The sequence below is a fragment of the Dermochelys coriacea genome, chromosome 1 (genome assembly GCF_009764565.3).
Source record: "Dermochelys coriacea isolate rDerCor1 chromosome 1, rDerCor1.pri.v4, whole genome shotgun sequence".
In the NCBI taxonomy this organism is placed as follows: domain Eukaryota; kingdom Metazoa; phylum Chordata; order Testudines; family Dermochelyidae; genus Dermochelys; species Dermochelys coriacea.
The window spans coordinates 219940037-220084215 of record NC_050068.2 but is presented as its reverse complement, the minus strand read 5'-3'; the positions used below and the strand labels follow the sequence as shown (position 1 = coordinate 220084215).

The window sequence follows — 144179 nt, the reverse complement described above, 5'->3', positions numbered from 1 at the left end:
CAGACTGACTGGCAGTAGTCAGGAGTTGCAAACTTCCACAGGGCTATCACAACTCGCTTCTCAACTGTCAGGGCAGCTCTCATCTTGGTATTCCTGCACATCAGGGTGGGGAAAAGCAACTCACAGAGTTCCAGGAAAGTGGCCTTACACATGTGAAAATTTTGCAGCCACTGGGAATCATCCCATATCTGCAAGACTATGTGGTCCCACCAGTCTGTGCTTGTTTGCTAGGCCCAGAATCGGTGTTCCACTGTATGAACCAGCCCCACTGCTGCCATGATGTCCCAATTGCCACATCCCATGCTTTCAGGAACTTCTGTGTCCATTTCCTCATCAAAATCCTCCTCGTGCTGGTGTCTCTTAGCCCGGTTCTGCATATACTCCAGGATAATGTGTGAGGTGTTTACAATGCTCACAACAGCAGCGGTGACAGTGAGCTGAGCGGGCTCCAGGCTTGCCATGATATGGCATCTGCAGGAGAGCAGAGTTGCAGCAGAAGCAGTGTAGGATGACGGTTAGCAGTCCTACTGCACCATCTGCTGACAGCAGCACCTAGGACACAACAGCAGCAGTGACGGTGAGCTCAGCTGAGCGGGCTCCATGCTTGCCGTGGTATGGCATCTGCATGGAAAAAAGGCGCGAAACAATTGTCTGATGTTGCTTTCATGGAGGGAGGGGAAACTGATGACATGTACCCAAAACCACCCCGTGACAATGTTTTTGCCCCATCAGGCATTGGGAGCTTAACCCAGAATTCCAATGGGTGGTGGAGACTGGGAACTGTGGGATAGCTACCCACAGTGCACCACTCTATAAGTTCATGCTAGCCACGGTAGTGAGGACACACTCTGCTGACTTAATGCGCTTAGCGTGGACATACACAATCAACTGTATAAAATCAATTTTTAAAAATCAACTTCTATAAGATCGACCTAATTTCGTAGTGTAGACATACCCTAAATAATTTTTAACTTCGATCCTACCTCATTTTCACTGGTATTCACTATATTAGACATCCAATCACAACTAACCTTTTTGCTGAGAACTGAAACAAAAGTCATTGAGCACTTCTGCCATTTCTGTATTTACTGTCATTGTTTTATCCTCCCTCATTGAGTAATGGGCCTATCCTGTCCTTGGTCTTCCTCTTGCTTCTAATGTATTTGTAAAGACATGCCCAAAGAAAGAAACACTCCTGATTGCCATCCTTCATGGCATCTCTGATACAGTGTAAATTATCTGGTATCTAAAAAGATTTCCCAACATTCATTACATTTTAGGGCTGTCATGCGATTAAAAAAGTTAATTGCATGATTAATCGTGCAGTTAAACAATAATAGAATAACCATTTAGTTAAATATTTTGGATATTTTATACATTTTCAAATATTTATTTTGATTACAACACAGAATACAAAGTGTACAGTGCTCATTTTATATTTATTTTATATTACAAATATTTGTACTGTAAAAAACAAAATAGTGTTTTTCAATCCCCCCATTGCAAGTACTGTAGTGCAATCTTTTTATCATGAAAGTTGAATTTACAAATGTAGAATTATGTAAAAAAACCCTACATTCAAAAATAAAATAATGTAAAACTTTAGAGCCTACAAATCCACTCAGTCCTTCTTCTTGTTCAGCCAATCGCTCAGACAAACAAGTTTGTTTACATTTGCAGGAGATAATGCTGCCCACTTCTTGTTTACAATCTCACCTGAAAGTGAGAACAGGTGCTCGCATGGCACTGTTGTAGCCGGCGTTGCAAGATATTTACATGCCTGATGCGCTAAAGATTCATATGTCCCTTCATGCTTCAGCCACCATTCCAGAGGATATGCGTCCATGCTGATGATGGGTTCTCCTTGATAATGATTCAAAACAGTGCGGACCAATGCATGTTCATTTTCATCATCTGAGTCAGATGCCACCAGCAGAAGGTTGATTTTCTTTTTGGTGGTTCGGGTTCTGTAGTTTCCACATCGGACTGTTGCTCTTTTAAGGGTATGTCTATACTATCAGCTGGATCAGCGGGCAGTGATCGATCCAGCGGGGACCGATTTATCGTGTCTAGTCTAGACACAATAAATTGACCCCCGAGTGCTCTCCCATTGACTCCGGTACTCCACCGGAGTGAGAGGTGAAGGCAGAGTTGACAGGGGAGCGTCAGCAGTCAACTCACCACAGTGAAGACTTCAGCTATGTGAACAACGTAGCTGAAGTTGATGTACTTAGATCTACTCACCACAGTGAAGACACTGCAGTGAGTAGATCTAAGTACATCAACTTCAGCTACGTTATTCACATAGCTGAAGTTGCGTTACTTAGATCGATTTCCCCCACACACACAGTGTAGACCAGGCCTAAGACTTCTGAAAGCATGCTCCACACCCTGTCCCTCTCAGATTTTGGAAGGTACTTAAGACTCTTAAACCTTGGGTCAAGTGCCGTAGCTATCTTTAGAAATCTCACATTGGTACCTTCTTTGAGTCAAATCTGCAGTGAAACTGTTCTTAAAAGAAACAACATATGCTGGGTCATCATCTGACCCTACTATAACATGAAATATATGGCAGAATGCAGGTAAAACAGAGCAGGAGACATACAATTCTCCTCCAAAGAGTACAGTCACAAATTTAATTAGGGCATTATTTTTTTTTAATGAGCATCATCAGCATGGAAGCATGTCCTCCCGAAGCATGAAGGGGCATACGAATATTTAGCATATCTGGCACATACATACCTTGCAATGCTGACTAAAAAGTGCCATTTGAACTCCTGTTCTCACTTTCTGGTGACATCGTAAATAATAAGCAGGCATGCATTATCTCCTGTAAATGTAAACAAACTTGTGTGTCTTTGTGATTGGCTGAATGAGAAGTAGGACTGAGTAGACTCGTAGGGTCTAAAGTTTTACATTGTTTTGTTTTTGAATGCAGTTATGTAACAAAAAAATCTACATTTGTAAGTTGCACTTTCATGATAAAGAGATTGCACTGCACTAATTGTATGAGGTGAACTGAAAAATACTATTTTTGTTTATCATTTTAGAATGAAAATATTAGTAATAAAAATAGTAATATAAGGTGAGCACTGTACACGTATTCTCTGTTGTAAATTAAATCAATACATATGAAAACGTAGAAAAACATCCAAAATATTTAATGCATTTCACTTGGTATTCTATTGCTTAACAGTGCGATTAATCATGATTAATTTTTTAAAATTAATCATGTGAGTTAACTGCGATTAATTGACAGCCCTGCTACATTTATAAGATTTCTTTCTGACAAGGATTTTCTGATGTGTACTAAGGTCTGGGCTGTAAATCAAGATCTGAGTGCATTAATATAGGGATTCTCTCCCCGGGGAGTCTTCTGGTGGTTAATAAGGTATGAGTTGTGACTCAAGCTTTTCTCTCTTATAAGATACATTTATAGATTTTATCACCTATGTGGATTCTTTAATGTCTACTAAGTGCTGAGGTTACCCCAAGCTTTTCCCATGAATGCCTTTATAGTTTCTCTCCTATCTGGATTTTCTGACAGTTAATGAGGTGTGAGCTCTAACTGAAGCTTTTCCTACTGTCAAGATGCTAATAGGATGCATCTTCTGTGTGGTTTCTCAGGTGTTGAGAAATGCAAACTGATACTGATAAGTACATTTATAGGGTTTCTTGGCTTGTGTGTGTTCCCAGGTGGACAGTGCTGATTAAGTTTCTTGGGACCTTTTTCACTGCAGTGGATTTTGCCTGTATCTCACCCCAGAGGGTTTCTCCTCTGCTTTTCTGACCTGCATTGACTCTCAGATTTTTCTCCTGTCATCTTCTGAATTCATCTCATGCAGTCCCACTTTCTCAAGCGCTTCTTTTTGGAGACCGTCTTAATTTTCATTCATGGTCCTATGATCTGCTGGAATAAAACTAGACTTGCCCAGACATTATTCATCCCCTAAACTTTGGAAAAGGAAACTCTTGGAAAGGGAAAGTGCTGCAAAGGGTTTATCATTAAGAAGAAACCAAACTATTGATAAGATTGAAAATCAGGAGGTGAATTCCCCAAAACCCCTTTCCCAGAGGAGAGTGGGAGAAGACCTAGAGCAAATTCCATTTAACTCAAAGAGATTCTGCCCCCAAGGAAGTTTGACCTCCTTTTGATGGCATGTGGCTGGGCCTTAGGAGATCTGGGTTCGAATCCTTGACCTTGGGTTCAAGGATCCCTGAGTTCATATCCCTGGGTTCAAATCAAATGACATTGAGCAAGTCATTTAATTTCTAAGCTTCATTTTCCCCATCTATAAAATAAGGATGATGCCACTTTTCCCCTGTTCATTTTCTGTTTAAATTGTAAACTCCTCAGGGCAGTAACCGTCTGTTACTATGTGTTTGTGCGGTGTCCAGCAGATCTTGGCTGGGGCTAGAGCTAATTGTGAAGTGTTTGTGGGGTTTTGTTTTTCACAGGAACAAATAACAAAAACATCAAAGAAAACAAAAGTTTTCATTTTCAGTAATATTTTTCTTCAGAAGTTCTTGGGGTTTTTAGTCCAAAACCAAATATTTCAGAGTTTGGCAAAAAAATTTCAGTTGCTGAAAACTACTAAATTTAGGCGATTTTTGGATTTTCAGTGAAAACTTGAAAAATTGACAAAAAACAGACATTTTCCCCTAGGAATGTCCATTTTGACAAAAACTACATTTTCATTGAAAAATGTTGACCAGCTTTGGTTGGGATCTTTAAACAACTACTATAATATATCGTAACAGTAATCCTGTGAGTGAGCGAGTCCCACCTGAATGCTCAAGAGAGAGGATAGATGAAAGGAGGAACTTCTGCCTGAAGGGAGCCTGGAACAGTGGAACACCATGAAAATTATTTTACCTGTAAGCAACAGCCAGTTACAACAATGAACTTGAGGAGAATGAGACAGAAGAAACTGAGGCCCAGATCTTCAAAGTGATTTAGGTGTCTAACTCCTATTGAAATCAATGGAAGTTTGAGTCTAAATACAGGACCTGACAACACAGAACAGTTTGTGGAAACTCCACCCATCTTCTTACTTAATATATTTTTTGTTGCTATATTGAAATAACTTATTCTTCATCTGTGTTGGCTTCTTCCGGAGTCTCTCTAGCCTCAAAGTACTGGAGATCTGGGACATAAGACTTGATATCATATCTGGTTTAGGACCAAGAAGTCTTCCTCATTGGAAATAAAACAAGTAATATCATAACTGGTTACATAGTCATCAAATATTTGGCTAAAAGAATGTCCTTTGATTTTTTTTTAAACCTCCTGCTGTCCTTTGAGGAAGAGGACATGTAATTGGAACAGATGGAATGGAGAGCCCTTGAGAAAATAAACTTTGTCTGTTGGAAGTGCTTTACTCCCTTAGAAAGTTGAGAGAGTTCTCCAAGATGAGGCACATGTCAGTAGAAGGAAACAGTATTTATGACTCAGGCACAGCTGAAGTATTAAGCCACATGCCCATTTATAAACCTGCAGAGACTGGACTCCACCCTGAATATGAAAGCAATTCTGGGGGACAACTCAGAGTACAAGGTTCCTGTATGTCCTTATGAGTGATTTCCAGCATTCTCTCCCCTTTCCCGCTCCCCACTACCACTCCTAGCTCACTGAAAGCCCTTGAGGTTAGGAGCGAGGATCTGCTTTGCTGTCATGGCCTCAGCACAGAGGACTGAAATTAGTATTGCAAAACGTTGCCACAAGTACCATGGCAAGACAAACTCATTTAAGATGCCAAGGTGGTATAAGGGCTGTTCATCATGAAATCGTAGGACCTGGGATGATCTCTGAGCTAAAGCGAAGCTGGACACATCAGGGATATCAGGTTAAATGAGTGGAAATGAAGCATTACCCAGTAAGGTCAGATGTTCATAAATCTTCTTCTCAACATCCCTGTAGAGCATCCTCTGCCTTTTCTCCAGAAAAGCTCAATCATTCCCCAAGAAAGACAACAAGAGAGTGCCATTTTCAAGAGTGTTTAATAATTGTGGGTGTCCAACATGAATTATTTATTTAGGGCTGTAGGAGGGGATAGGACTCCCTAGACCCCACCTAAATCCCATTGTCCTTCATTTACCCTCTCTACTCCCCCAGCGGCTGCACTTGGGGCAATTGCTCCCTGGCAGAGGGATGGTTTGTCTTCCTCCCTTCCCCTTTAAAGAGGAAAGAGTCTGGCTAGAACGGGGTCAGCCACTGCATAGGGCTTCACAAGCTCAGTCTCTAAAACTCTATTGCTCTTTGGGGGGGCTTAGCTCCTATCCCTCTTCCTGGGGTGTGTTGCTTGGCTGTCAGCCAGGGCGGCTCTGGAAATGGTGTGTTCCGTGGCTGTTTCCTCCTCAGCTGGCCTGCCAGTTACTAGCAGTCTCTGCATGGAGCAGCCTTCTTCCTGGTCACTGCCCCCTTCCTATGGTAAGCTTCCCCTGTTAAGCCCCAGGAGGAACAAGCTGTGCATGTGTGCCTCATTAGCACAGAACAGGCCCAGAGAAACTTGTTAGCTTGTTGATCTCAGTGGGAGGGCATGTCCTTTCACCAGGGCCTTATTATCATAGGCAAGGAGCACTTGCAACCCCTCCATCCGAAGTGGAGGTAAATTTTTGGAAGGTATAGAATTTTGGTCCAGAAAGTGCAATATTATTTTGGGGTGTTAGTTTGACTACAATGAAACTACTTGAAACCCTAACTTTTTAAATGAAGTTTTTGTTTAAGGATATTACACCTGGAGATGGGACTGGCTCATAAAATTTGGATACAGAAATAGATCTGAATGAATACTTCACTGAAAGTTGGGAGTGTTTTCTTTTACTCCATTATATAGAATGGTAAGAGTTGTGAAGTTGGGCTCTAAATACAGATCCAGACCAAAACTTACCCAAGGTCTTCTTTCGTATAGCAAGAGAGGTGATTAGCAACGTTCAAATAACCAAGTTCAGATTAGTGAGCCAGTAAGTAGCTTCAGGACTGGTGTGATGTAAGTCTGAGATGCCACCAGCAAATGATTGAAGGGGACACTGATTTACAGTGTGGTCCATAGTTTGCAACTGATGTCCACAGTCACATTGTGTGTTGTCTCTCATTTTCCAAAAATGTAAGAGATGACAGCATCTGCCATGCAATATTCTAAAATGATTCACTGCCGACCATTGTTCCCAGGGTAGGTTGCAGCCTGCAAATTCTTTGTGAGGTGGGAAATCAGTTGTTTGGGGCATGAATGAAGACACTTTAAGAGCTTTAGCCTGATCCCATAAAGGTTTTTTGAGATTTAAGAGATGTCTTTGGAAGGTTCTGGAGGACCTCATGAATTAGTAAATTCAGATTGGCCATGATTGGATTGTACTCATGAGCTGTATGTATGTCTCTCCGGATTTTGAGTGAGGGTATATGTGCCAGAGAGGGCACCAATTGATCAAGTGTTGATTTTAATTTTCTATTTATTATTCTCATTGCCACATTAAACTGCACTCCAGTGATTTGGTACATGAGTGGCACACCCAGACTGGTGCGCAATATTCAGCAATCATGTATACCAGTGCTACAATCCCTGTTCAAAGTGGTTGTTCTTTGGCATCCCATGTTGTGCCTGTGAGTTTTCAAACAAAGCTAATCCTTGCTTTTATCTTTTTTCACATATATTTTCCAGATGGACTTTAAAAGTCAAGCTTCTCTCTAAGGTTACACTCAAGTACTTTGGATAGGGCTCATTTTGGACCTGTTGACTGCAAAAGGTGACTTTCAGTGATTCCTTGGCTGCTTTATTGTTTAGGTGAAAAGTTATTACCAAAGTTTGGGAGGCACTGGGATGGAACTCCCAGTACTGAAAGTATTCCACCATTATCTTGAGGTCAGTGGAGAGGATGTTGCTGATGGCAATGAGGTCTTTGCCTCATACCACAAAAGTGAAGTTGTTAGCATGAATTCATGTACGTGAAATTGTGCCAGGTAAGTCACCCATGTAGATGATGAACACCAAAGGACCCAGTATGGATTCTTGAGGTAGACCATCATTGATGGTGAGTCCTTTGCTGATTTACCCATTCAAAAGGATGTGGTATCTTCAGTTGCTCAACACTGTGGCTAGGAGTCACATAGTGTTATGGCTTTGATGACCCTTGATGCCTTGAACAATAGCCTCTATCTCCACACACTATCATGGGCATTGGATAAATCTATCAGGGCTGTTCCAGTTTTTAAATGCAATCCTCAGTGAGACCAGTAATTCTGAGAACCTGGTCACAGCAACTTCCTCCCAGTCTGAAACTGGCCTGTTCCTCAGGCAGGATGGCCTCAAAGATAGGGGTGAGATGGGCCAGTAAAACCTTCTCTATTATGAATTGTGGAGAGGAGTGATATTGGGCAATAGCTGGCTACATCATTCAGTGGCTTCCCATGTTTGAGGATGGCAATGACTATTGCCTCATGCCAGCTTTTCAGAATCTTCCCCATCGAATGTATAGCAGTAAATAGGTCTGCCAAACATGCTTGTCCCTTTGGCCCCAAATTCTTAGGGAACTCAGGATAAATATCATCCTTGACAGCAGCTTTTCCACTTTTAGTGGGCAAAGGTGCCTTGTTTATTTCTTCTATAGAATATGGGGAAAACAGCAGTGAAGTGGAGGGGCTTTGTTGGATGTTTACAGAGCTCTTTATGAACCTTCTGTCTACTCAGCTTGTCAGCTGTGGTCTTCGAGTTATGGAGAAGGTGTGAGGTGACAGCACTGGACGTCACTTCTCAGTTTTAGTGGGTCAGTGACTCCAAGCTTACAGATGAGTGTTCAGACTTTGTGGCTGGAATAAGTGAATATATTTCACGGTAATATTGATAATAAGGTGAACAAAGTGGTCACAGATTTCTGGGATCAGTCTGATATGGTGTATCCCATCTTCAACTTCTGCAGTATAAGCAATCCAGTTCATTTTGTGGAAATTCTAGCACCGTTTCAGTGTCATTCAAGCTGTGGAACTTCAAAGCCATTGTGCAAAATAGTGGGGTGGTGTTGGCTGCAAGGAAGGTTTCCAAGAACTATTTATGAAGCTTGCAGAGGAGCACCGCTTTTGTGTTCTACCAGGAAGCAGAGGTCTGATTGTGTTCAGTGTTCCATGTGGCTGAATGAAAAGTCCCTGGCTGTTTGGGGTTGAAAAGAAGGTGGACTGAGAATGAAGCCCAATCTGTGAGTTGCTCACCAGCTGCATCATTTCTAGTATGGTTTCACGTCACTCACAGTGACAATAAGTTCATAGCCTGAATTTTGTGTCTTGCAACTTGCTCATAGTCTGCAGCAGAGTTTCTTGTAGAGCAACAATATCAATGTTATTCTCCTGAGAACTCTTGAAAGAAAGTCCTACTTAGTATGTGACAGATCTTCCACCTTAAGTTGGTACACATGCAGAGCTGGTCGTATGGTTCTTTGGTGCTCTCCCAGTCAAGAACTCTTAACAAATTTCACATTGCTAATCATACCAGGAGATTGACAAATTGATGTCTGGTAGCCTTCTCACTCCATTTGTTGTGTTAGTCAATAACATGTAACAGGAGAACCACCTGAAGGTTGTTGGCTTGCCCCCATTTAGAGCACGAGGGATTCGGATCCAATATTCTGGTTCAGGTCTATACTACTTATAATATTATTTTTCACAGTGTTGTTGATGAAGTAAGTATATTAGTAAATGACTCTCTTATGATTCAAAATTGTTAGAGTTGCAGACTAAATGGTGGGAAAGGACAAAGGCGACATAAAAAAAAACCGGTATGTGTTGTATCAGTCCAGTCCTGTAAAGCATGTTCAACTCACTGCACATCTACCATATTCCACTAAAGTCAGTGGGAATTGAAGGCAGTCTGCCTTTTGCAGTATCAAACTCTCAGGGAAGCAAACCACAGGACTTTATTACCCTGCGAGATTTTATCTTTAAAACCATGTATCACCCCAAGTTCCAGTATCGCTACACTTACTTTAAATTCACTTTCTGGATATTTATGATTTCATAAATACAAATGTCTACTATTATTGTCTTTTAGCAATTAACATCTGGGGTACTTATGTGGCCTTCATCATTATAGTATCTCAGAGCCTCACAATCATTAAGGAATTTTATCCTCCCAACACTCCATGATCCCCATTTTATATATGGAAAACTGAGGCAGAGCAAAGATTAAGTAACTTTCCCAGTGTCATGCAGGAAGTGTGTGGCTGAGCCAAGAATTGAATGGCCGTCTTCTGAATGCCAGTTTAGTGCCTTATCCACTGGTCCACCCTTCCAGCTATCATTAGAGATGAATAGCGTGACTGGCATAGAAAGTCACCAACCTGAAATGCTACTTGTTCCATAGGATCCGTAAACATTACAGTTACATATGGGAGCCAGCTTTGTACAATTGTGTGACTACTATGCCAGTGGAATGCTGGGAAATGTGCTAGAAGACAACTTTTCTTTTTACTCAAATATAGCTAGTGCCTTTAAAATATTCGACATCCGCCACCAAGGTTCCCATAGTCACTGCATTATCTCCCTGTACCTAGAACTGGAGCTAGAATAGCACTGCAATCATGCAGAGTGGCAAACGTTGAGGTTTTTAATGATACCTACTGCATATAAAGAGCCATGGAAATTCACTGATTATCCACCTTGAAAACTGTAAAGCCCTTTACTGAGACAGTTAGTGTATATTTGGCAAATATAGTGGTAACATTCATCCTTTCAGCTTCAGTGGAGTTACATTACAGTTGAACCTGATTCAATAAGTATTTTCCTGGGTGTAAAATAACAGACAAGTTTAAAAAGTCCTAGTACTGTAGCATTTTGCTGTCTTCCACAGATCAGAATGCAATAGAAAATTAAATCCATATTCTAGGCATTTAAAGGAAAATGGAGATCGCATACATAAAAATAAATACAGATTAGACAATTGGATGCCTGTCTTGTCCTTTCTCCATTTTAGGTTTTTAATTACGTGCACTAGTCCAAATATTTTCAGATACCCTGAGATATAGAAATGGCCATTTTCCTTTCATATAGTTTCAGCTAAAAACTCAGAGCAAACAGTAATCAGCCAAAACATTTCAGGATTTTCTACAGATGAAGGGGTTGTTTTACTCATGCCAATAAATTATGTACTGTCGTTGTGCTCAAACGAAGTCAGAAGCCATAGAGAAAGCTCTTGCAAGTATGCAGCCTGGCAAAGGCCCAGATGGAGAGCATTCTGAGTTCTGCAAGAAGTCCTCTACAATGCCGTCTCCCCTACTGCCTGAATTGTTTAACTATTTTCAATCCACAACCCCCCACTAGTTGCATGCTTTGTCACCTTCATTCCTTTGTCAAGGATGAGCTGGACTGTGGGTCCTGCCACCCCATTTCCCTCACGAATGCTGATGCCAATCTATGTTTTTTTCCAAAATTGGTACAGGAAAGATTGGAGGCATGATATGTAATCTGGTTCACCCAGACCAGACTGGGGTTATTAAAGGCTGTAATTTCATGGCCAACATACAGAGGCTTTTTAAAAAATCCTACATTACTCCACCTCAGGAAACCTGGCAGAGCCCTCTCACCTCAGCTGCAGAGAAAGCCTTTGACCACATAAGAGCAGAGTCCCTTGGCACACAAGTTCTAAGAAGATCTTTAGAGCTGGGGGTCTTTTTTATGCTTTTGTCCTGGGCTGTGTACATCCATCGGTACAGTGCTGTTGTTATTCTTTGTATTATAGTAGCACCTAGAGACCCCAACCACAATCAAAGCCCCATTGTGCTGGGCATTGCACATAAACAAAGTAAGAGACAATCCGTGGCCCAAAGAGCTTACAATCCAAGTAGACAAAATACACAAAGGGTAGGAGTGAGGAAGGATTAATATTCCCATTTTACAGATGGGAACGGAGTTACAGAGGGTCTGATTCTCATTTGTGCTAAAGCCCCTTTCCAGCACTCTGTTCTCAAAGTGAGTGTCAATAGGATGTGTGTTCACTTTGAGGTCCCTTCACATTGCTACAGTAGAGAAAAGTGGCCTAGGTGCAAATGAGAATCAGCCCTGAGAGATTAAGGGACTTGCTGAAAATCACGAAGGTAGTCAGCAGCAGAGCCAGAAAACTGAACTCAGACTGTGGAGCACTATTTTGTCTGGAACAATTACATCATGCAAGAGGATATAACAGAACTAACTTGTCTTTCCTTTTATTATTATTATTATTTATTATTTATTTATATTACAGTAGCACCTAGAAGCCCCAGCTAAAATCAGGGCCCTACTTTGCTAGGCACTATATAAACACATAATAAGAGATTTTATTCTCTCCTTTAGAGAATCCTTAGTGTACAAGATGAAATGGTTTCTCCATGCAGATGGAATGTCACAGAATATTTCTCTCAGTTCATTATATTAAAAAAAGACAAGCAGTCATATTAGATATGTGAAACAGAATTTATTAACACAGTGGGCTAAATTCCCCATTTAGTTACATTGTTGTAAAGCGAGAGTATCTCCACTGATATCAGGTAGTTTCTCTGGATTTCTCCAGTGTAACTGAGGGCAGAATCTGACCCCAATTCCTATATGTTCATGATGGATCAAATTTTGCCATGACTTTTATCTCATTTAACCATATCTGGCTAAAACCTGAGCTCAATTACACTCTGTGAATCTGGAATAACCCCATTTACTTTAGTGGAATTATGCCCAGTTTACACAAATGTAACAGAGTTCAAACTATAGCTCAGGATTTTCAAACGGCTATCACAGATTTCAAGATGCTCCACCAATATCACTCTCTTCATACAATCTTAGCGAGGCTTATAGCTGCACTTCTAGAAACTAGAGAAAAGTTAACTAATGGAACTCTCTTGCACTACCCTGCAACTTATAATACCTATTTTGTATATGAATTAGAGTTTATCTAAATTACCAATAGGGTAAAGATCACTCCTTGTAACTGTGTTTATTCCAAGCAAAAACATGAATAAATACACTGTAAAAGGTGGCACAGTCAAGCAACCACAATGTTGAAGTGAAGGTTGGATGCCCTACTGCAATCTGCCCCATTGTTGAGATGTATTATAAAACACTCTTTAATTATGTGACCACATGCTATTTCTCAATTGTTACAGTATAATATAATCTGGATGAACACCTGGCTCCTTTAAAGTCAATGGGAGCTTTGCCATTGTCTTCAACAGAGTCAGGATTTCACTCAATGTTCTTTCTACAACCACAAGACCCAATCCTGCAAGGGGCGGAAGAATCTCAAATCCCAGTGGCATCTCAGAGCACGGTGCAGGAGGCACTCAGCACCTTGGAAGACTGGGCCCTTAGTTACATATGTTTAGTATCCTGTAGAATTGTGTACACTTCTCTGTGTATACTAAGGGTATGTCTATACTATGAAATTAGGTCGATTTTATAGAAGTCGATTTTTAGAAATCCATTTTATACAGTTGATTGTGTATGTCCACACTAAGCGCATTAAGTCTGCAGAGTGTGTCCTCATTACCGTGGCTAGCATTGACTCACAGAGCAGTGCACTATGGGAAGCTATCCCACAGTTCCCACAGTCTCTGATGCCCATTGGAATTCTGGGTTAAGCTCCCAATGCCTAATGGGGCAAAAACATTGTTGCGGGTGATTTTGGGTCATCTCATCAGTCACTCCTCCCTCCCTTTCTCCCTCCCTCCCTCCGTGAAAGCAACTGCAGACAATCATTTTGCACCTTTTTTCCTGGGTTACCCATGCAGACGCCATAGCACGGCAAGCATGGAGCCCGCTCAGCTCACTGCTGCTGTTGCAAACATTGTAAACACCTCGCGCATTATACTGCAGTATGTGCAGAACCTGGCTAAAAGATGGCAGCATGAGGACTATTGTGAGGAGGACATGGGCACAGACGTTCCTGAAAGCATGGGATGTGGCAATTGGGACATCATGGCAGCAGTGGGGCTGGTTGATACAGTGGAACGCCAATTCTGGGCCCAACAAACAAGCACAGACTGGTGGGACAGCATAGTCTTGCAGGTATGGGATGATTCCCAGAGGCTGTGAAACTTTCACATGTGTAAGGCCACTTTCCTGGAATTCTACAAGTTGCTTTCCCACACCCTGAAGTGCAGGAATACCAAGATGAGAGCTGCCTTGACAGTTGAGAAGCGAGTGGCAATAGCCTTGTGGAAGCTTGCAACACCTGACTGCTACTGGTCAGTCAGGAATCAATTTAGAGTGGGCAGATCTACTGTGGGGACTGCTGTGATTCAAGTAGCCAATGCAATCACTGACATTCTGCTATCAAGGGTAGTGACTCTGGGAAATGTGCAGGTCATAGTGGATGGCTTTGCTGCAATAGGGTTCCCTAACCGTGCTGGGGCGACAGACGGAACGTATATCCCTATCTTGGCACCGGACCACCTTTCCAACCAGTACATAAACCACAAGGGGTACTTCTCAATGGTGCTGCAAGCACTGGTGGATCACAAAGGACATTTCACCAACATCAACGTGGGATGGCCGGGAAAGGTGCATGACTCTTGCATATTTAGGAACTCCAGGCTGTATGAGTAGCAGCAAAAAGGGACTTACTTCTCAGACCAGAAAATTACAGTTGGGGATGTTGAAATGCCAATAGTTATGCTTGGGGACCCAGCCTACCCCTTGCTCCCATGGCTCATGAAGCCATACACAGGCAGCCTGGCCAATAGTAAGGAGCAGTTCAACTATAGGCTGGGCAAGTGCAGAATGGTGGTAGAATGTGCCTTTGGACGTTTAAAAGCTCGTTGGTGCTGTTTGCTGACTAGGTTAGACTTCAGCACAACCAACATTCCCATTGTTATTGCTGCTTGCTGAGTGCTCCATAATATATGTGAGAGCAAGGGGGAGACATTTATGGCGGGGTGGGAGGTTGAGGCAAATCGCCTGGCTGCCAGTTTTGAACAGCCAGACACCAGGGCGATTAGAAGAGCACAAGTAAGCACGCTTCGCATCAGAGAGGCTTTGAAAACCAGGCTACGGTGTGACAGTTGTGTGTATTTCTCCTTGATGCAAACCCGCCCCCTTTGTCGATTTTAATTCCCTGTAAGCCGACCACCCTTCCCCCATTCAATACCACTGGCAAAGGAAATAAAGTCACTATTGTTTTGAAACCATGCATTCTTTCTTTACTAATTAAAAAAAAAGGAGATAACTGATAAGGTAGCCTGTGTGGGGAAGGAGGGGAGGAGGGAAGGACAAGGCCACATTGCTTATTGTAGTCACACTACAAATCAAAACTGTTTGAATGACAGCCTTCTGTTGCTTGAGCTATCCTCTGGAGTGGAGTGGCTGGGTGCCCGGAGCCTCCCGCACCGCATTCTTGGGTGTCTGGGTGATGAGGATATGGAACTTGGGGAGAAGGGCAGGTGGTTGTATAGTGGATGCAGCGGTGGTCTGTGCTTTTGTTGGATTTCCTGCAGCTCCACCAGATGCCGGATCATGTCCGTTTGCTCCCCCATTAGCTTCAGCACTGCATCCTGCCTCTTCTCATTGCGCTCACTTAATGCTTTCCTGGACTCTGCCACTGAATGCCTCCATGCATCCTGCTGTGCCCTATCAGTGCAGGAGGACTGCATGAGCTCGGAAAACATGTCATCGCGAGTGCATTTTTTTCGCTTTCTAATCTGTGATAACCTGAGGAATGGAGGTGGTAGGCGGAGCATAGAAACATTTTCACCTGCGGGGGATAAAAAGGGAGAGTAAAATTTAAGATGATACATTTCTGAGAACAAAAGGGAGCCTCTTTCACAGTGAATTAAGCAATTCACAGCAGACAGCACATGTGCTTTAGGTACAAGGTCGCATTTTGCCTCTTATATTGAGCGCCTGCAAGTATGGTGACACATCACACACAGCTGGGCAACAGAATCTGGTTTCCAGGCTGCCATGATAAGCCAAAGGGTACACGGGTTTGGCTTCTAACGCCTTTATAACATGTGGAACGTTTTCAAACTGCAGTGTCCTCCTTTCCCATAACAAACAATGCTGTCTGGGTTTGCCATTTAAGAGGAGGGGCTGCAGTTTTTGGGTGGATGTGCAACACACACCTCCCCCCACCCCACCGTGTGGCTATTTGGGATGATCCCTTCACCCCCCCCCCAGCCGCGTGGCTATGGGATGATCCCTTTTAGCCAAGCACAAACAGCCCAGCATGAACAGGGTCCTTTTACTGTTCCCTTACAAAAATTCCCCTATTTCAACCAGGTGACCATGAATGATATTACTCTCCTGAGGCTAACACAGAAAGGTAGAGACCGAATGTTGCTTGAATGCAACCAAATCCCAGGACCATTCGCTGCCATGCTTTGTGCTGCAATGATACCAGACTACTTGCTACTGGCTAGGTGTGGTAAAGTATTCTACCATGGATGACAAAATAAGGCAGCCTTCCCCAAAAACCTTCTGCAAAGGCTTTCAGAGTACCTCCAGGAGAGCTTCATGGAGATGTCCCTGGAGGATTCCTACTCCATCCTCAGTCACATTACCAGACTTTTCCAGTAACTGTACTGGCCGCAAATGCATCCCAAGTCTTCAGGGCAAATCAAACATTAAACATTATTACTTTTAAAACCTGTACCGTAGTTACCAATGTGCAGTCACCTGAGGTGCTGTCTCCGCCTTCAGGTTGGGGATCCTGCCTTGGGAGGTATTGGCTCCAGGGTGATGAAAAGGTCCTGGCTGCCAGGGAGAATGGATTCACCACTTGCCTGCTGCGCATTCTCTTCCTCCTCCTCATCCACAAAATCCTCCTCCATGTTGCGTGAGACTCCCCCCTTGCAGGTGTCCACAGACAGTGGTAGGGTAGTGGTGGGGTCCCCCCCAGAATGCCATGCAGCTGATCATAGAAGCGGCATGTAGGGAGCTCTGACCCAGAGAGACTGTTTGACTCCTTTGTTTTTTGGTAGGCTTGCCTGAGCAACTTGACTTTCACGCGGCACTGCTGTGTGTCCCTGTTGTAGCCTCTGTCCATCATGCCCTGTGCGATTTTGGCAAAATATATTAGCATTTTTTCTTTTTGATCAGAGTTCTGCCTGCACAGATTCTTCTCCCCGTACAGCAATCAGATCCAGTGTCTCCCGTTCACTCCATGCTGGAGCTCGTTTGCGATTCTGGGGAACTGCATGGTCGCCTGTGATGCTGAGGTCGCCATGCTGACCAAACAGGAAATGAAATTCAAAAGTTCCCAGGGCTTTTCCTGTGTACATGGCTAGTGCATTGGAGTTGAAAGTGCTGTCCAGAGCGGTCACATTGGAGCACTCTGGGATAGCTACCGGAGGCCAATAACATAGATTTGCATCCTCACTACCCCAAATTTGATCCAGCAAGGTCAATTTTAGCGCCACTCCCCTCGCTGGGGAGGAGTACAAAAGTTGATTTTAAGAGCCCTTTAGGTCAACAGAATGGGGTGGCTTGTGTAGATGCATTCATGATAAAAACGACGTAACGTGGCTAAATTCGACTTAACCCTGTAGTGTAGACCAGGGCTAAAACAGTGTCTATTGCTTCTTTTTAAGTCAATGAGAGTTTTGCCATTAATTTCAATGGAACGGGATCTAGCAAATCATTTACATGAAAAGCAAACAGTAAAACGTACTTAATGTGCTGTAGATGAAGTATATAAAAATGGTGAGAAGCACTTTGGGTTGGTTTAAAGGGTTTTAAATTCAACAGCAGAATGAACTCTTTTGATAACTTCATCTTCACCAGTTGTGCTTCATTAGTGTACCTTATTGGTGACAGAAAAGGAGATGAAAGTCGCTTGTGGCACCCCTGCTGGGGACTCCCCCATCCTGACGGCGTTCTCAGTGGTCACAGAGCAAACACAGCCATTCTCTGTGCTACTTACCTCCCCTGAACCCTGGAGTAGATAGCAAAGGGCAGGCAGGGGGTGTGACAGGACAGCCTTATGCCAGCTATCCACCTGGCTGCTCCAAACTCTGCTGGGCCCAACATAAAGCCAGCTCTTTTATGCCTGCCAGTCATTGCAGAGCATCTGGGCTGTTATTACTATTTAATATAATTAAATTCTTTGTTCCTGGAAATACCCTTATGTTTTTGTCATTTTGTGGAAAAGTCTGTTTTCACTTTAGTGTTATTGTGAAGATAGAAATACAATTGTCTTTTTCAAATCACTTGTGTCTGAGCATAAATTTTGAGTACAGCAAATTAAAGAAACAGTTATATTATATTTTAAAGAAATCATATCCAGAACTCTATGAAAGCAATATTTGAAATGTATTAAGGCAGTTGGTCTTAGGTTGTTTGAGAAATGCAAAATCCTCTGCATCCAATCTGATCCTACAGATTAGATATCTCCATAAAAAAAGACAGCAAATATATAAAGTATATTTAGAATAAACTATATAGGTATTTTTCTGAGAAAGTTTGTGAACTTCCACAGTAATAAATTACTTTTCTAAGTTGTAAATATCCAAAAAGAGAACAGAATTATGTCTCTCCATATAGGACTAATGAGGTGACAAAAACCCCACAATATTTTTAGATAAAAATGATCATATAAAAAGTATTTTACTAATGATATATTGGCCAATAATTATAGTGAAATTAATGGAACTATGCAAGAAAGACCAACCCAGGTTACAAGGTATGTATCTGAGGCTGCACAACAAACTGTATGATATCTACTGTATTATTTGATAAAGAGTATGTGAAGAAAAAATTAAAACACAATGAGGAAGATCCTCCAGTATAGCTCCATTGACTTCCATGGTTCTGTGTCGATTTACCTCAGTTGAGGATCTGGCACAGTATTATAACATATACACTTAAGAAGCAGAATTAAACCCGTGTGTTCAACCTTAACTGTGCTGTTTCCTAACTTCCAAGTGCTTAACTGTGTAACCCTAATGATGTATTAACATAGGGATGAGTTCAGCCAATGGGAGGTTTTCAGGAGAAAGAACTGGGTAAAAACTAAGTCAGGACTTTAGGATTTAGCTCATAGTTTTATTTTTTAAGGTAAGGAAACAAAATACTTCCCCTAAACATTACCTACATCTCTTTCCAAGTGTAGAGGTAAAAGAAATTGAGGTTTGATGTTAAAAGACAGCAGCCAGGCAAAGCTATTATTATAACCATGCTGTGGAAAGGCAGTTCAGTTAGATCTAGTGCTAAGGGGAAACAAGAATTTCTGTTTCAATGGAAAATTCAATACTTCAATGCTTGTTTTCAACTTGAATCATAACAAAATGTAGAAATATCAAAATTTTTCATAAAACAAAATATTTTGAAAAACTACAATTTAGGGGATATGGCAACCTGATTCACTTTGACATTTACTATCAAAACATTTCCACATCCCTGAATCAAAATGTTTTGGTTTGGTTTGTTGAATTGACCTTACACGTTTCATTCAGAGCCAGTCAATCACAAAATGGTGCTATGGTGCCTCCTGGGAGTTGCCCCCATTCTCTCTTACTAGTTAGGCTCTCTTGTTGGATTACATCTCCCATTGATGTCCCCACAGCCACGTGACTCCCATGATGCATCATGCCACTTGGTCAGAGGGGAGACTATTTTGCAACAAGGGAGATGTAGTCTAGCGAGGAAGCCAACCTCAAAGGAGAGAACAGGTGCCCAAACTACAGCTCCCATGAGGCAATGCACCACACTAGGGACATGCCGTTTAATGTTGAACTGTTTCAAAGCAAAACTTTCAACAAACCAAAATATTCTGATTTGGGTCAAATTGACCCAAAACACAAATATTTCATTTCAATTTTCCATCAGGAAAATAAAAACATTTCAAGAAAACTGAAAATCTTCCCTTGAAAAATTTAGCTTTTGTGGACATTGCATTTTCCATTGAAAAATCATTCCAATGGGACGTTCCCAGCCAGCTATAGTTTGATCCTGCCTCAATCCTTGGTCTCAGAGAATCCTATTTGTATGTAAATATAGTCACATAGTGTCAAACCAGTTGTGTTTAAACAGCCGTTATCACTTCAGGTTACACAGTTTCATTATAATGTTGAAGCTCCCTTAGTGAATTCAGAAGGCACTTGCACTGGTAGGTTCAATACACTATCCATGTAGTATTAACAGTTTCCAAAACAAAATTCATAAGTATGGATACATCAATACAGGTTTGGAAGTAACAGTGATATTGCTGGATCAGTGGGTTGCGGAATGGAAGGCACTAGGTCACGGCGGCTCTGATCAGCACCGCTAACCAGGCCGTTAAAAGTCTCATCAGCAGTGCTGCCCAGCTAAGGCAGGCTAGTCCCTATCTGTTCTGACATCGCACTGCACCCCGGAAGCGGCCAGCAGCAGGTCCAGCTCCTAGGTGGGGGGGCCATGGCTCTCTGCGCGCTGCCCCCACCCCGAACACCAGCTCCACACTCCCATTGGCTGACCTGAGGGTGAGAGCCACACCTAGCCGCTTGCACGCCTCCGCCTAGGAGCCAGACCTACTGCTGGCCACTTCTGGGGCGCAGAGCAGTCCATGGTGCCAGGACAGGCAGGAAGCCTGCCTTAGCACCCCCACAGTGCCGCTGACTGGAAACCACCCGATGTATGCCTGCACCCCAATCCTCTGCCCCAGCCCTGAGCCCCCCCAAACCTGGAGCCCCTTCCTGTACCCCAAATGCCTCATCCCCAGCCCCACCCCAGAGCCTGCACCCCCAGCCCAGAGCCCTGCCCCCCTCCCACATCCCAACCCCCTGCCCCAGCCCACAGCCCCCTCGCATTCCCTGAACCTCTCATTCCCAGCCTCACCCCGCAGCCCTCACTCCCGCATCCTAACCTTCTGCCCCAGCCTTGAGCCCCTCCCACACCCCAAGCCCCTCACCCTCAGCTCCGTTGGGTCGCGGGCATCAACAATTTTCTTTCACTGAGTCGCCAGAAAAAAAGTTTGAAAGCCACTGGTCTAGAGCACCAATGTCAATGGAGAGGATTCTCACAATTTAAAATGCCAAACATAAACTGATCTCGTTTTCTCTTTCATTCTTATCTTATCTATCCTGTGGTGTGTGAGGTATCCAAAATCACTAGTCAGTTTGAAAATCTTGGCTGTAAAACCCACTTACAATTGTCCATATTTGTTAAAGTTCAATTTTTCTTTCCATAGAATCTCTCCTTTTCCTCACTATTTGCATAGTTGTACATTTCGCAATTTCAAAGGGTTCTTTTGATCCAAATGTGTTACTATATTTGGTACTATATTTGGTACTGATTCAAAAGAACTTCTTCCCTCTCTTTCCACTGGCTGTTATCTTAAGACTCCCCTTTTAGAGGAAGGTTCATTAGTATCTTGATAGAATTCTCTCTCCAAAATATTATCTTGTATTCCTGGTTGAACTATCAGTTTTTCAGTACATCGTTTTAGATATAAAAAATTAAATGATCTACAATTAATCTATCCAAACTAATAACTTGGTTCGGATGGTAACTGTGGGGTGGGGGGGCGCTAAAATTTTCAAAAGTGACTACTGATTTTGGGTGCCTCCATTTCTGGCTGCCCAGCTTGAGACACCTTAGAGGAGCCTGATTTTCAGAAAGTGACTTTGGAAATCCAGGCCCTTTAAGGTGTCTCAAGTTGGGCAACCAAAAATTGAGGTACTTCAAATTACTAGTCACTTGGCTATAGATCATTTCATCTGGCATGGTGTCACAGGGTGACTGGCACCTTGAAGGGGAAACAAAGCCAGCCACGCTTGGGCCTTAATTAGCCACTTCCCAGTCTGAGAGAACAGGGCTAAGGAGGGTCAGGTGACGGATTAATGGATACCTGGGCCTCAGTAAAAGACAGAGAGTGAGATCAGTCTGGAGCAGGAGCCACAGGCACTGGGAAGAAACCTGTGGAATGTCTCAAGCTAGGGTCTGCAGGAGGCTGGCTACTCCAGGGGAACCAGCCTTTGGATCTAGGGCTCTGTACCAGAGCAGGAAAGGACACAAGGGACAGAGGCCAGTGGAGGCTCAGAACAGTACTCCAGGGTAGTGAGCCTGGAGACCAAGTGCAGCCCAGAAAGGGGCTGGTAACAAGGCTCAAAGGGTGAGCTGAAGAGAAGCCCTGATGCGGAGAAGAATCTTTTGGTTGTTGGGACTTTTTAATTTGGCCATTTGCTACCCCAGAAGAGGTTACGTTTGTTTATCACTTGGTGGAAGGGCTAAGCTGCATCTTCAGCACAGACCATATGTGGAGAGCTGAGGAGATCCAATTCAAGAAGGGAAACTGAGGCAGGGAGTGCTGGCAGTGTCGCAATTGACCAACAGATGGTGCTACTGGTCAGCTGTACCCCACTACACATAGGTGTCCAATAATAGGTCCTTCCAGACAGCATTCTGTTCCCAAAGGAGTTACGCCCCAAGGCAGTGAAGAGTGACTCAAACAGTTATCATCCTGCAAGTCTAACGTGTATCCTAAGTAAAATAAGGGAACAAATGTTACGAGGAAAAAAACCAAACTATCATTCAACATCCCTAGGGTAACAGAATCATGAGCAATAGGCAGCAAGGGATTTAAAAGAATATTTTTGCCAGAGAAACTTGATTGCTTTTTGGACAGAATTACAAAAGTAGTGGGTGAAGGGAACATAGTAGATACAATGTGTTTGGATTTTAGTAAAGTATTTGACACTGTGTCCCATGAAATTGTAAGAGGGAAAATTAATCCAAATTGGCCTGAAACTGAAGACCGGAAACAAAGGGTACGTATGAATGGCAATGCATCAAGTTGGGAGGAGGTGTCTGCTGTGGTACTAAAATAATCTGTATTAGGACCAGTTATGTGTTATTAAAAATCTTTATTAATTATCTGGAAGAATCTGTGAGAAGGATCTATGCATTCGTGAAATTCACAGATGATGATAAATTGAGAGAGTGGATGCAAAAAGGCAGCAAGGAATTTGTTATAAAGTACAAAGTGTTAGGAGTTTGTGCTAGTGCCAGCATCATGGAAAATGAGGGAGTGGAGGCAAGAAGAATCAGGTGGGAATCTGAACCATAGCACTGGTGGTGCAGAGGGAAAAATCTGGAATTAACAGGTTAAATACTTAACCTTAGTCCTGGAGAGTGGTGAGAATTTAGGCTCCACTCCAGCAAAGTTGTTCAGCATGTGCTTAACTATAAACAGGCGAGTTGTCCTACTGAAGTCAGTGACAATGAAGTTAAGCATGTTGCCTCAGTACTTCGCTAGATCAGAGGCAGAGCGCTCAGTACCCTGCTGGATCAAGTCCTCCTTAATTTACTTGTTATTGCTTCCTAATTTGCATCCTTCACCTGCTTGTTGTCTGTTTAGATTAGAGGCTCCTTGGGGCAGGTCCTTTGTCTTCAGAAAGAGTTGGCCAGAGGACAATTCCATTTCATTAAGGATTTTTAAATTGGGCTTCACTTCAAATCAGAACAAAAACTGAAACTTTTGAAATTCTCCAAAGGAATATTCCAAGGAAATTCCAAAAAGATTTCAGTTTGGATTGATCAAAATGTTTCATTTTAATCCATACCCAGTTTACTTTATAATACAAAATCGTTAAACAGCCAAAACAAAAGTCATTTCAAAACAAAAAATCAAAGCTTTTCATTTGAAAAATGTCAGAATGGGATGTTTCAACACTGGAACACTATTTTTCCTGGTTTTGTCTCCCCCGCCCCAACTAAATTTTGGTTGAATCAACACCATTTTGAAAAACATTCTGATTTTGATGAAACTTCATTTTCAAATAGAAAACGTTTCTGTCTACATTTACAAACAAGTGTAAAGACAGAGTTGGTTGGGAAAAGTGACTAGCATCTTTTTGACGCTACAATCCATCATTCTTATAATAAATAGTAAAATTACTTTATTGATAGTTCGCCACGGCTGGGCCTGGAATAACCTTGGGCAAGAAGCCCTTGCTTCTGATTCTCATCACTAGTCCACCTGAAGCACGTGTAGGTTGTTCCTATAATTTGCCAGCCTAACAGAGCTGGCAAATGGTAATCCTGTGGTTGCTTCACTACCCTCTTTCCTCCTCGTTAGAATCTCCAACACTGCCTGCCATTAAATTAAACTACTTTGATGGTGCATTCTGTTCAAATATACTCTTGCTGGATCAACCTTTCTAATAGCCAATGTAGAATAAATGGCACAAATCCTCCTTCACTGTCCCAACATCTATAGGATTGCCAGCTCATGCAATTTTTTTTCAAGACTCTTGCGATATTTGCTGTTTTTTCTTAAAACTTCAGTTCCACAAGTCATGTGATTATGTGAGATTCTCATTCTTTGTTTAAAAAAACGAGTAAGTTTCTAGCCATCCTGGTTTCAGAAAAGCTTGAAAACATGACCCTTAAAGGCTCAAAAAATCCAAAAGGCAAATGAAAAGACCCCAACATTTGGCTTTAAAATGATGAGATTTGAAAAGAATTTCATTACATGTGGGGGCCTGGCTCATTAATTTTGAAGGTGTTGGGTGGCAATACCATATCTACCATGTCAAGATCCAGTCTAGCAACCTTTCTGAAATGATTTGATCTAACATTATTTCCTAAGCATGTCTGTATACAATGTTAGTCAGCTACCACATCTCTCCTTCAAAATGTAGGAGGTCTAGGGAAATGTTCTCCCCACACCTCCTGTCTGAATCAATTCTCATCATTTTGGGTTTTATGGAATTTAGCCATGGGATATTTGAAGACCACAAGTGGTTAGGATATTGGCTTTATGTCTCATCTGAAAGACAGTCCCTTCAGCAACACACAGTCTGCTTACATCCCGATGGCACACTTTCTTAGTAATGGCCAGAGGGGAAAGTGCTATCTTCTGACTCACCAACCCCACTTCCTCAATCATCTTGAGTTTTGCTTGAATGTCTCGCACTCAAATAGCAACTAGGACCAGCACTAGATGAAGTCACAGTCTAAAGCAGTACACATGCAGGTCATGCAAAGCTAATTCTAGTTTTTAAAATGTGCTTAACTGAAATATTCAGTTGAGATTTTCAGGCCAGAAAGGATTAAACATCCTGCAAAATAAATAACCCTCAAAAGACATGTGGGGAGATACTGTTTTTGTTTTGGTGTATTTACATACGTATGAGTAGGCTTCACAATGTAATCAACAGTCCCTGTCTATGCTGTATTCTGATAGTTCAGAGATCAAAAGAACATCCTAGCATTTAAATTAATTGTAAACACGGGATATCTCAGTATTCATCTCTCTTTGAAATGTACTGTGTATGATGGAGGAACAAGCAAATGGCCTTGTGTTAATTGGGATAGCTAAGTACCAGTGATCGACCTCCTTCAAAGTCATCCTAATTACATTTTGTTCCCTGAAGAACTCCAACTTGTGAAAAGACATGACATTGTATAAAAGATCCTTGGGTCCTGATTCTGTCATCTCAGACCTGCTTAGACTTCATCGGGGGAAGTTTGATTTGCAAGACTGATGTCCCAGTTATTCTGGTATGCCCAGAATATGATATTTGGACATTGGACTATAACCTATGAACTATTTCTGAAAGAACTCTTTGCAACTACAAAGCGCAGCATCTTGGCTATGAATCTGAACCTCAATGAATCGAACTCATGTCTGTACGTATATTGATCTTTTAACCATATTCTATCTCTTTTGTTTTTTAAGAAAGTTTAGTTTAGTTAATAAGAATTGGCTGTAGTGCATATTTGGGTAAGATCTGGAATATGCAACAAGCTGGAAGGTAATGTGTCCGATCCTCTGGGATTGGTAGAACCTTTTCTTTTATATGGTGAAATAAGATTTACAGAAATTTTCATCATATTTGAGGTGGATCCCTGGATTGAGGCCTGAGGCTGGATAACTTTAAGGGAACTAAAAACAGCGAGGTGTCCTTGTGGCACCTTAGAGACTAACAAATTTATTTGGGCATAAGCTTTTCTGGGCTATAACCCACTTCATCAGATGCATGGAGTGAAAAATACAGTAGGCAGGTATAAATATACAGCACATGAAAAAATGGGAGTTGCCTTACCAACTGGGGGGTCAGTGCTAATGAGGCCAATTCAATCAGGGAGGATGTGGACCATTCCCAACAGTTGACAAGGTGTGAGTATCAACAGAGGGAAAATTACTTTTTGTAGTGACCCATCCACTCCCAGTCTTTACTCAGGCCTAATCTGATGATGTCAAGTTTGCAAATTAATTCCAGTTCTGCAGTTTCTCACTGAAGTCTGTTTTTGAAGATTTTTTATTGAAGAATGGCCACTTTTAAGTCTGCTATTGAGTGTTCAGGGAGACTGAAGTGCTCTCCTACTGGTTTTTGAATGTTACAATTCTTGAAGTCTGATTTGTGTCCATTTATTCTTTTGTACATGAGTTTTTTCATGAAAAGTAACCAGTAAGGTAATAAAGAAGCTGCTTGATGCTGGCTTGGTAAATCTAAGTATTGGAATAGCCACAAGCTTTATGGGGATTGTCTGTCCCATTCTTTTCAGTTCACCCTAGTTGAATGACCACAGCTGGCTCCCCACTAGGACCATGGTCACAGTGGTATAGTCAGCAAGATACACATTACTACAGGTTAATTGGGTTTTTGGATCAAAACCACATGCTCGTCAAAAATTAATTTTGATATTGGAGAGTTTAAGGGTTAAATATCAGTTACAGTGAGTGACCTGTGATCCAGATCCTGACAGAAAAAGCCTGGAAGAATTGTGCTCACAGAGCGGGTTGTCTTTTAAGAAAAGGACCCCAGTGCAGGAACTGAAAAATTTGTTCATTGCCAGTGATAAGGAAACAGACCCAGCAAAAATGCTTGCAGTGAGAAACCAGCAGTTAGAACTTGAACAAAAGAAAAAAATAGCTCATATGGAAGGAGAAGCTGCTGAAAGATAATGCCTGTGTTTTGAACATGAACAAAGAATGGCATATATTCGATTGCAGGAACTAGAAACTAAGGCAAAAGTGGAGAAGACAGAAAGTGCTTCTCAGTTTATGCTAGTTGAAAATTTATCAGTTGTCTCAGAGTTGGATCTGGATTTAACTAAAGCCCAGGAAGGGAATGTTCCTAAGTTTGTGTCTGTTAGGGAGAATGACATTGTGACTACATTGCATCCAGTTGGTGTCATAACTAGACCCCAGAGCACATGAAAAGATGGGATGGTGCTTTTATTTTGCCTGTTGCTAGTGTGTTGCTGGGTAAAGATATGACAACCTGATCAGGGTGCTATCATAGCCAGGGCATAAGGAAAGCATGAAGGTGATTTGACTATGTTACCCGCGGACAGTGTGGAAACTTGTAACAAGGAAGAGAATGTTTCTACTCTTTTGACTATGAAATCTAGCAGTTTACCTGAAAGGGAGTTGTGTAAAAATTCTCTTAATGGTCCAGAGGTGATTCTGGATGTATGTGAAACTCAGAAGGAGTTTGGTGATTTATCAGTTGTGCCAAAGTCAGTTCTGGACATAAATAAAGCTCAGAAAGAATCTGTTGCAGTGCATGATATTGCAAAAGAAAAGGAATTTCTTGGTGAAGTCTTTGAAGTCTGTGAAAATGAATTGTTTCCATTGACTCTTAATGGGCCGTTACTGATAGTAAACAGTCTCTCTTCTGAGGAAAGTGTGTTGGTGCCTAATGGGCAAAGTCTTTCAAATGTATATGAATCCAAATTGTTAGGAAGTTTAAACAGCCCTATAAGCTTAACCAGCTTGTTGGGGAAACAATGATGCTGGAACATGAATGTCTCCATGTTGATTCTTTAAGTAAGCAGTCTGTGACTCAGGTACTGAGGAAAGATCGGGTTACTGGTTTTTCAGAGCAGAACAGCCCTATAACTGAACTCACAAGGATGCAGGGGAGAGCAGGCAAACTCTCTTATCTAGATATTTTGGATATGACTTGTAGTCTCTTAGTGGACTTGACATCTGATTCCATGTGGAAGCAGAGGTTGGACTTGGGCTCTGACTCCCCTCCCAGCAGCATTTTAGGACTAGGTCCTGAGTGCTTGCTAACCTGAGTCAGACTGACTTGTATATGGACAGAAGCGGGGCTTGGGTTCAAACCTGAGTCAGAACCCAGGCTGAGTATGCTGTTTAAGACATAACTCGGACTTCATGGGAAGAGAGAAGGAAGCAAACTATATTGATCTATGCTAGGGGCATGAAACATACAGTGGGCTGGATCTGGCTCTTCTGATTGGACTATCCACTTCAAAGTAACCCCTCAATGTCAACAGGAATGTAATCAGTGACCACTTTAGTAGATGGGATGGAAGTAAAGTATAGCACACTGCCTTGGGGACAGGGAGTTGCTATTGGGAAGGAAATGCAGAGAAAAGAACAGAGGGATTCAAAAAGATAGTGAAAGCGGAGAGAAAGAGAAGAAACAAAAGGCAGGAACAGTGGTGGCCTAAAGGCAAGCAGATTATCCCATTGAGTGATGAATGCAGCAATAAAGCACTGAACAAATAATAGTAAATATGCAGTTACTATATAAAGGCTGTATTCTCCCCTTGATCTTTGTGCAACCACTCAACTGACATCAGAGGGCCATTCCACTATGCACTGTCAAGAATATATAATCCTGAATTTATACTCTGTCCTACAGACCATAGTTAAGATTGAAATTCATCCCTCTCCACTCATAGCCTTTAAGGACAGAAGGGACCATTGTGATCATCTAGTCTGACCTCCTGCATGTTGCAGACCACAGAACCTCCCCCCTACTCCTGTAACAGACCCCTAACCTCTGGCTGAGTTACTGAAGGCTTCAAATCATGGTTTAAAGAATTCAAGTTACGGAGAATCCACCCTTTCTTCTACTTTAAACCTGCAAGTGACCCGTGCCCGTGCTGCTCTGACTGAGTTTGATATCCTGGACTGTAGCGGGGTGGTCACCCCGCTCCGGCTCAGAAGGGGTTAAAAGCTGGCCCTTGGAGAGGGCGAGAGCTGAGAGAAAAGGCTAGGCTGATTGGGGAAACAGCCACAGCTGGGGCCACGCCCCAATGAGGCCACAGCTGGCCCTATAAAAGGGCTGTGAGCCAGGAGCTCAGAGACTCTCTCTCTAGCTCTTGAGAGAGAAGGATCTGGCTGCATGGGAGCTAAGCAGGGTACTTGAGTGTAGCAGGGCTGGGGAAGGCAAGAGGAGCTGGGGAGTTCCAGCCTGGAGAAACCCCCAGGCTGCAGGCCTTGCTAAAGGCCGGGAAAGGTACTGAGGTTGCAGAGGTGCAGCCCAGGGTTAGGCAAAGGCAGCAGGTCCAAACCCCCCTTGCTGATGATGAGTGATTTACAGACTGCAGTCTGCCCCAGTGAGCGGGGGCTAGATGGTGACTGGCAGTAGCCCCTGAGGCAAGGTGGGGATAGTGGGTTGGGGGTACCTTGGAGTGGGGAGACACAGAGTGTGGGTGTACTGTCAGGGGGCAGCACCCCAAGGTAAAGGGGCACTGGGGTCCGGTAGGGACACGGACCAGCGGCAGGTGAGACACCAGCCTGCAGAGGGAGCTCCACGCTGGAAGAGCTAATTCCCTGGACAACCAGCAGGAGGTGCTGCACCGGTGAGTCATTGCTTCACTACATGGACTATGCTGTGTCAATTTCAAAAAAGGAGGTGAGGTCAGCCAGAACTATGGCAGATAAAAGCGTATAAGTGGGCACATAACACAAGGATCTGAGTATGGTTTGAACATTATGTTTGCCAAAAACATAGATTTGGAAACTGTGCTCACAACCTGCCTCATGCATCAGTGCAAGATATTGAAGGTGTGCTGCCTTTGGAGTACCTAGGGATACACCCACGTTTTGGAGGTGCTCAATCTATTACAAAAATCAGACTGGAGCACTGTGCATGCTGGAATTGTTCAGATCTCCTCTGTTGGCCTCTCACCCATCACCACCTACAAGGAAACATTCTCATATGGTTTAAACCCAGATTATATGCAAGATCCTTCCCTTAGGTATCAATCCTCTGATACTGCCTGCCATGCAGCTGTGCTGCCAGAGGATAGTGGGGGATCATGTTTTTTTGCAGTTGCAGCTCCCAGCCTGTGTCACCCTTTTACCCCGCACATCTACCTCAGCCTGTCTCTCTCCAGGCTTTTGAAAAAATTGACAGGTACAGGCTTTTCAGGTGGTTTTAATCATGGTTGCCTCTTGTATAGAAAACCTTCCCCACCACCCCCTTTTTAGTCACATGATTTAGATCTGTATCTGCTTTTCTATTGTTGATTATGGTGTTTGAAATTGTATTGTACTGGAGAGTGCTCAGCATATCACAGGAGGGGTGTAGTAACCTACAGGATTGTTCAGATCCCATTAGAATTCCTCTCATTCTTCACTACCTTGCACTAGTCAATGTTAAATTTCATCTGCCACTCTAGTGCCTATCCATTCATTTTTATTTTATTGTAACTCAGTACCCTCTCGTTTTTGCATATTTGCAGAGCATTGTGTCTCCTAATAAAGTTCGCTATATCATAATTTCTCTAACCAAGCTAACTGATCTAGGATTACTCCCCCAACCCCCCGATGCGCTTCTTTTTGTTTCAACCTTACCCAAAGAACATTTTAATGACTATCAGTTCCCTTTGATTCAATGTTCCTTTGCCTCAGATCTTTGGCTTGCAAAAATTCCTGCCAGAATTCTTAACTCCTCATCATGTCAACTGACATGATACAATATCGCTGGGCAAGTACCATGCTGCAACCTGTCAAAATATGATGGAAGATGGCTCTGAAGCCCTCCTCGACTTAAACTGCAGCTGTCACATTCTCTCAGCGCCCATTGTTGTGGATTAGCTCCTGTTGGCAGGGCACCCTGCGCAGAGCCTAATCTGCACTTTTTTCTGCATGCCTCCACTTTTCACAGAGTTGGCCAAAGATATTTTGTTCCTAAGACCGTCACCCATTTGATATACTCCTGTTTGTCCAGCTTTGCTTCTCTGATTCTCCTCCTGTCTTTACCTAAGCTCACTCCCCACTCTTTGGTTGTGTTGATGTGTGAATTCTTGCTTGCTTTCACCACTTTATTCCCCTGTGTTAAGCCAGACCCATGTAGCACTTGTCACAGTACAAAAGAATTTAGGACAACTCCCGCCTTCTCATATACTTTCATCAATATGATTATTATTTGTACTGCAGCAGGGCCTAGAGACCAGGCCCCCTCTGCAAACATGTAACAAAGATGGGGCCTACCTCAATGATTTTACAATCTAATCATAAAATTAGACAACAGGTGGATACAGACAGACTATGGAACAAGGGGGCAAAGAAACAATGAGATTATATCAAACAGTATAATAGGCAGAGGTCCACACACAGCACACCAGATGCCTAATCATGGTCAAATTTTTTTTTAATAGACATCATGGCAAACAAGAATTTTAGGGAGGAATCTGAAGGACAATGTATATACATTTTTAACAAAAGTTCATCTCGTGTGGCCTGGGAGAAAGCATAAAGGCGCTTGTTGGAAAACTTTACAATTGGGCAATCAAGACTGGCTTTGCACCAATGCTATCTGTTATCTCTTCTGGTTAACTACATGAGGGCAAATCCTGCCTTTATTTCCAGTGATGTAAATCTGGAATGACTCCATCAAAGTCAGTGATTGTCTGGATTTATGAACGTGTATATGAGTTAATTTAGCCCCTACATTGCCTATGGAGAAGCACCTATTCAGTCCACTGCAAGATAAATGTCTCTCAAGCCTGACTCTTCCTTACAAATATATACTGTATATAAACAGAAAAATGACCTTATCAGTGTGATACATGACAAAGATTGGATCCAATGTTTTACTCTATTAAAACCATATTAAATATATACTGCACTTTATCTATATGGCCAGCTTTAGCTATTTTTTATTTAAATGCTCCACAGTCTTTAATGTATTTATCCCCACAACGCTCTATGAGGTATGGGAGTGCTATTATTGGGGTCATACAGATGGGGAATTGAGGCAGGGAAGTTAAGCAACTTGGCCAAGGTCATACAAGGCATCTATGAAAGAGCAAGGATTTGAACCCAGGCTCCCAAACCAGTGGCCTATCCACTAGATCATCCTTCCTTTCTGTACCACCTGTTGTATGTTGATCCCAACACACTTTTTGCAAACTTTAATTAAACCTCACAGCATACCTGAGAGGTAAATAAATATGGTTGTATCTGTTCTGCAGGTGGATAAACTGAGGCACAGGGAAGCTAAGTGATTTGCACAAGGCCAAATGACAGGGCAGTGTCATAGCTAGGAACAGAACCCAGGAGTCCTAGCTCTCTCTCATATGCTCTACCCATTCAAAATCAAAACTGATGACTCCTGTTATCAATATTTGGTCAAGTTAAATGACAGGAAAAAAAAGCAAGCAATAGGCTATCGGATAATATTCCTCTTGCAGATTCATGGAAGAATGTCCCCTCCCAAGCCTATATAGAGAAACTTGGAGGCTCACAGATAAAATACATTGAGTTATGAAGTTTCTTTGCTTTGAAAGAGTAAAAGTACAAGGATTTTTATTGTCTGCAATGTTGGTAACATTGCATCATCCAAAAGACCTTGTTCATTTATCAGCATTTCTTAAAAATCTTTTGTTCACAAGCTTGTGTGTGAGCAAAGAAAAAAAATTCAGCTCTATCTAATATCAGCTTGCAGCTGTTCAGTGACAGAAGGACTCAAAAGCTATGGCTATGAACATGGGAAAATCCAACCAAAGCAGAATGAAGACACAGCACGCAACAGCTGCATGACAAGAATATGCTGTTTCTGGAGTGTGAGGGGAAAAAAATAGCTACAGTTACAATAAGCATCAGAAAGTTGTCAGTAAACATTATAACTGTGATTAAACTTGGAAAAGAAGCAGTATTTCTCCAGGTATCTCATGCTCTTCAGGGCAGATGCCATAATCCCCAGCAGGGGCAGAAAAGTATGAGCCAGCTGCAAAGTTCTTTGCACTAACTTCTAAAGGCCAGAGTCAGCAAATCTCAATCTGTCTCTGTCTCCCATGGAAAATGGAAAGGGAGTGGAGACCTGTTGAGCCCCAGCTAGCCTATGTATCCTTGATGACAACATGATTTTTTTCTCTTCACACCCCACTGTTAATGGAATGATGGTCTTGTCGACAAGACCATTATAGCAAGACTCGGGAAATCAGGGTTCTATTGCAAGGTCTATTTTGGTGTTCCTATGTGACATTAAATACTTTATTTCATATCTAAGTCCCTCAGTTTTCTACCTGTAAAATGCAGATAATGCTTCTCCAGCTTCCAAAGTGTTGAGACTAAACTTGCTGAAGCTCGTAAGGTGTGCAGATACTGCAGTGAGTGCTATCAAAAAGTCTATGAATAAAAAGGAAAACCTGCCAAAGAACAGATGGATTCCTCCCCCCCCTCCCCTTTGAATCTCAGTGTTGTGTTATGAAAGGACCCATAGACTCCAGTTGGGATCAGGAATCCATTGTGCTAGGCACTGTACTAACACATAGAAAAACATAGCTTCTAGCTTGAAAAGCCTAGAGTCTAAAAAGCCTTAGTGAAGGGAGTTGCAATAGTCAAGGCAAGAGGAAATGAAGGCCTGCATGAGGGTTCAGCAGAGGTAGAGATGAGACAAGGTAAACACTGATAATCTTATGCCAGTGATGACAGGAAGATTAACAGACACAGGAGATGTGGGAGGAGATCAATTCAGTGTCAAGGAAGAAACCAAGGTTGAAACCAAGTGGAGATAAAAGGGAGGTCTGATTAAAGAAGAGGAGACTGGTTCAGTGTTAATTGTGGTGTTAGTAAAAATGGCAATTCTACTTAGCTCCATTCACTGATAAGCTCCATTCCAATCCTACAGATCTTCTGTTCCATTTTTAGAGCTGCTCATTTGTAAACTGCAAGATCCATACTGCTCTTATGGAAAGATTATATTTCAAACTAGTGGAACAACATTTAGCATTCAGAAGAATGATCTGAATACTTGCAGATGAACAGAGACAGAGCCAACTGGGAGGCATAGGTCATTCTTGGCAAATCATGGCCATGTATGCTGACGGCAGAATGGAGAGAACTGTACTGAAGGGGAAAGGTTTACAAGCCAAGAAGAAAAATCCTGGCTTCTCCAAATGAAGTAGTAGAGATCCTGGGAGGAGGTAGGGAGGAAAGGTGAGTTCTCTCTTCTAGGGAACGTACAGTGTGCCAATCACTGTATTACATAGGTGCTGTTCGTATGAATGACTCCCATGCACCACAGCTCCCTATACTAGGCTGGGACCAGTCCTTTCCCATATCACATTGTCTCCCAGCAGGCTATAATTATGCAGCCCATGGGAGTTACTCCAGCCTATTCCAAAAAGGCCCTGGTAGGGAAAAGACCATCTTCTCCACTTATCTGGGAACAATGAAGCAATCAGTAGGAACTCTTGATCCCCAGTTGGGGCTGTTCTTGGTTGGAAGCTCCCCCATCAAGACAAACAGGTAGGTGCTCCCAACAGAATTCAGCTGGGTGACCTCCTTCCTTCTGACTACTCCAGGGCCACCAGTTTTTTTCTTAGGCCAATGGAGACAGAACTTTCCTAACCACATAGCCCTTATCAAATGTCATCTCTAACAGATGGGCATTCAGTTAGTCAGGACAAAACCACTCTCCCAAGTAGGGTCATCAGATTCGGCAGGTCTTTACCATAGGCTCTGGGAAAAGGGAATTGTAGAAAAACCCGATACACAAAAATCATTGTTACCTCCGTCATTGCCGATGAGATCTTTCCCTTTTGGACCATGGAGCAGTCTTTGTAACTCCCAAGAGGCCTGCAGCAGTGGGTTTGGCTCTAATGAATCCTGTGGGGGATTTAGTCTCACCTCGCACAAGGGCTGTAATGGGCCTTAATTTCCTGCACACTGGGAAAAATCTTAGTGTTTACTCAAACCTTATTCAAGCAAAACTCTTACTGCTATCAATGGGAGTAGAAAGGTATTTGGGATTTGGCCCACCACCCAGGAGAGAAAGCTATACCTCTAAACACACACTTATCCTAAATACCTGCACTCAAAATGTTTTTTTTCTATACCCTAAGGATCAGAATGTAAAACCAGGGAGGGGGGGTTGCCTAGATGTAACAGAGGGCAGAGTTTAGAACTAAGGGAGGAATTCACTGCATTGCTCAGGGCCAAACACAGGCGTTTACTCAGGCAAACTTCCACCAAAATCAGTGAGGAAGCAGAGACATCAGAATTGTGCCCTAAGAGCTTACAGAGCACATAGGATATTGTGAATGGGGTGGATTTCACCTTACATACGTAGATTGATTACTATGTCTATAAATTGCGCACTGAAATGCCCAATGGGGCCAACTGCCAGCTAACTGAAATATCTGGCTGTAAACATCACCATCAAGAGTCATAGCGTTTTAAAATGCTTTTATTTTATTATTAACTTGTATTACAGTAATGCGGAGAAGCCACAAGAATAAAACATTACATTACTCATGAAAAATGAGTGAAGCAAACAATATTGCTGACATTATTATTACATGCAACGTTATTCGTTTACTTCACCCAACATTTCTGAAATTATTTCATTTCCCTACAGCAAAGTATTTCAAATATTTAACTCTAATAAGAGCTGCTAATTCTGCAAACAGCAATGAATGGTTTAATTGTTCACATTGACACAGGTTATTTATTTTTAAATGTTTTATGTCCCTTGGTTATTTTTCATTTTTTGGTTAGATAATTAAACTTTGTTCATTCTATTTGATGTTTTATTGAGTTAATGAGATAAGACCTACATTAAAAGAATCAGGGAGGAATCCATGGTTCCAGGAATGCAAGGAGTTCTATAGTATTGTCCCGATGGTCAAGCAAGCCAGAATATTTTAAAAAACTAATATTTTCCAACAGATGGATTTTTATCAAGTTTGCAACAGAAATAATGCAAATGCCAGAGGAAAAACAAACAAAGTCTTCTCCTCCTCCTCCTCAGCAAATCCACTCATTTTCATGATTCATTTGCATGCTGTATATTCTTCTGTACAAAATAAAAAATGGGGAAAAGTCCAATTTGTCCCCAATATGTAGTACCATAGTATCCTTAGACCTAGCGATTCACATGGCGGCACCAAAATACCTTGCATTTTTGTAACACTTTTGTGCTTGGAGGATCACATCACTCTTTATAAGATATCCTGCAACTTGTCTTTATGCAAGATGCCTCATTCACTTCAGTAGCGAATTCCTCGCAGGGCTCAGTGGCAGGATAACCGTGCAGAATAATAGAATCACTCTACTTGCCTTTAAAATATAGTTGCTTCTCAGGATAAACATGACAACTGTTTAATAGCTCACAGCAATATTACACAATTATTTAGGGTAGTAAGAGAAAAAGAGTAACAGATGTAATTGAAATCCCAGAGAAAATTAGGGAGGTAGAATGTAATTATACCAATTGTGATTTGGCTGGGACACTACAACTAACATCACTACATTTGTGAACAGTTCCACTGAATAGATTAATGGTAAGCAATGTGGTCTATTGGGTGAGGCACAGAGTTGGGAATCTGAAACCCTTGAGTTTCAATCTGTCAATGTATCTGGTCCAAATTCAGATTGGATGTAAATAGGTACAGCTCACACTGTTAGAAGTCACACCTTCTTATGCCACGGATGACTTTGATCCTCTGTATACAGCTTTCTCTTTTTGTAAAGCAGGAATATTACTTATGGATGGAATTTTTCAAAAGCACTTGGTATTGATCTAATTCTGCTCCCATTAAAGTAAAAGGGAATCTTCTTTTACTTCAATGAGAGCAGAGGAAGGTCAACACTGAGCACCAGGGAAAATCCCACACTACTTCTCTACCTCCCAGTGGTGGTAGTTAATATTCATAAAGCACTAACTATTGTTAGAGTCTGGATTATCTGATTAGGCAATTGGGCCTTTTGTGATGATATCACAGTTATTTACCATCCAGCTTCCAATTGTGCATTTCTAGGATCTCATAAAAGAAAGGAAAAGAAAAATCTACCCACTCATAATTTTGAATGTACACAAAAAATAAAACTGGGGGAAAAGATCTTTATAGTCTTCCAGCCACTCTTTCCCTCCCATTTAACATACTAGATTTAGTTTCAGAGTAGCAGCCATGTTAATCTGTGTTCACAAAAAGAAAAGGAGGACTTGTGGTACCTTAGAGACTAATAAATTTATTTGAGCATAAGCTTGCGTGAGCTACAGCTCATTTTACTGAATGTATCCGATGAAGTGAGCTGTAGCTCACGAAAGCTTATGCTCAAATAAATTTGTTAGTCTCTAAGGTGCCACAAGTCCTCCTTTTCTTTTTAGTAGATTTAGTGGGAGCGATTCCCTATTTAAATGTTTCCTGTAACATTTGTTCCCAATGCCCTACTTGAAGAATTTGTGTTCTTTGAACTTTGATTTATTTTGTAGCTTTACATTCAATCTTTCTTTCAATTTACATTTATAGAAAACAAATGCTAATTCAATGTTGGCTTGAATAGAACTAATACCTTCTGCACTGGTTATTGGATGATATGCTATGAGAAAGAGACAAGCCATCCCAATTGGAGGGATGTACACAGCAAGGAGCTGCAAAGATTGATGATCACCCATGGGTTTGTTTTTGGGGGGGGGGGGGGGGTGTTTTATTCTCCCCCCCCCCCCGTTAATGATCTGGGAAAGGGGGGAAAAACACTTTGTTTTGGTTTTTTGCAGAAGTCTCAAAAGTGAGAGATGTTGCACATGCCAGAGAGGGCAGAGTAATAACACAACAGGACAAATAACCAAATAAGTTTCAAGCTGAAAAATGCAAGCTAATTTGTGAGGACAGCAATGAATGGAAGCTCAATCAAGAGTGTGATCTAGTGAAACCGTCATTGCTTATTATTTGTTAAACACAAACTATATCTGGGTACTGTACAAGGCATGTAATACCACAGACATCTCCTGCTCTGAAGAGCTTACAATCAGTACAAGATTCAAAAGGCAAGGGGTGGGGGCAGGGCTTGTGCTTGTTCAGTTCTTAGCATAATGGGGCCCAGACCACACCTGGGATTTTTAGGCAGCAAATAATAAGAGTGAAGTCAGTTAAACTTCACTGTTGTAAAATTGACGAAAGAGAAGAAACAAGACTTTACATTTTGATGAAGCTAAACTTCTTTAGACTCTCAAACTCTCTGCACCCAAGAATGTGAAAATAAAGGACAATTTAGGGCTGATGTGGATTTAACTAATATCTCCCATCTACCAAAGTTCAGAAAAGTGGCTAAAAATAATCAGTCTTATTCCCTCTTGTCATGGTTTCTTTGGTCTTCATCATGCTGCTCTTTAGCAACTGCTACTAAAACATAATAGATAGGGACAAGCAAACCCTTATAGAAAAGTCGTTTGGAATTTAATAGAAAGTAATGACTATTCTATAAATTTTTGGACTCACCTACAGAATTTAAAAGAAAATGATCTGTCTGCCAATTTGGAAGGGAGATAAACCATCATGCTGCAGAATGTAAACCAGCTTCTAAATGATGGAAGTTAGGAAGGAATTTTGTCTATAGAGAGGTTATTCAATAATTGTCTATGACAGGGTTTATTGCACTTTCCCCTGAAGCAGCTGCTATTGGTCTTTGTCAGATACAAAATACTGAACTAAATGGACCACTGGTCTGATCCAGTATAGCAATTTCTATTAATAGATTTATTAAAAAAACGATATAATAAATCTCACTCTATTAAGCTCCGTGGGACAGATCTTTAGCTGATGTCAACTGTCATAGTTCCACTGAAGTCAATGGAGTTCTGACAATTTATAACAGCAGAAGATCTGCCCCGTGGATGAAATCCTGACTCTCCTGAAGTCATTAGCAAAACTCCCATTAACTTCAATATAGTACATTTGTGAGGGAGCAAAACTTAACCTGGCTCTCCCCCAGTGCAGGCTAGTGTGCTAACCATTGGACCTTCCTTCTTCTGTGATCACTAATATCAAATCAATAATTAGTAAAAATAAAGTTCCAAAGCATCACTATGCTAAATGTAGTAGGCACCAAAGTATGTCAGTAAATTATTATTTAGTAATTAATAATCATGACAAAAAATATCAATGGCCCTCCATAATTACCCCTTCACACATGTACCTGCTCTGTTTTCAACTGTCTGCTGCAAAATGAACTTTTCTACACACAAAGAAAGAAGAATGGAATTGTTTCCACACACCAATGGCCCAAAATCTGTAAGGTGCCGAGCGCTCTCAGTTTCTGCTGATTTCACTGGGAGTTCAGGAGACCTAGTGCTTGATCCTGTCCCCCTGGTATTAACGGGAGCTTTTCCACTGACTTCAGTGAGTGAAAGATCAAGTCACTAATGCCTTGCAGTACACACATAACCCATTATGGGATCAAGCCATAAAACTGGTGAACTTAAGTAGAAACCAACACAATCAAAGATTCCATAGGTATCATATAGTAGTGGCAATCAACATGCAGTTCTTTAGCCCTCCTTCAGCAAAATGCTCATTGCCTTCAGTGGGGTTTTTCTTGAGTAAGGATTGAGCCCTATATCTTCATCTACCTCTGCTACTGGCAATTATAGATTCATAGATATGTATATTTTTCAGGCCAGAAGGGACCATTATGATCTAGTTTGACCTTCTGCATAACACAATGCATAGATCTTCACTCAGTAATTTCTGCATCAAGCCCATAACTTTTGTTTAAGCTATATCCTATACTTTAGAGCAGGGGTTATCAAACTGGGGGTTGGGACCCCTCAGGGGATCACAAGGCCATTACATGGGGGGTCGCAAGTTGTCAGCCTCCACCCCAAATTCTGCTTTGCTTCCAGCATTTATAATGGTGTTAAATATATAAAACCTTGTTTTTAATTAACAAGGGGAGTTGCACTCAGAGGCTTGCCATGTGAAAGGGGTCACCAATCAAAAAGTTTGAGAACAACTGCTTTAGAAAGCTATCCAGTCTTGATTTAAAGACTTCAATTAATGGGGAATCTATCAAGTCCCTAGGTGAGGTATTCCAATGGCTAGTTATTCTCGGTGTAAAAAATGAGCACCTTATTTCTAGTCTGAATTGGCCTAGCTTCACTTTCTAACACTGAATCCCCTAATGCCTCTTCTGCTAGATTGTAGAGCCATCTGATGAATCTCTTACCCATATAGATATTTGTATACCATGATGATGAAGAGACCTCTTACGTTTTTCTTGGATGAACTAAATATAATGAGTTTCTTAAGTCTCCCACTATAAGGCATGTTTTCCACATCTAGAAACAGTCTGGTAGTGCTTTAGTGAACCCCTTTCCAAACTAACGTTATCATTATGATAAGGATTATGGCCCCAACATGCTGGGCATTGTACAAACGTAGTAAAAGAAAGTCCCTGCCCTGAAGAACTTCCACTAATTAAAGAGAAGACATTAACAGGTGAATTTTGCATAAAATGGAAAGGAAGAATTCATTTAAAAATTCATTACAACACTCACCTTGGAATTCATCTGTTTATCAGTCTAACTGCTCTACCTGAATGAAAGCACCATCCACGTGCAGACACTATTTTATTGGAGGGCAAATGTTGCTTGCTGCATGCGTGATTTTATGTAAGTATAGGTTTCAGAGTAGCAGCTGTATTTGCAAAAAGAAAAGGAGTACTTGTGGCACCTTAGAGACTAACAAATGTATTTGAGCATAAGCTTTTGTGAGCTACAGCTTCAGTGATTGAAACTGAAATATTTTTACATCTATTTTACATGTTATAATTCATGCTATTTGTTTGCTTTCTGCATTTCTCTCAGCTCCCACAATGAAAAAAAAAACCCATACAGCTGGTAGGGGGTTATTTTAGGTGGAGGTGGGGTAGGGGAGAAGGGTGGATTGCTTTCAGTCAGTTTCACTTTCAGATGCTAATGCCCCAGCCATGCTCCAGTGTTCATGTTACAAACGCTGCAAGGGACTATTTATTTATTTATTTAATTTAAATAACCCTCTCTCCACTAGGCTTAAAAAAAAAAAAAGTGTGCACACATTTGTTAGTCTTTGGTTTGGAGAAAATGCATCCGATGAAGTGGGCTGTAGCTCACGAAAGCATGTGCTCAGGTAAATGTGTTCCTCTCTAAGGTGCCACAAGTCCTCCTGTTCTTTTTGCGGATACAGACTAACAGGGCTGCTACTCTGAAACCGGTCATTTGATCTGACAGTGTGCCTGGAAATAGCTTCAGGCTGCTTAGTTCCCTTACTTTTCCCCCCAAAGGTGAAGCTGGGGGGGGGGGGCGGCGGGAATTAAATTACTCCCCGATAAACTCGGGGCTGTACAAGACACACAACGAAGATTCTCCCTAGAACTTTCGTATTAAAAAGAAGAAGAAAGTACCGCCCGCTCTTCCTATGGTGTTCATTATCGTTATTAATGTAAAGAAATATAGCGCATAGGGGGAAAAGCTCCTAAAACTAACGACGCTACCTTTCGAGCGGACTACTGCCCTTTAAACCGCTGCAATCGGGCTACCAGAGCAGGACCCTGAGCCGCGGGCAGCGGAGGCGCCCGGGGGAACGATTCCAGCGAGTGCGGGCAGGATGACGTTACATTTCCGCGAAAATCCAGCAGGCATCTGCGGGCTGCAGCTGCACTTAGGGGCATCCCTGCAGGGAGCGATTCCCACACGAGGCTGCACACCCAACCTTTTCCAGAAACGGGTGTCATTTTTGCAAGGTGTTGGCATAAACATAATGCGTGTCTGTTTAAAAAAAAAAATACGAACAGTGTTTGGTTTCATCATTTCTGCTCTTTAACTGCCAAAGCAGCTCATCAGAAGAAGAGGGAGCGCATGTGAAAAGTTTTTTGGGGAAGGGGGTGGTATTCAACATATGGCACTCGACTAATCTCTAAATTGAGACTGTTAAAACATCTGCTGTCTCCAAATGTTAAGCAGTGTGGTGGGTTTTTTTTTTAAATAGCCTTATTAGGGAAGCGCCCCGGGCATGAGGACAAAATTAAGAGACACCTTGTTTTTGCTGCTTTATTCTGAAACTGACCGATAAACTCACAGAGCAGTCGGGAAATGACAGGATTTTTCATGCAGCACATAACTGCATCTACCACCCTCATCGCCACATACAGTCAAAGCAAAAGCCTCTTCTATACCTGAATGGAGGAAAATGAGAACCTCCCATACTTTTTTAACGTTAGCTTTTCCAAAAATAGAAGTCGGGAGTTGAAAAGGGTTACTTAAAATAATAATGCTTGTTAAGCGGTTGTACTGGAATGAATTTAGATAACTCTTTTTGCACAACACCTCAGTAGTAAAAGCCACGCTGATGGTTTTTATTTTTAAAAAAATGAACAAAATGTTTACACAATTCTGAAATGCTCCATCAGCACGCATTACTTAAAAATAAAAGCTGAATTAGCAAACCTGGACTCTAAGCCCTGAAAGATGTATATACAATTGGGGAAATGATCACTTAGTTTATTCCCCTTGATGATTGGGGTTGTTGTAAGTGAAGGTTCCTGCATATTTATCTCTCTGTTACAAGAATTCTGCTTTCTAACAACATAGTATTAATTTATCTCCAATCCAGCTAGAAATCTATCAATTTTTAAAACTTAGAAACTTTTGTCAATTATCTTGTTCCAATAGGACATTTTATCACTCTCCCTTTTCCTTGAAGATAATAAATAATCACAATTACTGGCTTTTGGCGCTACAAAGCCAGACAAGAGAGCTTATGAATTCACTAAGATTTGGGGTGGGTTTTTTGGGGGGGGGGGAGTTCATTGGCACAACGCGCTCCCTGTTTACAGAAGCAGCCAGGCAATAGGAAGGGGAAATGAATGAGGGAAAATAAAGTCAAGAGTCTTTCATTGAGTAGGACAGAGTAGCATAGACCTTAATGTATATGCATGGGTGAGGGATTCTCCCCTTCCTTTCCCCAAATGCCGTAATAAAATACAAAATTTGCAAAGTAGATATGTTCCCAGTGCTTTCTATTGCAGACCTCTATTGATAAGCTCTCAGACAATGACGTGATAAGAAGCTAAAAATGATTTAAACCATAGTTTGTATGACGCATGGATTTGAAATCACTTGTGGTTCTTTGCTTTTTGGGGGGAGGAAATAGATGACTTTTGATGAAAGATAATATGAATAGTGTACATCTCATTATGATGGCTCTACTCATTAGCAAGTATCAAAGGTGCTGTAGAAAAGGTTCATATTGTCTTTTTGGTGGTTAAACAAACATTTCACGTCACTGATTAAAATATCTACTCAGTTTGGGAAAATTCCTCTCAAACTTTTTGTGTTTTGTTTTTAAATGTAACTTTATTCCTCATGCAGCTAAACCAAGGCAGTTTCATCCACAGTACATACTGTTTCGTTTTGAACTGCAATTTGAGGGTTGTGGGTGGGTGGATTTTTTTGTTTGTTTGTTTTGTTTTTGGTTTTGGGGGTGATTGCTAATTTCCAATCAGCAATTTTGCTCTTTTATTAATTTTTTTACAGTCGACCGGATACTGATTTCCCCCAGTTGATAAGGTCAGAAGGTTGTGTGTGTGTGTCTCCCCCCCCTTTCCCCCTCCTTGGTTTCTTTTGATGTAGTGAGGAATGCTTCTTCCTTAAAATATAATCTGCCCAGTAACAATCAGCGCGCAGCAGCAAAAGCCCCAGAGCTATTGGCTATGCAAATAGAGGGAGGGGAAGCAGCTCCCCAAACCTTTAACTCACACTTTTAAAGTGATATTTTCTTTCCTTCCAGTTCACCTTCATTTTACTGGGGAGACGGACGGAGTGATTAGGAGGCATACTAGCCACATACAGCTCTTTATTTTCTGCCTGGCCATCTTACTTTTCATGCAAACCCATCTTTAGGAGCATACAGTTCCTCTTCTCTTGGTTCCAACAAGGCTGCAACAGAGACTTAACAAACTTGACACACTTCACAAAATGCTGCCTTGCATAGGCTGAGAGGCACAGAGGAGTGGCAATGAACTGAGGTGTGCTGTAAAAGGTTAAAAAACACCCAGAATAAAAGTTAAACTCCATGGTTAAAATAACAGATGCAAAAAAAAAAAAAAAAAGAAGAAGAAGCAAGGGCACGAATGATCCTCGAAGCAAATCAAGCATGATGGAAATCACATTTATTGCCAAGTGCATTTTTTTAAAAATGCAATATAAAGGACAGCAGTAAGAATAACTGAAGCCGGAAAAAATGCAGTGTTGAAGGGTGAAAGTCACAGAGCAAGTGCGGGACAAATCCGCCCCTCTCCTTCCCCACCCCCATTATATTTCCTAGAAAGCTATATCAGTGTGACCATGCAGTGCTAACACCGTTCTGGCTGTTAGTCAGAAATACATAGACATATTCGAGGAAGTTGCATTGTGGCCACTGCTAGATCTCCCCAAACACCAGCGTGAAAATACTGCAAAATATACAAGCATCAGCAACCACACAGCCTTGGAATCTTCTTTTGTACAGTCTCTGTTTTGCCTTTAGTCTTTAGTTGGCAAGCAGTTTTCCTCCTGGTTGCAGGTCAGGAGGCTTGGGGGCGGGACGGGGGGGAGACGGAGGGAGAAAGGGTGTGTGGGGAAAGGGGTATCCGAAACCTTCTGATAATCTGGAAGAAGCAGGAGGATCTCCAATGAGCAAGGAAATGTCATGGTTAACACGCACAAAACTAGGCTGATATTTAGTGAGCCACTCGGTTCTGTTCTTGCAATTAAAAAAGAAAAGAAAAAAAAAACTTATATGGATCCAGATTGTCCGGTGCAGCAGAAAGTCTGGAGCGATTTTGTTTGGTCGCTGTAACGAAGAAAAAGAGAAGCTGTCATTTTGTGTGTGTGTGTGCCCTATACAAGGGCCTCCTGGTTCCTTGTTAGCTTATAGAGGGGGGAAAAAACGCGTTTGATGTTACATCTGACCAGCTGCTGTTCTCCATAATAACAAGAGAGAGAACTGCCTGCCCTAGTGAGTTGCGTCACTTTTGCTTCAACTTTAGGCTAGAAATCAAGAGAGCGAGAGAGAGGAGAGAGAACTTTCAAGGAAGCAGGAGGGAGCTGGAAAGCCCTGCAGCCTGCCTCCCACCCACTTACCCCTCCTCCTTTGCCCCCTCCTTCCCCTCCTCCTCCCCCCCAAAAACTTTTCCATCAGAGAAAGAGGGAGATCTCTTTGGAAACATGGAGCTGCTGTGCTGTGAGGTGGATCCCATGCGGAGAGCTCTGCCCGACCCGAACTTGCTCTACGATGACCGCGTTTTGCACAATTTGTTAACCATAGAAGAGAGGTATCTGCCCCAATGTTCCTATTTCAAATGCGTCCAGAAGGACATCCAGCCCTTTATGAGGAGGATGGTGGCGACCTGGATGTTGGAGGTTTGTATTAAATTGAGAGGCAGAGCTTCCCCCGCAATCGGTCTGTCTCCCCTCTTTGCCCCCGGTTCGGGATTTTAGGGGGCTCCTTTGCACAGGGGTGGTGGCTGCAGAACTCACCCTTTTGCAAGCTCCTGAGTTCGTTTTGTCCCTTCTTTTCTTGCAGTGTTTTCCCCCAGATCATGGTTTTTGCTAATTCATTCAGTGCTTTTCTGGGGGGAGGGGAGGGGAAGAGGCAGAAGGGGATGTGAAATGATTGTGTCTCGGTCGTTTGAGTGCGAACCTGTGAAGAAAACTGACCTTCCTGGGCTGCTGCTTTGCAAAGAGGGGTGCAAAATGGGGGAGAAGGAAAGTTGCAAAAGTCGTTTGCAAAACAAGGAAAAGAAAACCCTCCTCTTCCCCCAGGCTACTGGATCTGCTCGAGTGAGGCTTTTATGGCGAGGGGAGCTGGCCCAGATGCCGTGCAAAAAACAAGGGGTGACCGATCCCCCCCGATTTTTGCCCAACAAGTATTTCTGTGCCCACGTATGCAGTGCTCAGGACGTGCCATTTTTTCGCCATGTTGCTTTGCATGCAACTCTGCTCAGAAGCGCCGAGCCGCCCCCACCCCAAAAAGAAGGGATCTGAAATACACCCCCTTCTCAGCACGGCTGGCCCCCAGCTTGATGGGAGGCTGCTGGGGAGCCCGGTAAGCCGGGGAATCCCTCCCTCTCCCCAATACTTACCCTGCAAGGGCGGCTGTGGGCCCAGAGTCCTCCAGACTTTGCAGCCTTGCGCTGGCCCCCATCATTTCCCCTTAAGTTCTCGCTTTGGGGGGACCCCTCCCCGCCCATCCCCCCCAGGCTGGGAAGCCCAGACCCTCCTCTTGGTTTTCATGTGAAATTTGCCCCTTTCCCCCCTGGCTTGGATTTTTGATCATTTTTTGAAATCATTTTCTCCTGCTGAGGATCTAGGCTCTCCCCACCCCACCTCCCCCCCTTGCCGAATCGCGGGCCCAGGGCTGGGGGAACACCCCGCTGGGGAATTTTTACAATTGTCGGGAATGATAGGGGGGTGCCTGGAGATGCCATCGCTCCAAAAACAGGGGGCTCCGGGGCGGTGTAGATATTTTTATTTATTTTTTGAAAATATGACGAAATCCAAAAAGGGCAAAAAAAAAAAAACCACCCAAGAAAAAATTGGGTCGCAAAGTCTGAGGCGGCTGCTGCGGCTCGATGGGCTTTCGGCTCCCACACTGTGACTTAATTCATTTCTTACTGAATGAACCAAAGGAATGTGAAAGCCGATTGACAGCCTTCCCAGCCTCTCCAGAGATCGCCCCCTCCCCCCAATCTAGCAAAAAAAAAAAGAAAAGAAAAGAAAAATCATTTAGAACCATTGGTAAATTTCATGTGATCACTCATTTTCTTTCTCTCTCTCTCTCTCTCTCTCTCTCGCTTTCCTCCCCACCCCCACTCCTTGATTGCAGGTCTGTGAAGAGCAGAAGTGTGAAGAAGAGGTTTTCCCCCTAGCCATGAATTACTTGGACAGATTTCTAGCTGTGGTGCCCACCAGAAAGTGCCATCTGCAGCTGCTGGGGGCAGTTTGCATGTTCTTGGCCTCCAAGCTGAAAGAGACAATCCCCCTCACTGCAGAGAAACTTTGCATATATACGGACAATTCCATCAAACCCCAAGAGCTGCTGGTAAGCAGCCCCACTCTACCTCCAGTGTGCCCCCTGCCCCCTCCACCATCAGCGCTTGTCCTGTCAACCTCCCCCTCCTTCCAGAGCCCGGCAAATGATACATGTCTCAGCCCCTTTATAATTTTTTTTAACAATATTTTAAAAGTTGACGGTTTTAAAGATTTTCCTGAACTGATAGAAAGTGATCAAGATAAGTTTCCTGTATGAAAATAGCATGATTGTTTGAGGGGGAGATCTCCCCATTTGTTTTGAATGTCCTGTGTATAATTGCCTAATATTTAATATTCTTGTCTTCTTCCTGTTTATTTAACACAATGGTTAGCAAATGCCCTCAAAGGGAATCTGAAGGCTTTGGTTACTGTTTGTGTTTTTTAGGAGATTTATACATAGTTAGCAGAAGATCTCTTTTTGATAGCATGCACATACATATATGTACATGTGTTTAAATGGGCAAGAAACTTTCTGAGCTGGGTTCTTTGTAAAGGTGCTTTCTTTCTGGTGCTCTGGTGCTGCACTGCCATCCAGTGACAGACATGCACAACTGGAAATGACCTCATCTTTGAACCATTGCCAGAATCTCTTCTGTTTGTAGTTTCTTTTCTGCTTTCAGTTTTAAAGGAGCTGTCTGCAATCTGAGGAACTTTTTAAAAACCCATGTTATGTCACTTGGTTTTATTCAGGTTACGTACCAAATAAAATAAATATGCATGGAGGATTTTTATCACCCTTTGGAAAATTTGCTTTCAAACTTTTTTCACTATTGATGCAGTAAACCTTGTTTCTAAATTTATTACATTTATGGTTGAATCCTGCTCCTGTTGAAGTCAACGGGAGTATTGCTATTGATTCTAGTGAGAGTAGGATGGAGTGCTTCATACTGTGAAATTAACAAATTGCCTGTACAAGTGATAAATTTATAACTTAGAAAATCATGGGTAGCATTTGTGCCTTTTCTGTACATGTAGTTCCCAGTGTTAACTCAATAAGGGTGAAATTTATCGAAATTCAGCTCTGTTAAGCGTAATTGTAAATAAGGGCCTCCTCCTCAGTGAGGAGCTCAGGCTCAGATCTTAAGGTGAGAGAGCTGAATAAAGTTACTTTTATTTAAACGATTTCTGATTAAATAATATTTGCAAAGTGCTTTTAAGATATAAAGTACTATGTAAGTGCTAAGTAGTAGTAGTTTATAAGAGTGCATATTTCAGTCAAATAGTTCTATTCTCACAGATCCTAATTTGTAGGATCTGGCCCTGAATTCATACAAGAACTTCTTATGTGAAACACCCAAAGAAGCCAGTTGAGTTCCACCTGTGGAAAAGTTGCAAAATCAATCTAGAAGGAAGGGCCTTGCCCCCAAAATGCTGCTGTTCTTAATACACTGTTAGTAGTTCCACCAGTAGTTCTACCTATAGCAATAAATACTGTGGCCTCAATTCAGGAAAGCGCTTAAGCACATGCTTAACTTTTTTGATTTCAGGGGGAGTTAAGCATGTGCTTAAAGTTAAACACATGCTTAAGTGCTTGGCTGAATAAAGATGCTTTCCTGACTTGGGGCTTGTGACTGGTAGTAAGTGTTAGAAAGATCAGTCCTTCATGAATTTAATTGTCGTTTTATTAAAATATTTTATGATTTTCCTTGAGAAATTATATAGGACTGGTTTCAGGTTATCCTTATGGAAACGTTTCTGTAGAAGATTTCCAGGTTTTGAAGGGTTCTATATCATCTGAATAGCAATGTTTCTGGTGCAGCTGTTATCTGTTAAAGTAGGGTTCTTCTCTGAAAAGTGACTGTAAAAATGGGGTTCCATGTTTATTGTCTCTCACAGATGCCAGTTCAGATCTACTAAGTTCACAAGTAAAAAAGATGTTTTTTCCAATCGCCAGCCCTACAAACTCAACCTGGGCTCTGAAAGTGCTGCTGGCTTTCTGCAGGCTCATGCATCCTGGAGATTAAAGAGTCTATAAATGGAATGTAGTTAATAATTCTGATGATGCATGAAGTGGAGTGGAATCCAGCTCCCTCTCTCTGATCTCTGAGGCCTCTGTAGGACTAATAGCAGTAAAATGTATAAAAAACTTATTTTAGAGACTAAAGGAAGAAAACATGGCTCTGAAGGCACCCGAAGAGCAGATCTGTGAAGGTGCCATTTTTATATATAACTGCTTTTTGAAGTATAACCACACTTCAAGGGCCTGAACCATCATTCCTTCTGCACCTAAAACTTCTTGTGACTTCTCTGGGAGTTTTGTGTGTGCAAAGAATGCAGGATTGGGTTCTATGTGGTACATTGTCAGATGTCGTACAGTCTTCTTGGATGTGTCGTATGCATTTCCCTTCTGCAAAACTTGCTGTGGCATAGGAGAAATACTGTGTGAAGCAAAGGGCATCTCTAAAACAATTGTGGAGAAAATGCCGTGGTGCTAACTTTTCCAGTGGAAAAAGAAAATGTATGTGTTGCTTATTTGTGTGCATATTATCCACTGGACTTTAAATGGCAATAAATTAAGCACTATAGCTATTTAAAATAAGTTACTAGGGAAGGACCACAGTGACCTTGGCAATATCTAATTGCAGGATAAAGTTTCTGGGTGGGCATTCAAAACTGGATACAAAAAAAGTAAAATCTTGGCAGGAGCTGCCAGGCCTCATTATTTTCAGTGTAGCTTGACATTTCCAGTGTTTAAAAAAAATGAAGGAAAAGCAAAGTCAACAACTTCAAAGCTTCAGAGGCATATTGAAAAAAGGTTTAAGCAAAACCAATTTAGCAGTGATATAATTACAATCAGTAAAATGAGTAAGCTTTTTGTTCTTTTTCGTCAGGCTTGCCTATGGTTTTTCTTTTGTTTTCTTCCTTCAGGAGTGGGAGCTGGTGGTGCTGGGAAAGTTGAAGTGGAATCTTGCAGCAGTGACTCCACATGATTTCATTGAACACATTCTAAGAAAACTGCCTCTACCTAAAGACAAGTTGCTTTTGATCCGGAAGCATGCACAAACATTTATTGCCCTTTGTGCCACAGGTAAGACAAGGTGTTTTGAGTCACTGCTTCCTGCTTTTAGTGATCTTAGAAAGATAGATTACAGCCAATGGTGATACAAAGGTCCCTGTCCTACATCCCTAGCTCACATGGGAAGGCCCATTGAAGACGATGGGACTATTCACATAAGGGCTGCAGGATCAGAGCTTGAGATCGTATGTTAATGCAGAATTCTTGCACTGGAGAACAGCAATAATGAGTTAAATCATTGTGGCCTGGTTGTAGCCAGCTCTCATTGAAGTCAATGGAAATTTTGCCATTGACCTCAGTAGATGCTGGATCAGAACCTTTGATTTTTCTGCTTTATCTATTCATTTTTTAATGGGTCATAGGTGGTTTCTGAGGACAGATATGGTACATCCAAAAATATCAGAAGCTGCGATGGAATGTTAACAGGTTCTTTATGAAGTCTCTTGTTCTCTGAATGTTTTCATGTATTATTATAGGTACTTTATTCTTTAGTATTATAAGGAAAAAGATGAATTGGGGAGAACATTTTTTGTTTTAAATTGCCAAATATATACGTTATAATTGCATTGCCAAGATGAAATACTATATGTAAACATATGTCTTATTTGTGATACCACTAGATTATGGAAGGAGAAGGAATGGAAACAACATCAAAATTTGTTTTGTGTTTGTGACACTTTTTTAAAAAAAAACACTTTTTTTTACTTCACTCCAAAGTTAACCAAGAAACTAGGCAGTCATTTTCACTTTGTGTTTACGGACAGTCATATTTTCTGCTTCTCCTGTGTTTAGGTTTAACATACACCATGGAAATGTTTAAATAATTAAATTTAATTTAGTCTTTACATTTATTTATTTACATCTTCAACATATTTCTAATCATTTTAATTTATGTAAAAATCCTTCTTTAAAAAATAAAACCTAGACATGGAGCCTTAAACTACTTGACAGCGTCCCTATAAAATTCTGCATCATGCTGTGGTTGATTCAGATACAGTTGCTTACAATAGGTGTAATCATTAGTCCTCTGAGGTGGAGGCAGAATTACAGTTCAGTGACAATCAGTCATGTCACAGGCGGAATGTATGGTGGTTTTTGGAACAGGGATTATTTCTACCTATGAATTTGTGCAGCATGTAGCAGAGTGGAGTCTCGACTGGGCAGTTGAGGTGTTACCATAATATAAATAATTACTATTATTTAATGGCATTTGAGAGTTGATAACCGTCTTTTGCACAGTGGGCTAGTTTTGCTACTTGTATACATTTTAATCTTTAAATACTAATTTTATGGACTATATAAATGCATATGCTTTAAATTTGATTACCTTTTTAACCATTGAGATTAACACACACACCCACGTCTAACACACACACACACACACATGCGTGCTCACACACATGCACACACACATATGTCTACCCATATGTGACAGACCCATGGCTGACATTGTCAAATCTAGACTTCAATTTTCCTTATGCTGTGTTTACATTGTGGGGACTATAGCAGCCTCGCTATATAGCATTTATGCCAGTATATCCCCATAGTGTGGATGCAGCCTACACTGGCAGAAGGGTTTTTCCATTGTTGGTGGAACGCCAGCTCCCCAAGCGACAGTAGCTAGGTTGATGGAAGCATTCTTCCATTGATATAGGTGCATCTAAACTGGGGGTCCGGTCAGCATTTTTTACACCCCTGAGCACTGTAGCTATGTCAGCTTCAGTTTTAAGTGTTCACGAGACCTAAGTCTCAACTCATAATTACCCATCCTTCTTTTTTTTTAAACACTTTTCTGACCTTCTTCTACTGCCATCAGACCCTTTATTCGGGCAAGACTCCATTGAATTCAATGGGAGTAATGCTTAAGGACTGCAGGAGCACTCTTGGTAATTTATCAGCCAGTTTTGGCCTGATGAACTCTTTCCTTCAGGATTTATCGGTTGTTATGTATATACTGGCTTCACCTCTTCTAGTGTCAGCATGAGGGGGTTAATCCTAACATCCCTGACTTCTTTTCTCTCCTGGAAGCTCTTGGTGTTTCACAGGCTCTGCTGCCCACACATCCAGTAGTTACAAGACCCTCACTGTAGCTTTGGTTCTGCCGTCAGTGATCAATCCTTCAGCACTTTGGATTTTGTTCTTCTCAAACCAGCCTATTCCTGCCTTTACTTTGGTGCACTCATCCACTAAAGCAATGGTTCTCCAGCTTTTTCATTCATCAGAGCACTTTGTGACAGAGAGGTGACCAGACTTCAGTCTCCAATTCCCTACTTCTCAAAATTATTCATACTGCAGATCCTTGGAGGGCCAGCAACCGTAGTTTGTGAACCAGTGTCCTAAAGCCTGGGTACCTCTCCATTCTCTCTCAACGATTTCTCTGTCTGTTGACTCCATTCCCTCCCAAGCAACTATCAATATATATAACTCTATTCTTTACTCAGCCAATGACCAGTTTGCACCTTCCTCCATCTTGTATCTCCTCCTACTCTACCTGTGTTCTTTTGTACATGGATCCTGTTCATTAATTCAATTCCCTTGGTTTGATCAGAGCTCCTTGTCCATCAGGAGATATGGAAAGCTCAGTGTATTGTATATAATCTCTTCAGAGTCCATGGATTATCACTGTGCACACTGATGGGACTGGCTGTGGACAATGGACTACCTTCTTTTCCTCCCATCCCATTCGCCACAATTTGTTGTGAGGAAATGATTACATTTGCTTTTCAGGAATCAAAAAGGTGTACATAACCTCACTACAATTTTAAGATTGGGGGCCTCATTCCCGCTTGATTTACTAGCAATCTGGTATCGCTGTATTATTTGTTTTACAATAAATGCCACATTTTTGTTATATTTCCCCTTCTCAACTTCTCACCTCAAAAGCATTATTGTTCTTGTGTATGAAGAAAAGTCCCTTCTTGTTGGACTTTCTTCCAGCTCTAGTCCTTGTCGCCTTTTCTTGCCCTTTACTTCATAGCTATCATCAACCACTCCATCATCACTTGATTTCTTTTCCCTTTCTCACACAAAACATCTTATTCAGTTCAGGTAAAACCTACTCTTTTATATTGCCATTTGCCCTTTCTGAGCACGGTAGCCTCCAACCTATGACCATCTCTCACAGTACAACTTCCCTAGCCACTTTTTGTCTGGCTTTTGACCTTTTCCCACTACCAGGATTGACCCTGTGTGGGTGGTTAATGACCTTGCCATTGACTGTGGATCATAGATCCCTCTCTTTTCACTTCTTGTTTGACCCCAGTGCAGCTTTCTTTACTATCAATCACTTTCTCCTCTTGAATGTCTCATGTAAGAAACTGGTGTCTCCTGCACTTTCTTCCTCTAATTTAAATTCTATCTCGCTAACTACTCCTTTTTCATTTCTGGTGGAACCTTTATATCAGAGGTTTTCAAGTTTTTTCCAGCCGTGACCAGCTGTGATCTCTTGTCCTGTTTGCAGTCCCATAATCCTTTGTGTCAGGAAAGGGATTGGAGTCACAGCAAGCAACCATTGCTAGTTTTGGATGGGAGTGCTGGGTGGACAGAGGTTGATTATTGGATTGTGATGGGTGATTAGGGTTGTTTTCATAGGAGAATCACTTAGACATGATCGTCAGGGATGCAACCCCATGCTCAGGGTGTCCCTAAGCCTCTGACTGCCGGTTACTGGGGTTGGATGACGGGACAGATCGCTTGATAATTGCTCTGTTCTGTGCATTCTCCTTAAGCATCTGGCATTGGCCACTGTCAGAAGACAGGATACTGGGCTAGATGGACAATTGATCTGACCCAGCATAGCCGTTCTTATGGAGAGGAATTCTGCCCTCTTTTGCTATCTAACTTTTCCCTCCTAGGGTTAGATAGTAACCTTAGATGACATACTATAGATGACACCCATTTCTATATTTCCCCTTAACTCAATCCTTCATCTCCTTGTCTCCTATCCATTTGTCTGTCTTGACTCTGGGGCCAGTTTCTGAAACCAGTTGCATGACGTAAATCCAGAGCGTCTCCATGAAGTCTGTGGAGTTATTCCAGATTTACATGAGTGCAACAGACCTAAGAACACATCCCTCTTTTTGCTACTGGCTGCCCTATAACATCCTGCTACTGAATGATTTGAAAAACCGGAGCTCATCTTGAGTATAAAAAGCTCTCTTTGTTCCTCCTCTCTGACTCAGGTCACACCGTCTGTAACCTAGACCTTAGCCTGAAAAATCTCAGGGTCATCCTTGACCCCAAACTTTCATTTCCCTTCCAAGGCTTTCTTGTCTTTAAATCTGCCTATCACCACCTCCTGAACACAGAGTTCACCCTTACCCTGACATTCTGCCTCTGCTTAAATCCTTTTCCATCCCTTAATCGCTTCCTGTCATATCTATACTTCCCTTCTTCAGTGGTCCTATACATTTTGATAGGTGCCAGATTGCTGTGTCCAGATGCTCCCTCCACAGAGTGGAACTAGATCATCGCTTATCCTTTCACCTTTGCAGGCTCCCTAGTTCAGTTTGGAGTTGTTCTTTTACTTGCGTTACCCTGTCTGCTTGGAGCTACCACACTCCAAGACATGGAACGGCTCCTTGAGGAGCCAGAAGATGCATTAGTTTTAGAGCTGTGTGCTGGACATCCCAAACTGTGGCTGGAAAGAGGAACAGTCAGCATTTTGTTGACTTGAAATCTCCATTTGTTCCCCCCTCTTTTAGGTCTTTCAGAGACCAGATTGCTGGCTTCCACCTTAAGTTATGTTCGCATATGAGAGGCAGGAAGTGCCAGTATTTTAAAATAGTGCTACCCCATTTACTCCAAAACCTCCAGGTAAACAGGTATGTGGATGAAAGTGGAGGCAGCCAGACCAGGCTTTGGACATGCTGAGCTCTGAGTCACGAGCCCCAGATCGCAGTGAAGAGAACTTGGCTTGGTTGTTCTATTGTGCGAGAGGGCCATATCTGTGCCTCAGGACATGCCCTGGGCACCCCTTCTATGTTCAGTCTTCACCCAGCCTTCCCTCTTTCTGCCTGTTTTGAGGGCCATTGTGCTCAACTCTTTAAGGTGCTGTCCCTCCAAAAGAGAATACATGGTGCTATGCAGTAACTCTCAACAGCAGCCTGGATTTTCTAAAATCAGTGGAAAAATGATACAATAAACGCTTTGCTGCAGATATTAATCTTTTGAAAAAAGCATACAGGGTGAAGTGGCCATGGTTACATGATTATAATGGGGTCTGAAAGAGGCATAGCCATACATTGCTGTTGGACACAAAGAAGGGGGTTTGATAATTCAGGCGAAGGTGGAATATAGCGATATATCAGGCTTCACAGCAAAACAAACAAAGGCTCAGTCCTGCTGTTGTTAATGTTTTGCCATTGGCTTCATTGGGGCACAGGATCAGGCTCCAAATATGGTATAACTACATCTGAAGAATCAGATAAGACACAGCAGATAGAATATCACCACATATGGAATCCTTTCCCACTCCCCCCCAACTCTAGCCAGCACTAACAGTGTTGCAATTGATTAAGAGTATACAATAATGCTTTCATATCTTGGTCAATACAATTAATACAGAGGCATAGTATGGCATTTAGGGGCAAACCCACTCCCTGCAGCTCCGAACCTGAGTTGCTGGACTTGTTACTGGGAAGATGCCTCGGGGGAAGTGGAGGACTGGATCCTTCTGCTGCAAACCCTTTGTATCAGACCCTCCCTGGCGTAAACTGGCATAATTCTATAGATTTCAGGGGGGCTGCTCTGACTTTCACCAATTATGGCTCTGGCCGCTAGATTTTTCATTTGTACGGGTTCTAACAGAAGGTGGGTCTCGATCCTTGATCGGTGTTCCTTACTGCTACCAAAACACAATAAATAATATGAATAATAATAATAATTAATAAGGAGAATAACCATCCACAAAACAGAGCTCATGATCTGCTAAGCAGCATGTTCTGTTAAGCTGCCATATAATACATAGTTACTTGGATCATGTTAAACATACTTTTCGCCATTTATCTCCTATGGTACTGACTCCAAACATTAGTATTCAGGGTGCTTGAATATTCTGTCAGACTTTCCTTGGGGATTTCTGATCAAAGCCAATATAGGGTCATATCTAATTTGTCTTATTTATGTGGTCAGTGACTGAAGTCACTGGGACTCTTCAAGGCAAATAGAATTTGGTCTCTGTCCATCCTATCTACACATAGTATTGAAGCATTTAAATCGATGTCATGTTTGCTTAATAGCCTTTTGTTTGGTTGTACCTGGTTCTAGTATGTTATTTCTAAAAAATGCTAAAAATTGGCCTGTTTTTGCCTTTTAAAAACAAAGTAGTTAACGTGGAAAAAATAAATGCTATGTCTACTAAAAATACAAGAGCAAGAAACTTACAGATGAACACAGTAGAATTCACAACATGTATGCGTAATAAAGAAAACAATACACATACTGTCCAACTGAAGTTGGATCAGAACCTGGAACAATTAAACATACCGTTTAGACTCCTCCTCTCGTTTCCTCCAAACTTATTTTTTAAAATATTGGGCCACGTATGTCTCTGGGGTTACAGTATTGGCTGCGTGGAGTTTCATGATGGATTCATTTAGCCCGTTTATGTTCTGGAGAGTAAATATAATTTTCAAATTGGATAGATTGCTGACCTGATTCTGTAGTCCTGTTATAAGCAGGGTGGATTTGATTTAAATCATGATTTAAATCTCTAGTCAGGAAGACTAGATATAATCATGGATTTCTACATAAAAGTGCATTCTTGGTTGTTATAGCCTTAATACATATTTTTCACAGGTAGAGAAACTTCATTAAAATAGTCCCAAACTGGGTCTCTTTTATGGCCTGCTGCCATTATAGGTTTTCCCTTCTAGTGAGAGAAATGTATGATAGATCTCAAATCAGTGAAGGCTACACTCAGAAAGACCTCAAGACTTCTGGAATATGCTGCTCAAACAGTTTCACTTTTGTTTCTACTGCCTGTCCCTCTCTTCTCAAATTTAACTCCAGACATCTTCTTGTCCAGATCTATTCTGCCCCCAACAATCTTCTATTCATTGAACTTTTTGAAACTTTGCACTTTTAGAGAGAGGTAAGGGATTGACTCTGTGTACACAAATTTTCAGAGGGACAATAGGGTTGATGTCTGTTATTTCCCACCTCTATATATTGTTTATTTTAAAACATTTTTGTTGTTAACAAGCATGTTATCTCTGGAGACACAAATCCACAGTTTGAGAACTGCAAAACTAAGCATCTCTGATGCTGAGTCCCATTGGGTAGATAGAAAGATTAACCTAAATAATCTATACAGAAGCCCCTGGAACCCCATAAGATTGGGTCCGTAATCCATTAACTATTGGAACTCATTTACAAAACTTTTCTTAAACATTACATGAATATATTATCTCATACTATAGAATTATAATTTATAATCCCTATTCCATGATGAGATATCTTTAGATAGGTTTTTTCCTCAAAAAGCATTTTCTCAAAAAAATCCAATTTAAATTAAAAAAATCCGATTTTTAAAAAATATTTTTAAAAAATCATTGATTTTTATCCACCCTGGTTGTAGGTAAAACTTCCAGTGACTTCAGTTGGAATTCTACCTACATCAAGACAGGAACTGCAGACTCTTCATTTGTAACACTGAGAAAAAATTCTTTACTATATCCTAAAAATAAATCTATCTTTTTAAAAAGCTGAAACCAGGACACTCACAAAAGGTAATTGTAAGTAGGTAGGCTTCCCACATTGCTCCTGACACAGTGTGCACGTACATACCAGATATTGTTCAGACTTGCAGGATCTCTCTGTTTCAGCCCCTACTTCCCTGTTGATTCAGAGAGACTTTCAACCTTCCATTTTCCTAGGTTGGTAATGAGGTCCAGAGGGCCTAGACGCCAGCTGAGTCAGCAGAATAGCTCTGCATCCTGGATTCTACAAGATGCTGTCCTCTGACAATTCTCACAAAAGTCAGTAGTATCTTGCAGGATCAGACCCATAGTTTTTAAAGGGCTTGTGGAATAATATCCTATATACACTGATGATAGGTAGAATATGACTCCATGTGGATTTTGCCCTGGGTAGGAATAGAAAGTGAAACCATTTGTAGTTTCTCGTAATCTGCTTCTCTTCTTTATACTTTTTTGCTATTCAGACATATTGTAGCACTTCAAAATAGTGCCCTTGCCATCATTAACCCTCTTTTGTACGTTGCTTTGCAATCACATAAATCATTATGAAGATTTAGGGCCAAATTCTTCCCTTGGATGCATGTGCTAGATTCCCACTACTTCCATGAGAGCCACACCTACAGCTGACAGAAGAATTTGGCTCATAGCATTGACGTGGGTATCATACAGGGAGTGCTTTCATAGAATTCCCACTATATGGCTATTGTCATCATCTTGACCAAGCAATTAAAACACTCCTCTATATTCTTCAGGCCAAATGTTGAAGTCCTTACTCCTTTTATTTTACTTTTTTCCCCCCAAGGCAGTTCTATTGACTTGACCCCAATGGGCGTTTTGCCTGGGTAAAAACTGAGTAAAGATTGTCAGGATTTGGCTCAGTGTCATATGTAGGGGGAGGAGGGAGGGTGTAGTTGAAAATAACATTGTACAAAAAGCTTGTTTTAAATCTCTTGCCGGAATGTGAGGAGCTTGGAGGGGGTCCTGTGTCCTTGCAGATATGGTGCTTAATATTTATGTTTTGGTTGTACCTTGACAAACATTTCACGTAGTTATTGCTTTGCTTGAATATGGAAATATGTTAATTACAGCCTTTATTCTGCTGTCTGCTCCTTTCCTCAGCCTTTTCTATTCAACCCTCTAGGTGGCCCAGCACAATGTGGCTTCTTTTCTTTGAATGAGCTCTTTCCACGCTAATAGGGTCCCGGGTGATGTGGAGAACCATGTGCACAAAATTGGTGCACCGCCCCCCATTCCTTTGTGGGCATGTCAGGTTAAATTCATATCAGCAGGAAGGTCACTGCCGTGATTTTCAATAGCGCGAGATGAGGTGATGGCTTCAGACAATGGCGCCACACTCTCCAGTTGGAGACACTTGCCTTACCAGTTGCAGTAGTTAATTAATATGCTAAAAATAGAAGCCAGTGATACAAATCGCTGCCTGTTGTACAACAAAGACTGGGCATGTGTAGCTTTGATAGCCAAGTTTATGGTGCTTGTTATGGAGGGAAGTTAGCGTAGAGCTAGAAGCAATGTAAGACTTTCTGGATGCTGAGCTTTAGTCACTCTGGGCCTCTGGCCATTCGCGAGCTGTCTCATTTGCATTATGAATGACATTAAGAGAACTAACAAGGTTATTGGGCATAGAAATGTTCTCATGTGACCGACCACACGTGGAAGCAGACCTACAGCAGTGCTAGTTGGCAGGGGCACTGTGGCTCTTTATTCGGCTTCCTAGGAGGAGAGTTTCTGGGAGTACATAACTCATAGATATAAAATAAACCATGAGAAAAACTACATTCAAATAACGTGACGGGCCCTATATAAACCCCTAGGAGGCAAGGAAATTCAGAGTGAAGACTGGGATTCCACCCTTCACTTAGCTCATTGTGCCGAAACATAGGGCACAGTATGTATGATATCCCCTGGTTTGAGGGCTCCTGCAATACCTACTATTGGCACTGCAGGGAGGGTGAGAGAAGGACAGAGTTTCATTCTTAATTCTGAATCTCTGCTTCTCTGTGTACAAGTCAGATGTCTAATGGTATTTGACTTCATTTTCAGGGAGAGGATTTAATTTCTTTGTTTATAGCACCATGACTTCCTCAAAAAGGAGGTAGGCAGGGATACACTATATTACAGACATAAACTGCCTGTTATTTGTATATGTAGTAATGACATAATTTGGTAATTTAAAAACCAGCAAAAAGACTATTTTTGTTAAGTTACTGTTGAACTAAAGTCTTGCAAACCAAGTTTCAGTTTGAGCAGTGGTTTGCAATCAAGATAAACTGGAAACAGGAGTTTGTAAAGGCAATTTGGATATACCATTCACTATATCAGTGCTGAAAAAGCCTTAGAAAGGTAGTTTATAAAGGACAAAACAAATTGTGTTTGGGATTGTGTTCTTTTGTTTCTTTCTGATGTATAAAGAATTCTAGAAAAGATTTAAAAAATTTTTTTTCCTGCTTGTTTATTAAAAGTATCAGGAATGTCAGTTTGGTCTTCCTTGATTTTGCCAGATGGCTCATTAGAGGTCTCAAATATGCATTATAGGCTTTCTCACTCCTTAATTGCAAAGGTGTGGGAGACTGGAGGGCAGGGGGGTAAGAGATATGATGAATTTTAACAAAGACTTCTTTTCTCCAAATAATTTACCACATATTTGAGTTAAATATGTGTTAGTAGGGTTGTCGATTAATCGCAGTTAACTCAGACGATTAACTCAAAAAAATTAATCGCGATTAAAAAAATGAATCGTGATTAATCGCACTGTTAAACAATAGAATACCAATTGAAATGTGTTAAATATTTTGAATGTTTGTCTACATTTTCAAATATATCTATTTCAATTACAACACAGAATACAAAGTGATCAGTGCTCACTTTATATTATTTCTGATTACAAATATTTGCACCATCAAAATGATAAACAAAAGAAATTTGTATTTTTCAGTATTTTTCAATTCACCTCATACAAGTACTGCAATGCAATCACTTTATTGTGAAAGTGCAACTTACAATTGTAGTTTTTTTGTTACATAACTGCACTTAAAAACAAAACAATGTAAAACTTTAGAGCCTAGAAGTCCGCTGAGTCCTACTTCTTCTTCAGCCAATTGCTAAGAGAAACAAGTTTGTTTACATTTGTGGGAGATAATGCTGCTCACTTCTTAATTACAATGTCACCTGAAAGTGAGAACAAGCAGTAACATGGCAGTGTTGTAACTGGTGTCGCAAGATATTTACGTGCCAGATGCAGTAAAGATTCATATGCCTCTTCATGCTTCAGTTATCATTCCAGAGGACACGCTTCCATACTTATGACGCTTGTTAAAAAAATAATGCGTTAATTAAATTTGCGACTGAACTCCTTGGGGGAGAACTGTATGTCTCCTGCTGTTTTACCCACATTCTGCCATATATTGCATGTTATAGCAGTCTCGGATGATGACCCAACACATGTTGTTCGTTTTAAGTACATTTCCACTGCAAATTTGACAAATGCAAAGAAGATACTAATGTGAGATTTCTAAAGGTAGCTACAGCACTCGACCCAAGGTTTAAGAATCTGAAGTGCCTTCCAAAATCTGAGAGGGATCAAGTGTAGAGCATGCTTTCAGAGGTCTTAAAAGAACAACACTCTGATGCGGAAACTACAGAACCCAAACCACCAAAAAGAAAATCAACCTTCTGCTGGTGGCATCTGACTCAGATGATGAAAAAGAACATGCATCGGTCCGCACTGCTTTGGATTGTTATTGAGCAGAACCTGTCATCAGCATGGATCCATGTCCTCTGGAATGGTGGTTGAAGTATGAAGTCACATATGATTCTTTAGCGCATCTGGCACGTAAATATCTTGCGACGCCAGCTACAATAGTGCCATGCAAATGCCTATTCTCACTTTCCAGTGACATTGTAAACAAGAAGCAGGCAGCATTATCTTCTGCAAATGTAAACAAACTTGTTTGTCTGAGCAACGGGCTGAACAAGAAGTAGGACTGATTCGACTTGAAGGCTCTAAAGTTTTACTTTGTTTTATTTTTGAATGCAGTTGTTTTTTGTACATAATTTTACAAAATTAAGTTCAACTTTCATGATAAAGAGATTGCATGACAGTACTTGTGTTAGGTGAATTGAAAAATACTATTTCTTTTGTTTTTTACAGTGCAGATATTTGTAATAAAAAATAAATGCAAAGTGAGCACTGTACACTTTGTATTTTGTGTTGTAATTGAAATCAATACATTTGAAAATGTAGAAAACATCCACAAATATGTAAATAAATTGTATTTTATTATTGTTTAGCAGCACAATTAATCGCGCGATTAATCACAATTAATATTTTTAATCGTTTGACAGCCCTATGTGTTTGTAAAAACAAGCAGAAATAGTCATCAGTAAAAACCTCTTCTGTCTCAACTGCTTAGGTTTCAATTCCTTTTGATTTCATATTCCAACCAGTTCTCCAGTTATTCATAGAATTCCAGGGTAGATGAGACCTGAATTGTTAATGTAAAAAACAAGCAGAAATCTCTCATTCCCTCTTTTTTAAAAAAGGGGGGGAAGGAAGAACCATCTAGGCCTTCTTTTTCCATCGTAAGTGGGTTTGGAAGATAGATTTTTATTGGTAAATGTTGGCAAACGTCGATTTCACCCCCCCCCCCCCCCGAAAAATATTTCCATTGATAATAATCAAAATTTACAAATATGTATAGTAAGAAAAATGCTGCTTCCAAACTTTGATTTAAGGATATTTATTTTGTATATTTGACCTGTGATGTTGACAATGTGTGTTTTAATGGTTATAAAGCTTGAACTTTTTGAATCTGAATGTCTGTTGTCATTAAATAATTGTCTGACCTCCTCACCCAAATAATTTCCTGCAACTGAAAATTTAAATAACTAGAAATTGGGAAAAAATGAATAAAAGCCATAATTATGCACAACTGAAAATTTAACTAGATAAAAATAGAAGTGTTTAAAATACTATTGAAATTATAAAAAAATAAAAATTGAATTCTGCCAAGCCTAATCACAAGGAAGGAAAAAAGGGCACAAACACAATTTCTTTTTCTTTTGCAGGTCACCTTTAAGCCTCATCTATCTGCATCTAGCTTCTCTTGCTCAGTCAGAGCAGAAAGGACTTCAGTATTTCTGGCTGGTAGTATCTGTGTCTTACAGCTTTGCTGGTCTGTGCTTGGAATAATTCTTGGGTCCGTTTCTGCAGATTTTAACTTCGCCATGTATCCACCATCAATGATAGCAACTGGAAGCGTGGGAGCAGCCATCTGTGGCCTTCAGCTTGATGATGGGGAAAGTTCACTCTCCGGTGACAGCCTAACGGAACTCCTGGCCAAGATCACAAACACAGATGTGGTAAGTGTCCTGAAAACATGGTTGTTTCTTTGCTGAGAAAACTGTGGAAAATATGATCAACATAATTTGCTTGATCCTGCTAGCCCATGGGAGTTCCACGGGCAGAGGACTTGCAGAACTGAGCTCATAGACACCATTACAAAGCTTTGGAATCAGCCCAAAACTCTCAGGATATGTGTACACTGCAGTTAAAGACCCTCATCTGGCCCATGCCAGCTGACTCGGGATAAGGGGCTGTTTAATAGTGATGTTAGAGGTTAGGGTCCCAGAGCTTGGGCTGCAGACCAAGCCTGAACATCTACATCGCAATTAAATGGCCCCTTAGCCCGATCCCAGGTCATTTGGCATGGGCCAGCCGCAGGTGTCTAACTGTAATATACACATACCCTAAGTCACACTCTACCTGGTTTTTCTGTGAATGCACAAGGGGTGTGTTTGTTGGAGAGAGGAAGTGGGTGCAACAAGGGGGCATCTGGCAGTCCCTGCTAGTGTCTCTTGGAATGCTGGTTACCCCAAAGGGAGAAGGCCTTGCACCCAACCCCCATCAACAATGGCCAGCAGAGCAGGCCTGTCACAGAGGGGAGTGCATCCCCTACATCCTTATGAGGGGTGGTGAAGTGAGCAGACAGAAGGCATTGGGTTTCCCTGAGATCCCCTTGGGAATGAAGTTTTCCATCTACGATACCAGGGACCAATGCAAGACTGGTCAAATGTGGGCCTGTATTTGCAGTCCATGGATAGTGCATGTGTTATTTTGATCTTTCATTGATGCACCTATTTTAAAGGTCCTTGATTTAAAGTCTTCATACACTGTGTTCAGAATATCCAGATAAAGAACTCAATTCTCTTTTTGTTCCATTTACTATAAATTCATTGATGATGCTTCTTAGGTTATGAGAAAATCTCAGAAATAACAGAGGGGAATCTGGTAGTTGTTTGATGGTCTGTGTGAAATGATTTTGGTGGTCTCAGGTCAGTTTCTAGTGAGTACATCACCCAAACTAAAACCTCACACTCTTATTGGCAGTCTCAGCAGAGAGTTCAAGGACTGTGAAAAGATCACTGAGAATGACCTACCCTGGGCATAGAGGTGGGTCCCACAAGTTCTTGGCTGAGCTATGCTGGGGGGAGCTTCATTGCTGCTGTCCAAGGTGCACCCAGTCTGTGGATAAACATGGGACTTTCATGTCTAGGATTGTTAATCAAGCATGTTTCACGAGCACTCAAATGACAAGAAAATGGGTGCTGGCTTCTGACAAGAGAACGGTCTTCTACCATAAGCCCATCTGTTTAGAGCATGCCATCCTAACATGTATTAACTATAAATTGTCGTATTTCTTTTATCTTGCAAAGAGAATATTATGTGCATTATTTTTTTTTGGATGCATTGTTGTTTAAACCCTGCTGTTTTTTTCACCAGCAAATTAAAATCTTTGCATTTCATTTCTGATTTCCAAGAATGGTCCAGTTTTGCAAAAAAAATTGGCAGAATTTTTTACTTTTCCCCCCATCTCATTGTTTTTAATGTGACATTTTGAATTTCTTTTAGTTGGAAACCACTTTGCACAGAAAAGAGGCAACATTTTGAATTTCACATGCTTTTAAGGTGAAAGTGGTTGTGATTGTGGAAATTTCATACACTCAGTTTCTGAGTGAAGTAATGAAATGAAATTTTTTACACAAAGTATTTGTTGCTTTTTGTACATCTCTACTATAGACACGTGTAGGGCAAGAGACTGTGTGAGTGATATATAGCAGTATGCAGCAGGATAATGCAGTAAGAGAAATCACGTATGTTATTTAGGCTGCATGGCCTGGTAAAAGTGGAAATTAATTATCATATAGTGCTCCTTTAGCAAGGGGGACACACACAACCCTTATCATTTGGTGGAGGGACAATGGGAGGCACACAGCGCCTTTGGCATGCTGGGGGATGAAGGGGCACACAGAGCCCTTGGAGGGATGGGGTGTGGGTGGTGGTCCCTGAGATGGATGGGAGGGTGGCACACAGGGAGTTTGTGGGGGCGCTGAAGGAACAAAAGGAACCCCTGGTATATGCAGTGAGTTTGGCTTACATAAGCTGCAAAGTGTGTACTCTCCTGGTAATAGTGCTGGAAAAAAATAGTATCAGAAGGGAAATAAAACGTCATGTTACCACAACTGTAACTAATAGGGATTAGAATGAGGCCTTCATGGGGGATACATTATCCCATATCTACCTACTGTGGGGCTTTTTGTGGCTTCCCTCGAAGCATCTGGTAATGTTAGAGACAGGATATTGGACCATGGATCTGATCCACGATTGCAATTTCTGTGTTCTTTAAAAGGATTACAGTAATACTTTTCTACTTCTCCCAACTTTATTTGTAGTTGTATGCAGTGAGCATTTTTTAGGATTGGAATTAGGTCCTGTCTGTTTACATTTTCTCGTCATGTCTTTGCTTATCCTTCCCATGGAGAAGAAAGCGTTTTAAAAGTTTAGGGGGAACTTTTCTAAGGTAGGCACTGGCTCCCATTGACATTCAGTGGAAGTTTGAGCACTTCACTGCTCTTTGTGCCTTTAAAAATTCCCCCATTGTATTTTTGAAGTATTTTCTCTGGGAACAGAAACAAGGGCAGCCACCAAGCCCTATATTTTAGAACTGGAGTCTTCATCAGCGTTCAGAGCTTTTTCCCTGGTGACACTTAGTGGAAGAGAGGCATCAGGCTGCTGCCTAGGCTGTCACAGGGCTACATTTTCAGTTATCACTGAACTCCATCTAGGCTCTGGATATTGTTTCCATAGTAATGAGTGTTCGTCAGAGGAGGAAAAGAGCCCCGGATATATTGCTGATGTGTCTGCAGGCCCTGGTAACGTTAGATGGGTTTGTTTTTGAGTGGCTCTGTTCTTCCTTCTCAATGAGTCCTGTGTTGGGCAGTTGCTCATCTGCTGTAAGGTTTCTCTTGCGCAGGATGCCATGGAGATCTTTTCCATCAATCCTCTTGTTTAGCATGGATGGGAGGTTTGGGTTGCAGTGGAATCAGTATGCTGACAATATTCAGCTCTGTGTCTCCTTTTCATCTGTCCCAGACATTGCAGACCTAGCGTCTAGCCAAGATTGTGGCTTGGAGGATTGCTAGTTGGCTAAAGCTCATTCTGGATAGGACAGAAATGACACTAGTAGAATGGGAGAAATGTTGGTAGGATTGTATAGAGGGGATATCTATTCCCTAGATGGAGGGGCAATACTCACCCTATAGGGGTTAGCAAGGTTTGCAGTTGTAGGGGTGCTGCAGAACCTTTAGCTGCTCCTGGATTCGTAGATATTAGGAAAGAGCATGTTTTTCATTGTTGCAAGCAAAGAGATAGTGACCATTCCTCTCTGATGTAGCCCTTGCTACACTAATCTATTCCTAGTCACCTCTAGACTGGTTATTGCAGTTTACTCTACCCTTGAAAAACAGTCAGAAACTCCACTAGTGCAGGCTACATTGTTGTATTATTTTTATTTATTCCCAGATGTAATTCAAAGTATTGACATTTCACCTAGTAAGCCCTGCTTGCCTTGGGATTCTGGCTGCCTTAGAGACTGAATCTCCCCATGTGCCTTTTTGCTGGCTGGTGAAAGGGCACAGTGAAGTATCTTTTTCTGTGGAGTTTCCTTTCCCCTTATTCGCACAGAGCCCAAATTAATTGATTTTCAGGGCATGTTGCAGGATGTACCCAAGACCAAGCCTGAGAGGGAGGGGAAGGTTTGGCTTACTCTGGTGGCTTAGGGAGGTTCTGTGCATCTTTTTCAGTTGACATTGTCAATGTATGTTTTAATGCATGTGGTTCCCTACTGTAGTGCCACCTATTATGAAAGTTGCCTGACATTTCCTGTTATAAGACCCTATTTTTAGTTGCTTGTATAATTGCCAAACTTTTACTATTTAGGCTGTAATTTTCCGTGCTCTGGACTGCTGCAGGCCAGGATGGGTCCAAGTCCTGGCACCTGAACTGACAGCAGGGAGCTGTCTCTCCTGTGGCTCTCATTGACTACTCCCACCCCCATTCTGGGCCCAGGCAGCATTGCTGAAGAAGCTGCCTGATTCAGATGCAGAGAGGACAATAACCAGATCTGCATAGGGTAGAGGAGTTTATTGGGACAAGGAGCCTGGCGGGGAGATTGGGACTGAAGGCTAGCAGTGGAGGTGAGAGGAACTGGGAGTTGGGGTAGGAGAAAACTGAGAATGGCTGGGCAAGGAGACTAGGACTAGGAGCCAGGTGGGAAATTGGGATTGGGAACAGGGGGAGACTGGGGCAAGATGCTGGGGGTGGACACCAAGACTGGACAAGAGGGAGGTAACTAGAGGTCAGGGTGAGGGAGAGAGGATGAGGAGCCAGCAAGGAGGAAACAGGGACTGAGGAACAAGGAGACTGGGGAACAAGGAGCTGGGAGATTGGTGGGAGGAACTTGGAACGGTTGGGATGAGAGACGGGGGGTGGGGGACAGACTGGGACTGAGAATCTGGAGGAGTGAGATTGGGACTTGGACAACAAGCTCCAAGAGCGGAGACTGGAACTGGGGAGGTGAGGAGAATGGGAGTAGGATGAGAATCCATGGGTGGGGAAGAGAGAGTTAAAAATATTATTAAGGTTTCAGAGTTAAGCACTCAAAATTAAGGTTGCCTATGCAACCTTAATTTGTGGCCCTTATGCATATTCATTATAATATAGATTTTAATTAACAATCCCAGCTTCCCCACCTTCCCTGGCTCCATTTCCCACTGTACCCTTTCTCCCACCCACACTGCATTTGAATCTGGCAACTTCCTTCTGTGCACTGCCTGGACCCAGCAGGGGTCTCAGTGAGGGCATAGGAGAGACAGGCTCACTGCTTTCACTTTAGATGAAGGGACCTGAACCCGGCACCGCTGCAGTCCAGGGTAGCAGCTGCAAGGAAGGTCCTGTTCAGCCCCTGGCTGGAGCATGCTTAGTGTGGATGGACTCTTTGGGGGAATTTAGCTGCTAAAAATCTAAGTCTCTACTGAGCATGTGCAAATGGTGATTTTTTTACAAAGAGTTATAAATTGACCTAATTTGGGTGGGCACACTCCTGACACAGAGGCCATCTTCTTACCAAATTGCCAGTCCCTATTCCAAAGCATGTGGTTGCTAAAGCTTTTCAAAGAAAAGGTCCCAAGAGTTTTAGAACATGAGCAAAACAGTGTATTTTTCCCTACCGTCATTCTCAGAAGTGGCTGAACTGTTTTGCCTGAAATTTTCCATACACCCAGTATGTCAATTTCAGCCCAAACGATTAATGTCTGGCAAAGTTATAAGCAACTGAAAACAGAGTTTTATAATGGGAAGTGTTAGGCAACCTTAATAGGTGATTCTACCACGTCTGCCTATAATGCATATCTGTTATTGTAGAAAAAATGTACTATCTTTGCATTGTTTAAGGGTTAATATCGGGCTGCAATAGTAAAGGGTAAAAACTACTGTAATGTCCTGCAATGGGGTAGAATTAAAGTTGTACATACAACCATAGTTTGCTCTCAGTTCCTGATTTGTGATCACTTAAACCTGTAACTGTAATGTTACAAGAAGTTCAGCTTTTCTATGTGAACTGCCCTGTTTTTCAAAAGGGGCGGGGAGGAGAGAAGAACGGAGGACTTTTAGGCTCCAGGAGCATCATCATATGGTTAAAGATCCTTCTTATATTGCAAGTTCTTTGGAGCAGAGACGGTCTTTCTGTTCTATGTTTGTACAACACCTACCACAGTGGGGTCCCAGCCATGACTATGGCTCCTAAGCACTATGATAATTTAAATAGATTATAATAATAATAATTAATACCCTGCAGAGGTTACAGGCTCTGCAAATGAAAAACTCCCCCTGCCAACCCAAGCAACAACCTTCAGAACCCTGCAGAGTACCTGAGGGGAGGGGAAGGAGGGAGCAGGCAGCAGAATTAGCACTAATCCCATTCATGGCCCCTGGGCAGTGAGCTGCTGGGTTATGTTACCCTCTGAAAAGGTTAGCATGGGTCTCTTCCTGCTGCAGTTAGCATCATAGCTGTGATGGTTAGTAGAACTGACTGTCTAATTTTTAGTGAGCTACCCTGAACATTTCAGATTTTAAACTGCAGCCATTTTTGAGTTATGCATGAGCAGAGAAGCATCTTACAATTTTCTTAACAGGAAAAAAAGCATATTTTTTAACCCTTGCATAACTCAGAAATTGCCAAAGGGATTTTGCTTTAGCTTGGGGGAAAAAAAAAAGCAGCATCTGAGATAAAGCGTGAAAAATTTCAGCTCCAGAGTTAGGAGTATGTGAAAATAGAAGGTTATAATGAAAGGCTGATATAGCCTTAACTATAATGAACTCTCCTAGGCTTCTGCTGAAGTATATGAGGATGCTTCCTGTTTACAAGGAAATAACTGTACCAGAGCTGTATAAACTCCAATGCCAAAATCAGTGGTCTTTACTATAACATAACTAAGAGCAAAATTTGGTATGTAGTGCTCTAATATTTTTTAATAGATGTTTTATTATGAATTAGGCCAAAATATGTTATTAATGAAGAGAATTTAGTTTAGACTCCATCCACTTCAATAAATAAACTCTCACTATGTGAGTGTTTCTTTCTAAAACAGAGAGCAAGGTACTGATGTATTGGTCTGGTGTAAATCTGGAGTAACTCCATGGACTTCATGAGAGTTATTCTGGATTTTCACTGGCATAAGTGAGATCAGAATCTGGCCCAATAGCTGTTGCATTACATAGTGATATACTATGCCAATATCATTTGATAAAGACTATTGGCTAAACAGTGGCTATACAACATTTGGCAAGAAATAAAATGCAGCGTGAATGCATCCGATGAAGTGAGCTGTAGCTCACGAAAGCTTATGCTCAAATAAATGTGTTAGTCTCTAATGTGCCACAAGTTCTCCTTTTCTTTTTGCGAATACAGACTAACACGGCTGCTACTCTGAAACCTGTGTAGGAACTGTGACCTTCACACTCTATGAGGGAATAATTGAGCTATGTGAGAGCTAGGCTTTATTGCTCCTTCTGGCTACCAAAATAAATATCAGGACCTTATATTAATGAGAAGTGGAGAAGCCTGACAGTTTTATGGGTAGTGAAATTACCTTTGTGTGGTACATTTTAAGTGCTTTTTCCAAACAGAAGATAGTAGCTAGTACAGAGTGGTTTCACACAGCTGTATGTGATATTGTAAGGTTGTGGGCCTCGACTGTGATCTCATTTTCTTCAACAGAGTAGGAATGTTTCTTCTGTTATTTGCTAACGTGGTAACTGGTTGGGGAAAGGTTTAACCCCCCCCCCCCACCTCTATCCACATGACGTTCACGGAGTGCTCTCTCCATCCCTCAATTGATCACTGCAATGGAAGAATAAACAACTTGAACAGATAGCATTGCCAACTTTCCAGTTTCTCAAAACCAGACACTACAGCAGGAGTATTGGAACTTCTCCTCATCCTCTGTTCCTCCTCTTCCCCGGAGGCTCCACCCCCTGCCCTGCCTCATCCCCCAAGACCCCGCCCCCACTCACTCCTCTCTCCCCCTTCTGCCCCCTCGCTGGCTGCTCTCCCCTCTCTCCCGTCACTCAGTCCTCTTCCCCACCCTCTCCGTCCCCGAGCTGGGCTCCCTCTGCCCGTAAGGGGACTACTCACCTGCCACCCGCGGAGCCGGGGCTGGGAGCTGCAAGCCTGAGGTGGAGCCTGCCTGACTGCCCACGGGATGCAGGTAGAAGGTGGCCCCAGCTGAGCAGGGGCTGGGGCGGGTTGGTGACCTGGTGCTTTCCCCCTCCCCCTCGGCCGCTCGCCCTTAGGGCGGGTAATAATAAACATGCCCTGCCCTCCCCGCCCCGTCAATTACATGCAGAATTGCCTGGGCCACTCAGCTCCCGTCAGGGATCCTTCCCCCGCCCAGCTGTTGGCAAGGGGCCAGGCCCTTCTCTCTTACCCTGGCAGCAGTTCCTCCAGGCCCACGGCAGCTGCCGAGCCAGCCCCACTCGGAGGTCAGGGCAAAGCGGAACCAAATGTGCCTCCAGCCGAAGGGCAGGCCGGCCGGTCCCTCCCTGCATTTCCTGCTCCTGCCTGGCAGGTATTGCTCTGCCCTGGGCTCCAGCTGATCCCACCAGGCCCGATCTTACTGGGGTGGATTGACACTGCTGGGCCTGATCCTGCACCACCCCACTTTTGCACCCCTCTCCCGCAGTAGCTCTGTGCTGCCCCTCTCTCCCTGCCTTAGTTACGGCCTTGGAAAATTGCGGTAACCGGACTTTTGGTGTCTGGTCAATACTTCTGACCAGAGACTGTACAGGTCCCCTTCAAACCAGACTTTCTAGTCGAAAACCAGACACCTGGCAACCCTGTGAAAAGATAGGAATTTTCATACTGGACCAGACCAGCATTCCACCTTCTGCAGCTTCCTGTCTCCAGCAGTACCAGATACATCAGAGGAAGAGGCAAGAAACCCTATTGTGAACAGTTATGAACTATGAGAAAGGATGACCCAATGGTTAGGATGCTATACTTGGGATTCCTGAGTTCATTTCTGTATTCTGCCACAGACTTTCTATGTGATGTTGGGCAAGTTGCTTAGGGTGGGATCTATGAAGGGACTTAGGTGTTGCAATGCTGAACATCAGAGAGTCTAGAAGATCACAGGAACAACACTGTGATCCACAAAGCTGCATTAAGCACCTCAGCGTCCAGTACAATGAATGGGGAGAGATCTACAAAAGCTAGTATGCTACGTGGGGAGTCACCTAAACAAGCCAAAGGGAGATGCCAACCAAAAGGGGGGGTGTCAGGCCCACCCCCTTGGATATAGGGCCTAAGTCTGGGCTGCACGGAGGTGCCTAGCTCTGCTTAGCAATACTAGAATGGCACCCCCTGTCCTGGAGTCAGGTGGCTTAAGCATGTAAATTGTGTTTCTTGTTGGAATGAGTCAGGTGCCTGCCTTGCTCCACACAAAATGGCTGCCAGAGGAGGTAGTGCCCATCTTACAACTTTTAGCCCAATGGTTAGAGCACTCCACTGGGATGTGGGAGACCCAGGTTCAATTCTCCTCTCTCTGCTAGAGCGGGAGAAAGTATTTGAACAGAAGTCTGCCATTTCTTAGGCGAGTGCTCCAACCACTGAGCTATGGGATACTCTGGTATGGGGTTTTTTTCAGTCTCTCCCATTGAAGCTGTTCCATTGTGGATAAATAACAAAAGAGTGATGGGAGGAAGGGGACTGGACCCAGGGTCTCTCACCTCCCAGTTGGGTGCACTAACCACTAGATTTCAGAATCATTCTCCCTTTCTTGCCCAATGATTTTTCCACAGTGGATAAATATTAAATAGCCATTAGGCGAGAGAGAGAGTGCATGAGAGAATGACTCTGTGGTCCAGTGGTTAGGGCACCCTCGTGAGAGACCGTGGGTGCAGTCCCCCTGATCTAATAACTCTTTCATTATTTATGCCCAGTTGAAAAGCTTCAACAGAAGAGATTGAGGGAGCCTCACATCAGAATATCCCATAGCTCAGTGGTTAGAGCACTTTCCTGAGAGATGGGACATCCTGGTGCAAATCCTTTTTGCCCCCCCTCTGGTAGTGAGGGGGGGAATTGAATGTGAGCTAAATATTATAAGGTGAGCATGTCCTCTTCTGGCCAGATTTTTGAATGGGACCTGATCTGGTATGCAGCCTCTGAGAATGCCTACAGGATCAGGCTCCATATGTGATGTAGTCAAACAAACACCTATCTTCCCGTTTTGTGAATCACTCTGGGACTTAGGTGGGGAGATGGGCATCTGGACTCCCAGAAGGCATCAGCAGCGTACATGCCCAGAAGCTGAAACATAAGTGCTGAGGGAGATTTACCCTTAAATGGAGTCACCCAGTGAGTTTAGGTGACTACAGAGTTTGGTGGGAGTTTTGTGGATAGCAGTGTAGCCAAAACTGGGACTTGGACACCTAAACCTGAGATTTAGGTGCCGAGGTACCTTTGTGGATCCCATCCTTACTCTCTCTGTGCCTCAGTACCACCTATGGGGCAACCAGATAGTGGCCCCATTGTGGTTGGCTCTGTACAAATATATAGGGACACATTTTCCATAGAGCTCAGCACTCAAAATTGGGGAGGTTAGGCACTAGAATAAGAAGACAGATTTTCAGGAGCGATCAGCCTGTTAGGTGCAGGGTGGGTGCTGAGGACTTTTGAAAATCTGTCTATGAAGTGTCACCATGGGAGTTGCTAGAAGCCGAGCACTTCTGAAACTCTGGCCTGACAAATGGGTTTTGAGCCCTTCAAAATGTGGCTTTTTTTTGAAATGTGGTTTTGAAAATCTGGCCCATAGTAAATGACAACCTCTGCCGCATATATCATAAACGCTCTCTTCTTGCCCTTCCTCAAACATCCTACGTTAAATCTGCTATGTATATTACTTTTCAGACAAAGAAATAATTCTGATACCTTCACATAGATCCTTGCAAATCTCTAGATCTAACTGAAGTTCAGAGTTGCCACATTCTAGCATTAAGTTTTTGTTGAACCACATTATAAAATCATGGAATATCCATTGGCAGTCTGTCTAGAATAGATAGCATTTGAGCACTGTTCCTAAGGCACATACGCCATTTATTCCCTCTTTTGTAGGGTTTAGGGCCTGTGGTTTTGGAACCATGTAACAGGGCTTGCTGTGTCCTATCTCGCCTTATTTGTTGCAGGCTGCATTTTGTATGCAAGGAAACAACAGACAAAATAGCCTCAAAAGAAAGGAAGAATGAGATAGTTTCCTAAGTTGTCTTTGCCTGAGTTGGCAGCTGCTCTAGCTCATTCAGCTTTTTGTTCTCCAGTGAGTGCTGTGCGTGTGTAGTAACAATGGGGTGATGCAGTTACACTGTAGGCTAATAGTGGAGTTCCGTCAAATCCATTCATAAATACAGAGAAGGGTGCAGTGCTGTGAAAGCGAGCCAGCTTGCAGAGGAAGTAAGGCCTCCAAGTAATGAGCTCTCCGTCACAAACATAGCTGTCAGATCTCATGGACTGGTGATAGACTGTGATCATCTGGTTGGAGGCTTGCCCCGACCTGCACCAGTGCAGATGTGTGACCTGTTCAAGCTGACAGAAGACATTGATAATGGCTAGCAAAGATTCCTTCTCATATACACACATAGCCCTAGTTTAACTTTGTCTGATGCAACACAAATATTGTAGGTTTTCTAGGAATCCCAATTTTTATAAACTCTGACATTATTATTGATATTGTTCTTGTTCGTTATTTAATATGCACTTCTGTCATCTGAAGATCTGCAAGTATTTTACTACCATTAAAGGACCACTGTCAACTTGAAATCTCAATTCAGCTTTAAAAATGAGTTAATTTGAAGTGAGATATATGCCCCTGAATTCCCGCTGCCAATTTTTTTGGCTTTACAGTCACGTTTTCCTAAAAAAAGTTTTTCCCTCGATTGTGAAAGACACCCCTCCTCCCCCCCAAACAACAGGAGAAACCGCCTATTCTGGGGAAACAGTGGAACTGAATATAAACAAAGTGTTGTCAAATGAACTAATAAAACTGAAAAATTAGAGGAGGAAAAAACTTGTTTTCCCTAATCCCTTTCAGTTACAGTCATTTTAGACAGTCCTGGTAACACAGTAAGTAAACAGATTCTGGCAGAAGTGTGATTTTACTTATCTAAGTATGATGATGTCCCTTAAATTAATTTACCTACACAACATCACTGTGGGAGAGCAAAATATTATTTCCCCTGTATAGAGATGGGTAAACTGGGGTATACAAGCAAACTTTGTAAGCCATAATTCATCACCAGTGAGAGCAACAAAAAAAACCATCTTTCTGTTAGTAAACTGAATCAATTTGATCTGGAATCAATAAGACACCAACAACATGAAACACAGGATGGCATTTTCACATTGTCACTTTTCAAGCCCTTGGTTTGTATAGACAGTAGTGTCTCAGAGTTAGGGACCCGTGTACTGCAAATTAAGTCCCCAATTCAGGAAAGCATCCCTATGCTGGTAGCACGTGCCAAAGTTCCATAAAGTTAATCATGTGCTTAAGGGCTTTCAGGAATTGGGGCCCAAATGTGGACCAAGTGGGAATCCAGTCATCTTTTGTCCTTAGCAGTGTGGATCACACGTTCTATGCTGGAATTTATGCAAATCCTTATTCCTAAATGCAGGAGTAGTTGCATTCCTGTGCTCTCAAAGCAAAGTGTAAATAACAGGAGACCAGCACTGTTACAGCAATCACCTACTGCACCCCCTTACATTTGTTACATATCGCCTCTTTCTTGAAAGAAGCACCTCTCCTGTTTTCCTGCTGTTTTTTCTTTTTTTAATTTTTTAAAAGAGCTCATTTTCAGGAATGTTGTTTAAGAGAACCAGAGACATTTGAATAGGCATAAGGTAGGCTAACAGTTCTCTTCTTCAAGTACCAGCAAACATTTAGGAAAAACCCACCTTTTTTTGCACAGAGATGTCCTGTGAATTTTTCAGTGTTTTCAGATTGCTGAATTGTATCACTCAGCAAAGCATCCCAACTCTGGATTTAAGCTTTTGAGCTTCAGCAGCAACTGTGAAGTAATGGTATAAACAAGGGGGATGTAATTATAGCTCAGTGTCTTTCAGATAATTGAATTAAAAAAAATACCCTCACTCTAACATTGTTCTTAGCTAGTTATTGTACAGGGCAAAAACTGTGGTTTGCTTGCAGATGTTCGATTTGCAAGCAGTTCAAAAATAACATTGTTCATTCAGTGCTAATGTAGATTGGCTGCAAGCATTTTTATCACCAGATTATCCAAACCTGCTCTAAGCACTAGATAAATTGGTTTGTGTTAGATTTCTAAAATATAGTGACACCTCTCTTAAGAGATCTCTCATAGTCAGACCAAAAGTATTTGCTTAGAAGAGGTTCATAGATTCATAGATACTAAGGTCAGAAGGGACCATTCTGATCATCTAGTCCGACCTCCTGCACAATGCAGGCCACAGAATCTCACACACCCACTCCTACGAAAAACCTCACCTATGTCTGAGCTATTGAAGTCCTCAAATCGTGGTTTAAAGACTTCAAGGAGCAGAGAATCCTCCCTCAAGTGACCCATGCCCCATGCTACAAAGGAAGGCGAAAAACCTCCAGAGCTTCTTCCAATCTGCCCTGGAGGAAAATTCCTTCCTGACCCCAAATATGGCGATCAGCTAAACCCTGAACATATGGGCAAGATTCAAAGGTTAAGTGGAACAAAATTGTATTCAAAGCATTTGGGGATATTTTATGACGGTTTCTTGATGAAGACCGTTGCCTAGTGAGGATGGTGTTTAATAGGCTTTCAGTGTACACAGATGAGCGTAAATAAAATTAGACTTTGTTGCATCAATAGACCTACAGTTTCTGGATTGTTTTTTAGACAGTGTTCCATAGCATGTCATCTACTTCCATTATGCCTCTTTCATATTCCCAGATGTATTTACTCTCTGACTATTTTGAGGGGCAAACCTAAAAGGCTCTGAGGTTCAGATCAGTTTCCATAAGTTCAGATTTTTCTCTAAACCTCATCTTTGGTTAAAAAAAAAAAAAACAGGCCAGAAATCTTGCTGGGACAAGCTTTCTTTCGGTATTTCTATTCCTACCCCAGGAAATGAAAGGACATATGAAAATTAAAATAAAAACGTTCCAGGGGACAAATAGCACAGAGAGGTTGGAAACAAACTGAAGATACTTTCATTAAGAGCTCAGTCCTGCAAAGTACTGAGACCTCTCAATTTGAAGTCAGTGGGCCCTAACGGAGGTAGGCACCTCCCAGAAGGTGCTCAGGACATGGCAGTATTGGATCCTAAGCTGCCAATAGAGAGTCACGCTGGTTCAGTAGTGACTGAAAGTTCTTCAAGTGCTTGCTCATGTCCATTCCGTTTCGGATGCGTCCAACCTCATTTGGGGACCGTATCTGACTACACTGCAGACTCAGGGGTTATCTGTTATGTGAACTCCTTTCGAGACCATAATGCCTGAGTCTGCAGTGTACCGAGATACGCTGAGAGCCATCTGTTTGGCTTGCGGTGTCTTCCTTCCCCAGTTGTCTGGTCGGGTGGTGCAGGTGTTAATGGACAACACGGCTTCCATGTTCTATGTCAACAGGCAGGAGGAGCTCGATTGTTGGCTCTGTGCCAGGATGCCCTCCATCTGTGGGACTTCTGCATTCAGCATGAAGTCCACCTGGAAGCCTTGCATTTCCCTGGCGTCCGGAACACGTTGGCAGATTGCCTGAGCACGTCCTTCTTCTCACACCACGAGTGGTCCCTTCACTCGGAAGTTGTCAGAATGCTCTTCTAGAAGTGGGGAGCTCCTCCAGTGGACCTGTTTGCCACCAGACAGAACTGGAAGTGCTGTCAGTTCTGCTCTCTCCAAGACCTTGGCAGAGACTCACTATCCGATGCCTTTCTCCTGTCTTGGTCAGGGGACTTGATGTACGCCTTCCCACCTGTTCTTCTCATCAGCAAAGTCCTCTCAAAAATCAAGAGGGACAAGGCACGGGGCATTATGATCGCCACAGCATGGCCTTGCCAGCATTGGTTCGGCATGCTCATGGACCTGGCCATGGCAGCCCTGTGGCCACTTGCCAGCCGCCCAGACTTACTCTTGCAGGATCATGGTCAGCTCCTGCATCCAAACCTTGCCTCTCTCCACCTCAGCTTGGATGCAGCATCACTGGATCCAGAGGAACAAGCCTGCTCTAGACAGATACAGCAGGTTCTCTTGGGGAGCAGAAAGCCCTTCACCAGAGCAACTTACCTGGCCAAGTGGAAGCGTTTCTCCTTCTGGACATCAAAGCCGAATATCTCCCTGACCCAGTCATCTCTGCAGTCTATCCTGGATTACCTGCTTCACCTAAAGCACCAGGACCTCGCCTTCTCTTCGACCAAGGTGCACCTGGCAGCCATATCGGCCTTCAATCCTCGCATCCAGGGTAGATCAGTGTTCTTGCACGAGATGTTGAGCAGATTCCTGAAAGGCCTTGAAAGACTCTTTCCACCGGTCTGGGACCTGGATCCCCAATGGGACCTCAGCCTGGTCCTCTCCAGGCTCACGGGTCCACTCTTTGAGCCTATGGCTTCTTGTTCCCTTTCCCACTTGTCGTAGAAGGTTGTATTCCGTGTAGCTATTACCTTGGCGAGACGTGTCTCCGAGATTAAAGCCCTCACTTCGAAGCTCCCGCACACGGTATTCTACAAGGACAAGATCCAGCTGAGGTCCTATCCGGTCTTCCTGCCAAAGGTAGTGTCGCACTTCCATGTCAACCAGGATATCTTCCTCCAGGTGTTTTGTCCAAAGTCTCATACTCATAGTAAGTGAGGCAGGAGGTGAGCAAAAAGATTTAGGGATAAAACTGTTTTTCTTATTCTGATAACGGTCCTTGTTCAGCATTAGACAACAGTGTTTCTTGTGATTCTTTAGGGGCTAAGATGGCATTGCTGCTTTCCATGGTGTTCTGTGGATAGAAGGCTGCAGCAAAAGGCCAGTGAAGTCAGTTGAAAGACTCCATTCGTTGAATTCAGTGGGCTTAGGATGAGACCCAAAGAGGCTTGAGAGGACTTCAAGATCAGCCCTATATAAACTAGCTGCTAAAACAATACAAATGTATTTGTGTTTTCCCTTTTTCAGCTTTTATTTTTCACTTTGGGCCTGACCTTGCAAGGTGTTGAGTACTTCCTGCACCTACTTACCTCAGTGAAATCAATGAAAGTTGAGGGCACTCAATATCATGCAAGTTCAGTTCTGTACCAGCCTGTTATAACGCCTATTAAAATCAGTTGCAAAATTCCATTGACTTCAGTGGTGCAAAGTTGGATCCTATTTGTGGAGATGGATGGGAGGCTCACATACCAGATTGCCAGATGCAAACATCTTCATAACAGCAGTAGAAACATATTTAAGTTTAAAAAAGTAAAATATGGAAAAATCAACAAGAACATGCATTAACTTGGTGCTGAAAAGTTAAAAGAAATGAATCGTATATAGTACCAGGCCTTTCCAAATGCTTAAACCCTGTTTCTAGGTAATCGTGCCTGGAAATTCAGAACCTGGACTTTCTATGTTGAATAACCCAAATCGTGACATAGTGCAATATATTTCTCCTCCTGTTTGTTTTCTTCATGTGAATTTCCATCTCTATGCAAAGGTTGCTCGCTGCCAAGCACAAAAATTTATCTTTTTTTCCAAACATAAAAAAATAACTGGAATAAACTGCCCAAGGACTGTGAAGTTTCACACAAAAAATTAAGTGCTCTTTTCTTCTGCACATGCTATGATGACAATAAAACTGTGGAATGGAAACTACCTGAACTATTTTAATAGTTTAAACTACTAGACCAGAAAGAAAAATGAGGAAGTTGATCCATGTGACACATGACTTAACAACCCTCCTGAAAAAAACAACCAAAACAAACGGCAGAGTATTTGTCAGTAATGGTCACAATTACCACATCTTACAATAGAATTATTATACTATTCTGGACCATTACTGTAGTATGCTATAGTGGTGTTTTTAAAGAAATTCCCTGACTTCTATTTTTTTATTTCCTTTTAATTTATAGAGCAGCATTCCCTACCTCTGGGTACTGTACATAGTAAAATTGCAACAGTTAAAAATAAAATCCAGAAATAAATTACGTACAAACATAGCAAAGCAACACCAGACTTTGAGAAACTACATTGTGCATCATTGGAAGCCTGATTATTGACCCTGCTGAGTTGTTTTTAATTCTGTAACCAGTAACTTTGAATAGGAGCAGAGTCCGAATTAAAGTGAGAAAGAAGTGGTAGTTCCACCCACAAACCAAGCCCACCTCCTTGATACACCAAAATGAGATACTTCAGTAAATTGTTGCAGATCTTCATAATATATTCATTCTTTTCCTTTCTCCCATAATAGTTAGCATCCCATCGACATGAATAGTGGCAATTCACACTTCTCAGAGCTATTATTTCAGGCTCTGTGCACAGTCAGACAGACCTTGCAGCAGTTAGCCTTCAGATTGTGAACTTGAGTGTATCTATCTTCTCAACCATAAGTGCCAGTGATTTAGGATGAGTTTCATTTGTATGCTCTAGTCAATTTTGCTGCCACACCAATGCTAAGCAGCTGAATTCCAGTGGTGAATCTGGCCCTGTTTTTTTTAAAGTAAACACTTTGTTTCTGCAACACAAGATGACAGCCTCCAAAATGAAGTCCCAGCTTGGTAAATTGCCACTAGCTAACCAGGTTCAACCCCTGGATGTGTGCTTTATAGATATGAATAAATAAAAATTACTGTTTTGATTGGTAAATTATATTGAAGTTGTTAGAACTTGACAGACAATACATTGATAGTTGAATCATAGTATAGACCTTGTCTTATGGATTTCATTGATGAATTATTGTGTTAAAACCAATCTTCAATCTGAACACCATATCCAGAAATACTAACATCAATCTTATTGTGGGCCTCAGTATAATATAAAAAGCCATGCACACAAATAGTAATCCAGATTCTGACCTGAAATACCTTGTAGGCTTCAGCTATAAAATGAGGACAGAGGTACTGACTCACCTTTGTATTAAGTGCTTTGAGATTCTCAAGCTATGCCTACGCTTAAAATTAAGTTGACATACAGCCGCCACAGTAATTATGTTGATTTTGCATGTCAACACTAAGCTCCTTGTGTCAGTGGTACATGTCCTCACTAACAGCGCTTGCATCGATGCAGAGAGCAGTGCACCAGGAGTAGCTATCCCACTGTGCAACTCGCCATCATGTAACACACGGTGTTTTAGTGCATCGTGGGAGCAAATGAGTGGTGCGGGGGTGACTGGGAACATGGGATCAACGTCCCATGATGCAGTTTTCTCCGTCCCATCATTCCATGGGCATCTCTTTTAAAAAGCTCTGCAAACTTGCATGTCCACCACCTCTGCGAGAAGCATGGATCCTGCACTGCTCTGCTCTTCAGTATTGTGATGAGTGTTACGACCACAACATGCCTGATCCTGAAGTATTTCCAGAGCCATGAGGCAGAATATGATGATTCCTTGCAGGCTGCCTTGCTGTGCTCCAGGGAAAGAAACAATTCAAGGCTACTGTTGGCAGTCATAGAGAAACTTCACACAGTGGACCGCTGGTTCTGGGCCCAAGAATCAGGCACTGACTGGTGGGATTGCATCATTATGCAGTGGCTGCAGAACTTTCAGATGCCTAAGGCCATATTCCTGGAACTGTGTATGGAGCTCACCCCAATCCTCCAGTGCTGTGAGAGCTACATTCACAGTGGAGAAGTGAGTGGTGATAGCTGTGTGGAAGCTGTCAATGCCAGATTGCTATTGATCAATCAGGAATCAATTTGGAGTTGGAAAATCCACTGTGGGGGTTTTTGTGATGCAAGTGTGCGGGGTCCTTAATTGTGTCCTGTTACGAAGGACTGTGACTCTGGGCAACATGCAGGACACAGTGGATTGTTTTGCAGTAATGGGGTTCACTAACTGCGGTGTGGCAATAGATGGCATACATATCCCCATTTTTGCATCAGACCACCTTGCCATGGAGAACAGAAAGGGGTACTTTTCTATGGTTTTGCAAGCACTGGTGGATCACGGGGTCGTTTCACTGACATCAACATGGGCTGGTCAGAGAAGGTGCATGATGCACACATCTTAAAGAACACAGGCCTGTAGAGAAGGCTTCTAGCAGGGACTTTCTTTCCAAACCAGACAATTACAATTGGGGATGTTGAAATGCCAATAGTAATCTTGGGAGACCCAGCCTACCCCTTACTCCTATGGCGTACAGTAGCCAGCATGACACTAGCAGGGAGTGCTTCAACCACAAGCTCAGCAGCTGCAGAATGACAGTTGGATGTGCCTTTGGCTATTTGAAAGGCCGCTGGCACTGTCTACTCACAAGATTAGACCTCAGTGAAGAAAATGTCCCTATGGCGATAACTGCCTGCTGTGTGCTTCATAATATCTGTAAAGCAAAGTGGGAGCGGTTTCTGCAGGAGGTGGAATGGCTGTTTGCTGCTTTTGAGCAGCTAGATATGAGGGCTGTAAGAAGAGACCAGCAGGGGGCTATACGGCTCAGGGAGGCTTTGAAGGACTATTTTAACAATGAGACACAGTAGCGTATGTTGCTGTAGTCTGCTGTGCTTGGCTTTTTTTTTTTTTTTTGCACCCTAGTATGAGCATTGTAATGAGTGTTCTGTATGTGGTAATACAGCATTGCAAATGCACCTATTGCTATTACTTATGAATGATGTCAGTCCCAGCCAGCATATGTTATGAACTAATAACAAGATGAATTAAGTTTCCATAAATAGACTTTTTTTCTGAACCCATACAAAGATAAGAACGGCCATACTGGGTCAGACCAATGGTCCATCCAGCCCACTATCCTGTCTTCCGACAGTGGCCAATACCAGATGCTTCAGAGGGAATGAACAAAACAGGTAATCATCAAGTGATCCATACCCTGTCACCCATTCCCAGCTTCCAGAAAACAGAGGCTCGGGACACTTTATAGATGATTTTACATCCCTGCCATCCTGGCTAATAGCCATTGATGGACCTATCATCCATGAACTTATCTAACTCTTTTTTTAACCCTGTTATAAGTCTTGGCCTTCACAAGATCCTCTGGCAAAGAGTTCCACAGCTTGATTGTGTGTTGTGTGAAGAAATACTTCCTTTAGATTCTTTGAAACCTGTTGCTTATTAATTTAATTTAGTGACCCTTAGTTCTTGTGTTATGAGGAGTAAATAACACTTCCTTATTTACTTTCTCCAGACCATCTTGATTTTATAGACTTCTATCATATTCCCCCTTCGTTGTCTCTTTTCCAAGCTGAAAAGTCCCAGTCTTATTAATCTCTCCTCATATGGAAGCTGTTCCATACCCCTAGACAATTTTGTTGACCTTTTCAGTACCTTTTCCAATTACAATATATCTTTTTTTGAGATGGGGCAACCAGATCTGCACACAGTATTCAAGATGTAGGCGTACTATGGATTTATGTAGAGGAAACATATTTTCTGTCCTACTATCTATCCCTTTCTTAACTATTCCCAGCATTCTTTTTGCTTTTTTGACTGCCACTGCACATTTAGTGGATGGTTTCAGAGAACTATTCACAGTGACTCCAAGATCCCTTTCTTGAGTGGTAACAGCTAATTTAGACACCACCACTGTATATGTCTAGTTGGGATTATGTTTTCCAATGTGAATTACTTTGCATTAATCAGCATTGAATTTCATTTGCCATTTTGTTGCCCAGTCACCCAGTTTTATGAGACAAACATATTTAAAACTGAATGAAACTTTATAAATACATGGGAAAGAACCTCTGAAAGGGAAAGAAAAGTAATTTCCATTTCACAAACACACATACACTGACCTGTGAGAGACACAGTTGGTGTATGTGCAGCTGTGATTGTCTGTACTTTCCCCCAGGGTGGAGTGGTAGGGGTATTGCACTGGCCCCGGATGCCATGTAGTAAAGGAAGGGGTGTGTAGGGAGGTCCTGGAATACAGTTCTCTGTGGGCTGCAGGGGGAGACAAGAACGGATCTGTTGAGCCTGAAGGTCAGTCAGAGACTGCAGCATGTCTGTTTGCTCCCTAAGAAGGGTTATTATCTCTTGCTGCCCGTTTCTCTTGTTCTCACTATCCATGTCCATTGTGTCCTTGAACTTCATCCTCCAAGACCTCTGCTTGGTATCTGAAGCACTGAGGCTTGCAGGATCTCCTGGAACATGTATTCCCTTGTCCTCTTCTTTCTCCTTTTCTGGCTGAACCGCTCCACTGGTATGGATGGAGAGACCCTCAAGGCCACTTTTGCAGCTGTGAAAGAAACAGTGGTCAGAGGTACTATTGTGAGTGCATTCACTCCACTTGATCATACAAGTTACAAGCACTACGTTCTCACTTCTGCTTGTGACTTTAGCTGATATCTCACTCCAGAGGGTAGCAGAGGCTGAAAGGGAACAGCTCCTGCACACATCCGGTGCAGACCGAGTCTGTATGGTGCTAGCCCGTGTACTGCAGTGGTGCCTGCTGAAGTAATTGCTGAGTGGTGTGGGAAAGCATCCTACTGTGGCAGAAGAAATAGGGCAGCCCTCCCCAGAAACCTTTGGCAGAGGATTGCATATTGCCTCCAGGAAAGCTTCCTCGAGATCTCTGTGGAGGATTCACAGGCCTTCAGTGCACATAAACAAACTGTTCTGCAGGGCTCCCTCTGCCTAACTGTTGAGAAGCAGATAGCAACTCTACCTCTTGGTTATTTCACTACCTCTTGCAACGTGACTAAAAATGAGTAAATGAACAGATATGTGCCTGCAGTGTCAAAGCAAACTGCATACTTACCAGAGGTTCTTTCCCGTGCATCGGGCTCACCATCCTTAGACTGCTGGGACTCGCTTGAGTGCTCAGGAGTCAAAAAGAGGTCCTGACTTGCAGTGATGCAGCGCCACCCGATCCCCTGGTCGCCTGTCCTCCATGCTCCTCCTCCTCTTTCTTGTCCAGCACCTTGTTCTCAGGGTTCACTGTGGTGGCCTGTGACTCCAGCTCCCCCGTATTTGTGGGGCTCTTGGGGATGGTGGTTGGGTCACCGCCGAGGATGGCATGCAGCTCCTTGGAGAAGTGGCATGTCTGCAGTTCTGCACAGAGTGGCTGTTTGCCTCCCTTGCCTTCTGGTTTGCCTGTTGCAGCTCCTTGATGTTCACACGGCACTGCTGCGTGTCCCACTTGTAGCCCTTCTCCCCCGTTCATAGATGTCGACATTTCTACGGCTGGATCGGAGCTGTGCCTGCACAGCCTCTTCTCCCCACAGACCCAGGAGATCGACCACCTCCCGTGTACTCCAGGCAGGAGCACGTTTGTTGTGTGGAGCTGGCATGGTCAGCTGGGCAGTTGCTATGTGAGTTTTCCATGCCAAGCAAACAACAAATGGAATTTAAAATTCACAGGGCTTTTAAAGGGGAGGGGCATGTACCTGTGTACCTGGCCGCTGAGCAGAGTTCAAAACAGTGACCAGAGCGCTCACAGTGCAGCATTGTGGGACACCTCCTAGAGACCACTAAAGTCGACATAAGTTATGCAATGTCTACACTGCCACTGTGTCAATCCAACTACGTCGACCTAAGCGATACACCTCTCGTGGAGGTGGAGTTATTAGGTTGACATAGTGTGTGAGTTACGTCGACAGGAGCAATGTTGTAGTATGGACACTTACAGAGTAAAGCAGCTTATGTCGACCTAACTCTATAGCGTGGACCAGGCCTCAGATGTAATTGTGACCCAGAGACCTCTTGATGCCAACTGGCAAAGGGTATAACAGGTGCATATGGGTTACAGGGATCCCAGGGTCTGGTATTTTTAGTTCACCAAAGAGTGTCATGTGAGAACTCAAAGTCTATGTGTCACCCTGGTCATCAGTATCACTGCAAAATGCACATACAGATGTTGTGTAAGGAGTTATGTATATACACTGAAAATTATGTTCTTAAGGTCAGCATTAAGGGAGCGCTCACCAGCAACAGTGAAAGCAGGTTTTCTTTCAGACAAGGAACGTTCATCTGTCTGGCTGTTGACCTGTAAATTAAGTATTTTATGGTTCACAATAGGCCTCCACTCAAAAGACTGGGCTGCATGCTAATGAAGGATTATGAAATCTTCAGAGAGGAAATTAACAAGAAGAGGTAAGCAGCAGAAGTTGGCTTGTTTAGGGGTAATACAAGAACTTTTGAAACTGTACCCAAGGTACCTCTAGATATTTGTTCAGTCTGTAAGGACAAGCTGTCAGTGGGCTTGATTTTTATGAGAACGGGTCTGTGTCAGTCTGGTTGAAAATGCTGGGGAAAGAACTTGGGGTACACTTTCTTGCAGGAGATAGACATTCCTTGTTAGTTAAGTTTAGTTTTCAGAAAGCGTGTTATTATTTTGTTTTATATGTAACCATTTGTTTCCAGTATTCTTACTCACTATCACTTGAATCTCTGTTCTTTGATAATAAACTTATTCTTGTTTTCACTATAAATACATCTAAACGCTGTGTGTTCAGCAGAGCTGTGTTCTAAGGTGTAACTAGTGAGCTGCGGGATACAGTTCCTTTGGAAACAGTGAGCCTGGTAATTCTGGGAGAGTTCAGTGGATAAGGGGCTGGACTCTACTGGGAATGCTCGGAGAACTTAGGGTTGGTGTGTGCCTATTATTAACCTTTAAAGAGAGAGCAAGGCCTGTGGAGGCCTGGGGGCAGCTCCTTTCAGGGAGCTGATCCACCGCAGACACAGACAAAACTTCCTCACGCTAAGAGCAGGGTGCCTCACAGCCCTGGGAAAAGTCATTTTAGAGCTCTGCATAAATTAAATGGATAATTATTTGTTTTTGCTATGAATTATTACTATTAAAAGATGTATAATATTATAAGAGTGTTCTGAAACTGACTTAACTGGGTGAAGATTTTCAGGATTTACGTTACATGCAAAAACTCTGCAGTTATGCAGAAAATTGGGTTGTAAAGCGCTGAGATGGGAACTTGGCTGTGCAAATGCCTGATTTGTTTTAGAATGACATTCTGCTTTGCAATTTTGGCCCTTAATGTTTTAAAAGCATACTGAGGTCTTTGTATGAAACGTGCTTTATAAATGCAAAATTTTATGATATTCTGAAAATGGATATCCCCACTCTTCCAGTTTTTTATGTCTGAGCCTGATCTGCACCATTTTGCCATCAACTTCAATGGGAGCAGCATCAGGCCCTGTTTGAAGGAAGGTTAGCATGGCTGGAAACTTCTGTTTGGTGATAGGGAGATGTACACACTCGATGAAATCTTTCTGATGTGGGGGGGTCATCTGTGCTAGTAAACTCCTTTGTGACCTTGGGGCTCATCCCTTGATTACCTTGCATTTCTGTCAATCTAGCTGCAAAAGCTGTTTGAAAACGAGATATTGTGTCTGATGATAGATTTATATGCATTTGCTTAGGTCTTGTCCAGTGAACACAAGCATATTAGTACCAGTTTATGGAAAAGGGAAAGAGACCACAAACAGAAAACCAATTCTATTGCAACAAGCAGTTGCCAGAATATGCTATAATGGACTCACTGGGCATTTTAACATAAGCCCAATCATTTTACTAACTGGTGGAACATGATGTTACAGTTACTACCTCTTAAATATGTGAATGTTGGTAGTGGACCTAGAATGCACATGTGTTCTTGAGCATGGGATTTATCTGAACTTTTTAGGATTTTTGGCAGAACTATATTTGGGACGAGAGGCCCAGCCCTCACCATTAAATGATCAACTTCCTGACTATAGAAAGCGTCCAACCGTTTCCCAGCAAGATGAATAAAATCAAAAGTTCTCACCTTAAAATAACTAGACAGATTTGTCATCACCAGCAGGACCATTAAAAACAAAACAGTCAGTCCCCCTACACACCTCTTGCAAAAAAACCCAATAGAAATACCCTAACATGTAATGGCTGCAGCATTGTAAAAATCCATATTTTTTTGCTTCACCTCCCATCACCAATAAATCCAGGGTATTTAGTTTCTTTTTCTCAGTGACATGTACGGTACTCCTTCACTTCAGTCTTCCTGCTTCATTCTTAGCAAACCGGGTATTCAAACTTCACATCTCTCCAAGAGCAGGAATCCTGTAGCTGTCAGTCCCTTGGTTTCTGATGAGAATGTAGCATGTATGCAGCGTATAAGGAGGGATAGACAGCACAATGCACCTCATACCAAAAAAGTTGGTAGGAGGTCTAATTTTAGGCCTGACATAGGGTCGCCAATTTTGGTTGGACGTATTCTTGGAAGTTTCATCACATGACGTAATCTTCAATTAAAGATTAATTTTCAATTCCCAAAGACTCCAGGACAGTCCTGGAGGGTTGGCAACCCTAGCATGCCATCCTCAATAGGACTCCTTCTACAATAAGGCAGCAAAGTCTTTTGTAGATTTACCAAAACCAGAGAAAACGTGGTTTTGGTAATTAAGTATCTTAATATGGGTAATTCCTGCTGGCATGGTTTCTACATGAATTCTTAATACAGGATTACGGGCAAGCCTTCTTGCTCTGGTATGGTGCATAGACAGTGTGCACGAATACCTGTTGTTGGAGTGCAGTTCGCATTTTGAAACATGTCCATTCAGTGACTGATCCAGTGTGCTGACAGTACATGTAGTCCAGTGAATAGGGTACTAGACCATGAGTCAAGAGATCAGCATTCTATTCCTGTCATTGCCACTGACTCACTGTGTGGCCTAGTGCAAGTCATATAGGCCAGCATTTTTAGACACAACCTCCCACTTTAGGCACTGCATTTTTAGGGGGGACGGAGGGTGTCCAACTTGAGGCACTATCTTGAGTTTCTAAATTGCTGAGCATCCCCTGCTCCCATTGACTAAACTGGAGTTGTGGTTGCTCAGTGCATCTGAGTATTAGCTAACTTACATTGTTACTCATTGTTTGTGCCCACAATATACCTCTAATTTCCAGAGGACAACAAGCCTATACATAGAGTGTGGCTATGAATGCAGAGAGACAGAAATAAGGGTGTTTCATGAAAAGTGAAGATGAAGAATTACATTCTGGTTAGATGTCCTAAGAAAAACTGACCCCAGGAAATTAAAAGGAGTATGCTGTGGAATGAATATGTGATGTACATTCTCCTTCTTCTGAGGCTAGGGTACATCTTAGAGGACTGTCTCATAATCAGCACAGTACAGAGTGACTATATCTGTCATTAGGGGCACTGCTATTTCAGATAGATTGCCATAAACTAGTGCATGCCTCTGGGGTTCCTCTAATTTATGATAAGGGCTACACTGATGTCAAAGAGCAGGCCAGATTCTGCATAGTGCAGAGGTAACTTAAAAGACATAATTGTCCCCACTGCACTTCATGTGACATACAGCCTAGAATCTGGTCCCTGAATTCTGTGCCAAGCTTTTCCAAAGGGACCTTGTGTAAACTTGGTTCCTTTTCTGTAAAATGGGGAGAATGGGAGTTGCCTGCCTCCTTAAGGTAGGGATATGAGGCCTTGCTCAGTAATGACTGTGAAGTGCACAGGCTTATTAACACCAACAAATGGAAGAGATGACACTAGAACTCATGGTTTCTCCCTGATGCCCAGCACACCTTCCCTCCAATGGAGCAAGTATATTGAAACAGGAGGGAGGGTGTTGGCACCCCAAGTCAAGAAGAATGTCATTTCCCCTCACTTTAATCTCTGCCTTCTCCTAGGCTAAGAGGCTACAGCAGCTGCTACTCCATCTGTTACATCCACATTACATCTAGAGCTCTAGCTCTATTCCTGAGGCATGTTTCAGTGTAGTTGGTATGTAAAGGGGCTTTCTGGGGCTTTTAGCAGCAAGGATCTCATGGGCTCTACTGAGCATGTGCAAATGACAATTTTCAGAGGCTTATAACTTGGTTAAGTCCGGGTGTATGGTCCTGGGGAGAGCATACAGCACCTGACTCCACACTTCTCCTAATCCAAATTGGAAGGTCCTGCTCCAAATCCTGAAGGTGCTAGAGCTCTTCAGAGAAACTGCTGGGATTTTTTAGTGTGTATGATAAACCCATTGTTTCATGTTCTCTGTGTGTGTGTATATAAACCTCTCCTCTGTTTTTTCCACCAAATGCATCCGATGAAGTGAGCTGTAGCTCACGAAAGCTTATGCTCCAATAAATTTGTTAGTCTCTAAGGTGCCACAAGTACTCCTTTTCTTTTTGCGAATACAGACTAACACGGCTGCTACTCTGAAACCTGGGATTTTTTATTAGCTTTTATCAAACTACCTGCTTTCCTTAGCCTCATTCTTGGAAATGGCCAAGCTGTTTTTGCTGAAATTTTCCCAGATCAATTCAGCCTGAGACAGAGAGTAAGCGTGGCAAATTTCAGCCTAAGGGATAGAAGTTTGGCAAAGTGACAAGCAACTGAAAGCACTGGCTTATAACGGAAAGTGTTAGGCAGCTTGAACTATGGGAATCGCCACTTTCTTCACCTGTAGTTAAGTGTTTAATATCAGTCTCACCAATCTTTGTTGGGGCTTTCATCTCTGGAGCACAGAGCCATGGGTTAAAGAGGCACATAGCTATGACAAACACAGAGAAGTAACAGTCCACCCACTGCACGTCATACGGGCATGACACTGCAGCACAGATTTCAAGTATTGCCTTGCTCTCTGCAACTGATCTAACAATGGTATTGATCAACGTTATTCTTGATAAAAGTTGATTCTGACTATTAAGCTGGAAAATACGACACCATCCTGGTCCAGTTATGCCCAGGCAATAGTGATGAACTGGCCTCTTGTTACTGATGTTCTAATGGTGCTGCCATGATCTGTACCTAGCTGACTGGTGCTAGAATTGGGTAGTGGCCTCCACATCTTTGGTAAGTTTCTTGTTCATGATAGGACCAATGTCTCATTCAGTCCAGGTTTCAGAGTAGCAGCCGTGTTAGTCTGTATTCGCAAAAAGAAAAGGAGTACTTGTGGCACCTTAGAGACTAACAAATTTATTAGAGCATATGAAGTGAGCTGTAGCTCACGAAAGCTTATGCTCTAATAAATTTGTTAGTCTCTAAGGTGCCACAAGTACTCCTTTTCTTTTCATCCAGTCCACTCTTCCTTGTATCTGACCAGCATAACAAACGAACCCCTTGTACTCTTTTGCTGGTGTGTATGTGTATATATATATATATATATATATATATGTACAAATAAAGTTTGGGAATGGTGCTCCAGGATATAGGCATGGTAGTTTCTTTGCAGAGAGAGGGTGTGACTTTACTGTTAGCACTGAGTCTCCAGGGTCCAACAAAAAGTGGTATTCCTGGCACAGCATGAATTTTATCACCTGGAATAATCACACCAGCACAAATTGTATCAAGCACATAAATGTCCCTATGGAGCGGACATGCCCAGACATACATGACTTATGCTTCCCAGTCAGGGTAGGACAACAGATGTACGTTGCAGGCCTGGGATGAAGCATACCTGTGTGCAGACTTCAAACTCTACTGTTGCCACTATGTGGGTGAGAGTGAGGGGGCTAGCCAGATAGGTCCCTGGTTTGATCTGTTGTGCTGCAGTACTTTGTTCTGTTCCTGACTCAACCACTGACTCCATGTGTGACCTGATACAAATCACTTGGCCTCCGTAACTCAGTTTCTGAGTCTGTGAAATGGGAATAAAGATACTTATCTAATCCTCTATGCAAAGTGTTTTGAGGTCTGTGGCAGAAACATGGTTATGGATATTTGTAGTTTTCTGATATTACTACAGTAGAACCTCAGAGTTACGAACACCTTGGGGATGGATGTTCGTAACTCTGAAATTGTTCAAATGAACAAAACGTTATGGTTGTTCTTTCAAAAGTTTACAGCTGAACATAAGACAGCTTTGAAAATTTACTGTGCAGTAGATAACTGCTACTTTTAACCCTCTTAATTTAAATGAAACAAGCACAGAAATAATTTCCTTATCTTTTTAAATCTTTTTTTTAAAACTTTCCCTTTATTTTTTAGTAGTTTATGTGTAACACAGTACTGTACTGTATTTGTTTATTTTGGTGATGGTGGTGGTGGGTTTTTTGTTTTTGTCTCTGCTCCTGCCTGACTGTGTACTTCCACTTCCAAATGAGGTGTGCAGTTGACGAATCAGTTTATAACTCTGTGTTCGTAACTCTGAGGTCCGACTGTATTGTTATTGTTACTATTTTAATTTTGCCTGCACCCTGAATAAGTGTGCCATTTTCAGTGAGAAATAGGTGTCCTACCTGGCCTGCTCTTTCCCCTGTTATTGGAATCATTTTGGTTGTTTCAATTTGAATTTACTCCGTGGGTGGAAGATAGTCCGTGCAAACTGCTGACAATGGTCTTGGTGCTCTGTGTCTTGGATTGTCTGGTGGGTTGCTTCCCAACTGCGTTTTTCCTGTTTCTACCAGGGTTGTCTTTCATGAGGCCCAACTATCAAGTAGTGTTTGGAGGCAGGATTACATTTTTGGGAGTCTGGATACAGATTCTCTGAGCTTGGGGGCATCTCCTTTTTATGTCTTCGTTGCTGACCCTTCTGAAGAAAATACTTCAGTGTTCTATAGTAACGGCCTACTTCATTGCAGTGCTGTAAGATGTAGTACTGTGGACCATTATTGTAGAGTACTGTAGAACTTGAGTTTATTAAAGGCATGTTTCTTCTTGCACAGGAATGATATACATTTTGCTCTGCAGAGGGAATGCAGGAGCTACTACATAGCTAGGTATAGTCCTGCCTTTGGATTTATACCTGTCCTGCAGGAGATTGCCAATGAATACAGTTGAGTTCCCATTACAAAAGGCACTACTTTCTTGCAGGAGAATTAGAATTTTAAGGTGCCAAGATTGTAACAAATGTGACATTTGCTTTACTCCACCCAAAGGACTGCATATGTGGGCTGCTTCTAGTGAGGTGCAGCCTGTTTCCCTTCAGAGCACGATTCTAGGATGAATACATGATTTCCATTCACATAGCCTCTGAACATCTTGGTTTTCCTCATTTCTGCTTGTTTTGAAGCTTTGATTGACACCGTGGGAAAAGATTCACTAACCAATCACTTTGCTTCCTATTCTCTAGGACTGCCTTAAAGCCTGCCAAGAACAGATTGAGTCGGTGCTAGTAAGCAACCTTAGGCAAGTCCAGCAACAGCAAAGCAATCCTTCTAAGATGGTGGATGAACTGGACCAGGCCAGCACTCCCACAGATGTGAGAGACATCAACCTGTGAGGACGTCAGCCCAGACAGTCATGCTTGCTCCCCCAGCTCCTTCCCCCCTTTTTTAGAATGAAATCTTTTTTTTAATCTGCTCCCACATAGAACGTATTTAAAGCTCTTTTAGATACAAAACAAAAAAAAATGAGTAATTTAAAAAAGCATTTGGTGCCTGTGATGTTCTACAGAAGGGAATCCCACGATATGTTTGATAATTGCTGTTTGATTATGTATCGGTGATATTAAGTGCTTATAAAAGCATAAAAAGTAGCTAGATAAATGTAAGCCTGCATTTGTGGGAACAAAGTAGAGTATACTTTTTTGTGCGTGCATTATGACCTAGTGCATACACACCCTTTTTTAAAGTTAAGAAAGGAATTGTGTGTGTGATGTTATGGCTTGACTAGATTGCAAAGCAATAGAATTAAGGGGTTAGGGCAAAGTGGGAAAAGATCCCTGAAGTGATTGAACCATTTTGGATGCAGAAGAGATTTGCTGATCTATCACCTCTGTTATTAGTCAGAACTGTTTGTTGGATCTCTGTATGTTAGTTTTGTTTACTCTTGCTGTCTGTGGTAGCTGCTACCTAAGAAAGAAGATGCTTTATTTTGCCAGCCGGAAGAGCAGGTGTTTCTCCCTCCCACCCCTGCCCACTGCTTCCTACTTTTCCTCCAGAAATGGTTCATTCTAAACACAACAGCATCTTTGGCAAAAAGCTGATCCTGCTATCCAGCAGTGGTCCACGCCAAAGTATAGAATGCTTGCATTAGATGACAGAAATATACAGATTAAAAATGACCTGTCAACGAATCAGACCACCTCAGAACTTTGGATTCCTAGATGCAGTGGATCATCTGTGAAAAAGCATTATATTCATTCACAATGCTAATGCTACACGTCAATGTTAACTTTTGGCAGCTCCTTAGTTTGGTGTAAAGGCAATTAAATGATGCTCTGCCCATCTTCCTTTTTAACATATCCTCACTATGTTAAAGAAGATGTGATTTCCTTTGATCCCCCCCTCTCCCTCCAAAAAACACATTTTCCAGATTTTTATAACTTTACTGGTCCACAGTTAGCATTATTATAAACCATTTCATTCGAAAAGCACTTTGAAAATTGTTCCTAAGGGATAAATGAGATGGTTTATGACAATTGTGCTGAGCAAAAGAAAAAAAAAAGCAGCAATGCATATAGCTTTTAATAGTCAATATTTTCCAGTATCTGATGTACTTTGCTAGTTCTGGTGTTGCTGGAAATTCCAACACCTGCTTCGGATGACATTCCTGTCACAACATTCCGGATGAAAGTCTGACAATTCTGTGTATTGTTCAGTGTCAGAAGGATCTTAATACCACCCGCATGCTTATCTATGGACAATGAAAGAAAATTGCTGGTGCAAAAGACACAAATGGTAAACATCAAGGTGCGTGACTTTGATTTTTATTACAAAGGTGTATTCAGTGTACTTGAATTTATTTTTCCTGCTCCATCTGTAAAGAAGAGGCATTTAGATGGCAAAGGAGATGGGGCAATTTTTTTTTTTTTGCACAATTGTATTAACAGATTGCAAATATACAGTTTGAAGCTGTTGGATGAAATGTTAATGTTTGCATTTTTTTAAAGATAAAAATCCAGAAAGAACATGCTACTTTGAAGAATATTTTATGAATGGACTCTGCCATATTTGGCTAGATGAGGGTAGAAAATGGAGTAAGAATCTAAGGGGTTTATTTTGTTTGGTTTTTTTTTTTTTTTTGCGCTGCTAAGAAGCTATGATTTGTTTCATTCTTATTCACATTAACAGTACTTAGCTGTATTGTTTCACTGAGTGTGCTGCTATTTTATAAACATTTTTATAATATATTATTTTACTGCTTAAATTTCAAATCCTGAAGTAGACGGTTAAGTGGAGATAAGATGAGTTGTTAGATTTACTGGAAATGCCCTGTACAGTTGTTTTCTAATAGCGTGCTCATGATTTTTTTTTATTTTATTTTATTTTATTTTTCTGATCACATCCTGCAAAGACAGTATATTTACCTCAGGTTTACTGGACAAAAAAGGTTCCCATTTTCACAATACCTCACAACTTTACAGTTCTTTCCGCTGGGAGCCTCATGGAATGGTCAGTGCAAAAGGCAGCCAAAGCCTGTGTTTTGGTGAGCAAAGCACAGTAGCTTCAGTTGTGTAGGGGAACAGTTGTAGATTGCAGGGACATTGGGCTCCCGTTTGGTCTTAGGTGTCCGTTTCATAGTGGAAAAAATACATTAACATGAGGATCCGTTCAGCAAAGATTTCTGCACATATAGGTCTCGATCCTGGAAGCACTTAAGACCTGATTCTCCACTGTATGTCACCTTATTTAGTCATTTGTATTTGTGCAAAATGAGTGCCTTGTGGATATTAAAATGTTATCTCCGACATAAGTAGAAAATTCTGGTTTGGGAGCATTTTACACTTACTTTGCCCTGATGCAAATGATTACTCAAGGTGCTGGACAGTGAGCATTGTACCTTTGCTACCTAGTGTAATGCTTTACTACCATAAGTAATCCCACAGGGCTAGATCATGACTTTATGGTTGTCTGCATTGTTATGCTGCCCCTAGAGCAGTCCAGAAAACAGATTATGACCCCTGAAGTCACAGTCCCCTCCTGGTCTCCTGTCTACTTCAAAAAGGGAATAAACTGCACCAGGTCTATACTCGGTGTAGCGTATGCATCACAATGCACCAGTGCAGCTACATGGCTGGCCACATTGAGGGTGGGGGAGCTGGGGCTCTACCCCTTTCCACCCACCTGTGTAGGGAGGGGGTTGTCCAGCTGTGTGGTGCCTGCTTCCTTGCCCACGATGCTGCCTGTGATACTGCTAGTTAGCCACACCATGATTTGGCATATAGAAATCAATGGGCCTACTTCTGGTAGTAAGCACTTGGTTCAATAGTGTTTGTGGAATCAGGCCCTTAATTTTCAGTGGATTTAGAAATAATCAGCCCAGTACTTTTGTAATCCTCAAAGGGAGTTTTACCTGAGTATGACTTCAGGATTAGGCCCAACAGTCTTCTCTCAGTGGCTGGGTATCAAAAGACAAAACAAATGGTCTTAAAGTAATACTGCCAGGCTTTTTGAACCCCAGATTTTACATGCTTTTAACACTGCATATTATAACAGAAAACACCTTTTTGTTATGGCTATGTTAAGTATTCTCAATGAAAACCGAAAACATAGCTCCAGTTCCCACAAATTCCTTTGGAGGGCACTCCAAGCAATTTCAGCTGTCTGTCTATGCAAAGGTGTTTGCAGCATCAGGTGCTGAGATATTTGAGATTTTTGTATTTTGTTTCAATTTTCTGAAATCAGTCCAATTTTGCAAAACAGCCAATGTCCTACAAAATGTTAGGTATTTTGCTTAAAAAGATAGAGCAAGTGAAAACAGTAAAATTTTCACTCTAAAATGGCCATATAATTAAACAGAAACCTTGACATTTTCCAAATTGTGGAATTTAGTTCTTACAAAGATAAACATTTTCACATTAAAAACATGAAATTTAGCAGGTTCTGGTACAAAAAACTCATATTATGAAAAAATCATGGAAAGTGAGATTATGCCCCCCAAAAATCTGCACAGCCCTGCTCCTTATAAGATCTTACTGTGACATATAGAACTTTCATATGGGCATATACCAAAGTGATTTATGGACTGGACCAAATTCTTTGCTGACTTGTGCCCCTTAAAACACCCTTGATTTTAGAGGAGCTGTACATGTGTAAGTCAGCATAGTATTTGGCCATTGTGTTTATGGAGATCACTTCACCTACTTCTGGTCTGGAACACAGCAGTCGTGTGCCAGCAACACTAAACAGCTGTTTGTAGAACTGAAACCGTAAGGAGAATGTAGGCCAGCAGAATGGAAGGTAATTACCCAACGCTAGAATTTGGCCAGGACAGCAGGGTTAAGAATTGTGAAAAGTATCATAGGACTTTTAACAACCACAATGGTCAGGACCTTGGTTTTCATTTCATTCAAAAAAATAGCACTTTTCCAAGCACAGTTCCTTCTAGCACCATGCTAGGCATTGGCTCGCTATGTACTCAGAAGGAAGAGTGCTGTCTGCTGAATCATTAGCACCATTTCCTGCAGTACATACATTTTCCTTGAAAGGTTCATCATTAAGGCTTCTCTGCTGCAATCAGATCTGTGCAGGCAGTCTCTTGCACCCATGTGGAGCCCAAATGACTTCTGTGGAACTCAGTGCAGGCACTGAAGTCCACTTGTGCTGATCTGATTACAGGAGTGAGATGTAAGTGTGAAATTCCCTATGTTATGGAGCGCTAACTGCCATTCTGTACCCCTGTGTAGTGCAGAGAGGGGTCTTCACATCATCTTGGAATAGGCCAGCTTGGAGAGAGTTCTGGGGACAGGAAAGTGAATACACAGATTAGTTTCCAAAAAGGGATGTGGAGAAGCTACATAGGAGCTTTTGACCTGTCAGTAGATTAGGGATGAATTTCATCCCCCTCACTCTAGGTTTGTGCCCTGCATATAGCACAATTACTCAGGCATTATGCAGTCATGGGCAAATTTCACCCTAAAGAACCTGGTAGATTATAACTCAGAGCCTTATCCTGCAAACACCTGTGCATGTGAGAACTTCACCTGTATGAGTATTGCCATTGACAATGGGACTACTGTAAAATTATTCAGGGGTATATGTGTTTGTTGAATCAAGTCCTCACTGCATTACCATGTAGGATTAGTTTTTTGTTTGTACCTTAGTATTCCTTTAAAAACTGCCTCTGAGCATGATATAGTTAAATAATGTAGTCCTTTATTTTGTGTAAAGCTGACACATAAAAAGTACAATTGGAGCCCACATGCACAATTTATTTCATAGGACCTACACTGTGTGCAGTCATTTTTAACAAATACATTTGATGCTGCAGTGGTGTAGTAAAAAATAAACAATTACTATGCGGTTAGAATCAAGAGGGCATTTACTATTATAAGACAGAGCTCTCAAAGTATGTAAAATCTGGGTCCTAACAACTTGACAATATCACTTAAAATGAAAACTATTGTACTTTTGCACAATTTTCATTTCAAACTGAGGACAAGAAAGTCAGCATTGGTTTGTTTTTTTTGTCTGGCATCAAAAACTGCTATCTCAAAGCACAAGTGTGTGATTTTTTTCAAATACCATAATTCAGCCTTTTTCTCTACAGCCCACTTTGAAAAAAGTGCCTTGCAGATTGTACCTTCCCAGATCTTAGGTATAGTATGGCAAATATTTGTCATTTTTAGTGGAATATTTGGTTTTTCTATCTATCTTCTGTCTTAGGTACTTATATGGTCCCCATCACTATAGTATCTGAGTGCCTCACAGTCTTTAATGTATACATGCTCCTAATACCCCAGTAAGGTAGGGAAGTGCTATTATCCCAACCTAATGCTGCTGGTCTTTGCTTGAATAATTGGACAGCTCAAAAGTTCCCAGCAACTCACCCGGCCACTGGATTTTTTCCACTATGTGTATTACCATGTTATCATGTACCTCAGAAATCACTCTCAGTTGCACAGTTTCTGTTCTCAAACTTTTTTTTTTTTTTTTGCTTTAATGAGTGTGATGCCATATCAAGTCAAAGTTATCCTCTCACAATGTGCTCTTTAAGAGGTGTGGATGTTTATATGGTCAGGGGATGCTAGAGAGTGCGGTAGTAGACATGATCAGTGTAAACAAAAAGTATTTAGAAAGTATGTGAGATTGTTTTTTGATGGATAAGATTCTGATAAAGTGTAGTCTCGATTACCTTTTAAAAGGTCGTCTCTGTTCAGTGTTAAGTCATTTTTATTAATAACCTGTTGTTTTGACTAGTTTAAAGATGGTTTTAAGAAATGTGTTTTGGCGGGATTAGGTATGCTGTATGGACAATAAACTCACCTTGACCTGAACTGCCTGTCCTGTTTTTAGTAATTCAGCATGAAAATCCTGTAAAAAAGAGGTGCATTTCTAGAGCCCAGTAATCTTTTCATAAATTGTTCTCCACAGCAAATCAACTTATGTAGGTAAACTGTACATGTAAAATGCCTCCCCATATTTAACTGAGTGTCGTGGTAAAATAGACCTACTTTAAAAGTTAGCTCATTGGTCAAGACTTATAGCCAGACTGTGCTATGTTTCTCTCATGGAAAGGTCCTGTAGTATTTGATAGAGGTAAAACCACACAAAAAAAGTGGGTTTTAAGAGTTCTTTGGGGTCTACAGAAATTTCTCTAAAAATGTATATAATTTATTGGAAAAAGAAATTCTTTCTGTATGTTTTCCAAACCAGCCTATAGAATTCTATCTATAGCAGTTTATTTAATTCTCTATTCATTGCTATAGGGTGTTTTTTAAAAAACAAAAAAAACCTACAGAAAACTTAAGTTCTATTGGACTTTTCCATAAGTATTGTGCAAAATTTGGGGGGAAAAAAGAAAAAAAAAGGCTTTGTGTTGGACAAAGACATGAAGAACTTGAGGAGAAATGGGCTTCCATGCAACAAATCTCCTGCTTCAGATTTCGGGCAGGAGAACTGACCACAAACTTCTGAGGTTCTACCACCTCCTTCACACTCACATGCAGGGTTTTAAGCTCATGGATACATACTGTAAACTGACCATTCCTTTCCATTCACTTGTTTGGTGTGACCTCAGTGCCTCTTCTCCCCCACTCCACAGTGCCTTATTAAAGAGACGCTGCAAAGACTTCATGATCTCTGTGTGGCCTTTACACTGCCTATTCAGTAAAAACAGCAGGCCAAATTATCTGCTGGCATACCTTCATTGACTTCATTGGAGTTACACCTGCTAATGGCAGGAGTGAATTCGGCTCAGCATTTCAGGTCTTGTTTGCCCATAAGGAGGATCAAGATTCATTACAAAATGAGGAACCGCTTGTGACGGGATCCCCGGGATACAGCCTGGAACTGTGGGCCCCCTTAACTCTCCAACTTGGGCTATCTCTCACAATGCTTTGCCAGTGACAAGCAGCAAACCCCTCCAGATGCTGTTATCCCTCAGCCCATGCCCAGCTAAATTGCATGAATGCTCTCCAAGCCACCCATGAACTATATACACAGGGAAACACCAGCAATTCTCCCAAGCCTCCAGCCTTGCACCCCAGAAATATACCATGTTACACTGCTCAAGACCGTTTCTTGAACAGTGCAAGCTCATTAATTAGTTTGCCATTTTGTCAAAGGAAAGTGGACATGGACTAGCCTTTATAATCTGAGCAGATTCCCCAAGCACTTTAGACAAACTCTCTGGCAAGGATAAAACATTACATTAAGTTTATTAACCTTAGAAAGATAAATTTTAATTGATTATAATTGATTATAAGTGGTAGGCAGATCAAAGGTAGTTATCTTAGGAAAATAAAAAGTAAACGTGCATTCTAAATCCTAAACTTTTAGACTAAGCAAGAGTTGAATCAAACAGCTTTTTCCACTCCACTGGATGTTGCAGGTAGGTTACAGTTCTTTATACACAGGAAGAATTTCCTTCTCAGCCTGGGACCAGTCTCAGTTCAAAGTCTTTGTCTTCCCAGTGTTCTTGTTGTCTTCAGCAGAGGTGGGGGAGGAGAAAGATGATCTCATGATGCCCCTGCACCTTATTTTGTACTCTCAATCCATGTCCTGATGGGCCTTGCTGAGTCACAGAGTGGAGCAATCCTTATTGTGTGCTGCACAACTGTCTCTTAGGCCTTGTCCACACTACAAAGTTTTGTCTGCAAAAGTTATGCCACTTTAATTAAAGCGCTTTAATTAAAACAGCTATTGCATGTCCACAATATGCGCCTTATGTTGGTGGAGTGCATCTACACTAGCAGCTCTTGCAAAGACACAGAGCAGTGCACTGTGGGTGCCTCAAGGTGCTTTGGGAAGGGTTTGCAAATGCCTCTTGGGGAATGTCACATGATGCAGGTTTCTCGAGAGTGGTGGGGTGGGGGATGGGGATGGGGATGGGACAGCAGGCTGATTGACCTATCCTGAGACATCAGCCCCTGGCTCTGCTCTGCACAGCAGTCTCTCCCCCCATCCTGACAGAAGCAATCCACTCTACCTGCCTGCCTGGTTTTTACCAGCAAAAGTAGCTTTGTAGTGTGTACACCTACACTGTTTTGTAGTATAACTTCAGTAAAACTTTGTAGTATAGAGAAGGCCTTACTGAACTGTAGATCTCTTGTTTACAATTCCCCTGCTGGTCATGGGTTTTTCAACACCTGCCTGGGTGTGGTCACCTCCTTTGCTGTTACTGGAGAACTAGCAGTGGGCGACTCCCAAACTCACAACATATTTCAATAATAACCATATAGCAACATCTCATAACTTTGTATTACATTAACAATACACATATTTTGACAGAACAAAGAGTTTCAACAGATTATGACCTTTCATATGGTACCTTACATGGCATGCTTTGTTAGAAATATCACAACCATATACGAATGATGAATATGGGGGTTACAGGGTGCTGCTTTGAAGTACAGTGTCACACCACTATAAAGAGATCTTTTGTCAGCTGGTTAAACTGCATTTCAGACAACTTACACAATGTCTGGTTTTAGTCCATGCAGCTTCATACATATCACAATTAAGCCTCAGATCTGAAACAGGCGAAGGGGTGTTTTTATAACTTGCATTTATGTATTGAAACTGCAGCTTAAAGAGATGCTTTATGCCTTCAATTTAGGGTTTGGGGGCTTGATTCTGCTCTCACACTAGTGTGCAGTACATGAGCAGTAACAGTTGAAACGTCTATAGTTACACTAATATAAACCAGTGTGAGATCAGAATCAGGACCTTTCTGTTTTTTAAAGAGAGAGTTTATCAAACCTATAGTAACAAAAAAGGGTATTTTTCTTTTTTAAAATTTCAACAAACATGTTTATAAAAATAATATATTTGCAATCTAAACAAATGAGTGCCTGAGAACTAAAAAAAAATGAAATTCGCTAGACACTGACCAGTTTACTTTCTTCTTCTAGCTGAGTGTACTTTCTTCTTCTAGTTGAGTGAAGTGCTAAAGGTCAGGAAACAGCAGGGCTAACTTTAGTACTTAAGGGCATGTGAAACAATTATGATCCCCTTCCCCAAATGTAGGCAACTCCTGACCATGATCACATCACTTTACACAAGGACAGCCTAGGATTTTAGGGAGAGATAGAATAGTGAGCTGACTCATTGGGACATATTTCAAACTTAACTGACTAATTTTACATTTTAAAAAATTGTGGAGACGAAGGCAAGAAAGCTTTAGCATCGCAATGAGTAAGAGGATTCCAATTGCTTCTGCCTTTCAGTCCCAGTGGTTGGATTACATCAGTTTATATTTTCAAGCAATAATTGCCTGGACTAGAAACTTGATTTTATTTTTAAAAAATCAAGGCAGAGATTTTTCTTTTATGTTTTTTGTTTTCCTAAATCATGGAGGACAGTCCTAGTACTTGCTGTGGAGTTTTTTCAAACATTTCTCAACACTGCATCTAACCATCAGTGTACTCCTCCCTTCATGCTGCTCCAAAGGAACTAAAGCAAGGGTACCTCTGAACACCATTATACACCCTTTTCTTTTTCAAGTAAAAATGAAAAACTTTGAGCATGTATCAGATATGCAAACAGTGAGGTTGAAATTCTGTCCCCATTGAAGTCACTGGGAGTTTTGCCCTTGACTTCAATGAGACCAGGCTTTCATCTAGAGCAGTGCTTCTCAAGCTATCTGATGTGGGGGACCGGCAATTTTTTTCCCCAATGTGCGCACAGACCAGCAGCCGATGGCTCGCAGACCGGCACCGGTCCGCGGACCACCACTTTGAGTAGCACTGATCTATAGGATCCAATTTGTCCTGCACTTTAAGTTACCATTTACACTAATGAATGCAAAGTGAATATAAAACACCAGTTAAAGCCTCCAGGGAGGAGAAGGCTTGCAAACTACTCAGGGCCTTGTGTGTTTCTGGATTCTGTTGCTATAGAATTTGATGCAGAATTGTGCTCTGAACTAAGCTTTTGTTTAAAAAAGGGAGTGTGGGAGAAAAGAAAAACATGGGCCTGATCATACCCCACCTATAGGGAGTTGGTAAGTCTGTGTCTTCCCCTCTCCACTCCCAGTGAGTTTCCTCTGCATTCTTCCATCCGCGCAGAAATACTAATGCAGAGAAAAAGTGAAGTGTGGCTCATAAACAGTGTGGATACTCAAAGATCTATCTATAGCTCTGATCCCACTCCTTTGCAGAATTGCTGTACTGGATTTGCACTTCCAGTGGCTTCCTTGGCTGTGTCTACTCTTAGGACGTCACTTAAAGGACTGCCTGGAGCAGATTGCAGAAGTGCGACAGAGTCTCTGGCTGTGTCACATTTCTAGGGTACTCTGCTGGGCATGGAAGGACTGGGAAAGGAAGGACATGCATTCACTTTTGCCTTGCTCCCATCCCAACCTTCCAACTCTTCTCTTGCCTGCCCCACTCTTTTCTTGGAATGCCCACTGCTTTCCTCAGTCTACAACATGGATACTGAGGGGAAGGGATTATCAGGGGCAGTTGAACCACCACTTCCATGCAGGAAGTGGGAGGTCCACACAGATCAGAGACAATCTGGTCCTTACAATTTGTAAAGAAAACCTTCCAAGCATGAGCCAATTTTAACCTGATGTATTGATATCTTAGAAACAAGAGCGCTGAGACGTGTGAATTCCCCCATTCTTTTTTGTAGGATGCTAAACCTGCAGCATAACAATGACAGATAAAGCCCTTCTTTATATTTATTCGTATTATAATAGTACCTAGAGGTGCCAATCAAAATCAGGCCCTCACTGTGCTGGACAGGGTATAAACACATAGTAAGCAACAGCCCTCAGAGAGATCCCCAGTCGAATGCACCAATTGTGCAAAGTTTTACGCACATGCTTAACTTTACATATGTGAGTAATCCCACTCTGTCAGTGGGACTTCTCACATGTAAAGCACTTGTGTAAATCACTGTGGGATTGGGGCCTAAATAGACAACACAGACAGAAGGTGGGAAAAAGGAAGTATTTTTAGTTCCCCTGCTGTTAAATGGGGATGAGACATGGAGAGATTAAGGCCCTGATCATGCAATTGACAGCATGGAGAGGCACTTCTGCACCCATGTGAAGTCACTTGCAGGACTGCTCCTTAAATCATGAACTGGAGCACAGTGGTACTACAGCTGTATAAGGTTATACCATAGTTTTCTCTGCTCTGTTTCACAAACCAAAACAGGCAACCTGGCATCAAGGGAGTGGGGAAATAGGCTATGCTCCAATTCCCTAGCCCCAGAGTACAGAAGCTACTGAACCAGTTCCCCTAGTTAAGAGAAACTATTTAACCCAAGGATTTGGGTGTCCCTCAAGACCTAGAGACGCCTGGTTGTATTGTATTTACCTTATATCACCATAATATACAGTATTTCTAAAAATGATCCCCTCACTTTTCTTTACATCATATGGAGCTTATGGAGGGGCAGATGGGGGTTCTTCAAATATAGCTCACATTTTAGCAGTATGTAGGTCAAGGCACTCAGAATCACAGAAATGTAGGACTGGAAGGGATCTCAATGGGACATCTAGTCCAGTCTCCTGCACTCAAATAGGACTAAATATTATCTAGACCATCCATGACATATTGGTCTAACATGTTCTTAAAAACCTTAAACGACAGAAATTCCACAACCTCCCTACGTAATTTGTTCTAGTGCTTAACTACCCTCACAAATAGGAAATTTTTCCTAATGTCTAACCTAAATTTCCACTGCTGCAATTTAAACCCATTATCACCCTCCTCTTTATAACAATTTTGTACATACTTGAAGACTGTTATCATGTCCCCCTCCGTCTTCTCTTTTATGAACTAAACAAGCCCAATGTTTTCAATCTTTTCTTGTAGGTCACATTTTCTAGACCTATACTCATTTTTGCTGTTCTCCTCTGGACCTTCTCCAATTTGTCCACATCTTTCCTAAACTGTGGTACCCAGAAATGGACACAGTACACCACTTGAGGTCTTATCAGCGTTGAGTAGAGTGGAAGAATTACTTCTTGTGCCTAGTGTACAACACTCCTGCTAATACAACCCAGAATGACGTTTGCTTTTGTCTGCAACAGTGTTATATTGTTGACTCATATTTAGTTTGTGATCCATGTAACCCCCAGATCCTTTTTTACAGTACTTCTTCCTAGGCAGTCATTTCCTATTTTGTATTTGTGCAACTGGTTATTCTTTCCTCAGTTTAGTACTTTGCATTTGTCATGTTGAATTTCATTCTTTTTATTTCAGACCATTTCTCCAGTTTGTCAAGATCATCTGAGTTCTCATTCTGTCCTCGAAAGCACTGCAACCCATCCCAGCTTGCTATCGTCTGCAAACTTTATAAGTGTACTCTCTATGTCATTATCCAAATTATTTATGAAGATATTGACTAGAATTGGATCCTGTGGAATCCCACTCCATATGCCCTACCACTTGACTGAAGCATTGATAACTATTCTCTGAGTACGTTTTTCAAACTGGTTAGACACACTTTACAATGTATTGGACTAGGCTACATTTCCGTAGTTTGCTTATGAGAAGGTCATGTAAGACAATAGCCAAAGCATTGGTAAAGACATGAAATAGCACATCTACTGCTCCCCCCATCCACAAGCTTGTTACCCTATCAAAGGATATTAGATTGTTTTTTGACAAATCCATGTTCACTGTTACTTATAACCTTATTTTCTTCCAGGTGCTTACAGACTTTATTGATTATTTGCTTCATTCTTCTTTCCAGATACCAAAGTTAAGATGACTGGTCTATAATTCCTTGAGTTGTCCTTGTTCCCCCTTTTCTAGCTAGCTACTATATTTGCCCTTTTCCAGTCCTCTGAGATCTCTCCTGTCCTCCACAAGTTCTAAAAGATAATAGCTAAGAGCTCAGAGATCTCTTCAGCAAGTTCTTTATGTATTCTAGGATGTATTTTGTCAGGCCCTGTCAACTTGAACACATCTGACTTGTCTAAGGCCTTGTCTACACTGCTACTTTACAGCGCTGAAACTTTCTCGCTCCGGGGTGTGAAAAAACACACCCCTGAGCAATGCAAGTTTCAGCACTCTAAAGTGGCAGTGTAGATAGTACACCAACGCTGGGAGTTGCAATCCCAGTGCTGGGAGCTACTCCCCTTATGGGGGTGGGTTTTTCTCCAAGCGCTAGTGCCGTGACTACAAAGACTACACATCGGCAGCACTTTAACATTGGTAGCGAAGACATACCTTAAGTAATTCTTGTTCTTTCTCTATTTTAGTCTTAGTTCTTACTCCATTTACACTGATGTTCACTGTGTTAGTCATCCGATGACTGCAAACCTTCTGGTTAAAAATGAAACAAAAAAGGCATTTAATACTTTGGCCATTACTGCATTTTCTGTCATTGTCTTTCCCTCATTGAGTAATGGCCCTACTCTGGCCTTGGTCATCTTCTTGCTTCTAAAGTATTTGTAAAATGTTTTTCTTTTATTACTCTTTATGTCTTTAGCTAGTTTAATCTCATTTTGTGTCTTGGCCTTTCTGATTTTTTTTCTCTACATGCTTATGTTGTTGTTTTTTCAATATTCATCCTTCGTAATTTGACATAGTTTCCACTTTTTATATGACTCTTCTTTGAGTTTCAGGTTGAAGATAAGCCAGGGTGCTCTCTTATTATACCTCCTACTTATTGGGATAGTTTGCTCTTGTGCTCTTAAAATTTCTCTAAAAAATTGTCAACTCTCCTGAACTCTTTTTTCCCTTCGATTTGCTTCCCAGGGAATCTTACCTATCAATTCTCTGAGTTTGTTAAAGTCTGCCGCCTTGAAGTCCATTGTCTTTTTTTCTGCTGTTTTCCTTTCTACTGTTCCTTAGAATCATGAACGCTATCATTTCTTGATCACTATCACCCAAGCTGTCTTCTACCTTCAAAATCTCAACCAATTCCTCCCTATTTGTCAGAATCAAATCTAGAACAACCTCTCCCCTAGTCGCTTTCTCCACCTTCTGTAATAAAATGTTGTCACCAGTGGATTCCAAGAACTTGCTGGTTAATCTGTGCCCTGCTGTATTATTTTCCCAACATTTATCTGGGTAGCTGAAGTCCCCTATCACCACCAAGTCCTGTGCTTTGAATGATTTTGTTAGTTATTTAAAAAAAAGTTTCATCCGCCTTTCTGGTTAGGTCTATAGTTGAACCCTATCATGACATCACCCTTGTTTTTTAACCCTTTTATCCTTACCCAGAGACTTTCAACAGGTCTGCCTCACACTTCTATCCTGACATCAGTGCAAGTATATACATCCTGATATACTAGAAAACACTGCTCCCTTTTTCCTCTGCCTGTTCTTCCTCAACAAGCTGTATCCTTCTGTACCAGTATTCCAGTCATGTGAATTATCCCACCAAGTCTCTGTGATGCCAATTATATCATAATTGTGATTATTCATTAGTATATCCAGTTCTTCCTGTTTATTCCCTAGACTGCTGGCATTAGTATACAAACATCTAAGATGTTCATTAGATTTAGCCTCCATATTCCTTCTTGTCTCTCCTTTGTTCATGATGCGATTGCCTATGTTCCCCTCCAGATTCTGATCCTTCATCCAGGTCTCCATGTTCTGGACTTATCTGTGGGCTTTTGTCTCCTGCCCCCATCCAGCCTACTTTAAAACCTGCCTCACTAGGTTAGCCAGTCTCAATCAGAAGATATTCTTTACCTTCTTTCTAAACAGAATAGAATTCTAATTCATAATAGTTAATTTTAACTATTTACAATAGATTCATAGATACTAAGGTCAGAAGGGACCATTATGATCGTCTAGTCCGAACTCTTGCACAACGTAGGCCACAGAATCTCACCCACCACTCCTGCGAAAAACCTCTCACCTATGTCTGAGCTATTGAGGTCCTCAAATCGTGGTTTAAAGACTTCAAGGAGCAGAAAATCCTCCAGCAATGTTACAAACTATTTAACTATTTGGTGGCTTTTTACAGGGAACAGGAAAACAATAACCTTCCAGTGTCATACAGATGATAGACTGAAGTTCATAGAAGATTGAAAAGATTCTGTGAATATTTCATTGTAAGCCACAAGGTGGTAGTAAGGTGACTCAGTCACAGCTACTACCAAGGTCAGCTTGTGAGGAAAAGAGAAAAAAATGAAATCCACTGTAGTAGTAAATATTGTCATTATAATGTGTGTAAAAGTGACACACCAAGCTGTGACATTTTGGGGTTTAACCCAGACCAGCAAGGGGTTGTGTCACTGCCTGCCCTCCAACTCTGGGTGCCTTCAGTGCTATGCTCACAGCCTGGATGCCAACAGCCAGCCTTACCAGGATGCAGGTATCACCCTGACTTCCACTGCCTAGTTACTTTCCTGAATTTCCCCAGAACTGTATGTCAGTGTGACAGTCTGCTTGGGTTCCCAGAACTGTGAATTACTTTGTTATTCCTTGCAACCTCAGCAAGCAATCGTTTTTGCTTCTGCTAAACTGTGTGACAACTCCCTGACACACCAGCTTGTCTGCCTTGCCAACCAACTCTTCAGGGCTCTACCAGTCCAAACCTTGCTTTGCAGGTAAGAAATAGAGAACTTCAACTCACAAGTTTCCAAGAGGCGCCCCTGCAGGGTCCAACCCTCTCCAGGAGCACTCAAAGAAGTTAGTAATTTCATTGCTCCTATAGAGAGACAATACACTACAGCTCATTAATTTAACGGGAAGTTGACAAATTCTTATTTCAATCACAGGATTGAATTAGTTTGTACTAAAAGTAAAACAAGTTTATTAAACAAAAAGTCATAGTTTTAAGTGGTACCAAGCACAGGGAATAAAGACAGGGTTACAAGCAAAAACAAACAAACAAAAAAGTAAAAATATGCTTGTAAAACTAAAGCCTAATTTTAGCAAGCTACAATCTTTGCCTAGGTCAATTTCTCACCTATATTCAGTTTCAAGAGATTTCTACCCCCCTTAGTTGAAGAACCCAATCATTCTGTGATTTCAAGCGCTCTGATCCCTTGAATCCCTCAAGTGATGGACAACTATGGGGTTCTCTTCCATTCTTTTTATAGTCCGGTAATCCTCTGAAATGTATTCCTTGAAAAGTACACCCGGACAAAGCATCTCTCTCCTGCTGGAGGGGAGACACCATGCTGTCTTCTCCACTGCTGGTTAGCTTGATATCTTTGTTTATCTTATATGTAAATTTACTTTCATTGTCTCTGTCTAATGACCAGAATAGTCAGACAAGCAAATACACATTCCTTTGTCTAAGGCAGACTGGGCTTATGCTTTGCCTGCCGAACACATTTTAAGAAAATAATTCAAGCAAATACTTATAACTCTTTGTACTCACCCTGTACATTAATCTCACAAGAATATTACTGATCAATGAGTAGTTAGTTTTCCAATTATCCAGGCCAGCTTTTAGGTATATCATGATAACAATGTTAGGTGTAGTGAGTTTGTCAGGCCTGACAAGAGTTGCTGACACAGAGTAGTGAACTACCAATGGGTTTCTGTGTCACACAAGCTAATAAGGAAAGTTGCTGAGTTTTTTTAACATAAGATACTAAATCAAAACTAATTAAAAATATGGCGGTGTCCCTCGTTTACTTAGAATATTTTCTCAAGCTCTTAATATGTAGATGGCCTTTGTTCCCACACTTTCATAAAATCCTTAGGGAAATACTTCGCTTCTAAGCATAAACTGTTTCCATCTGAATAAAGAATAAGAAAAAAGAATAATTTCCATTACTAAATGAATCATAGACATTATAAAAGACTTACAAAATCTCATGATCCAGCCATTGAGGAAAATGAAGGACTGTTCCCTATCATAGTTTCCAGTGCTCTGTCCAGTTACCAGTGGTTTTAAATAGCAATGGGATTTCCACTACTTTCCTACATGTCTAATAGATTTCACATTTACAGAATGTTTCAGATATTTGTCTTACATATCATTTTCTCAGTTTCATCCCATTATTCCTAATTAAAGCTCCATGGATCACCTTCATTACCCTAAACAATTTCCCCCCTTCTTTGTTTTGTGCACCTTTCAAATACATAGCAGCTATTATCATATTCTACCCCATAGTTATCATTTGGCTAAAATCCCATATTTAGTTTACTCAAAAGTCAATTATTCCAGCCCATTGTAATTTTTGTTGGCAGAGATTTCTCTTCACTGAGATGAATGTTTTATGCTCTAGGAATTATTTTGGGGAAGTCCTATAGTCTGTGCAATACAGGAGGTCAGACTAGATGATCACAATGGTCCCTTTTGGCCTTAGAATCTATGAATCTATACATGCAATCAGCATTTATTTTGTCTCTTTGCTTTGCATTGGTTTTTTTGCAGTTCATTAGTAAAAGGTGATGGCCTGACAATATTGGAGAAAAAATCCCTCTCTGTTTATCCACAGAACAGGTTCAGCATAGGCAACAACAGTGCAAGCTTCAATATACGCTGTCCTCCCACCTATGTGCCTCAACTGGGACCCAAAGAAACAACCTCTAGGCAAGAAAATAGAGTTTGTGGTTTATTTAGCTCTTGTCGTTGGCTGCTAGTTTGTTTGTCATCTTTACTACAAATAAACTGACCTGGCCCTGCAAGCTTCAGTGCATGGAGCGTCCATTGACATTCATGGAAACTGTGCAGATAGAGCTATGTACCCTTTAAGTTTCATTCGATGGTCATTTTGCCTTCTATGCCCCACTCCTCCCCTCTCCTGTTTCACAAAAATGGTAATAATTCCAGAGCAAAGGTGGCCCAAACAGTTCTACAAATTGGCCAGCAACCTACCTCACCTTCGCTACAGAGAAGACAGCCCAACATAATATCCCATCTAGATCCAAGCAGCCAAGCTGCACTGAATAATAACATCTATATTCTCCATAGGCCTATTGAAGAGGAGAGTGGCAACAATCTGCCCGATTTTATGGACAATAGGCACAGCCTTTGGGCTTCTGTCACACAATGCTAATGTGACACCATTGGTTAGTTCTTTGTAATTTCTGTTCACTTTCATTTGAATACAATGTATCTATTATACCTATTGCCCTGGCCAAGCCCCTTCCCTCACACAGGTTTCCAGTGGCACTTCTGAGCATAGTGTTGTTCACTCACACAAGTTTATCATGAGTCGTATGTATTTTAGCATATTTATGAAAGACCCACATCTTGAAGTCTCTGATTACATGAAAATCTCTGTTGTGAAGAAAAGCTTGAAAACATGAACCCTAAAGACTCAAAAAGCAGTAGACAAATAAAAACTCAGAATTTATTATTTTTAAACTCTCTTGATTTTTAAGCCAATCTCAGAATTTCTGGATTCTGACTTATATTTTTGAATGCTAAGAGTAGACAATATTAAGCATGTAATTATTTTACACACACACACCCTAAGCTAAATATTCAGAAGGTAAAGGACCTGATGCAACCTCAAAAAACATACTTTTACGCCTGATAAGTAAGGCACCAATGATGGTGCAATGATCCGTGATGCAGCTGTGGTCAACTTCAGACTATGTCACATAGCCTTGACAAGTACCCACTGATTTATTTCAATGGCAGGAGACTGGCGCTCCACCATCAAATGGTTGAGCACCTTGCGCATACACTAAGATATACGCCTGAGAAACGGTCACTTGGGAAAGCTGAGTGTGCAGCTGTGCTCCTAGGCACCTGTTTGTGACAGTTTTGAGTTTTCACACATGCAACAACTCTTTGTCCATGAGCCAATGAGTGTTCATTCGCAAACAAGTGCTTTCAAGAGTTTTGCACATAGCCATTTTGCATTAAGCATACATGGGTTGGGGGTGGTTCGGTGCATACGAAAGCTAAACGTGTTTACACAGGCAAATGGGTTTCCACACAGATTAATGAGCTGGTTTTCCAGGGGGTAAATGAATAGTTTTTCTTAAAGTGCAGGTGGGTGGTTTTTTCATATACCAAGGAGTGCTTGCTACACACGGGGCAGTTTTGACAGTTGGCTCGGGTGTGTGACTCCTGAGACTAGTCTTCGGCCTGCTGCCTTTGATAACCACTGAGCCCTCAGGCGTGACCTAGAGCAGCAGCAGCAGCAGCGGCAGCGGCGGCGGTTTCCACCCGCACAGGCACCGTTTACTGCGGCAGCGGCGCCAACCTCCGCATGCGCGCGCGCCGTCGCCCTCCCGCCTCCGTTGTGCGCACGCACGCGCGCGCGCGCGCGCACCCTCCTCCTGAAGGCTCTGCCCGGGATCTCAGCCACCCTGAGCGCGAGCGGCGCGGAGAAGGAGACGTTTTATTGGTGGAGCGGTTTAACGAGAACTGTGACGTCCGCCAGCGTGGGAGCCAGTAGGCGAGCGAGAGGTGGGCGTCGCCACGTCAGGGGGCGGGGGCGAGGGCGAGAAGCCGGTGGGAGGCAGCGCGTGGAGGCTGTTTCCTCACCGGGCCATGGTTCGGTTCGCCTTGACCATCGTCCGGCAGTGAGTGGGGGCGGGGAGGAGGAGGAGGGCGGGGCGAAAGCGAGAGTCCGGACCCCAGTCCCCTCCCCCGCTCCGGCAGTGGAGAAACCGCCCCCCCCCCCGCCCCGCCCGTGCTACCGGGCCGGGGCCGCTCCCGCCGGCAGGTCCCAGGGCTCCGGCTCGGACCCTGGAGGGGGCGCGACCCTCCCCGGCAGGGCGGCTGCGCCCACCCGCGCTAGCCCCGATGGAGCGAGGCCCCGCACGCGCGGGAGCCGGCGGGCACGGGCTGCTGGGGGGGAGAAGAGGCCCGCGGCAGTAGCGGGGGCCGGGGGTTCTCCTTCGGCCCCGAGCGTGGCCGTGAACCGCCTCCGCCCCCTCGCCGCTGCGTCCCGCTGGCCGCTGTCGGGCGGGGCTCGTTGTTGGGCTGGCTGCGGCGCCCTGCGAGAAGGGAACTTCCGGCCTCTTCCCCCGTCTCTCGCCCCGGGCAGGAGGCGACAGGGCGTGTGAGTCGGCAAAGCAAGGCGGGGAGTCCCGGGCCCAGCCCCCGGGCGGGGGACTTGCTGTGGGGATGTAAACGGGTCCTGTTCCGCGCCCTACCACGTAGCTCGCTCCCGCTGCATCTCTCAGCAGGGCGGGGGGAAAACACTGCACCGTGGTTAGGCCAAGCTGCCCCCTGGGATAGGTGCGGCTGGGTCAATGGGAGAATTCCTCTGTTTACCGACCGACAGAAAATCCCCGTCCCCCAGTGTGCTATGTGTCTGCTCCATAGTGGACTCCTGAGGGGGTTCTGTGCCCCAAACTTCAGACTTGGGTGCAGAATATTTTAAAATTCTGCACATTTTATTTGTCAAAATAACGCTATATAATCACACCAGTTTCAATTATTTTGGTAATTTATTTCAAAATACCTGTCAGCAAGCATGTCTGCGACAATGAAGACGCACAAAAAGTTTCCCCCAGGAATAGAGAGCTGAAGAAACCCCTATGATAACCCAGTTCCTGTTTCTCAGCCCCCTTCCCTACAGAGTCCAACCTTCGTTGCCCAGACGCTTCCCCCGCGCCCATCCCAGCCCCAGCTCCTCCCAGCTCAGACACTCTCACTCTCTACCCCCCCTACCAGGGGCCAGCTGTGCCCTCCCTCCAGACATTCACACCCCCTTCTCTACAGAGTCCAGGGATCCAGAGGAAGAAACCGCCTGATGCTGGCTCCTGAGCTTGCACTGGGTTTCCTGTGCACCGCTGCCTCCTTCCTTCAGGGTGTGCTGGGAACCCTCCAGTTCCCTCCCGGCACTCCACCTTGTCTTCTGTTTGCAAACTGGGCTCTGCCAGGTATAGCAAGGGGCGTTGGACATATCTGCAGCCCCTTTTTGTGGGGGGGGGGGAGAAAATTCTGCATGCACAACATTAATTTCTGCAAAATTCTGCATTGTGCAGTGGTGCAGAATTCCCACCTGTGCCACTGTAGCACTTGCAGTGTAGACGTATCCTGAGTTGTAGCTTGCCTAGGCATTAGCTTTGCCTCACTAGTGTGAATGGATGTTCCCTCATCCCTTAGTTTCTGCAGTGGTCGTTGTTAGGATCGTACTTACCTGTTACAAAGATTCCCAGACATAATAGCTTTGGATGCATGCACGGTGTTTAAGATACCATTGAATTTACCCATTCTTTCCCTCCCCTTTATTTACAGGAAATACACATTTGATAATGTTCAATGACAATTTTGTACCATCTCAGTGGACTCCTGGAAAGTGCCAGAAACCCAGAGTCCATGCTTCTGTGCCCTAAGGGTACCTGATCCTGAATCTTGCAATCTGCTCATATCTTTACATTTCAGCTAATGTCCAAACACTCTGCCCCTTTCTCTTTCCAACGCTCTCTGAGGAGGGAATTCAAGATAGTTGATTTCTTGAGAGTAGACTATACAAAATTTCTTTTCTGGCTGTGGATCAAGATGACTTTGAAGTCTCCTTTTATACTATAAAGTGGTACTTTAATTTCTATTCTCAAGTGATTTCTCTACACTTTATCAACACTGATTGGAGCTGCTTCTTTTGTGGATAAGCTAAATTTTGGAGTATTGATTCTTGCTGTTTCTATAGCTGTCACATTCGTTACTCAATGAAATGCTCCCAAGGACATGTTACTACTTTCAGTAACTATGTGCTGTAAGGTGGGCAGAAGATCCAACATGCTGACCTAAATGTGAGTGAGCTAGTAAGGATGTTAGGCCAACTACCCCTGTCTATTGGGAAAACTAAAACTTTTTGCTTAATTATTTTAGGGACTTTTTGAATCACTTGAGATTCTTATCTTAATATGGTTTGGAGGCAATTTCCGTTTCTGGCCTTAACAATTACAGCCCTACTTCTGTCTTTGGTAGAGACCACTATTAACTAATTGAAAGTGTGATATTTCTTGTACTGTTGCTTGTTACGGTTTGTGCAATGCTCACATATGGACACGTGCAATACTGAGGTATTTGGGTGGATTCTTACCTTACTTTACAGCTTCTGGTAGTTGTCATATAGTTATTAGGGAGCTTTTTGCATCCTACTCATCAGTGAAATGAAGGGAATGTTTTCAAACAGGAATTAATTCACGGAAGTCCTTTGGCCTTGTTATACAGGAGGAGGATCACAGTGATCCTTTCTGGACTTATAATCTATGACTCTGAAGATAATGACATTTCATCTGTTCATGAGGTATAACTATTAATCCCCATAAAGTCTAAAAATGTTTGAGTGCTAGGGAAGCACAAGACACAAGCACAATCCAAGGGTAGGATTCTAATTAAACTATGTCTTTAGAGATGCATATAGATAATTCCCCTCCATCTTTTTTCCTTTCTAAATATCTGGGAAACTGCATTATTTAATAAAGGTGAAGCTTGCACTGTGAGGCACTTAAATCAGAAAATGACAAAATGAACATTTGTTCAAACGCCAATAGAGATCTTTTATTCTCTAACTATAAGGTAACAATATAGCGACATAGCAGTGAAACGATTATCATTGTGTCTCTCTCTTAAACTATATTCTGAGAGATATCTTTTATCTCCTAGTTGAGACTTTTGTTCTTAAAATTAACTTATGGCTAGAGCATCTGTGCCCAAACTTTGCCCAGTTGAAGATGGCATTGGCAACTTGCTGGAGTCTGAGAGCTATGTCTAATTGCCATAAAATTGAACATATTGTATATATGTCACATCCCTTTTATTAAATCTTGAACTTTAACAAATATAGCAGGCATTTAAAAAAAAGCTTCATATAATAATGGACCCTTCCACCTACACAAACTTAGGTGCAGTTGTTAGCTAACCCCTAAACTCCAGGCCAAAAGTAAGAAAAAATACATGCATTAAGGACAGAATGCCTGTTTAAAGATGTTACCTTCTCTAGCACTTTGGCTAAAATTTGCAGAAGTTTTAGCAACTTTGACGTCATTTTTTTGGAGTTCTTTCCTTTACAAACTACTCTGATTGAATCAAATGTACATTATTTTATAATTCTAAAGAGTTTTGTTTTTGAACTTTTCCTGATAACTTCTATTTTATTAAGCACTTAAAACTTAAAAAAAGTTACTACAGAAGGGACTGAAATGCAGACGTATGCCTTTCTCTATTTACAGCATATCAAGAATAAAATGTTGTGATACAGAAAGATGATAGGCCGTGGTTTCAAATAGCATTCACGAGATGTAGTAGTTTAACCTATTAACTGTTTTGGAATAAAACCTAACATAATTCTTTGTTATAGCAAATTTTGTGATACATCCGTGGTAACATTCTGGGAAATACTTGTTGAAAATTTTGCATCTGTTAGAACTAAACATTTGAAATTATTCTTCTGTATTTTAGTAATCCATTAAGATAAAAACTGATTATATCAATGATTTTTGATGTTGCATAATGGGCACTGTTGCATGTGAGGCTAGTTAAGGCTATTTATAGACCAGCTTGGTTGGTCATAAGACCTACCTCTTGCCAAAAATACTCTGACTTGGCAGTGGTAGAGAGTTCATTTAGTAATAAGATAGTACTGTGGAATGTTAAAACAAGCACTGACATCATTGACTTCTTCAAAATATATAGCCGTAGCTTTTTCTCTCAGTCACAGTGGATCTCTGTGAAAAGACTTCTGTGTAATATGAATAGTGTACTGTCTAGTGTGGGCACGTGTGTGGAGAAATCAAAATCAAATTTCACCTCCATACCCCGATTCAGATGTTAAAAGGCTATTTTCAAACAAAATATTTGTAAATATTGGGGGGGAAGTAATCTTTGTTTACTTTGCATAATACAGTTTTACAACCCCAAATGTGGATTTTAATTATTTTCCTCTGGTTTGAATTATTCCTGATTTCCTTTAAAAATCTAAATCCACTGATTTAGTGATCCAGCTGCAGGCTTCCCTTTTTGGTCAGTAGGAAAATACATCAGATTGAAACCACTGTTCTCTTTAGAAAATTTGAAATATTATGGTGGGATTTTCAAAAGTACTCTGCATTGGCCTGACTTTGCTTCCATGGACTTCAATGGGAACAGATTTAGGCTGATTCTGAGCATGTTTGAAAATCCCATCCTCACTGTCTACTTGGCAGTCTTATTTTATGTGCTATTGTGGGGCGTTCTCGCTGTCTTGCAGTGTTGACCATATTTTATTAGAATGATTGTCTTGTGAATCAGATGCCCTCCTTTTTAGAATCACAAACACTGGGGCAATTACAGCTGTTGTTTTATGTGGAAAGTATTTGTGTAACTTATTGAGGAGAAATAGCCAGCCTTATGTGACCAGCCATCTGTCCAGATCATTTTTAGAACCTCTGTTTATAGCATTGACAATAAATAGTTCTTTGTTTGGAAAGTCAGCATTTTCGTTAGCCTTAATCCTGCAAATGATAAGGCATGTTATTTTACTCATGTGATAATCGGTCCATTGAAGTCAATAGAGTATGCTTAAGTGTTGTTGTCTGGATGATGGGGGAGGAGGGGCTTTATTTGTACCTTTGAATAAAATCAGCTTTATATTGCAATGATTCAAACTTCTGCTTCCATCTCTTTTATTTTAAAAACCATCCAGAGATCTCGGTAAAAATGTAGGTTTCAGAGTAGCAGCCGTGTTAATCTGTATTCGCAAATGTAGAAATAAGAGAATGGAAAGACTTAATCTGTCCCTCTGCCAAAACAAGATTACCCATAAAATACTCAAAAGCATTGTCTAGTATATTTAAGTGGTCAAAGCAGGGTTCCTTCTGCTCCTCTATCAGGAAAGAGTTGTTGATGGTATTTTAGGACTCGGAATAAGAGCATCCACATATTTGCTTCAAATTCGCACCCTACCTTATTCTGGATTAATTTTCATGTGTAGATAAACCCCTTTATTTACCTTTCTATTTCTTTAATTCTATTTGTCTCTCCACCTTTTGTACCCCTAAGTTATTTTCCTTCTTTGGTTTTCATACTTTCAGATTTATTGTTATGTTTTGTATAGGCTCACTTTAAAGCATAGGAGTCGGATGAAAAAAGTGGAGTGGTGTGCATTTTCCATAAATTGACTATATTTGGATGGAGATAAGATTTTAATAGATAACTAAATAGTGCTGAGTTAACTATGAAATTAAGCAGCTACATTTACCTTGATTCCAAAGAAGCTTATTCTTAATTAGCACTGAAGGAGTAATTGGAACTAATTATTTTAAAAAGCTTCTGAAGTGTTACTGTGAGAGCTTTAAGTACATCTTACTGAAAAAGGATATTGTACTTTACAGCAATGTGGTCCCCTTATAGTACTGAGCTGATGAGGTGTTTATGTCTAGTATCTAAATGTGTTTAAATTTTGACTGACTATTTTTAGACAAGGTTGTTCTTCTTTGTCTGAAATATTTCTATCTTTCAGTGGAGAAACAAGATACAACAAAGAAAAGATACTTCAAGGTTAGTGTCAATCCTGCTATGACCATTAGATTGTTAGAGATTAAATAATTACATATACCTATGCAAGAGGGCGGCCTATGGTTAACTGAAATGTTACCAATATCAGGATGGATAAAAATGGATGACTTAAAAAAAAATATTTAAATTAAGTACACGTTTCTTTAAAAAAATAAACCTATTTAAAATTAAATTTGAAATTATGATGATCTATATTAAGGCCTAAGCGTAACTTAAACAATTTTAATATATACTAAATTTAAAAGAAAAAAATACAAGCAGTATATGTTTGAAGCCCAAGTTTAAAGGAAGTCAAACCATCAAACTAGTGGAAGTAACTGTCTAAGTATCTGTAACAGTAGTAGTCTCTGTTGCAGGTGCAGTGAGAATATTTTCTTTTCAGTGTATTTAGTTCAGTTCAGTTACTTACTGGTTCCTTCAAAGCTGAGAAGCTGATTGGGAGTTGAAAAAGCAGAAAAGCTTGTTTTCCTCTCCCAGTCTATGAATAAAAATGAGGTGATAGAGGATGAGCTCTACTTGTTCTAAAGTTTTAAAGGTCATGGTGATCATGAACACTCAGTTCAATTCACTAACAATTGATAATACATCCTTTGTTTAATAAAATCATTCAGTTTCAAATGCAAAACATGTTTTGATCAACTTATTTTAATATGTATCCAGCACATTTAAGGTGTTTTAACTAAAACAGAAAGCTGTTTTCATGCATTTTTAATTGAATTCCAATTTGCACCCAAATGCAGGTTGAGGCAAATCATGAGTTAAAGAATTAATCATCTAGTAAATGTCATGCACCATTTTGCAGCATAATAAAATGAATGTAAAAATTAAATTTATTTTAAACCATATAATTACTTAAATAAATCTGTATAGATACAGGTTTCAGATACAGTGTATCCTCCTGGTTAGCAAAAAAGTACTAAACTTACTATAAAGATTATATTAAGTTGCAAATCAACATGTTCTAATGGTTGCTAATCAGTGAGACTCAACCTTAGGAAATAAAGTACAAATGCAAAACCAGATTAAAATCCTTGATTTAAGTCAAGATTTTGTGCTTGTTTTAAGTCATGAATAAACTCGAATTTAAATAACATTGATTTTTAAATCAGTCAACTTGGATGTACTGATCAGGTTTATCTTGTCAATTTGTTTGTTTATACCAAATAATGTGTATCATAAGAGACCTATCTTTTGGGTTAGGATTGTTCCTTGAGAACTTATGCCAACTTTGAACTGTTAGAGTTCAATAGAGTTCATATGCCTCCAAAATGTCTGTTTAAGACTGTAATAGAGATGGTAACTTCCAGGACATTAGGTGGTGATATAGTCTCTCCAGGACCAAATTAAGAAGATGTGAACACATCATTTTTTTTTTTCTGCTAGAACATTCTGCTTTAGAATAATAGTGATGTGATTATAGGCAAAGCTGGTAGCAAGGGTATCGAAGGATGCCAAATGCTTCCCATCAGAACAGTTGCCTTATAATTCAGTTGCTTATAACTTTGCCAGACTTCAGCCATTCATGCTGAAATTTTCCATGCTAGGTATCTGTCTCGGGCTAATTTTTTTAAACAGTTCCTGGAGATATGACTATACCGTTCATCAGAAAGTTGAGGGGAGAGAGCATTGTTTTGCTTATATTAAAAATTATTATGGCTCTTTGCTGAGAAGCTCTCTTGCCTCCATGCTTTGACACAAGGGCTTGAAATTTGGTAAGGGAATTGAATTTGTGCTAGGGATGTGCCTTTTTGCCAAAGTTGGGAGGATTGTTTTCTTTCCCATGGCAACACCAAGTTACGAGCTTTTTTTGAAATAAAAAAAAAATCAGTTTGCACATGCTCAGAGAGTTGTTAGCTTGGCAGCTAAATTCTTTGAAAATTCTAACTGTACCAAGCATGCTGCAGCCCAGGGCTGCATGGGCTGAGTAAGACTCCCTGTAGCTGCTTCTTCTGACTGCTGTGGTGCCAGGCACTGAGAGCAGGAAAACTCTTGTGCTGGGTGCTTCACCTGTAGGCATTCAGTCACAGTGAAGAAGGAAGCAGCCTGATTGGAATGCAGAAGCAAGTAGATCCAGATAGTGCAAGGGATGTGTTGGTGGAGAGAGTAGATTGAGGTAAGAAGCCTGGGAGCGGGAGGGGAGAAGCGACTGACATTCTGAGATGAGGATGGGGGGGGGCAGTTAGGAAGACTGGGATTAACTGATCAAGGAGAGAAACTTGGATGAAGAGGGTGGTGAGAAGTGGGAGCTGGGGTGGAGAAGACTGGGACTAGGACATGGAGTTTAGAGGGAGAGACTGGGAGTAGGACGAGGAGCCCAGAGAGGGAATACTGGGACTGGCTAGGCAAGGAACTGCAGGGTTGGGGATGTCGAATAAAAGTTGTGTAGTGACGGAGGCTGTTGTCTGTAGGACCCCTGCCTTGTTTGTTGCACAAGGTGGAAGGTGTATAGTGAATGAGGACGACAATTGCAGAAAGAGAAAGGATGGTCTTACGGCTAAGGCAGTTGCATGCTGCCCTGCAGAAGTGGATCCTGTCCCTGGTCTTGCATGATGCTAGATAAGTCACCTAAACCAAACTTTTCAGCAGTGGCCACTAACTTTGTGTTTCTGGCTATCTGAATGCACAACCTGAGATTCTGAGGTCTGATTTTTAGGAGTGTTGAGCACTCACAGCTGCAACTGAATTCAATGGAAGTGGTGCTTTGAGCTTACAAAGAACTATATAATGGTAACAACTCTGAAAAAACAGGCCCTAGGCATTCCTCTGTAGCATGGGGCATGGTTGACTTGAGGGAGGCTTCTCTGCTCCTTGAAGTCTTTAAACCATGATTTAAGGACTTCAATAGCTGAGACATAGGTGAGGTTTTTCATAGGAGTGGGTGGGTGAGATTCTGTGGCCTGCGCTGTGCAGGAGGTCGGACTAGATGATCAGAATGGTCCTTTCTGACCTTAGTATCTATGAATCTTAAATTGGACACCCAAAATTAGTGGATACTTTTGATCTTAATCTCTGTGCTTCAGCTCCCCATCTGTAAAATGGGGATATAATACCCTGTTGCCTCACAGGAGTGTTGTGAAAATAAACTGTTTGTGAAGCACTCAGATATGATCATTGTAGAAAAACCCATTAGGAAATGAATAATTTTATATTCAGAGAAGGGTTTGAATAGTGTACAGAAAACGTTGCATGGAACTACATGTTGACCAATGAGTATAAAACAAGCTATTCTGTAGCTGCTTAGTAAGGGAGCATTGTTTATTCTGTGCACTCTGAGGAAGGGGTTTGGTGGAAAAAATAGTATGTGATCATGTAATTACTCTATCATAATGCATGCAAATAAGGGGGGGCTGAATTAAACTTGTGCGGGCAACCTTAATTCTGGCATTTCTTAACTTCTGAATGTTTTACTTTGCAACTGTGAAGTTCTTGTAATATGTGGTATATAATATAAATATAATTCATCACATTCATGTTCTTAGTAAGAACTTTATCTTAAATTGCTCACAAAAATTTGCTGATGAGATGACTTTCATAGATATTTGATGGAAAAGAAACAGTGTACCAGCTGAGGCACTAGCTAATAGCACGTTGATTGTCTCCAGCCACATCTGTCAGTTGATGTTTAGACTACCTCTTTTTACTGTTCACTAGTTTGAAATTGGATACTGGATGTTACCACTTCGTTGTTTGGTCCCCTTCCCATATGCAACTAAAGAGAATCTTTTAATATTTAAAACCTACAGCAGTGACCATAACTAGGTTTTGCAGGATTCACTTTAAATCGATAGAGGTTGGTAAACATCCGTTTCAGCTGACACTGAAATTGATGGGAAAAAATTCCATTGGTAGTAGTTGGGGTGAGTGCATCTTCTCCTCCATATCTTGTGCCTACAGGAATCTGGTGTCACTGGCCTTGCTGCAGCCCTGCTGTCACAGGAGCAAGAGAGCGGGATCATGACAGCAGGGTTGCAGAGGGCTCCCTGCACTGTGGCAGGGCCAGTGACACTGATCCCTGCAGGCACAAGGTGTGGGGAAGGCTGTGGTACTGGCGGGGCAGAGCAGAGACCCCTGGCCAGGGCTATGAGGAGAAGAAAAAGCCCGTGGCTGTGGGGAAGGCCATGCCACTGCTGAATGGCTCAGTCCTTGGGCAGGAGCCATTCTGCAGTGGTGTGGTCTCCCCGTCGTACTCCTGGCAGGGGGGGAGAGAGGGGGCTCTGCTCCACCAGGCCAGGACCACAGCCTCCCCTTGCACCTGTAGGGATCTGGTGTCACTGGCCACGTGAGGAGCCCTTTGCAGCTCCACTGTCATGGCCCCACTCGCTCCCCAGCCGGGAGTGCGGGAGCTGTCTCTGGACAGGAACCATTCAGCAGTTAGGTGATCTCTCCTTCAGCAAGGGTCTTGTCCTCCTCCTTGCATCCCTGGTTGGGGGTGGGGTGGGGGTCTGCTCTGTTGGACCAAGTCTGCAGTCTCCTTCACACCTTACACCCTGATGTCTTGGGCCCCTCGGCTGCACAGAGCCCCCTGCAGCCCCACTGTCAGCACCAGCCTGTCCCGTCCTACTCCCACTTAACTTACTGCAACTGTAGAAATTAAAATTAACAATCAGAAAATATTAAATAAAAATTGATAATTATCAAAATTGCAAAGAAATGAAAATCATAAGCTCTCACTTGGCCAGATACAGGCATACAGATATTTAGAAACCAAATTGCAATCTCTTGGGGTCCTATTGTCTGTGTTGCCACTGAAGGCATAGAGGATGAAATCTTGGTGGATTTCTTTTGTGTGAGAACTACCTCTGCAGCATTGTTCTCCACTTATTCTGATCTGACAGGAAAGACACATACCCCGGCCTCTCGACCCCAAATGCCATTTTCAGGTAAGAATGTGGACCAGGGGAGAAGGAGATGAGGGTTGGGGTTGTTGGGAAAGCCACTCCCCATAGCATTATAAATTCCCCCCTTACGTCATTCTGGTTATCTTAACACACTTATTGGCTACCTTCTTCAGATATGGAACCTCCTCTTACTCCTGCTCTTCTCCAAGAGGGATTTCTGGTGTCAGAAAGAGTGGTAGACAACAGGGGAAGTATAATGTATTTACAGAATACATAAAGGAAAACAACTTTGAATAATCTTTTTTTTAATGTTGTAGGGGGATCAAACTATCTTGGCTTTGTCTCAGGAACATTCTGGCCTAAATTTTTAAAAATAGCTACTGATTATGGATGCCAAGGGACTCAAATTCACTAGTCACTCTTGAAAAAATCAGGCTTCTGCATACATGTTTTTTACTTTGATATATGTAAGCTAACTTTTTTGTTTTGTAATTTAAATACTGTACCAATAATCACTTACCAATAATCATTCAGTGTGGTCCTAGAGTTATTACTTTTGTTCTTTCCCATTTAGTTTGCATGATTGAATTCTGAGTTTCACAGTAAAAGGAAATGGGACAGGGATTGTTTTCAAGTTTACATGGCACTTGGATCCTGACTAGATTTGCTGAATGCTGCTGCATTACATATAATTAATATTAAATTAATTAAAATTCAAATGTTAAATTGTCTGGGAAAATTTTATTTTTCAGGACAAGGTGTGGATGAGCCCCTTTCTGCAACTGGTTTCAGACAAGCAGATGCTGCTGGTATATTTCTCAGTAATGTAAAGTTTACTCATGTCTTCTCAAGTGACCTCCTTCGAGCAAAGCAGGCAAGTACTTTTTCAGGCAATTGAAAGTAAATCTAAATCTCAGTACTTTGAGGGGGCTGGGGCAAAATAATGCAATGGTAATTTTGAAGGAGGGGGTAAGTTTGGAACTAAAATGTTTTATGTAGAAGGTGAGCTCTTCTCCAAAGAATGAAGGAAGCTTAAAAGAAACCACTGAGTTAACATACATCAGCCATGACTTGCATCTTCAGTGAACACTGTACATTAGGGGTCATGGGTATTTTTTCAATATACATAACCATGGAATGCTGCTACATTCCTCTCAGGTAGTGGTGATAGGAGCTCAAGGGAATCTGGCTGTGATGATGGTGGATGTTCAAGGAAAATCTGTTTATAAGAAGATCAACAGCTGACATTGTCAGTAGTAACCCATTATGTTTTTAATTAACTGAGAGACACCATAAGCAAAAAGTTCAGGGGCAATGGCTGCCAGTATGTAGGAACTTCTAAGATCTTTTTTAATTCTAAAAATACGCTAAGAAGTGGTTTATGTTTAAAAACTACATCAGTTTTTTAGCTTAATAGTGACACTTCCATCTTTACTAAATATGGTTAATAAAGGATATTCAGTACAGTAACAAAATGGTGAAAGGAGAGGTCAGAAGCAGAAAACAGAAGGGTAAAAAATATACAGTACCTAGATAATTTGAAGGTATTAAGACAGTAGGACCCAACAAAATTAATTTTTTAACTCTCTAAAGGATTTAGTAGAAGTAGTATCCATAGCGCCCTGCACAGATACAAAATTTGTATCCACAGAGCTGCAGGGCTGTACCAGGAATCTCAGCGTCAAAAGCAGCAGCACATCGGGCTGCTGCTCCCAGGAGCCAGCACCTCGCATTGGCGGCTGTCCCTGATCATGCTAGTGTGTGCAAGGAGCTCGCATGCTCCTGGTTAGGAGACTCGGACCACTGCATGGAAGGGACTGCTGTCCGGGAGCGTGCGAGCCGCTTGCACACACTAACTTGACGAGGGACAGCTGCCGGTGAGCCTGGTGTCTGCGAGTGGGCGGGGCTGGGGGCCTGACTGTGGGGTGGTATAGCCATGCCAGAGGAGCTGCCAGTGCAGGATGCTGGCTCCTGGGAGCAGTTGCCTGACATGTTGCTGCTTTCACCTCTGTGGTTCCTGTTAGAGCCCTTAGAGCTCCGTGGATACCGATTTATATCCATGGATATCCGTGTCCATGGATATACATTTTGTCTCTCTGCAGGGCTCTAAGTATCCAAACCACTGCCAGGTATCTTTGAGAACTTGTGGAGAATGGACTGAATTCCCAAGTGACTGGTAATAGGCTAACATGCATTAGTGCCTATTTAAGGAGGAAGAGAAGCGGGGACCTTGTTAGTCTAACAAGCTTAACTTTAATACCTGTTTGCTTCACAAGACAATATTTGTGCTCTTAGTGGAAAATAAAAATTGTAGATCGCACAAGTTAATCAAAAACATAACATTAAACCAACTTAACTATTTTCTTTGATAGCAAATAAAGGAAATGGAATGGTTGTAGTATGGCTTAACTTGTGTGATCTTGTTGCAAATTAATAGGGCCCTACCAAATTCGTGCCCCTGAAAAACAGGTCACGGACCGTGAAAACTGGTCATTTGTGTACCTTTACGCTATACTATACAGATTTCTTGGGGTAGATCAATATTTCTCAAACTGGAGGTCCCGACCCAAAAGAGGGTTGTAGGGGGGTTGCAGTATTGCCACCCTTACTTCTGTGCTGCCTTTAGAGCTAGGTGGCCAGAGGGTGGAGGCTGCTGGCCAGGTACCTCGCCAGCAGCAGCACAGAAGTAAGGGTGGCAATACTGCAACCCCCCCCCCCCATAATAACTTTGCAACCCTCCCACAGATTCCTTTTGGGTCACGATCCCTACAGTTACAACACAGTGAAATTTAAGATTTAAATATCTGAAATCATGAAATTTATGATTTTTTTAAATCTTATGACCATGAAATTGACCAAAATGGACTGTGAATTTGGTAGGTTCCTACACATTGTAGTTTCCTGGGGAATTTAGACAAATATTAACTAAGTAAAACTATGCTAAAAGATGACTACACAATTGGCTAAACATGCAGGTGTTTTTGCTTTTAGTAAGTTGCAGGACTTAATGGAGTGCTCAGGGAACTTCTTCTGGGACCAGTATTAATAAGTATTTTCACAAACAACTTGAATTGCAAGAATACACTAATTATTGGGAGGAATTGCATTTAATTTGGTGGACAGGCTTAAAATGCAGGATAATTTTGTAATTTCTGTTTTTAAAGAGAATAGAGGGACAGATCAGATGACTCAGGAAGTGCAGATTTCATACAGAAACTCTATCCTTATTTCTTGCCTTAATCTCCACAGGAGACTTCCTGTGAATGAATCTGGCAAAGACATATACCAGTTATGAAATGCTTTAAAATTGACAAACTAGTAATAGTAACTTTGTCACTTAAGTTTGTCAACAGCACCAAAGATATTTACAAAGATCTCATTGGTATCGAAAAGCAGTGTTGCGCCTCAGGCAAGGAAGATAGCCCAGTTATTACATCTCAAACCACTTAATTGTTTCAGGAAAAATTTGAACAATCTTTTTGAAAAATTTAATCTACCTAGGAATAATGCGTCTACCCAGAAGACCAGATTTTTGAAGTATAACTAAGAGGGAAGAAAATTTAGGATATAGTTCGAGTTTTAAAAAGAGACTACTCTTTCGACGTCCTCTTTGATCAGTAAGACTCATGGCTTAGTACATAATGCTCCACATGAGCAATTCTGTAAACACGTGTCTTTGGAGACTGGAGAACCAAAATATGGCCCTGTTGGTTTTGATTCCAGAGAAAGTAGTAGTCATTTAGCGGGGAGGTCGAAGATGCAATGTTACAGAACTTGATTCTACCACCCGCTGCTTACCCTGTGGTTAAGTAGCATTGAGTAACACTTGATCACAGCAGTACTCTAAATGGTAAGAATAGGTGGCAGAATCTGGTGCTTAATGGTTACTCATTTGACAAAGGCTGCATGGGAGTACTTCCAGAGTATCTTTCAGTATAAGGTTTTTTCACATGGGCTGGGCCTAATCTACAAACCTTCTGTTTGAAGTGAAACTTTACCCTGAAATAGTTGAAATTATGCCTGCTTGTCTTCTTCCCTGCCCATCCTATATTTAAAATATATAATATAAAAAATGGGAGGCTGGAAGGGAGGCTACAGAGGAAACCACACACTCCAATCCAAACAGAACATACCCTGTACATTTGTATTTCTTACAGGTTTGTGACTAAAGCCCAAATGTCATAGAAATCCTATATTTAAAACCATGTAATTCTAAATTCTTTCCTAGATTTACTGATGCTTTATTCTTCTGTATTCAGCCCATTAGTATCTCTTTCTGTGATCTCCATTTACATATAAATATTAAAAAAGATACAATAGACAGGGCTGGGGGTGTTACCATTTATTAAAGTTGCATGACATTTCCCATTACAAGACTGTTCTCAGTTGCTTATAACTTCACCAGAAGTTAAGCATTTGGGCTGAAATTTTCCATGGTGGTTGTCTGCTTCAAGCTGGTTTTTGGTTTTTTGAAACTTTCAGCCAAAATGGCTCTGCTATTCCTAAGAAAAAGGCTAGGAAAAATATATTTTTTTGTCCATGTTGGGGTGGGGGGGAATATTCTGGTGACCTCTTTGTGGAGCTCTAGCACTCCCATCCTTTGAAATTTAGCAGGAGGTGGACTTTGTCAGGGTGTGCCTATTGCCATCCTAGTGAAAATCTGCCCAAATTTGGCCAAGTTATAAGCCTTTGAAAAATTGCAGTTCACATACATCCTCAGAGACTTTGATTTTTAGCAGCTGAAATCGTTGAAGAGTCCATCCTCACTCAGCATGCTCCATCCCCTCAGTTTGTACGTGACAGGACTGCACATGTGCCATCCCTACGCAGTAACTGAAAGTGCTCGAGCCTTAGGGCTACGGGGCAAAGCTGGACTTTCCCTGCAATGGCTGCTCTGAGCTGTGGCAGGCCATGGTGGGGCCAGGCACTGAAAGTGAGAGCAGGGAACCTGTTTTCAGTGCCCGCTCCCCCAACTCACTGGCATCCAGGCAACATGGAGGAATTGAAGGGGGGCCAGAGAGAGAAATTTGGGACTATGAAGGAGGGGAGGCAAGGATTGAGCCACTGGGGGAAGAGAAGGGACAGATTGGATAAGGAACTGGAAATGGGAAGTTGGGACTGAGAGCTGGTTGATGGATGGGAGTGAAACTGGATAGGCAGAGGCTGAGACTAGGAACTAGTTCGGTGAGTGCGGGGGGGAAACATGGGCAGGGAGAGGGAAGACATCTGACAAAGGACCTGGGAACAGAGGAAGAACTGGGTCTGGCTGGGAGTGGTGGAGGAAAGATTGAGAATTGGAAAGTAAGCTCGGAAATGGAGGAGGGGATTGGGACAAGGAGACTGGGGTGGGAAAGAGGCAGATATGAGTTGGAGGCAACAGGCAGAAGCTCATGTCCACTAGAGCACATTCCCTATCTAAGTCTGAAATGAAACCCAACATTCTTGAGTCTCTCCATTTCTCTGCTGCCAGCAGTTATCTGTGAAACACACTGACAGTGTGTTTTATACCCCTAGGGATGGTCCACACAGTAGATGACTACCCACCATCAGTTACGCAGTTAGTTCAGGTGGCAGCAGCCTGTGTGGTGGGTCTGAAAGTTCCAACCCTGCTGATGAATAATGTATATGTCAGTATGCCACATGCTGGAATTTGTTTTTTCAGTTTGCTTTTTTAAAAAACCTAGGAAACTAATGTTACATATTCTTTTATACTCAAACTGCTAAAGTCAAACACTCAAATTAGGAAATGCCAGAATTAAAGCTACCTTTGCAACCCTAATCTGGCTCCCTTGTGCATATGCATTATGATAGTCTTTAATTGCATAATCACTTAACATGTATTCCACAGGACACCACCTCATTTGGTGCACGATGCAGGATAGGCCTGGTTAGAAGATGTATCCTGAATGAGGTGTGGGATTTCAGGAAGAGAAGTGTGTCTCATGGTCCAAGCAGTTGAATACTGCCCTAGAGAATTGGATCCCATCCCTACTTCTGCCACAGAGTATCTATGTGATGCTAATCAAATCATTTAAGCCAAACTTTTTGTTGGTGATTGCTAATTGTGTGTTCCTCATCTCCTGAATTGAGGGCCTCAGGTCTGATTTGCTAGAGTGCTGATCACTCTCAGCTGCAGCTGAATTAGTGGTAAAAATGGGGATAAAACTACCCCCTCATCTTGCAGGTTTTGTGAAAATAAATGTTTGTGAAGTATTCAGGTATTGTAGAGATGAGTGCCATGGAAAAGCCCATGAGGAAATTAATAATTCTGTCTTCAGAGCAGGGCATGAATAATGTGCAGTAAATAAGGCATGGGCCACATATTGAACAATGGTGATAAAACAATATTGAATAGTTGCTCATTCATGAACACTGTCCATACTATGCACTGAATGAAGCAGGGGTCCGGGGGGGGGGGGAGGGAATGCAATCATGTAATTAAAGACTGTATCATAATGCAGGTGCACAGGCCGCCATAATTCTAGCATTTTTTAACTTCTGAGTGCTGAACTTTGAAATCTTAATATATTGGTTGTCATGTATAATGTTTGCTTTGCTTGGTACGTCACAACTTAGTATCATAAGCATCTCCTGCTGTGTGGCAGAACCTGTCTACATCACTTAACCACCTCCTTCCTAACAATTAATTACTATTTTTTTTTCCTGAGGAACCTTTTAACATCCAAAAATGGTATTTTTATATGACTTTGTACATTTATTTTTTCAGACTGCATCCACAATTATAGGAAAGAATAAATTTTGCAAAGATATTGTAATACAATATGATGCAAGACTGCGAGAGAGGGTAAGTGCCAAGTTACTAGTTCGTGTCTTTAAATTGAATAATTTATAAATGTAACTTATCACTTATGATACAAATATTTTAAATTTCTCTTTTATCTGAATGCTTAGGTAGCTTGGTAATTCATCCTTTATAATTATGAAAGTTGCAATTCTGCCATTAGGTATACGAAAGCTTTCATTTGCTTCAGTGCTTTCTGCATTCATACTAGGCAGAATTTGACTTTAACTCTAACTTATATAATCACCTGCAGACTCTTTTACTTACTCAATTAATCTTTTTTTTGGGGGGGGGGGTTCTACACAAATGCATAATTGTACCTCTTGTATGAGTTTAACTATAGCTTGAACTGAATAAACTGAGTCTGAGGCATGTTTTAAGTTATGGCTGTTACAACGTTAAAAGGAAGCGTACTCAAGTTGTTATAGTACCGGTACTTTCAGCTCAATTTTAAATGAAAGGACACTACCAAAAAAAAAAAAAGTAACCCTGTTAAAAGAAGGAAAAAGCTGTAGCATTTCCTCACTTCCCTCTCTTTCTTCTTCCTTGAAGAATCAGGAAGGCTTTTGTTCCCTAGAAGATGGCTGCAAGGCAGTCATGTTCTGGAGGCTGCATTCTTCAAATATACAATACACATACCAGTTGTTCTGGTGATAAGCCCTACTGGAGGGAAGGAATGAGAGGAAGGAGAAAAATTAAAGGCTTTTTTTTTCTTTTAAAGGGCTTTGTAAAGTGTCTTCCTTTTCAAAAGTTTCAGAACCCTGATTTCTTTGCTTTTGTGAATTCTTTTATGGACAATTTTGAGCCTTTCTGCTTCAGCTGAAGGGAATAAGATATTGAGGTACCTTTTGTTGCTAGCAAACAACTTCAATTCTGAGTACAGGAATAAATTAGAGAAGAGCTATTATAGTAAGTAATGGAGATTTGCTTGTTCACTGTATGGATATTGAAATCACTGTAGTGATTATGTAAGTAGAGTGCAGGGATTTGTATAACTGAGGGAGGGATTATACACTTGTGCATTTTCTTAACTATATAGCATCCCCTGCCTGTTTTCTCAAAATAGTAAGCATTACTACAGCAATTTCACCATCATGATGCCTAGTAACATAGAACTAAACCTGTCTTTCACTTGAATATATTATCTGTTCTCACATACTGTGATGTAGTGTGGGGATGTGGTGGTGTTGCATTCCACCTTGGGGGTGGATGAATTGATTCCTGAGTTGTTTGTAAAGATCTTTGGGATGAAAGATGCTCTATAAATATAAGGTGTATAGTACAATGTGTATTATGAACTGAATGTCTATATGTAACATATAAAGATTACTTATACAATGTGACGTTTGGTCTGTTTCACTGTGAAACAAGGGGGTATGTGCTTGGGATTCTATCTGCATTTTCTGTTGTGAATTTAGCATTTGAGTCTTTTATAATCTCAGCCAACTCATTATAATTAACACATGGTTACAAATTCTTAGGGTCAGAGAACTAAAAATATATATTAAAGTAGTTTTTTTTCCAATCTTAAAAAAAACTCAACCCAAACTAACCTGTCCATGTCTCTGAAATACAGCCTTTTTTTGGATGTTCCAAGAGTATTTTTAACAGCTAGAGTGCTAATATTTAAAAAAATTCCAGTGACCAGTTTTTCGAATTGATTTTTATTCTGTGAATTATGGGAGAGATTTCAGAGGCACAAGAGGACAGTTGGGTGACCATTTCCCGTTTGTATTTTTGAAAATGTCCCTGTATGTTGAGTATCACTTAGCTTCAGCAGAATCCCAGTGCTTTCTATTTGAAGATTTACATTACAAACAGGTCATTACATAGGTCATTGTAACCTTTACAGTATAAGATTACATAGGTCACTATAACCTTTACTGGGATTTTGTGACCAAGAATGCTAGAAAAATTCTGGCACATAGACCAAGAACAGCCCAAGATAAATTTCAGGTAGGTGCTAATGTTTCAAATGTTCGCTCTTTCATTAAATTAGAAATGCATGATTACTTTAAAATGATTTATTTGGAGAAACTAACACTAAATGAAATAGCACAAATACAAACCTCTTCAGACATTTCGGGTGGAGTGAGAGTGCTGTTCATCCTGTTGCCTATATTAAAGGGAAACAGGAACTGAATCTTTAAATGAAGTTTGAGTTTGAATTTGTACGACTAAATTTTTCTTAATATTTAGTAAATCCTTTTCTATAAATGGTCTTTTCTAGAAATATGGGATTGCTGAAGGAAGGCCACTGAGTGACCTAAAGGCAATGGCAAAGGCTGCTGGAGAGCAATGTCCTTCGTTTACACCATCTGGAGGAGAAACACTAGATGAGGTATGGTATTACCACTTGTTTGTTCAGGCCCCATTTTCCATGTTACCTTACACATTTCCTTTATACTAGTGCACGCACCTCTGTATTTTTAATTAAAGAATGCTGCTATTACTCCTGGGGGAATTCTCTGCTACTGCGCAGGCACAGAATTTGTGCCCTGCAGATTTCTTTGCTTCCCCGGAGAAAAATGGCTTTCTGATGAGGAAGCCACAGGAGCAGTCATGCGACCCTCCCCAGCAGTATGTTTTGGGTGCCCAGGGCAAATCACCGAGGTAAATCACTGTGGGGCAGGAGGTGGGACTGGGGAAGACCCTGCATTGCATCCGGGGTCGAGTCAGACCCACCTCCAGATTTCTTTGCTGGCTACTGGAAGCTCTTGAAACTCCTCCCCATCTCCCCCCCTGCACCCATCGCTCCTTAGCTGCAGGGGGAGGTATCCCTGTATAGGAAGCTGCTCCCCCATCTGTCCTACCCTCATGCATCCAGAACACCTCATACCCAGACCCTCCTGCCAAGCCTCATCCTCCTGCACTCAGAGCCCTTCAGTGAGCCTCACAATCCTGACGCGCCACCGGCACCCAGATCCCCACCCCACTGAGACCCAACTAGTTGCACCTGGATCCCCACCCACTGAAACCCACTCCCCTAGCATCTGGATCCCTCCCCTCTGCCCCCCTGCTGAGCCCCAAATACCTTCACCTGAATCCCCTTCAGAGTCCCATTACCATTGCTCCCAGAACCCCCCAACAAGCCCCTGTGCATCCAAATCTGTCCGCACCCGGATGCCCCACTGAACTGCCCGCATACCTGGATTACCCCACACTAAGCCCCTCCACATTTGGATCCTGCCTGGCATGGAGGGGCAGGGCACTGGGGTGTTTCTGGGGCAGGCCCAGTCCTTGTACTGTGTCAGGGTTGGATGCAGCCTCACCGCAGAGTCCATGACCCCAGGTGGGGATGGGCATGGGAAGTTGCACTGTGCTCACCCAGCTCTGTGCAGCCAGTGTCCTGTGCTCCTCAATTAAATCAGAAATGCATGATTACTTTAAAATGACTTAGTTTCTCCAAATAACAGTAAATGCAATAGTACAAATACAGACCTCTTCAGACATTTGATGTGGAGTGAGAGTGCTGTTCAACCTGTTGAAGCCTCCACATTTATTTGACAAATAAAATTTGCAGAATTTTAAAATATTGTGCACAAATTTTAATTCTTTTGGCGCAGAATGCCCTCAGGAATAAATTATTCTATTGCAGGCTTAGCTCAACCAGAGGTGTCTTTTGTCGGTTCCATTCTGCTATGTTCCCTAGAACATACTAGAATGGATTTAAATACCGCCTTTCTATTCTCCTTTAGCCTTGATATGTTTATTTGGAATCAGCATGCTGATAGCTGTCAGTTGGCTACATTTGAATTTAAAAAGCTTTGTGTCCCAAGTGATTGCAGAGAAACCTGTTGAGCTCAAAATTGACTTTGTGTTTGGTACCTTTAGTGTGTATGCACTGCGGTTGGGTTTGTGTTTTTGTTTTCTATCCTATTCGATCGGGGGGGGGGGGGAGGGGGTTTACATCATTCTGAAATCATCATCCAACCTGAAACAACTAGACCTGATGACAATGGCAACTGAGTTGGGTTTTTTCCCCCCAAATCTAAAAATAGCGCATGGATAGCTATATGATAAATCAGTCTATTAATGAAAATGAGAAATTATCTTCACAGTAAACCTCCTTGGATTTAGAGGGCTGAGAACTAATAATCATCTCCATGTTTAGTACTTTGACCGGCTACTGTAACTGCCATGTGGAAGCTCATTTACCTTTGTCTGATACAGCTACTTAAGTTTTCTAGTCAGTCTTTGTGAGTTACGTAACTTATGTGTTGTAAAACAATTGACAGTGAAATTATAAAGCCATTAAAAAGCAACCAGTGAATTCACTGGACAGAGTTATTGCAGTCATCACAAATATATTCTTTTTTCCCAACATTTTTTAGGTAAGGGCACGTGCAAAGAGTTTCTTTGAATTTCTTTGTCAACTTTCTATTGAAGAAGAGTGTCAGAAAGAACAAGCTGTTCTGGGTATGGCAGGCAACGGCTTGGAAACATTGGAAGGAAAACCAGTTTTCCCTTTGAGAAACCACTGCTGTGGACTTGAACTTAATTCTGATAATGACAAAGATACAAAAATGTTAAATCCCAATATATTGGTGGTGAGTCATGGGGCATACATGAGAAACTGGTTTGGTTATTTTGTTTTGGATCTAAAGTGCACTTTACCATCAGCTTTAAAAAAGTCTCAGTTATCTTCTGTGAGCCCTAATACTGGAGTGAGTCACTTCATTATAAACCTTGGAAATGGAGATGTGATTAAACCTGAAATCAGTTGTATTTGTCTTAATCAAGACGATCATTTAGCAGATGTGAATACTGAAAATGTGTAGCTCAAACAATTAATGTTAGCAATATTAAATGTATTGTATAGCATTTTTAGTCTTTTATGTTAATTAAGCATGAGAAATAATTTATTTTAAAAAATACCCTTAATTAGCAAAGAAGTCTGAACTAAATTCATGTTATATTTGGAAAATTGGTCTTAATTAATTGGGTTGACTTGAATTCAGTTATTGGCACTGTACTGCAAGATTCTGAAGAATTGTAATAACCTGTTTTACAATAATATACACAGTTTAGATGACATTAGTGCTTGATAGTAATTCAGTATTGTAAAAATTTTACTAAAACATATTCTTTATGAACAGGAACTTAAAGATATTACTATTCAGGACTCCTGGATATCTGTTGCTATAGTGTTTTTTATATCTTTACCATCCTATCAAAAATGTTATGGATATCAGCTGTTTTTCAAAAAGTATTACATGACAAAAAGTTTAGAAATACTGTAACTAAGGAAGTTAGTTTTTTCTCCAACCTACTGTGCTATAACTTTATATATGTAAGTTGTTTTTTATAAATGTAAATGTGTTCCTATTTTAATGTAATAGAATAACCTAGTAGAGGGAGCATTGTCTAGTGGGAAGAGCATGGAACAGTAGGTGTTTGGGGAAGACCTGGCTCTGCCACTGACTAGCTGTGAGACCCTGGGCAAGTCTCTTAATCTCTCTGTCTCAGTTTTCCCATCTGTAAAAATGCAGTGTTGATTGTTTAAAACCGTTAGTAGGGTGAGGAGCGCTAACTTGCGCATAGCCAAAGTTATGGCCTCTGTCCTGAAAAGGAAATCTTGCACATGGAACATTGTGTCCAGCTAGTATCCCAATGGTTTAAATGGTACTCTCATGAGTGGTTACGTTTGCAGGATCTAGGCTGCTGTAAGCACTCAATGAGTGCTTATGGTTACTGGTAATACTGTTTGTTCTTCCACCTTTTGGGGTGTCTTTAGTATTCACATGTATGAGCGCACATGTAATGACCTCTGTATATGTTGTTGTAAAACTATGCTCACAATTTGCATGTCTTAAAAGATTGTAAATAAAATCATTAAAGCCCTATGTGTAGAATTTCTTGGATTTTCAGCATGCCATGTGTCATCCCCGAGGTTTATTTTTGATACAGGATTTGTGCTTAGCCTTGTAGAATAAATATCTTCTTATATTGGAACTATTAGAGGGTGATCTCTCGGATTGACTGTACAACTGACAAATGGAGCTACTTTCTAACATGTTAGTCAAGTTGTCTTTTAAAGGGGCCTTGTATATGTCAAAGTGCTTTACTGATTAACACCTAGACATTAACATAGAATTTTATTTAATGTTTCAATATTTAAAATTGAAGCTGCTTACAACTTTAACTTTTTGGGCTGAATATTTTAGAGGTGGGGGTCTGGCTCAGTCTAATCTTTTTTTAAAGTTTCATCTAAACTAGATGCAGCCATTTCAACAAATGAAATTAAAAGAAAATGCATTGTTTTGCCCATATCTTTTCTAATTATTCCAATAACTTCATTGAAGTTCTCGTGCACCCAAGTTTTGAAGCAGAGACTTGAACCTTTATGGGTGGAGAAGGTTACTCTGGTGTCAGGGATGTCTCTTGCTGTCCCTATGAAAACCCTCCTGAATTTGGCTAAGTTATAACTTCTGTGGGGGGGAAATAGCAATTTGCACAAGCTAAGTAATAAGTTTGTTAGAGGCTGGCAGTTAAATTCTCCAAAGATTCTTTGTGCACTGAGTGTGTTTCATCCCCACAGAGCTCCTCTGGGCAGACCAGACAGCCATGTGTCATCCCCACAAAGCGACTGAGAATTCTCCATCCCAGGGATGCTGGGGATGAGCAGGGCTCTCTGCTTTAGCTTCTACTGGCTGTTAAGGGCTGCTGTGGTAATGAGCATGGGGATGGTCTCTTCTGTGCTTTCAGTGGTGCTCCTTGTGGTACCCGGGCTCCATTGAGAAAGAAATAGCTTGACTGGAAGAGAGAGGTTAAGGACTGGGACAGAACCAAGTGGGCTGGAAGACTCAGACTAAAGGGGATAAGGGTGGAAGGAGACATGAGCAGAAAGGTCTAACCACAAGAGTGCAATCTCTTCCAAAACCTGGAATTGAACCCGGGATTCTGGAGTGTGAACATTCCTTTGCTGTCTAGCAAATAACTGTGAAACCCATTGACAAAAATCTCTTCCCAGGCTAGTATTGATCTGCGTAGAGGATATAATGGCCTACTACTGCTACATTACTCAACTGGTAGAGGTCTGTTCTGAGTGTAGAACCTTGCAGATGACCCAGCTGGGTATGATTCAGAGTTTGTGAATGGGATGACATTTGGAATAGCTGGGCAAGGGGACTGGGACTAGAAGCAGGACTGGGGGAAAGTGTCCTGGTAAGAGGAATGAGACTGGGTCAAGAAGCCAATGTTGGGGAAGAAACAGGACTGCAGCAAGGGTAGGTTGGAGCAGATTGGGTCAAGCTGGAGAGGGAGTTGGCAGAAGAATCTGTGCACATTAGAGTACGCTTTCTTGAAAAGGAACTCAAGTTTTGAGTCTCCTAATTCTTCTGGTTTCAGAGTAGCAGCCGTGTTAGTCTGTATTCGCAAAAAGAAAAGGAGTACTTGTGGCACCTTAGAGACTAACAAATTTATTAGAGCATAAGCTTTCGTGAGCTACAGCTCACTTCATTGGATGCTGAAGTGAGCTGTAGCTCACGAAAGCTTATGCTCTAATAAATTTGTTAGTCTCTAAGGTGCCACAAGTACTCCTTTTCTTTTTGCTAATTCTTCTGCTGTCAGCAAATGTCTGTGAAACCCACTAGTGAACTGTCCCATCCTCCACATAGAGGATGACAACCTACTACTAAACCTTCTACTGCTACCAGTTACTCCATTAGCTCAAGTGGCAGGGGTTTGTGTGGTGGATCTAAAGATTCTTTGAGTGACCATAACATAAGAATGGCCATACTGGGTCAGACCAAAGGTCCATCCAACCCAGTATCCTGTCTGCTGACAGTGGCCAATGCCAGGTAGTGAACCTAACAGGTAATGATCAAGTGATCTCTCTCCTGCCATCCATCTCCACCCTCTGACAAACAGAGGCTAGGGACACCATTTCTTATCCATCCTGGCTAATAGCCATTAATGGACTTAACTTCCATGAATTTGTCCAGTTGTCTTTTAAACCCTGTTAGAGTCCTAGCCTTCATAACCTCCTCAGGCAAGGAGTTCCACAGGTTGACTGTGTGCTGAGTCATCACACAATGTCCTTTTATTTGTTTTAAATCTGCTGCCCATTAATTTCATTTGGTGGCCCCTAGTTCTTATATTATGGGAACAACCAAATAACTTTTCCTTATTCACTTTTTCCCACACCACTCATGATTTTATATACCTCTATCATATCCCCCCTTAGTTCCTTCTTTTCCAAGATGAAAAGTCCTAGCCTCTTTAATCTCTCTTCATATGGGACCTGTTCCAAATCCCTAATCATTTTAGTTGCCCTTTTCTGAACCTTTTCTAATGCCAGTATATCTTTTTGAAATGAGGAGACCACGTCTGTATGCAGTATTCAAGATGTGGGCGTACCATAGACTTGTATATGGGCAATAAGATATTCTCAATTTTATTCTCTATCCCTTTTTAAATGATTCCTAACATGCTGTTTGCTGCTTTGACTGCCATTGCACACTGCGTGGACGTCTTCAGAGAACTATCCACGATCACTCCCAAGTTCTCTTTCCTGATTAGTTGTAGCTAAATTAGCCCCCATCGTATTGTATGTCTAGTTGGGGTTATTTTTTCCAATGTGCATTACTTTACATTTATCCACATTCCATTTCATTTTCCATTTTGTTGCCCAATCACTTAGTTTTGTGAGATCTTTTTGAAGTTCTTCACAGTCTGCTTTGGTCTTAACTATCTTGAGCAGTTTAGTATCATCTGCAAAGTTTGCCACCTTGCTGTTTACCCCTTTCTCCAGATCATTTATGAATAAGTTGAATAGGATTGGCCCTAGGACTGACCCTTGGGGAACACCACTAGTTACCCCTCTCCATTCTGAAAGTTTACCATTTATTCCTACCCTTTATTCCCTGTCTTTTAACCAGTTCTCTATCCATGAAAGGATCTTCCCTCTTATCCCATGACAACTTAATTTACTTAAGAGCCCTTAGTGAGGGACCTTGCCAAAGGCTTTCTGGAAACCTAAGTACACTGTGATTGCACGTCCATTCTACTGTAGCGTGTGTGTGTGTGTGCGCGCCCAGTGCACAGTTAGAGATTTTTCCCTCAGTGGTAATCGTTGGGGCGATCTGAGCACACTCTGCTGCCTTGTGGTACTCCTCACAGGTACAAAGGGTAAAGTTGCCTTAGACCTGCCAGACCCTCAGTTCCTTCTCTCCTCGTACCCCACCATGATGGTTGTTGGAGCTACGGTTCTTGCCTTTACAAGTCCTTTGTTTCTTCTTGTATCCAGTACCCATTGGTTAATTATAGAATAATTTGAAGTTTTGTTAGCATAGTTTAGATTTAATATTGGGATTAGATTACTAGTTTGGATGGGCCACTCCCTGCCTGGGTACCAGTGCTTGGTACTGGAGTCATGCCTCGGTCTCTAGGCTTCAAGTCAAGTTGCCTTTGTACCAACAATGCCTGTCTATGACCCACTCCCCCTCTGTCTTAAGAGCTTGGGTGAAACTTATGTCAGTTAAAATTTAACATTTGTAGGGGTTTAAGCCCCGCTCCAAGAAGGACCTGGCCTGTCAAGACCAACTTCCAAAGTTTCTTTCTCAACCTCACTGGCTCAGATATCAGTATCTTGAGACCAAGAGTCTTTCCCAGTGTTGTCCACGCCCGAGGCTTATGTGACAACTAGCAGGTGCAGATTTACCATGAAATAAATCATGCGGTGGCATGGGGCCCCCAACAACAAGAAGGCCCCCGAAATGCAGGACACATACCTGACAACCTGCTCCTGAGTCCCGGCTGCCGGCACAGCAGAGCTCAGGCAGGTAGGCAGGCTGCCTGCATCCTGTGACCGGTGGCTGCGCGCCGCTCCCGGAAGTGGGCAGCTGCTGGCACATCTCTGCATGCCCCTGATAGGGGGTGCGGGGAGGTGGCTCTGTGTGCTGCCCCCGCCCCAGGCAGCACACAGAGACCCACCGCCCTCCTCCTCCCAAGGGGCATGCAGAGACGTGCCAGCAGGAGGGCTAAGGCGGCTCCCTGCCTGCTCTGCCTCCCTCCCTCCGCGTCACTTTGCTCCCAGAAGCGACTGACATGTCTCTGTGGCCGCTGGGGGTGGGGGTGTCTCAGCACGCTGCCCCCGCCTCAAATGCCGACTCCACAGCTCCCGTTGGCCAGGGCGTTGCCTGCAGGCAGCGGTGCACAGAGACCCCCGGGGCCCCCTGCCTAGGAGCTGCTGCCAGAGGGGTGTGTGTGCCGGTCGCTTTTGGAGCCGTGCTGCCCGAGGTAAGAGCCGATCCCTACCCCCCTCCCGTACCCCTGCCCCAGCCCAGAGCCTGCACCCAAACTTCCTCATAGATCCTGCACCCCTCACCGCTTCCTGCACCCCAACCCCCTGCTCCAATCAAGGTACCTCACTTTATTTTCATTTACTTCTCATTACTTATAGAAGGAGGATGAAAAAAAAAAGAATGAAAAACGGGGGCGGGGGTGGGGAAGATGAGAGAGACTGTTGTTTTTCTTGGCTGGGTCCCGAAAAATGAAGTTGCGCACAGGGCCCCACTAACTCTAAATCTGCCACTGGCCACTAGGGTGTTATTGAACCTGTCAGTACCAGTTTCCCCCAACTGTTCAGGACTCTCACCCGGCACCAGTGCCAAGGTTATCAATGTTTACTGTTCCGGCTCCAGCTTCGCCTCGGTACCTGCCAGTTACTGGCATGGCACGCTAAACTGTATTATACTGTTCACCCACTAGGTGATGCTGTGTATAGCCAACCTTATTTCAGTTAATCTCAGGCAGGCGGGCAGAGCGTGAAAGGATCTTGTGATGAAGGCGTCTGGTGTGTATCTGCTCAGAAGGAAGCTCTGTAGCCAGTCCATATCTGGGGCAGGAGCATGACAATTAGCATGCCTCTTAGTTTGGTACTGATGAGGAGAAACACCCAGATCTTACCAGTAAAAATGGTGACTAACCTCCTGTAACTGTTGTTCTTCGAGATGTGTTGCACATGTCCACTCCACTCCAAGTGTGTGTTTGCCCTGAACACAGTCGCCAGAAACGTTCCCCCCAGTGGTACCTGTCGGGGCGGCTCAGGCACCCTCTGAAGCCACGCCAGTATAAAGGGATCCGCTGACTCTGTGCCCAATCAGTTCCTTCTTTCCAGTAGACTCCAATGTACAGGGATCGGAGGGTCGTGGAATGGAGGTATGCAACATATCTGGAAGAACAACAGTTGCAGAAAGTTAGTAACAGGTTTTTCTTTGAGCGATTACACATGTGCATTCCACTCCAGGTGACTTCCGAGCAATTGCATAGGTGGAAGGATCAGAGCTCATGGACACATACTGCAGGACACATTGACCAAATCTGGCATCATCTTGACTGCTGAGTGATGGCGTAAGAAGAGGAGACCATGTGCACTGGTGATCAAGTCACTGCTTTACAAATGTCCTGGATAGGGAGCTGCACTCCAAATGCTGCGTGGGATGCTTGTGACATTTGTGGAATGAGCCGTCAGGTTAGCTGGAGACAGAACCCCCACTTGATTATAATCCCACATGGTTGTAACCGAGATAGTATCGGTACTGAGCTGTAACACAAATGGTCCATCTGAGACTCAACTGTGCCTGTGTAGCTACTAACTTCTGTGTACTGAAACAAAGGAGTGGCCTGACTTAGGTTGCATTCTACTCTGGTCCCCATGCCTGGCTATCTTTGGTGCCAGGGATCAACTCCTCTCGGCCAATTGTTTCATGTGCCTTTTCCAGGTATTGGGGACGATGAAGGGTGCCGGGACTCTGGTACATTAGAAGGAGCACTCCTTACTGATGCTGAGGCTCTCTGTGCTGAGTCAGACTGGCCTGGCTCACAGGGGGATCTTAATGCCACCTCCATGAGCAAAAACTTCAGCCTGGCTTCCCAGTCCTTTTTTGTGTGAGGCTTAAAGTCCCTGCAGATCTGGCAGTGGACCCCAACATGAGCTTCTCCCAGGCACTTTAGGGAACTTCAGTGTGAGGGCATAACCTTATTGCAGGAGGCACAGGGCTTGAAGCCAGGTGACTGAGTCATGCTTTGGCACCAGGTAATTAATGACAATTCCATTAACTCTCTAAGTTTAAAATTTTCCCTAAAAATGAGTAAACAGACTAAAACTAACTATGTACAGATATGTAACTGGGAAAACCAGTGAGAGAGACAGCTTGCTGAAGCAAGAATAGCAGTTCCAGTGACCATCACGGGCAGTAAAAAGGAACTGAGGTGGCGTGGGGTTGGCTGGGCCCTTTATACCAGCACTATGAAAGTGCAGCACCAGAGGGCACTCAAGCCACCCCAACAGGTACCACTGAAGGAAAAATTTCTGGCAGCTGTGCTTGGGATGTGCATGTACCGAGAATGGAATGCACATGTGCAATCACGCAAAGAAGAACCTCCATTTCCAAGCTCTGAACCTATCTTCCCAGTACTTACAGGGGTCCGCTGCCCTAGTCAGAAGAGGCAGACACTCATTGGACTTCAAAGTTGGTGCTTGTGTCACAGGTCAGAGACATTCAACAGCCCCTGTGAAATGCCCATCTACCATAGTACCGGCTGCAGTCTAAGCATGGCCCATGTCACAAGGATTCATGGCCCAGACATAGTTGGGGTCCAGTGTGATATCAGTGGCCTTTCTGGAACCCTTGAGCTTTCCCTCCTTATTCTAGGCCATCTCCACACATGTCACATCTCACTTCTTTAGCTGCACTTTGCGAGCACCTGCACCAGAGTCAATCCACCCATGGTACCAGGCCCAGTTGCATGCGTGAGGCTGTTAGCTTTCAGGAGTCACCCCTGGAGGAGTTGGAGGAGGTTCAGCCTCACCAACCCTTGGCTTCCTCTTCTCCATTCCCCGATGAGGTGGTGATAGAGGCTGTTGCTCAACCTCTTGATGATTACAAAGCCAATAAGGAGTTGTTGACGGGGGTGGCTGTGGTTCTGGCTATCCAACCAGAGAAGTAGTTGGTGTCCTTGTTTTATATGCAGGTAGTCTTGGGATTGTGTGCACAATTTTTTTACGCTTAGGAAAAGTGTAAGTAATTTTTGTCTCTAGGCTGCACATCCCTGGGGATGTTACTCACCTTAGGGATTCAGCAGAAGAAGCTCAGTGGGGGTGAAATTCACTTCTGTGCAGAGAGTAAGCACAAATCCTGTGCCCTGCTTAAATCCTCAAAATAGGGCTTCAGTGGGACTGCATAGACCTTTGAGCTGGCCCTGAGCCCAGAGCCACTTCACCCTGAGCAATGAATCCAGAAAGATGAAAAAACTGAGACCTAAATACAACTAATATTTTTACAATTTTTTGTTTTGTAAAAATAGCTCTACGCTCTTCCAAAACCAATCAGTTCTTACCTAGCTTTGCCCAGCCCACTCCCACACTCTTGTTTGGAAGACAAGACAAGGTGGAATAGTTCATAGGACTCAGGAAGAATCCTCCTCAGAGGGCCATAACTGCCTGCCACAGAGTTTTTTGTACCATCCTCTGAATCATCTGATGCTGGCCACTGTCAGAGACAGGATACTAGATTAGATGAGGACTACTGGTCTGATTCAATATGGGAAATCCTATCTTCCTGTATTGTGAGTACACTAATTAACACAAGCCAGTAAATTCAGCGCTCTCTATGCTATCTAATGCTACAGCCCATCTGGGCCTTTAGAATGCTCCTATCCCCCTTCTTCCCCCCCCCAGTCTCTGAGTGCTGTGGTTGACATTCCACCCCGGTCTCATGCGTCATAAGCAAATACACCGGACTCGTAAAAATAAAGCTTCATTCATCCGTGTGGGAATCATGAGAATTTAAGTGAAACAAGTGCAGAAGATAGTTGGTCTTGCTGTTTCAGCATAAATCATCCATGTCGGCCCCTTGCCTCTTCACATAAGCAGGGACTTTCCATGAGGGCCAATTATCTCCCAAAAAGGATGCAATCAGGCCAAAAATCTTTTTTTTTTTAAGTTCTCTGATGTGCAAGATACGGGCATCTATGAAGGAAAAACTGGATGGGGCAACTGGCTGCAAATTGATGGAGAGGGCAGAACAGAAGAAATGGTGGTTGCTTGGACCAGCACAAAGTTCAGTAACTGTTTAGAGGGTGTGTAGGTGTCTAGGTATTCGGTAGGGAGCGGGGGCTGCCGATTTTTCCTTTGTGCCTAAGGCCATGAAGAGCCAATGCTACCAAGTAACAGCCAATTTTCTAACAGCCGCCAGAGCGTCC

The 144179-nt window shown here is 42.1% G+C and overlaps 2 protein-coding genes across 6 annotated transcripts; both read left to right on the top strand.

Moving 5' to 3' along the window:
• Nucleotides 1-44268: 44268 nt before the first annotated feature.
• CCND2 (cyclin D2) lies at nucleotides 44269-98818 on the top strand. 5 transcript variants are annotated; one of them, XM_038411634.2, is made up of 6 exons: nucleotides 44269-44461; nucleotides 45080-45300; nucleotides 46766-46981; nucleotides 49840-49999; nucleotides 62918-63066; nucleotides 92732-98818. In XM_038411634.2, the coding sequence occupies exons 2-6, from the start codon at nucleotides 45106-45108 to the stop codon at nucleotides 92879-92881; spliced, it is 870 nt and encodes a 289-aa protein (XP_038267562.1). In that variant the 5' UTR covers nucleotides 44269-44461; nucleotides 45080-45105; the 3' UTR covers nucleotides 92882-98818. The 5 variants fall into 5 exon arrangements, with proteins under 5 accessions (XP_038267562.1, XP_043370636.1, XP_043370642.1 ...); XM_043514701.1 differs by having other exon boundaries at nucleotides 44269-45300; XM_043514707.1 differs by lacking the exons at nucleotides 44269-44461; nucleotides 92732-98818 and adding an exon at nucleotides 81007-82440 and having other exon boundaries at nucleotides 44505-45300.
• Nucleotides 98819-112280: 13462 nt separating this feature from the next.
• Nucleotides 112281-135826, top strand: TIGAR (TP53 induced glycolysis regulatory phosphatase). Its single transcript, XM_038387149.2, has 6 exons — nucleotides 112281-112402; nucleotides 118276-118313; nucleotides 123922-124043; nucleotides 129897-129974; nucleotides 132202-132312; nucleotides 134306-135826. Exons 1-6 carry the CDS (start codon nucleotides 112371-112373, stop codon nucleotides 134750-134752), a joined length of 828 nt encoding a protein of 275 aa, XP_038243077.1. The 5' UTR covers nucleotides 112281-112370; the 3' UTR covers nucleotides 134753-135826.
• Nucleotides 135827-144179: the final 8353 nt, after the last annotated feature.

Coding starts and splice junctions, on each gene's coding strand:
- CCND2 (XM_038411634.2), top strand. CDS start 45,106: ATGGAGCTGCTGTGCTGTGAGGTGGATCCCATGCGGAGAGCTCTGCCC. Junction 45,301..46,765: donor TGGCGACCTGGATGTTGGAG/GTTTGTATTAAA, acceptor CCTTGATTGCAG/GTCTGTGAAGAGCAGAAGTG. Junction 46,982..49,839: donor TCAAACCCCAAGAGCTGCTG/GTAAGCAGCCCC, acceptor TTCTTCCTTCAG/GAGTGGGAGCTGGTGGTGCT.
- TIGAR (XM_038387149.2), top strand. CDS start 112,371: ATGGTTCGGTTCGCCTTGACCATCGTCCGGCA. Junction 118,314..123,921: donor CAAAGAAAAGATACTTCAAG/GTTAGTGTCAAT, acceptor TTTATTTTTCAG/GACAAGGTGTGGATGAGCCC. Junction 129,975..132,201: donor ATGCAAGACTGCGAGAGAGG/GTAAGTGCCAAG, acceptor GGTCTTTTCTAG/AAATATGGGATTGCTGAAGG.